Below are 134,711 nucleotides of genomic sequence, written 5' to 3'. Positions count from 1 at the left end.
ATAAGGCGTTTCTTAACAAGACCAAGTGTGAAGCAAATGTACAAATAATTATATTTTTACATTGGTGCCACATAAACACATGATGTGGCTTCCAAGAGAGTGCTCGCATGTCTAACTAAATCCACCTTGTTCATCTTGGCCAATAAGGTATTTCTTAAGAAGAACAAATGTACCAAGTTAGATAGAGGAATCAATGTGTTTTCCTTGAATAACATGTTTTAATTTTGAATTCATTGTCTTCTTACATCTAACATACATTGGGTGGAGTCAATGGTTTGGGAACTCTAGACCACAACTAGAATGAGTCATCCTACATTTGGTGGAGATGGTTTGGGAACTACAGACCACAATTAGAATGAGTCATCCTACATCCTTATCTCCTTTCTCCTCCTTAGAAAGATGTTGCAATGTCTCTTGAATTTCCAATAGAACCTAGCTAACACTTCACCTTTAGATTAGATGTTCCCTGCCACATCCTCTCTCCTAGTTAAAGTAATTCACACCAACCATTACTTGGTCAATCTTTGCAAACATGATTAGGTGTTAAGACTACATATCCCATCCCAAAGTTTATCCCAAACCCTTCATAGGAATCTATAGTATTTTTTATGTTTAACATAGATTAACCACTTTGAGAATGTCAAACATTATCTTGCTTGGCCTGAAGATTGGAAAGCCGTGAAGGTCCAAATATTAATGGAGGGCAACACAATTGCCTTCTTTATCTAGCAAAACAAATAAAATCAAATCATACTAGTTCCCTATCTAGGAAGCATTAATCTAAGATTGTGCTTTAAAAAACATAACCTAGGACAACTTTATAGCAAACAAAGGCCCAAAAACACAAAGCATGAACCAATTGCTTAGATTTTACAGTCAGTTGAACTAGTTGCTTCTAAGATTTGAGCCTTCCATGTATAAGAGATGAAGTTCTCATGGCCAAGTTTAGTGCACGATGTATCTAATGATCTAATGAGTACACAATTCAATCGCCACAACTTTCCACGAGGCAATTCAAATCACTTGGAGAAGAGAAGCCAATTGCTACTTACAAAATTCATTTGTCAACCAACAAGACATAGTTTTGAGGTGCCAATACCTACAAACATAGATGTACAAAATGTTTGGAGGACACGTAGAAGATTTCCTAATATCCATTATTCGAGATGAATGTTTCCTACCATTGGTTCACAACAAGGACAATCCAAATGTTTATTTTGCAATAACTATGGGTATATGAAGAAATATTCCACAAACTTAAAGAGATCCCAAATAAAAAAAATTGGATTCGTGGATTCTATACTAGAAAATGCATGAGTGAAGGATGATGGAAGCCACTAATTTGCATTGCCCAACATCCATGAAGACTTAAAAACGCAAGGTTTGCACAATCTTGGTGCATGTGGAGCAAGAGTAGATAGAAACCCTTATTGATTTAGGGTGTACAATCTTAACTATTCATAGTGAATTAGCCACACAACTTCATCTTCCACTTAGAAGAACAGAGTCCATAATTTTCCTTTTTAGAGATAATGAAAATTGATACCACATAAAGATTTTTTTTTTGGGGTAAATTTCAGCCCCTCACCATCAGAATAAGTTTCAAAAAAGGTACAATCTTAGTATGTTGGTATATCCATCAAAATAAGCAATAGAAAAATCATCGAAACATGCGACAACATATAGCCATAAATTTATGAACAATTATTTCAATGATTTCAAAAAAACATACCAACAATCGCAAAGATTTTAGAAATTAGTAAGGATTTTTCCCTTTATAGGTTTTGTTATCCGGTTAAACATAGAATATCGCATATACCTATATACAATCTAATGGACACATACAAACAAAAATGATCATAATTAATTAAATCCAATTAAGCTTTGCACACAAAAAAAATGCAGACTAAGCCCAAACCAAATATATTTCAAAGAGAAAATGCATACATAAAGAAAAATATATAAAAGGATAGAGGACAACATGATGAGATCTACATGCAAATATCTAATATTTCTACAATGGCTCATCATAGCAATCTTGCAACAAGAAAGAGATATGGAATTATGATATAGAATTACCTTCACTCCCTGTTGGAATATAGCTTATTCACAAGACGGTCTACACCATGTTGCCACCCATACTCCCTCTCAAACTTGCTCAGCAAAGAAATGACTCTCACATGAGAACTTTATAAAAACAACGCACAATAAATATTTCTCAAAAAACTAAACATGAGAAAAAATTAATAAAATAACAATATACTTATATTTTTTTTCAAAGGTAACCACCACTCCGAAGGTGTGATGTCAACGAGCCAAACTCAACTCACACATGTGCCACCTCCCTCTACTACTTACACTTGTCAAGATTTCGTTTATTTATTTCTTTATTTTTTTTTCACTAGTATTTCAAGCCAACTAGAACAATGTAGGCCATTATTATAGCCATATTGTACCTTTGAGTTGAGGTGGGAGAGGTGTTTCACAGTGTCCATCTACATGGCATCATTTGACAATCTAGGTGTCGTATAGATGGTTGTGGAAACTTAGAATGGAGAGTCCTTATGACTTAATTTCTTTTTCGAGGGATCATGTTCTCTCCATCGTATTGTAACTTTTTGTGCAAATATATCAACACAACAATCTCATGCATTTGATTAATAACTCTTTTTCCCTCTTTATTCACGACTAATCAACATGTCTAGTCATTGATGATCATGTAGGAGAAGCATGGATGAGTCACAAAAGCATCCTAAGTCTATGTGGTGTAAATGCCTTAAACGCAAATGGGCAATCGGCGCCGGTCACAATGGGATGGGCTCTCCTCTCTACTATATGCACTTGCATCATAAGCCATCATGTCGATGTCAATAGTTGGGAGAGCAAGAATGTGGTCGTGGGTAAGGCAATACAAGGTGAATCCAAGATGGTAGGACCCAAATTCTTGCGAATGTTAAGTGAAACTGCCAAAGCCCACAAAATCGTAGTCAAATGGGTCTATCCACCCCCTAGTGTGTGTCCTAAAGTGGCCTTTGATGGTCGAAGGACTTAGGGGAACGGACTAAGGAGCAAACTAGGGAATGGATTTAGGAGTAAGTTGGGGAATGGATTGAGTAACAAACTGGGGAGGGTCATTGAGCTAAGGTGAGGGTTGCTCTCTCTTTGGCATAATAAAGTCATTGCTAGCACAAGGGTTCTGGCTACAAGTACAACCACAACCTAAGGAGTAATGACAAGCATGCTAGCTCTACCTAAATTGAACTAAGCCCTTTGACTACTCACAATGTCAAGCACGACAACAACTACCCACCTTGAATGACCCGCTCTCTACTAGCTTTGTAAGAATGAGAATATCTCATTATCTAACATCTGGTGACCCTCGCTCATAGTTTCAACTCTCTCCTCAACCTGGAAAGCATAAAGTCATAAGTATATTTATTGTGCTTCCTATATATATATATATATATATATAGTGCTCTCTCTCCCTCTATTTCTTAAACTTAGCATCAACCATAGAAGAAAACTTATGGCACTCAATGTCAAACATACCTCAATATCACCCTACAAAGCATATAGTCATAAGTATATTTAGTGTGCTCCCCCCCTATCTCTCTATCTCTATACTGCTCTCTCTCCCTCTATTTCTTAGACTTTGCATCAACCATAGCTCAACCAAGTGATAATCCTCTCACAAGAGAAGAAACCTATGGCGCTCAATGTCAACCATACCTCTATATTACCTTGACCTGCTATATTCAGCATACACTTGTTGAGAAATGATTGAGAATATCTAGCACTTAGTATCTCAAGTTTTCTCAAACAAGAGAAACTTCTCTTGGTGTATACATATCATCTTCTTGGGTTTTCTTGCAATATATGTGTCGATCATCCTCTCTTTCTACTCTCTAACAAGGATTACTTCCATCATAATTAGCCTAGTCATGTACACAAGTTTGAGTTTACCCATCCCAAACTCCTTAAGCAAGAGTTTACCCACCCCAAACTCCCTAAGCAAGAGGTTCCCCCCAACAAATTGGTGGATACGTCACCTCGTTGCACACATAAAAAGCACTTCCTAAGTGGACAGCTGCTATGGCTCCTAAATATAAGCATTTTTGTATAATTTATGAATTAAATACCCATCGTCCCCATCTCACATAGGTAACGACATAAACATTGACTCCTCTCTCTTCCCAAATCCCAAGAAAGAATCTAATGTATCTATCCTATGGCTCATATCTCTAACATGCTCGATCAAAAAGCAATCAAGTGTTGTGCATCAGTGTATGAATACAAACCATACAATGCAAGAAGTAAACCCATCATGCACAACCAAGCTTTCATCAAGCAAAATGTAAGTGCACAACCATTCTTCTCTCTTTTCATACATGTATCTAAGTCCTACTGCAATGTTCAAACAGAAAGCTAAAGCATTGAGACAATTGAGCTCGTGCTATAGTAGCTTTTAGAAACTACACATACAAGCATCCTACTAATATAAGGAAACCAACAAATGAAATGATAACACTTGCTTTAAAGAGACACACTTATCCTTCTCCTCTGTCTCTTTTCTCTTTACTCTCTTCTCTTTCCCTATTCTCCTCTCTCTATAATCTCTACTCTCTAACACTCCTCTCTCCCTACTCCCTCCCTCTCTCTCTCCTCTCCCCCCCTCCCCTCTCTCTGCTCTTTCACTACTCCTCTCTCGACTTCCTTTTGCTCTACTTTCTCTCTCCACTCTTATTTTCTCTTCTCTCCTCTCTATTCTCTTTCTACTCTCCACTTTTCCTTTTCCTATGTAAATTTGTATTTATATAATTTATTATTAGTATTCTCTCTTTGCCCTCTCTCCTCTCTCTACTTTCTCTGCTCTCTATTTCTCTCTCTATTCTCTCATCTCATGTCTCTACTCTACTCCTCTCTTCTCTTTTTACTATACTCCTCTATGTACTTTGTACTCTCTCTACTCTCTACTCTCTCTCCCCTCTCTCTCCACCTTTCTCTCGTTTCTCTACTCTACTCCTCTCTTTATCCTCTCTCTCTTTCTCTGTCCTCTCTCTACTATATTTTCTCTACTTTCTCTCTTCTCTTCTCCCTCTCTCCCCTCTCTTCTTTCTTCTTCCTATCCTCTCCTCTCTCTACTCTACTTTCTCTCCCCTCTCTTTGTCCAACTCTCTAGTCTCTCCACCCTCTACTCTCTCGTCTCCTCTCTCTCTCTCTCTATTCTACTTTCTCTCTCCACTCCCTCTTTTCTCTTTTTGATTTCTCTCCTCTCTCCTCTCTCTACAATACTTTCTCCTCTCTGTTTTCTCTATCATCTCTACTCTCGTCTATTTTTCTTAGTAAATAAATATTTGTTTATTTATTATAATATTATTCTTCTCTTTGTTCTTTCTCCTCTTTTGTCTCTACTTTCTATGCTCTTCCCACTCTCCTCTTCTTTTCTTACTAAACAAATAATTTATTATTATGCTTCTCTCTTTGTTCTCTCTCGTCCTTTCTCTACTCTCTTTTCTCTCTTTTTCCTCTCTCCTCTCTCTACTCCCCCCTCTCTCTCTATCCTCTATCCTCTCTCTATTCTCTCTCCTCTCATCTCATTTCTACTATATTTTCTCTCTCCTCTCTCGTCTCTCTTCATTTTTCTCTCTCTTCTCTATCCTCTCTTCCTACTCTTTACTTTTCTTTTTTCTTATTAAATATGTAACCATCTATTTAATTTATTAAACTAATAAAAATTCATTTCATATTTAACTTATAATTTAAAAGTTATCAATGTATATATTCGAGTAGGTTGAAAGAAAAAGGCATCGATGTGATGACAAGCCACTCACTTGAAGCACTCTCCTAGCTAGCTCAAACACACTATATACCTATGCCACTATATATATATATATATATATATATATATATATATATATATATATCATCCTTTCTTTCTCTTCTCTCCCTCCCTCTCCCTCTTTCTTTCAATTCAAAGAGAAACTTTAAGAAACTGAAAAATCTCAAAAACTATGATGGAAGTCCAAAAAAGAAGAGAGGAATAGAGTTTTTGAGCACTTGCCTCATTGGTGGATGGCACAAAAGATGAGTAGAATAGGGAAGTGTTGTACAAAGTGATTTTAAAATAGCATTGATATGACCTTTCGAATGTATAGTGATATATTTTTAATTTGTGTTGGTATGTATGATGGAATAGTCAATGCAATATGTGTTGGAATACATGACAAAATGTGCATTGGTGTGTGAATGAATAGATACTTTCAAGTATACTATTGGGAATACTAGTACATGTTCAAAGATGTTCTTCAGCAATAAGAATTATTTTGGGTGAATGTCATTGATATTACCCTCATCCAATGCAGTGATTTCAAGAACAAGCATAGGTTGACTTCTATAAAAACTATACAATAGTCCCTTATACTCTTTAGCTATCTCTTCTCAACCAAAGAACCTTGTAATCTACATCATACATATAAATTTCACACTCACATTTAGAAAAGTATGATAACATTACAAGAACAAAGGAAATTAGAACTGTTGGATTTAGGGTTGCAAGGTTGTACACACAAAGCTTGGAGAAGAAGAAGCTTGAGAGCACACAACATAAAGTGTATTGAGGGATATCAAAGTAGAAGTTTTATGAGACAAGTATACCCTAAGGTGAATAGGTATATATATACAAGGCCAAGGGGAAAATACCTCCTAGAGAAAGAAGGCAATGCCTCCATGGTCTATGTTCACACAGTGCTATCAAAATATGGTAACAAATAAAGTGAACAAGAGTTGAGACTCATGGATAGTGCTAGGTTGGCACATAGGACAAGCTTATCTCTCTTACAAAGAGTCTCTCCCTAACTTAACAATAATACATCGCAATGTGCTTTGTACAAGCATGGAACAGGGTTCCATGCAACTAACAATGTGCTCTAACGGTCTCAATGAAGATGGTAGTGGGCAGATGACTATCCAATTTAGTACAAGCATGGAACACTAGGTTCCATGCAACTACCAATGTGTTATAACCATCTTCATTATGAAGATGGTAGTGGATAGATAATTGTACAACACTCAAATCAACCAAAAGGCATATGAGCCAAATACTATGAAAGTTACCCCCTTCTCAATTCCATGATTAGAAGTGTCTACAATGGGCTATTTCTTTCTCAACTATGGTATGCACGAGTTACCAAGCATGAAGTAAAAATCACTTGTGGATGCATGTGTCATAACAACCAACCAAGTCAAAATTTTAAAAAAGAAACATGTAAATCTGGTGATAATAATCCCGTCTTATTTAAGGTGCCCAAGTACCACTCAAATAGTTAAAGATATGCTTTACTACCTACCAATGCTTGGTGCTTAGGCTTTGCATGAACCTTCCTATTTGTGAGACTATAAACTAAGGTCATGCCTTATAATGCACAAATAATTCAAGCATCCAATAGCCTACTGATATAGAAAGACATCAAAACAATCTCTATCATAATAAATGCTCAACTTCAAATCTACCTCCATAAGAGAAGCAATAGGCTTGCAATCCTCAACATCAGATCTCTATAATCATGTTTCAAATTATTATTTTTTGGCAAAAAGCAATACTCCCATCACACCACTTGAACAGAAAGCCCAAACAATGTGTGAAAAGACCCAAATTTGACATGTCAAAAGCAAAATTTAACCCAACCTAAAAACTAGCAATCATTAGGACCAATGAGAAACAACCTTTCTTTACATGATTCTTGCATGTTTGTTGTGGATTTATATGTGTTGTATTTTGACAATGGTACCACCAAGCACATTACTTCTCAATGTAGATTGTTCCATTCTTGGCTCCTAAGGATAGCACTATCACATATGTTGATAGCTTCTCTTTCATTGTTAAAGGAGTTTATGAGTCTTTTTTGAATGGTCCTAATGGTAGTACTTTGATACTTATGTATGCTTTGTATGTACTAGAGATTTAAAAAAGAATTTGGTATCGATTTCTACACTTGCCAAGATTTGCTTGATTTGTCAAATTTATGGATGATAGATTTATTGTTGATGATTTCTCATGTGGTGATGCAATTATTCCATTTGGTTCAGTATGATGTGAGCTCTACAAGCTTAATAATTATTGTAAATGCATGGAAGATATCCCATTGTAGGTTTATAGGCTATTTCATTCTCAAAATTTTAGCATGTGCATTTTGATCAGCTAAATTTTGCTACTTTGTTGCATTTGTAGAAATCTAGTATGGCGTCTTCATTGCCTACTGTCAAAGTACCTGGAAAACAAATTTCTAAGGGCTATAGATTAGGTAAAGTGCATCATGCTTCCTTTTTCAATGATAGTTTGGTGAGCCTATTCACAAATTATAGCTTTTACACAATGATCTTTGTAGTCCAATGCAAGCATTGTCTTTTGGCAATTACCTTTACTTTGTGACTTTTATTTATAATTACTCTTGGCATGTGCAAGTGTATGCTTTGAAAGATAAGTCTAAAGTGATTTGTACTTCAAACAATTTGTATGTATGATTGAAAATCTAATAGGATTTAAAGTGGGCACTCTCCATTCTAATCACGGGGATGTGTATAAGTCTAAAGAGCTTGATGCATTTTTGGTTGAGCATGGAATAAAACATCAATGTATAGTGCCATATGCACCACAATAAAATAGGGTAGCTAAGAGAGAGAATAGATTTCTCATGGGGAGATGGGGTAATGTATGATCAAAAGTCAAGCTTTGCCACATGGTTTCTAGCTTGAGGGTATTACATGTGTGCAACTTATGTACTAAACAAGTATCCTTCTAAAGCATTGTAGTCTATCACTCCATATGAGGCTTGGCATGGAAAAAAGACATCTTTTTCTCACTTGTGTATTTTTGGGTTGTCTATATTATGCATTAGTACCAAGATAGCATAACACAAAAAATCAAATGACAAGGCTATATTTGTTGGTTGCAATACTGAAAAGAATGATTACAAGCTATATCATCCAAAAAGTAAGCATATTTTGATCATTCATGATGTTGTCTTTGTGGAAGATATTATGGAGCCTCTACTTTCATGTAGCAAGGAGATAGATCTATGCTCACCGTGTGTGTGTGTGTGTGTGTGTGTGTGTGTGTGTGTGTGTGTGTGTGTGTGTGTGTGTGTGTGTGTGTGTGTGTGTGTGTGTGTGTGTGTGTGTGTGTGTGTGTGTGTGTGTGTGTGTGTGTGTGTGTGTGTGTGCACATATGAGAAATACTTTCTTACCACTTTCCAATGGTAGCAATACCACCAAATGAGGTAGCTTTTTAACCTCTCCAAGTTTCTCATGAATCCACAAATCAACCTATTTCTAATGTAGATGTGAATCATGTACTTTTTAATGAAAGAGTGGAGATTGAACAGTTAGGTCTATGCCAAAATAGTTAGGTGTAAACTTTGTCTAAGAGTAAATTGGATGTATATATATCTAGTTGTACTCATTGTAGCTCTCATAGTGCCTCTTATGTATCAATTTTTTGTGCATTCATTGTTTCCAACATGTGTGATAAGGAATAACTTGTTTCTTTTGAAGATACACAAAATTTAGAAAATTGGATGGCTACTATGAAAGTTTGATGCTATTGTCTACTCATGTGATTTGCCTCTTGGAAAAAGGCCATTGATATCAAGTGGGTTTACAAGTTGAAATGAAAGTCGAATTATCAATATTAGTCTAAACTTCTGGCAAAGGGTTATGCTTAACACAAGGGTATGGACTTTGATGAAACCTTTACTTTTGTTTGCCATACAATAACAATTCAGAGCTTTAAGTAGTACCATCTCATAATGGTTAGAATATATAATAGTTTGACATTGAAACTACATTTCTAAATAGTGATTTGCATTAGGAAGTATCTGTTTATTCACATCACGGTCTTGTTTAGAAGGGAAGGAAAACAAAGCGTCTAGATTGAAGAAGACATTGTGTGGTCTGAAGTAAACACCTTAGGCTTGGTATGATAAAATATATGCATACTTAATTGCACATGCTTTTTAGAATAGTTCAATTGAGAGCACCTTATATATCAAACATGAGGGTGATGTGTTTCTAATCTACAAATATTTGAAATTTTTTATTAAAAGGAGAGATATGTATAATAGCCATACTAGCCTCTCTCATAATCAATTTAGGATAGACCTCAATGACATGACCGTACCTTTATCTTTACTTTTCTAACTAGCCAGAAAAACTTAATTTGCAACATGCATGATGGAGCAATTTTACTGAGATTATTCTTTTTGCAACAAAATAGAAACCAACTCATCAAATGGCAAAGCATCGAAATTACTTTTCATTATCAAACTAAGAATAGATACACAACCCATAAGAATTAAGTAGACCATTGAGAAAAATCTACAAACGTGAGATGTCTAGCAAATTTACAACAATCAACTACTCCTTAGGATCTATGATCTTTGTTAAAAGACTGCTCCATAGGGTCACCTTTATCCTTATGTCCAATCTCTAATTGCTTATGCAAATAAGCAACATCAACCCTATTTCTTCCTTCATACTATTGTGCAAGTATATTCTAAGTTTCTTTAGCTCTCTTGCATGAGCAAATGTGTGGGATCAATAATGCTCTTAATAGATACTGCAATCAAGGCATGAGCCTCTACATCTTTTTTGTTCTAATGAATCTACTTAGGAATATGTGGCAATGATGTAAGATTCATTAGCGTAGAATTGTAACCTACAACATCCTCAACAACACCTATTTCTACTGCATGTGCAGTTTTTGGAATCATACCAAGCCATACTTCAATTCCCTATACAATGTCCCAGAGTCCTTTTGTAACCAACACATGATGTGACCTATCCATACAACCTATCCTCAATAGCAAATATATGACATAGATCATTATTGCCAACCATGGCCATTGATTATCCTCAATACAGAAGTCACTTGTGTAGGGGAAAATATGCACAAAAGGATGAAATAATCTTTGTAGAACTAGCAATATTGTAAATAATCTTGAAGTCAAGCCTTACATGCCATCCCATAGTATATATTCGCTTACAAATGCTCATCAAATCTCGTCCCAATTGGAGAAGATGAAGTTGAGCTCATTGGGGTATTTTCATATGTTTCTTGCACGCAAGTGACATCCCTTATTACTACTAGTGAATCTCCCGTGCACACACATCACTATCTAGGTATGGTATCCCACAATAATTTAAAACAATTGATCAAACTAAACCTATCAATTTTTCATAAAATATAGAAAATTATACAGCCAATCATGAAACCAATGTGTCATCATAGATCTCTTAAAAAAGTTGACCACATTAATGAAGTTATTAAAAGAGATATTGGAAAAAGGAGTAATTGAAGATTAAACTAGTTATTGGTGCTTTGAACCTCACTTAGTCAAGAAGGATGCTAAGACATGTTGTTTTCACATTGATTCTAGGTCTTTTAATAAAGTTATGCTAGGTATTATGTGGTTTTACCTCATCTTTTATTTCCATTTGTAAATGCTCTTTTGTGTATCCCCTTTCCTCTCAAGGTGACGAAAATAAGCAAGGAATGTTTGAACCTTGGGAAGGCCAAGGATTACATGTGAGCTTAACACGAGAGTAATCACTTAGAGAGATTGAGTGAGGGTGTGAACACCAGACCCAACCCAACTATGGAGACTGCAGAGTAGGTATCATCAAATGCATCAATGGCTTGCACTTCGATAGAGCCGTTAAGATTGACTACAAGTACCTTGTAAGGGCCCATCTAGCACTATTGGAGCTTTCCACAGAACTTGTCAAAGCATGAATTATAAGAAAGGATGAGATCAACTTCTTTGAATTCTTTATATTTGATGAAACTATCATGGTGAACTTTGCATCAGACATGTGTGGCTTCCATGCATTATAAGGCTATCCTCCGAGTCTCATCCATTCATTCTAAGTGTAAGAGACGGCACTGTAGGAACTCTACATCTCCTAGCCGCTCTTTAATAGCCACTCACAAAGAGGGTAGTTCTAGTTCTACTAGAAAGATGGTTTCTATACCAGAGACCAATTGGAAAGGTGTTTGTCCTATTGTGGCCTTATGGGAGGTTCTATATGCCCAAAGGGCTTTTGTAAGTCAATCATCCCGATCACGGTGATGTGCAAAAATTGTCTTTGTCAAGATCAAACAAAGGATACAATTGGTGACTTTGACTTGATCATTGGCTCTAGGATAGTAGTTTGTGGACTTATGATGGCAGATCTTATAGATCTATGTTAGCTCTTACATTATCTTATTTAGAAAGTAAGTACATCTATTAATTACAAGCTCTAAAGGAAGCCACGATGTTACCATCATTGTACTTAAGAGCTTTGGCTCATCACATAATTAGTAGATACCAGAATGTATCTATTCTGATTCCTTCTGGTTGGAGGGTGGATGGGGCCCACAAATTCAATACCCCACTTCTCAAACGTATTTAGAAGAAGGATAGGATGTACTGGCATGGCACTGCTTTTGATAGGCTTTCCCATCCGTTAATAAGTATTACAAGGCTTATAGTAATCATAGGTATCTTTTGGATTGGCCACTAGTATCCTGTGAGCAAAGCCTTCCTAGCCATCGCTTCTCCTACAAAATGTCCTCCACATGGCTCATCATGGCATGGCTTTAGGCACAATCCCAATCTCATCTCCTGCAACACATCTTTGCAACACTTCATCTTTGCCTTTCTTGTACAAAGCGCCACCTAGCAAAGTGTAAGGGGCTAATTCCGACAAAAGCTTCTTCTCTCTACTAGAGATGCTAAGAGTATAATGTTGTGAGCCAAGAGGTTAGCAATGTTTGCATACCATAAAGTCACAATTTCAACTAAGAACAAGAAAGCATCAGGAAGGTCGAGATCATCTTTCTCCCCTACAACACTCTAAGGGATTCGTGACAGACGATCAACCATGACATGGGAACGACTAGGCTTAGTAACCACTTCAAAATCAAACTCGGGGAACAGAAGGAGCCACCTCGTTATTTAGCCTTTACCATCCGCCTTATCATCAAGAAAAGGAGAGAGCTTCATGATCCACATAAAACTTGAAGTGCATCGACAACAAATAGTGTTAAAACTTCTTTAGGGCAAACACCATTGCAAGGCACTCAAGCTCTATCACTATATAGTTCCTCTCCCTATCCATGACTTTTTGGCTTGCATAATAGATGGGTTGATCCAACTTTGAAAAGCCTTTCTAGCAAAGGACTGCGTGCCTAAGCCTTCTACAAATGCATCAATGTGGAGATGGAATTTCATTAGGCACCTATAAGATAGGTGCTCTGATGAGGCACTTCTTCAAGGCATTAAATGCTTCTTCCATCTATCCAAATTAATTCTACATCTTTCCTCAAGAGCTTATACAAGAAGGCTGTCGTTGTTGCAAAATGTGCAATGAACCTCCTATAGTAGTCTACATGGCCAAGAAATCCTCTCAATTGCTTTATGTTGGTTGGTGGAATCAAAGCCGCAATCTTCTCAATGTTGGCGAGGTCTATTCCTATTCCTTGTGCAGAGACAATATGACCCAATAGAACACCTAAAGAGACTCCGAAGATGCACTCGTTGGGGTTGAGGGAGATCCCATCCTCCCGCATTGATTAAAACATTGCTCCAGGTGCTCCCAATGCTTACAGAGTGAACTGAAGACACGGAAATCATCTTGATATACCTAAATGAAATCGTGTAGATGATTTTGGAATGCAGCCATCATGACTCACTGGAAGGTAGCAAGGGTGTTGTGTAGAGCCCAAACGGCATCACTCTGTAGGCATAAGTATCCCATTTTTTTGTGAAGATTGTCTTGGACTGGTCTTCTTCTCCAATCAACCTCCTGATTGTATCCAATAAATCCATCCAAAAAGGAATAAGGCTCATGTCTTGCCACTATGTCTAACAATTGGTCACAGTGAAGGGGATATGGAAATTATCTTTCTTTGTTTTGGAATTTAGCTTTCATTAGAAGTCCACACAAATCTACAACTTTCTATTCTTTTTAGGTATGACCACAATGGGTGAAACCCATTAACTATTGGCCATTAGATAGATGAACTCGACTTCTGGAAGCTTCAACAACTCTACTTTTACCAAGGTGGAGTAATTTGTATTTATGCTCCTCTGTCATTATCATATAGACTTAGCATCGAGCTCTAGGTCAATATGATGTTGACACACAATGGGATCAATCCCCTTTTAGTCTTTGTAAGACCAAGAAAAAACATCAAGGTTCTCCTTTAGCAATTATAAAGGGTCAACAACTCCTCTTCTAGAAAACTCCTACCCACTTTGAGATGTCTTTGCATGCCATTTGCATCAATAAAAGTCAACTTCTTTTCACCTTTCACTTCTCAAATGAAGGTCCCACAAATTGCTTTTGGATACCTATCATCTGACTCCTTCAAGGGAGTTGTGTCCTCATTTGATGCTCTGCTAGAACCAGCTTCGACCTTTTATGGAGACTCATCTAGCTCCTTGGAATGATAAAATGGTCTCAAGACTATTTCAAATTTTGTTTAAGAGTTAACTATTTCTTGAATCGAGAGCTCATCTTTTGAGGATGTATCCAAGAATGTCACATAATAGGGACTAACTAAAATCTATTTAGGCTGTAGGACTAATGCTTGCTGGCAAGGTGCATCATCATCATCCTTTCTCGAGAAGGGTAATTTAGAGTGACAATATTCACTAGTAATGGAAGGCTTATTTTGCTTACCACTTCTTGTAAATCTTTTGTATGTGATGAGGTTCATTTACCAGTCCAAAGGGTACCATAGTCATTCTGTCCAACTTTAACTTTTGTAGCCTCTCTGGATCATCCTACTCATTAGTATCCTCTTCTATTGGATAGCTTCTTCCACTTTGCTTTCGTAATCTACATTGTGGCTCCCATCATCATCCTCTTCAGACTCTATCTTTGCATGTACATAGGCTCTATAAGAGAAGAACGGGCTATTTGTTGCATCTTCTACCTTTGCTTCTGTATCTACTTATGCTTTTGACTCTATCTCCATTGTGGCCATGTAGCATAGGGAGCAGTACATCCATGCTTCGATTTCAATGTCAGAAATAATTTCAAAGGTTACTCCTAGTTCAGGTAGGAGGTATTCACCCATCAACAATGGACTTGCATCTTTCCGGAGTTGGCTTTTAGTGCTCATTGTTAGGGATTGTGCTTTTGATTTCTTTAGGAAAATTTTCTTGGCAACATCGTCTTCGGCTAATGTTCCATCCTCTGCTTCATTGGAAGAGTCAAAGGAGACTTCTATGGAGGTGAGAATCTATCCATGCCTAAGTCTTTACCAACTCCACCTTATCAGTGGAAGAGAGTTTGGACTCGTCTCGCAAAGGACGATGAATAGCCTCAATATGGTGTGAAGATCACCTAGCAACAATTCTTGGTGTAGACCCACATGCTATCACAGCCTATGAGTAGAGACTGCATGACTTTTTGGAAGACTCGGTGGCCCTTATCCCTACTAAACAAGCTCTCCTTTCAAAATGAAGATTGGGAAAGCCCTTGGTCTAGATGGTCTCTTGGTTGAAGTATTTTACAAGCTTTGGCCTTATTGTGGACATGATCTAGTGCTCGTGCTCAACATATACAACAAACTAGAGTTGCCATAGTGTTTCAATCAAGGTTTGATAAAGTTAATATCTAAGTCCCTAGCTAGGACCAAGGTGACAAACTGGCATTCACTAAACAATGGTTAATTTTTTGTACAATGTGCTTGCTAAAGTTCTTGCCATGCATGTTAAGCTCTTGTTTTCAAGGACCATACATTCCAAGTAGTACAGATTTGTGCATGGGAGGAGTATACTTGATGTAGTATTCAACCTCATTTTTTCCATGTATCATGCCCTGACCTTATAATCAGACTTTTTTCTAATAAATGGGGATTGGGACAAAGCTTACGATCAAGTGAGTTGGTCCTTCATCATGGCTATGATGGCTGCTATGCACTTCAAAACAATATTTAACAACATGGTGGCCACCCTATTTTGGAATGATATTGCCTCCATTAGCATCAAAGGGGTCTTTTCAACTCTCTTTTCTCTAAAGAGGCCCACTAGGCAAGGGAGCCCACTAACACCCTTGATCTTTGTGCTCAGCTTTTCTAAAGCAATATATCTCACACATTATAAAAAATATATGGCACCATAAGGTTATACAAACATCTGCTCAATATACATTGCAATTTACCAAAAGGGGAGAGGTACTAGGCTCCTAGGTAGGTTCTTTTATTGTGACTATGGGAGAAAACTCCATAAACCTCTAATTGTGCAAAAGCCAGACTTTATGATAGCAAGCAAGGTTGTTGCTACAAGAGCGTGCATGATGCAAGTTCTTCTAGAGCTTGAACTTTCATGAGAGAATTGATCAAAGTTCACAAAGAAGATGATAGAACTTGTCACTTATAAAAAGTCTCATATTATCATATACAAATAATCAAGTGTGCAGTGAGTGCACATGAGGATTAACCTTTACGTTGTTTGCTTCAAAAGGCATTTGAATTAGTAGTGTAAAACCTATGTCCATTGGGGCTATTTATCCTTGACTGCATAGAAACATGAAGTAATGTAACATTCAAAGATTGGTTTTTTGAACTCCTTTATTGGGAGGTTATCAAAATATATTTATTGCTTCATCCTACTTTTATTTTTGTAATCGCATTTTGTGAAGTCACTTTGTGATGTTAGGCCCTAAAATAAATTGGTTAGTATGTAATATAATTTCTATGATTGAGAAAGTAAGTGTGAATTTTGCCTTTAGACAATTATCACCATGAGTACAATACACAATTGAGGTTGTAGAGAATAGAATCTCTCTTAACCTCTTTTCTCATAAGAGATGATAACCCTTTCTTTATGGTAGTGATTGAAGGACATCTGATTTATTATGACTCAACAACGTAAATATTTAACACACAATCTAGGGTGTCATTAAATTGCTAGATCACTATGCTACCATGATCTATCATGGCTACAACATGAGGTTTTGCATGCCTACAAGGAGATTTGTTTTAGAATGTTATTGGGGGCCTCTCCCCTTTCTTCATCATTGACAATAGCTTCTTTGACCCTAGTCTTGGGGCCTAAAGCATCAACTTTAATTTCGAAAATAGGAAGAATGTTTAGAAAAGGAATGTTGATCATGAAAGGGTGAAAATAATAGAAAAAAAAAAAACTTGGAGGATGAGGAGTATCCTTGTGTTTCTATACTCTTTTCATTTCCATCTCTATCTTGCTCCTCCTACTTCCTCAAGATCCCTTGCACCCTTGGTGCATCTACAATAAAGGAAAATCAATTGTTTGTTTTCTTTAGACTCAAGTATTGTGTCTTACATAGAGAAAAATCTACAAAGCTTTTGAAGCTTTACATGATTTATTTTGCCATGTAAGGAACTATTTTTGAGCCCTTCAAATTGTTATATGATTTATTGTTTGAATAAGTCTCCCAAAATGTTGAATAGAGCTTCAAAACATGGAATGAAATACATTACTTTTTGGCACTCAATTTCTTATTTTCCAATGCAAACCATTGTGATTAGATCGCCTTGTTTATTCATTTATTTGGTTCTTGGCTTTTGCAAAACACACAAAGTTTGATATTTTGTTTTGTTTGAAAAATTGTATGACAATGCTGATTCAAACCATGGGAGAGCTCAAGGTAATGGGAGTGAAGGATCTTCTGTTGCATAAACAAAGGATTAAGAGAACCGGTGCTGAAATGTAATTACAATGAAAGGTAAGGTGCTATGATAATGGAAGGTTGCCAAAGACCTTATAAAATGTTGGCTCTAAAGATACAGTAGTTACAAAGATTTAGAGACACATACTAAAGTGGAATGGTGACGAAGAAAAAATTGTATGTTTAAATGTCTTTCTAGAGGTTTTTAAATTAGAGAAGCCTTTATATAGTTTTGTTATGTAACTTCTTGTATTATATACTTTATTCTACCTAACCTTGAAAGAGTTTACTAGGTGATGGCCTAACATGAGCTCATAATTACGAGATTATGGATTCAAGTGTTGTTTGATAGGCGAAAATTTCCTACAAGTTTGCATCACTTGGTTGGAGATATATACATATATTCACATGGTGTATTCATGAAGGTCGGGGCTCTTATGTACATGAATATTCAATTGGTCCTCCTCCATGGCAAGGTCATCAAGGAGGGTCCTATTGCAATCGACCTTTGTCATTCATTTATCTTGCCATCTATACTAAGGATGGCTCTTACGAATGCCCTTGTGGAAAGTGAATGGTCTTTTAGAAGATTTTGGAAAATAATGAAAATAACCCACCAAATATGAACTTTACAAAACTTGACAAGCGCTCCTATTATAGAACCTTGATTGATCTTGTACCATTTTCATCCACTAGAAAATAAGTAGATCTATTAATTATGATGAGAAGCATTCCTACTATAAAATTATGATGAGTATTCCCATCGAAGAAATTAAATCATTTCCAAAAAGGTACACAATATTTACAAACTATCATGTTATAGAAAATGGACAATCCTTTCTTTGTAATGTGTTGATATAACAAGTCGGATAAGGCCCCTCACCACCCCTCTTTCATCTATGAAAATCACATCATAACCCTTGACTTCGGACATTTTATCCTAACTTTTCTGGAAAATTGAATAATCAATTCAAAAATCCACCTTGCATGAGCTTTCAAGTAAGAACAATCAAAGCTCATTGGCTATAGGCCATATAACTCTTTCTTATCAAAATTCCCTTCCATATTCTTATGTATCACTTTTATGCCTTTTCATCTTCCTAAACAAACTAATATATTCATAATCTAAGCTTCTAGGTGAGGAATTTAAATAATATATTGTCCTCTAGTTTCTTAGCGTCTTACGATAACTTGCAGCAAAGACACCAATCCAATATTCCCTTACCCTTTTTTTAAGTAGAATTTCCATCTTCATTAGTTATCAAAAGGAATAAAAGCATTGACTTGTGGAGCATATCTTTCCTACTGGACCCCATCTTCCTTGTCAACTAACTATGTTAGTGTTTGGCTACCTCCTCTCATGCTCAACTACAACTCAACTACAAATCTATGATTGAACAAATCACCTCCCTTTCACAATGCAAACATACGACTTAAATTTTTGATCCATCAAAAATTGTATAAACAACTATCTCAAAAAAACAACAAATCACGAATCAAATTTAGATAAACAACTATGTAAAAATGATGACAATCATCAAACCAATTCTATATTTTATCCTTGTCATGAGCCTTCCTTACTTCCAACAAGATGGACAACCATGTGAAATAGAATGCTTTAAATCAATTCTATCCCTTGTCATGAACCTTACTTCCAAGAAGATAGGCAACCATGTGAAATAGAGTGCTTTGTTACATTGTCAAAGAGTGTATACATGCCCAATAAAGCACTAAGCTCTTCTCACCCCTTTGTATACCATTGTGGTTTGTAGGGACAAGCATAGTTCTCTCCCTTGCAAAGACTATACTCCCATTCACTAAAATCATGTACTATGTTAATTCAAGGCATCTAGTATATCTTGTTCTCTCTTAACCCATTACACACTAGTGGGTTGACCTTGCCTCCTAGAATTAAAAAAACCCTTTTTGTTATTGTAAAGCCAAAGAAGATAAGGTAATAAAGCCATTTTAGGGTTGCTTTTCCAATAAAGTTGCCCTTGTTGCTATTACTTTCACACTTAAACACAAATATAATCCTATAATGGCCTTACTTTGCCCAAGCAACTATTTTCAAATGCACTTATGCTTTAAGCGTGTTGTGAACCCCCCAGATCCAACTTATTCATAGATCTATCTAGAGGGATTCAATTTCATCTTGTTTAGATCGATCGATCGATCTCTCTCTCTCTCTCTCTCTCTCTCTCTCTCTCTCTCTCAAACAAAACAAAACAAAAAACATCCCCCTTATACCTACATTGTAATTGTTCTAAACATGGTCTCTTACGATATTATCCCTTTCAATGCAAGTATCATTGCGGGCACAACTATGCAAGAGACTAACTTTTTAAGTAATAAATGAGTGACCTCGTGTACTTGTCGCTTCAAAGCAGGCTTCCATTAGGGAAATTGTATTGTTGAATGATCTACTACCACCTTTTGTGAAATGAGGTCTATTTATTCCGATTTTTTGGACTCAAATGACTTGGACGCTTTTATGTATGAAAATGTTATGGAACGCACATATGTAAAAAGCCTATGGCATTTGTTACTTTGAAATACTAGGATTTGGGGACTTCAAAAGAGCCCTCCCTTTCCAATATGTATAACAACTTCTTTTTAATGAGCTAGGTTGCATTGTTTTACTTCCTTATCATCCAAAGCCCATGCATAGGCTATGTAAAGCATGTCCATAATTCTATTGACTTAACATTCTCATGTAGCCTCCCACAATACACGGACTTGCTATTTCTCTGTAAGGCTCATCAAATCTAAGAATCGCTCTGGTTGGACAAATACCTTCTTTTTCACATCATTGTCTATTACCACTACATAATTTCTGCTGTTATCACACTATACAAATAATCAAACCATTCGTGCATGACTATACATACCTGTGCACTACTCACAGGACAGGACCAGCAAGGGTGGTCCCTCCTTGAACAGCTTTTCTTGTTCTTATTATTGTCTTCTTTGTAACCATATCAATGATTTCATGGAACTTCAATTCACGTGCACCACAACCTTGTGTTACTTTGAAAGAAATGCAACTTGACATATTATTTACCTTTATTTGCCCTTTGTAACAATGATCAAGATTCTTCCTTTATGCTAACACTGACGCCCATCCGTGCACACACACAGGAACTATAATGAATACCATCTCAAGCTACACAGCTTGAGACAAGTCTTCCCCTTTTTACGGCAGAGGAGGAGCAACATATACACCCTATGCTTATTGGATTTTGCTTGGACTGTATACTGGAACATGGTGGCTCCTTCAAATTACATTTCTCCAATGCCCAATAGTAGCCCAAACGACATTATGAAGCAAAATGGCACAGATTTTAAAAGCTCTGTGTGGTGGTGCTTGCAAGTCCTGTCTGTATCTTTAAGCTTGATCTATGAGGACCACCATGTTACAGCTTTGCTTCTAGTTTCCATGGACAGCCACCTTCAAAGGCTTCATGTAAGACATCCTCCATCCTTTTGGCCAGTAATATCTGCCAAAACTTTTCACAGCTCAGTTAAGGCCATGAACTTAAAAGTGAAGTGTATGTTGACCTTTTACTTGCTTACCAGTAAAGCAAACGCATCAGATCAAAAAGTTCTCAGGGTTTAATATAGGTACCTCCATATTTGCAAGAATAGCTGCAGGAACTTCCATTAGGTCCTTGACATTTTTCTCAGGAAGAATTACTCTTCGAATGCCACATCGATGGGCTGCTAGTATCTGCAAAAAAGTGATAAATCTCTTAATCGTCAGCTTCCTGAGTAAACTCAAAGCATTCCAATATGAGATCAATGCTATCACCTTGTCTTTGACACCTCCAACAGGTAATACCAGTCCACGAAGTGTCATTTCACCAGTCATAGCTGTGTCTGCACGAACACTGCGCTGCAAAAATAGTGATACAAGTGCCGTAACAAGTGTCACACCAGCCGATGGTCCATCCTTGGGCACTGCTCCTGCTGGAAAATGAATGTGTATATCTCGGTTTTCCAGAAGATTCCCTTGTTCTTTCTCTGCTAACTTCAGTTCTGCTGCCCTTGCTCTGACCTGGATCAAATAATAATGTTCAGAGCCACACATTTCTTGTGTAAAACCTCTGTCTATCACTTTATTATAAACAATAGAGTTCTCAATGCCAGCCATTCCAAAAACTACAAGAGAAAACCATGTAAAACCATCTTCAGGTGTGTTTGATGCTCAAGTCAACAGCAACCTCTCTCGTACAATTTCTTAAGACAAAGTACATTAAGTCATATAAGCTGCTTCTCAAACTCACCCATGTGAGTGCAATTTGGGCTGATTCCTTGATAACATCCCCTAGTTGTCCTGTCAAATGTAAATCACCCTTGCCAATCATTGCTGTTGCCTCCACAAACTGGACCTCACCACCAAACACGGTCCAAACCAAGCCCACAGCAACACCAGGAGTGGCCACCCTTTCTGCAGCTTCCTTCCCATCAAATTTAGGAGGCTAGCCCAAAATAAACCAGCCGCCCAGGAAAAGACAAACATGCAATACATAAGTCTTCAAGCAGCTCGTTCATTTTATATGGAAACACTCAACCCTTGCCCAAGAAGAATGTTTGAATGTCCCAGGGGGAAAAAAAAGAAGAAAATTTACCCCAAGGATCATCTCCAGAGTACTCTCGTCTATAAGCAAAGGGGTTGATGTCTCGACAGTAGTAGTCACATCACGACCTGAAACACCTACAGCCTCGACTTCCATCACTATTTCTCCATCTGCTAAGCTGCCTCCAAGCATTGAATTGGACTCTTGATGCAAGTCCTTAGACAATTGAAAAGAGTGTTCTTTCTCAGCAACCTTAACAGCTGCTGCCCGGGCTAGTGCTGCCAAATGACGTTCAAGGTTGCGTACACCTGCCTCTCGTGTGTATCGTTGGATCATGAGTTCCACAATAGCCTGTATGAGTATGCCAGTGGCAGACAACATATGCTCAAGATCAGTCAAATAAAGATGAGCAAAATCCAACAAGCTGAACAACAAAAACAGGCTTGGCAAAAAGTGCAGAGACCCAAATACTTAATGAACAAAAGAATAATAAAGCCAACATTTGGACCACTAAGGTTCTGCTCAACTCTACATGTCATCTGGCAAACAGAAACAAAAACACACTGCCAAGCTGCATGTGACACACCCATACTGCACTCTGTATAGGCAGAATGATTATACCGATGGTGGTCAGCCCAGTGTTATTACATAGAGGAGAGGAAAACAGCAACCGTGTAATTAACTTACAAGACTAGATCAGTGTGAGTACCAGCAGCAAAAGAAGTGAATGCTTAACCAGTGCACATAGTTTGCAAGTTCCTAAGAGTCTTAAACAGGCCTACATCTCCAAATAAAAATAATTAAATCTCATCCTCTCTAACTATATTGAACCGGTAAGGTTGCATTAAGAAATCCTTAACCCATAAGTAGTTGGATAGCACAATCAGAAAGAAATACATCGAAAATTCAGTGCTGACTCATCTTCTGATTGAGAATTACCAAAAGTATCATAACATCAACAGCATTAGGAAATTGTCATGCTGACTCAATTCATCCCTTGAATCCATGACTTAATTTCATTTAAAGAAATTGTCAAAAAAGTAATCACATTGATAAATTTATCATTTAATTCAGTTCCATCCATTGAATCCATGACTCCATCATTAAAAGAATAGGTAGAGCAAGGATGCTGATCAATATTAGCATAAACTTATAACAGCAATTACACTAATAGACATTTCGATTTGATAAATCGAAATGTTTTAATGTTTCTTTTGCAGAGATTACAAGAGCCACTCAATCAAACATTACAAGTATTCTGGAAGAATAAGAGTGATTTTATATGAGAGACTAGAAATCAAATAAGAAAAGTCGTATTTTTATCCTTAACTCAGAAGATATTGACATCATGGCCCTACGCAGCAATAATGTGTGCATGACATCTTTGCTGGTCCAACCGGGCATTTATGAGGTGATATTTCAGACAATTGAGCAGTGGGGTATGTTCTCACATAAAATGGCTTGCTCTTTTATCAAAAGCTGGTCCATGTAGTGCCTTGGAGACTCATGATGGACTTTCAATAGTTGCTTAAGCAAGAATGCCCTATCTGGGTGGAGATTGAAGGATGCTCCGCTGTGTATTGGCTGTTGTTGCTTGATGCCATGGCTGCCATTGGAAAGGTTCTGGTCCTTCCTAGTATATGCGCAAATGATAGAAACAGAATGTTCATGCCTTGATGGAAGAGGCCTACTTGGTTATGCATTAACTCTCTCAGTATGCATCCTTTGAGGTATCTAAAATGGGGCATCCTTGTTGGTTAATCTTAGCTTGTGAGCACTTAGGTCATGTTATGGCTGAATACCCCAACACCAAAGATGAGAACAGTGATCCCGTTGCTTCGAATATTGAAAATGGAAACAAGAGGATGTTGCTTGTATGGATTTACGCTCTGATGCCCCCACTTGCTGACCAAGAAAAAGAAAGGGAGAAGAGAAAGGACAACAACCACTTCAGCGTTTTCTCAACTCAGAAATTTATGGCAGAAGCTACAAAACAAGAAGGGGAAAAAGCATGAAGCTCTACAGCATATTGGGGGATGGCCAGGACATAATGACATGCTTGGGACCACTGCCCTATGGAGGCACCAATCAAGGATAAGGGGTCACATGGTTGCATGCCTATCTATGCCAGCAGATTGTGTGATTCCCTGCTTATCTTGGCTTTGACAAATAGGAGAAAGCAATCACGCCTTGGGATAGGCATTTCCCTCGTCAAAACATTAAGGATATGGACCAGCCATCTACAGCAAGGATGGATAAACAAAGTGCAGAATGCATGTGTTACTGGCTGATTATTTAAATGAGGAGATACTTGCAACTTGGAGGCTAAAGCTAAGGGAAGGCAAAAATCACCTTGTAGTTGACTCTGTCATTTCTTTTTCTATGAGTACGTGAAGGATAATGCGTGCAAATGGTTGGGATGTTTTGTGTGCCATTGGGCATAAAAATGCAATGCTATGTATGCAAAATGTTTAATGCAACGTATCATACCAACTGTGAAATACTTCGGTGTTGACATGCCAATATAGACCTCCAATCTACACATTACATGACACAAGCCATACAAGCATGAAGAGAAAAATAGAGGATGGACATCGAGCTCCCCTCCCAGTAAGAGCCAAACCAGCTTACGCCATGGAAACACCAACATGTCAGGCCAAGCTCCCATCACAAAGGTTGACAACCCATACAATCAGCCCACACCATCCTAGAGTGTGGATGGAGTCGCCTCGGGTCTAGAGTCCAAGAGTCATCAGGCACCAAGTGTTGCAAACTTGAGCCCTACATCCTTTTAGTATAACCTAGTGCCCAAAACCTGAAGTACACTGAACACATTCATACTAGAATGTTGAGACACTAATTTTAGGGTTTGCACTCAATCTTAATTATCGTGCATTAACCCCTAACTTGGTCTCCTTAAAACAGCCCCAAAGAACAATTAATGGTATTTTATTTAAAATAGATCACATTTTTGTAGTAGGACAAATGCACCCCTAATTCTCTATAAATACAAGTCTATATTGAGTGCATCCTCATTCCAATCATTCCAGCCAGCCTTTGGCACTCTCACCTTCCACATGGTCCACATCCCTTCTTGGAGGACATCTCAGTTTGTGGAGATGTGCATTCCTTGAATTCCAATAGCTACTGCAATCACCGAGCTTCTAATTTACGGGCATGCTTCCCAAGATGGCTGACAAACCCTAAATTCACTAGAAATTAGGGCTTATGACAGCATATTCAATGTTGTCCTCTTCGATTTCGTTGAGAATTTGTCAAAGGAGAGAGAAGATCTATGGTGGAGGGAGAAATTTATCAGTTTGATGCCGAAGAATGGCCCAAACAGCAGTTGCCTGCTATTATACTTATCATGTTCCTCTGTAGCTCTAGTGTCCCTTATCCATGGGCCTTTTTTACCTTCTAGCCAGAGAAGGGGTATCTCCCTATATGAATGCACATTAGTGGGTGTAGTACTTTAGTACCTTAGGGATTGTGCATTCATGATCATTCTCACATAGTGGATGAGACCTTCTAGCAACTCTCTCTCTCTTGTTGTTCAATTGTTCATTGTGAAAGTGTGCTGCTGAATCCTAAGGGTGGTATCAGAGCCATGTCTCTTTTCAACTACCACAACCTCAGCCGCCATTGAGTCTCAAACTCAGCTTCTACTGCTCCTTATGAACTGTTTCTTTCCATGCACCTATTGCAGCCAGTCCCTACTTCTTTATCATCCAGGCTTGCCCATTAGCAGCCAGTTCATTGCCTGCCTTGTAGTCGTCTGCTCAGCAGTCACAGACAGCTTGCGTGTTCCTTGTCCACAAAATCTGCCCTGTTCTCGACTGCTGCCCCGCCACACAATCAGCCTTGCACCGATTGACTATCCTGCCACACAACCTGCCTTACCATGCAGCCTGTCTTTCTAAAAATAAGCATCACTTGTAGCCCAATAGTTTGCGTTTGACGAAGACAGCCTCAGGCACATCAATTCAGCCTCGATAGTCTACAATATTGAATTATTATTGTTTTCTCAGCCTTCATCAGCTTTAATCCCACAAAATAAACTCTTGTTTACATGCAACCCCTTCACAAGCACAAAATTTGGGAATTTTGGCGAACATTAATTTTCACTCAATTTCTTCCAAAAAAATTGGGGCTTTTGCCAAAAACTCTAAAATTCACTGAAATTATGGAGATTTGTCATTTGGAGCTGAAAATTGCCCAATTTTCATCAGAATCAAAGCAAATTTCATCATCTTCATTGACATTCGGATGCATCAGAGTCTTTTTGAATGCAAATTTTTCTTGACATTGTCAATTGTGCATAAAATTGTAAGCTTTTAGAGATTTTCCTTGCATTTTCTACTACTGCACCCTGAGGTACACATTTGGAAGCCATTGTTGTAAAAATTCAATTATACACAGTAAGCAATGGCAGGACAAAATGACTTGCTAAATATGTTTGGGAACTCTAGCAAATTGGATGTCACAAATGATCTGATGTGGGCATACATGACGAAGCATGTTTTGGTTGCCAAACAACTTTGGGGTTATGTATCTGGTTCTGAGGTTAGGCCTACAGGCTCTATTGCATAGAATGTTGTAGCCTCAACTAGTTTATCCACTATCACAAGTGAATCTTCTGCTCCAACTCTTGTTGCACCTCCCTCCATTGATCAACTAAGATGGGATGGGAGAGATGCTTGAGTACATGGTTTGATTGCACTCTCGTGCAAGAGACAGGTTATTCCGCACATTTGGTCATGCACAATGATCAAGGATGCTTAGGATAAACTTGCTTCTTTGTAGGCATGGGGCTTGCGTGACCTACTTGTGCAAATAGCTTGAGATGAGCACATGACAAAGGGTGATATGGTGGATGACTACATTACCCATATAAAGGATATAAAGGAGTAGTTTGTGAACATCAATGGGATTATTCTTGATACTTCTCTTGTTTCTATAGTCTTGGCTGGCCTACTTAGTGTCATATAAGAGTTTTGCCAATACACTTCACTTGCTTGCAAATGGAGATGCTAATGCACACACATTTGATGCACTAGTATCATTATTGTTGTAAGAAGAGAAATCACAGGTGAATTGCACCAACATAAATATGGAAAATCAAGCATTTGCAGCTAGCCATTTGAACAAAGAAAATTTGTGGCAGCCATAAAAGTCAAAGGACAAAGGCAAATCGGTCACTTCTATGGACTCTTCAAGCATCAAGAATGAGGATGCCAAGAAAAGAGACATAATCATCGTAGAAAAAAAGGGCATATCATTGAGGAATGCAAAACAGGATTACTAGTGAAAGAAAGAAGCAATCGAGCATGATTGTTGCTGAAAATTCAGTAAGTACGAAGGATGTGGCACCACATTTAGCAAGTTTGGATATTGACCAATCTTACACTTTTGTTATGCATTGTTCCTATGATCCTTCCTTCTCATGCAAGAATTAAAAAATGTCTAGTGTGCCAAAAGATAAAAGTTTGCTCACCAATATCATGCAAGGCTTTTGCAGCCATTACCAATTCCAAGCCAACTTTGGGAAAACATTGCAATTGATTTTATATTTGGCTTTTCAAAATCACCAAACAACAATGATGCCATATAGATTATTATTGACAGGTTTAGCGAGCACATTTATTTCATTCTAATCAAGAAGACTATTAGATCCCAACAAACGGCTAAAATATTTATTCAAAAATTCTTCAGGCATCATAGAAACCACAACCTATTGTGGGCAATAAAGATCCACAAACTACTTGTTTCTTTTAGCAACCTTTGTTTGAAACTTTGGGTATGAAGCTCACATTTTCTTCCTCTTATCATCCTCAAATAAATGGTCAGATTGAGATAGCCAACCTCGCGATACTAGATATGCTGAAGTGCTATTGCCATGAAGCCAACCAACCATAGTCATAAGCGAGGAGAATCAAGATAGGAAACAAGGAGGGGGTAGGAAAGAATTGTCGTCACTTGTGACTAGTCACATGAAATGGGATGAGGGATGCAAAGAATTTACTGTCCCCGTAGCCCTTAAGTCCATAAATGACTATTACTTGTGACTATGCAACCAACGAGGGGAAAAGCGTTTGCTCTTAGTCAAGTACGCCTACAGCAACACAATTCATGTTTCTACAAGTAAAGCACCCTGTGAGCTTATATATGCTAAACCACTCTTACTACCTATTCTCGGAATAAAAAATAAGGTATTTCATGCCGACTATTTCATGCATGATATGGATACAGTTTTTTCCCAAATCAAAAGAACAATACAAAGATCTTAAGAAAAACAAAAGAAAGTAGCAAAGAAGCATAGAAGACACTTTGTTTAAAGGAAGGAGATTGGATGTGGCTGATATTTGACAAAGTTCGTCTAAGAAACCTACCACTTCAAGTCAATGAAAAGATTAATGATGCAACTTCCAAAGCATTGGAGCATTCCTAATGCTTTCAATATTCATCTTTTGAAGCCATACAAAGGGTCTCCACTACTAGGACTTAATAGTAGAGGATCCACCCAAAGTAGATGAATATGAAGAGATATACAGAAAGGAATGCTTACAAAAGGTTACTTTTGATATTTTGAAAATTTACTCTAATTTGGAGTCTAAATAGATATTAGAAGAGTATTTCACAAACTATCTAGAAATACTTGTAGCTTATAAAGCAAATGTAGGACCAAAAGTACTTCAAGTAACGTCTTGAGGATAAGACAAATTTCGAGAGAGGGAATATACCCAACTACTGTCTAGATGTCTTGGCTCAATTATTCACATGAATTTAATGCTCATAGAGCTTGAAATATACTTCATATATGTGTTTAAAAATATAGCTAAATACTCATTTTTCATTCAAGGGTAACAAATGGCCAACACACCCTAAATTTACAATCCAGTCATCATAGACAAGATGCCAAAGAGAACTAAAAGATCAAGTGATCAAATTGACTAGAAAGCCTAGATGACTAAGACTTTTCACTTAGATGGTCACATCGACTAGAAGCTCACATAATGATTGATTTTAAAAGGTGAAACTAAATGCTCATGATCAAAGAAGCAAATCATAGACCAAGGAATCTCTACAATGAAGCTCTCCCGAATCCAAACTTGGTGACTCCTAAATTTTAGAATGTTACTATTTTTTAGAGTTACTCTGGTGGAAATTCTATTCATATCAAAAGCTCTAAAATTTTACAAGGAACAAATTTATCTCTAATTGCTATATTACATTCTCAATCAATTTAGATATTTTTAAAGTAGAAGGTTTGGATGCCACTTTCTCTAGAAAATTGGCATGTGACACTACTACACTTATGCTTGCAACAATATGTTGTAAAGATTAAAAAAGGTCGTCCATGTGCTAGAACTTTCTCGAGACTAGGCTCTTGAGATATACTCCTTGCAATTCTTCCTTCCATCTCTTCCAAGATTCTTTAGACCTTGTTGTGTTCATTCCCCTGAGATAGGGTTAAATATATGCAAGTATCATTTATCAAGGCTTTTGAAATAGTCCTAAAATAGCTAACAAGAACTAATGACATGAATTTTTGCAAAGGTCTTTGAAGATTTTTTTACAACTCCTAGTTGTGTTCTTTTGACATAGCTACATAGCTAATGCAAGGTAAAAAGCATACTATATAATATTTATGAAGCCTATCTCAAACTAGCAAAAAAACCACATCAACAAAAAAAAAAATGTAGACCTGGTATGATATTTTGAACACCCTACATCTATGTGTTAGAGGCCTCTCTCTTTACTTCCACAAACAGTTGAAATTTCAACCACATGCTATGTATATATCTATCTAATATTTTGGTAGATGCTCATCCAAGCAACATTCACTCTTGATCTTGATCAAATAAAAGCACAAAAGAAGAAATCGGCTCCCTGCCCAGATTATGCAAAAATTAGGATTTCATAAACTAAATTCTCAAATTTGCAAAAAATCAATTTCATTCAATTATTGTATTTGGTTCAATCACTTTGTGTCCTTCACTTGCAGTTTGCGTTTTTTCGTTTTTGCGTTTTGCATTTAGGGTTTGCAGCCCCAAAAAGGGGCGGCATCCTAGACTGATTGTGCCTATTTATAGGCCACTCTCTCATTCATTCCTCACGGCTGATTCATTCAGCCCGCCGTCATCTCTTCTCTCCAGCCTCTCCACTGCCCTCACACCCATTCAGGAGGACATTGCGGTTCGTGGTTTGTGGCTGTCTTCATCGCCTTCCTTGTGCTACACATTCACTCCATGATTCAGAACTTCATCATTCCATTCATCAGAGTTTTTTCTCTCTTCTCTTCTCTTCTCCATGTTTGCGGAGCACTCCATGTTCCTGCCTACAAACCCTGTTGTAACTGGAAGGACACAGCTGAGAGAGTTTGAGATCGAGCAAGAGTGAGCGTATGAGTGTGATGGCTGGAGTGAGTGTGAGCAGAGTGAAAGTCTGAGACGATAAGGGTATACCAACCATGTGTTGGTACACAAAGAATAAAATGTATTTATACTTAGGGCACGTAAAGGGTGCATTCACATGTACAGTATGCGTGTACTATATACACGAAGATCACCAAGCCTTTATATACACGGAGGTCACCGGGTCTTTATATCCCAACAATCTCCCACTGAAAGGTCCGATATGAACCTCTAGCTAACCAACTCCCACTAGTCGAATCCAATGCCTGTGTTGAGCTCTGCTTGGAATTTTAGTGAAAACATCTGCAAGGTTATCTTGTGTTTTAATCTTGGTCAATGTGATTTGACCATCTTCTAGAATCTATCTGATGAAGTGATATCGCACATCTATACGTGAATGATACATGGCATTCTTAGCCAAATACACACCATTCTGGCTATCACATCCCAAAACTGCAATACCCATAGATATGCCGAGATCATCTGCAAGTTTGCTCAACCATATAGCTTCCTTAGAAGCTTCAGTAGGCTGATATATATTCAGCTTCAGTGGTACTCAGTGCAACAATGGTTTGCAACCTGGAACACCAAGAAACAGCCTCACCAGCAACTGTAAAGACATACCCGCTCGTGGACCTACGAGTGTCCAAGTCACCTACCATGTCTGCATCACAATAACCCTGCAAACTAAGTGCACCCTACCCATAGCAAATACTTTTTCTTTGTGTACCCTTAAGGTATCGAAGAATACACTTGACAACCTCCCAATGTGCTTTGCCAGGATTTGACATAAACCTGCTAACAACTCCCACTGCATGAGCAATGTCTAGACGAGTAGCAACCATAGCATACATAAGAGAGCCACAAGCTGATGCATAAGGAACTCCCTTCATAGCATTTGCTTCCACGTCATCTTTTGGGTTGTTGGCTTTGCTAAGCTTGAGATAAGGAGGTAAGGGTACCCCAAAAGGCTTAGCTTCAGCCATGTTAAATCTGTCCAGTACCTTTCCAATGTACTTTTCTTGAGACAAAAACAGCAATTTCTGCATTCTATCTCTACGAATCCTCATGCCCAAAATATGCTCTGCATTCCCTAAATCTTTCATGGAGAAAGCTGATTTCAGCTGATTTTTGAGAGCATCCAAGCTAGTCTTTCTTTTCCCAGCTAGTAACATATCATCCACATACAAAACAAGTATTATGGGGCTGCCATCTGTATTCTTTTTCATGTACAAGCAATGATCTGCATGGCTGCGTGTAAACTCATGAGATAGCATAAAAGTATCAAACTTTTTGTACCACTGCCGTGGTGCTTGCTTCAGCCCATACAGGCTGCGTTTTAGCTTACACACTATCTGCTCTTTTCCAGGAACTACAAAGCCGGCTGTTTCATGTAGATTTTCTCATCAATGTCACCATGCAAGAAAGCTGTTTTTACATCCATTTGATACAGCTCTAAATCCAAAACAACAGTAAGAGCAAAAAGCACACGTAAAGTGGTTATCTTCACAACAGGTGAGAAGACCTCTTGGAAGTCAATCCCTTCCTTTTGTGCATAACCTTTGGCAACTAGCCTTGCCTTGTACTTGGGTTTCCCATCAACTGTCTTGACTTTGTACACCCATTTGTTTGGAAGTGGCTTCCTTCCCTTTGGTAATGACACAAGATCCCAAGTATCATTTGCATATAGAGATTTAATCTCTTCCTCCATAGCTAGCTCCCACTTACTACTGAACTCACATGACTTGGCCTCTTTGTATGTAAGAGGCTCACCCTCATCTGTAAGCATCACATAATGCAAGGAGGGGTCAAACCTATGTGGTTGCCTTCTTGCACGTGTAGACCTGCGTACCCAATGATCAACATTTTTAGGAATTGGGTCTACATCAGGAGGTATATTATTTTCAGCATTCATTTGTTGCTGTAAACCATTTTCAGCATGTTGTGCATGCTGTACAGCACCTTCATTTTCATTTCCAGCACCTGCATTTTCATAATCAGCAAGCCTATCTTGCTGTCCATGGCCTCCTTGTGCTTCTATTTGCTGCTGTCCATCATCATCTGGCTCAAAAGTAACCGGCTGATCATCAGTTTCAGCCTATGGTACAGCACCTTGAGGCTCATTTTCTGAAGTTATAGGTGGCTACAAACTCTAAAATTTCACCTTTTTCAAATCTTCATTAGAGGCTAAAGAGCCTTTCAGCAATTTTGCCTCATTAAACACAACATTACGGCTGCGAATAATTTTCTTGGACTGAGGTAACCACACTCTGTAGCCAAATTCACCCTCATCACCATAGCCCATGAAAATGCCTTTGGTGGATTTTGGGTCAAGTTTGTTCCTCAGCTCATCCCTAACATGTACAAAAGCATCACAACCAAATATACGTAAATGGTCATATAAGGCTGATTTGCCAGACCAAACCTCCTCAGGGATGCCATTATTTAAGGACCTATTTGGAGAGCGGTTGCAAATGTGAACCGCGGTTTTGAGTCTCTCCCCAAATGCATGAGGGAGATTGGCAATGGAGAGCATGCACCGCACTCTTTCACATAAAGTCCTGTTATATATTTCAGCCACCCCATTTGAAGGACTGCAAGGGACTGTAAGCTCCCTCTTAATACCATGTAAGTCACAGAATGACTCGAATTCAGTCGATGTGAACTCACCCCCATTATCAGTTCTCAAGCATTTCAGCTTTCTATCTATCTGAGTGGTCACAAATGCATGAAAAGTTTTAAAAACAGCAAACACTTCACTTTTCTTTTTCAGCAAGTACACCCAAATCTTCTTGGAACAATCATCAATAAAGGAGACAAAATATGCAGCACCACCCAATGATTTCACGGGCATACTACATACATCGGAATGCACTAAGTCCAAGACATTGAACTTACGAGAGACACCAGAGTAAAAGGAATTTTTTATTTGCTTTTCAAACTGACACTCATTACAAAAATCAAGTTTAGAGCCTTTTTCATCAACCCTCTTCAGAGAGGTAAGAACATCAAGTCCTTTTTGGCTCATATGGCCTAATCTCTTATGCCATAACTCCAAGTGGCTACAAATTTCAGCAACTGCAAGAAACTTGCCATTCAAGGCTTTACAATGCAAATTTCAGCAATTGCAAGAAACTTGTCATTCAAGGCTTTACAATGCAAACAATACAATGTGCCCTTCTTGGTTCCTTTTGCAATCAGCATGGAACCCTTTTTTATTTTCCACAAACCACCACCAAACAGTGTGGTGTAGCCATGCAAGTCAAGCTGACCAACAGATAGTAAACTCTTTTTAATACCAAGCACATATCTGACATCTTTCAACACAAGCTCTTGGCCATTGTCTAAAGACAAGTGTACGGTGCCAATCCCATCAATACTGCAAGCATGGTTATTTCCAAGGTACACCTTTCCATAACTGCCTGCATTGAACACAGCAAAACACTCCAAGCAAGGAGTTACATGGAAAGAGGCACCAGAGTCTACAATCCAAGTCACAGTGACACTATCATTAATTGACAAGAGTGCATCAATCACATCAGCCTTGGTAATCTGCATATCCTGCATGTGACATACAAGGGCATCATAATCAACTGCACATAATACATCAGCCTCTGTATCTGAAAGCTCCTCTATGACCACACTAGAGGCCACATTGGCCTTTTCTTTGCCTTTGGATGTCTCCAATGCATCTGTCTTTTCTTCCTTCTTCTTTTTATCTCCTGCATTCTTCTTTCTCTCTTGTTCCTTCTTGTAGAACCTGCAATCAAGTTTCTTGTGGCCCTTTCGACCACAATGATAGCAAGTAATGTCACTCTTATCCTTTCCTTTACTCTTGCTCCTATTTCTCTGCCCTGCATATGCATTTTTCTTTTTAGCCCTGCCTCTTACATTATAAGCTGAGTTGCTGCCTTCTCCACTAGACATACGTCTAATTTCTTCATTCAAGGTAGAACCTCTCACCCCATCATATGAGAGATTGGGGTTATTGCTGAGTGAAACCACCAAGGTTTCCCACAAGTCCGGCAGTGTCATGATCAAAAAGATCGCCCTCAACTTATCATCAAAGTCCAAGTTTGCATCTTTGAGCTAATTTAGAATCTGTGTAAATGCACTCAAGTGCTCAGCTGCAAGCTTTGACTCATCCAATCGCATATTCACCAACTTGCGCATTAAATGCACCTGATTAACAGGTGTGGTGATCTCATAAGTAGTCTTCAGCTTCTCCCATATTGCATAACCTGTGTCTAAACCCTTAATGTCTGTCAGAATGTCATCAGTGACACCCATCTTTATGTAAGCCATGGCCTTTTTATTCACTCTGGCCTAATCTGCATCAGACATTAGTGAGGGTTTATCTTCGTGCAAAGCATCCTCACAACCCTTCAGGAACAAAATCCCCTGCATACGGTCTTTCCAAAGGTTAAAGCTATGACCATCAAACTGTTTGATCTCCATCAAACTCTTGATGTCTAAACTAGAAGAAGTTGCAGCCATTTTATCACGAACACAAGAGTAAATGCACTAATCTGCGGAAGCACAAGCTGAACCAGCAAAATACCCTGCTGTTTTTCCTCAACCAGAAATAAATCTCTGCTGTTTATACATTAACCAACCACTGCACGGGCAAAAGATGCAGAGATTTACCAAAATTCTGCGCAAATCCCCAAAATTTCAAGTCCAAAATTGCATGAATGTCAGTCAATCTGACCCAACTGAGTAAAGCTTTGCCAGGGGTGGTTTTCCGTTAAACCTGCCCCGTCAGGTCCGACGTCGCACTTGCCCATCGGCGTCGCCTGCCTGTTGCCCGTCACGTGACCTTTGCAAGTCGTCGCGACTCCTGCTAGGTCTCCGCGCTACCAGTCACCCGCTACCCGCAGAGGTCGTTGCCTATCACCTGCTTGGAGAAAGTCGCATGCTAGTCCACGACATGAAAGCTTAGTCACCCACCTGCTGGTTCACGACACAAATGCTCAGTTGCTCTCCTGCTGGTCGTTTTCGACTGGTAAGACGTTGGGAAGCGTGCACAGAACCTTAGGCTCTAATACCAGTTGTTGTAATTGGAAGGACACAGATGAGAGAGTTTGAGATCGAGCAAGAGTGAGCGTATGAGTGTGACGGCTGGAGTGAGTGTGAGCAGAGTGAAAGTTCGAGACGATAAAAGTGTACCAACCATATGTTGGTACACAAAGAATAAAATGTATTTATACTTAGGGCACGTAAAGGGCGCGTTCACATGTACAGTGTGCGTGTACTATATACACGGAGGTCACCAGGCCTTTATATCCCAACAAACCCTACTGTCTCACTAGTACGTCATCTTTTGACATGGTATCAGAGCCGGATTTGCTCAAACAACCGCAAAGATCCTCCACTCCAATGATGGCAAAGACCGGTGGCAAGTTCGGCATCCACTTCTCTTCTTCTTTCGTTGCATCAAAATCTCGTTTTTGCAAGTTTCAGGTGTTTTCAGCTTGCTGCCCACACCCCTTTCGCGGAGGACATCGCAATCTCAGTTGTCTCTTGCTGTCATCTACAGTCTAGCACCTGTTTCCAGCCTTCCACCCGCAGTTTTCAGCTATTTACAGCAGAGCGACTGTTGTTGATCACTCTCCATTCAAAAAACAATCTCGTTTTTGCAGACTTTAGGTATTTCAGCTACCAGAGGACATCACGGTCCAAGCTGACCATTGCTGTCTACAAAAGTCTGGCCCCTATTTTCAGCTACCACACAATGTTCGGAGCAGATTTCAACATGCTGACTGTTGCTGCTGGTTTTTCCTGCGTTTTCAATCTCTCTCTCTCTTGCAACCTACGTTTTTAGTATTTCTCTCTCCTCCTCATCAGACAAGACCGACCGCTCGCAGGTTCGGCATCAACATTTGATTTCTCTATCATTTCCACTACGCATTGGAAGATATCCTTTTTCTCCCTTGCACCCTCCCTTATCCAGTTTACCACACCGGTACCATGGCGTCTTCCCCAACAGATTACCCTTCTACTGGGTATTCCTACTGCAACACGAACGGTCATCCCACTGAAGATTTTTGACATCGACCTTTGCTCCCCACCCCTCCGTAGTATATGCATCTTCCACCAGGCACTCCTTGTGCCATCTCTCCTTTCTAGGCCACAGAGATCGTTCTGCATCAGCTATCAGAGTATTATGCTCAAGGCAATAGGCCGCAACCGACATGCACTAAGTTCTTTCAAGCACACGGAGGCTCTAAGACCTTACGAGGTGATAAGCCCTCTTGGAGGCCACCCCACTGCGCAAAGGTTTCCCCCACCCACTTCTGAGTACAGTGGCTTCCACGGCCCACATCTCCACAGTCCACTCTCTTGAGAACCCATGACTGTTCCCCATCCTTGGTTCATCCTGAGCCTCCTTCTTCCCCACCCTTTTCCACTCAGGTTCGAGAGGCCACTTCTGGGTGCTTTACGGCTTCTTCTTCCAAGCCCTAGATACCTTCTTCGGCACAACCGGCGACACTTCCTTCGTCATCAAATGCTTCGCAGTCCATGAGCCATGAGTGGTTGGATTCCCTTTCTCTCTCAGACTGGGATTCAGAGGGGGATTTTCTCACTTCGCCCTCAAAGGGGGCTTCCAGTTCTTCTTCGGTTTCAAAGGGGGCTCCTACTTCTACTCCTTCCAATTCAAAGAGGGACCCTATGTGCCATGAAGTTCTTCACACACCACCACCTTTCACTTTGTGCTACGACACCCTTGTTCCCTTGTATCACATTCACTCCATGATTCAGAACTTCATCATTCCATTCATTAGAGTTTCTTCTCTCTTCTCTTCTCTTCTCCATGTTTGCCAAGTTCACTCCGTGTTCCTTCCTGCAAACCCTAGTGTCTTGTTGGTATATCATCTTTTTACAGGGGAGCTCTCATAATGGGCAATTATATTAGCAATCACATGAAAAGTACAAGAGTCATAGCTGTCAAACAGAGAGACTGCCATGTGCCAAGGAACTAAATCCTCCTTAAGGAGAATGAAAGCACTCCGAGTGACCCAATTGTGCCAACAGCCCCAAAAAACCTCTCTCTCTCTCTCTCTCTCTCTCTCTCTCTCTCTCTCTCTCTCTCTCCTGCCCCCCCCCCCGAACACCCACACACGCATCCCAACCCACTCCTTTTATTGCTTACTAATTGATCAAGCTGGATAGCTCAAATATTGTCATTCTCAAGTTCTTCCCAGAATTTACATGGCTGAAGTCTATACTCCTCTCTTCTTTGAGATCTTGAGCCTATGGAATTTCTAGACAATTCTATCGCAAAGAAGTGATTTTCTCATGATTCTATTGTGAGAAATCCCTCTGTTTGCAAGAGGAACATTGTAAGAATTCATGATGACTGTGCTGGACAGTTACTGAAGCAAATGCTTTACAAATTTGAGCTTAATTGTTGGCTATTATTTCTAGGGTTTGGTAGGTTGAAGTCTTCAAGTGGACATTTGAATAGGGTTTGGGTGGCATGGTGTGTTTGTATTCAAGGCAAGATGAAATAAGAGTAGCAGAAGTTCCTTCTCATTTATATTCAGCATCTTTTGGAACTTGTTATTCTTTTGTTGTGACTGTTTCCCAAGGTGATTTCTGCTGAAAATCCCCTATCCTTGCTTTTAGGTTCAAACATATTCTCCATCTTCTTTAGGCCTTCAGGACTTTTTGTCTACCAACTGCCTCATGTTCTGTAGCAAAGAATGCAAGACAGATATCATACAATTGCAAAGTTGCTTAAGATGAGGGCACATGCAAGAATAATGCTGGGATTAATTTTGGATCTGAACTTGTTCTTGTTTACTTCATCGATAACCTCTACAACCATGGGGACATTAGTTAAAGATTCTCATTCTCCTTCTGCTTTAACCATTGCCAGTCTTGATCGCACAATCTTTGTCCTTCCTAGAGATTGACTAACCCATGAAAAGTGCATTGAAATCCTTGCAGAAAGGAAGCTTAACTTTTTAACAAAGGTCCCTGTTCTGTGTAGATTCATTTCCTCTTAAAAATAAGCCAGATTGGTGTCCTCTCCTGTCTTCAATTCTTTCAAGGGAATGGACGTGATGAATTACTTGTAGGAGCTGCTGTAATGGCATTTAGTGCTGCTACTGGACTTGCAATAAATCTATACGAGCTGCACCAGCTGCTGCACTAGCTAGAGTCTCGAGCTGAATGAACAAGTATTTCCTTTGACTTCTATGTCTTGTAGCTGTGCTGCAGATCATCCAGTAACTCAATCCTGCTAGGAATCGTATTTGTAAGTATGACACCTTCCTGAGTTGGTTCTTTTTCTTATCCCTTGTATGGATGTAATGATTGGGCAGCCTTCTGCTTCGCAAAGCCATTCCAATTGGCAGCACCTTGCATCTAGCAATATAATAGGTCATAGCTGCCTCTGAATCTTTGCTAATTGACAGCCGGGTTCCTGGTTGAGGAGATGTGCATGCACCACAATGGCTACGCATCTATAAGGGACAACTTAGAATCAGCACTTCTAGGGGGAACCAGAAAGCCCCCACAGCATATTGCTTCAAAGTTCACCAAGAGAGCTAAATCAACATAAAAACGAAAACACCACCACTGAGGCAGCAGGTGATGAATCATCACAGTAGCATGTGTAGACCCAAGAATGGAGCATGTCTTGGAGAAACCCTAAAGATTTAGAATGTTCAAAATCTAAGCAAAAACCTGGCCACAAATCCCTCCATCTCTCCATCCAGTCCCCCAACCCACCCTCCCCCTTTTCTGCTCTCCCTGCCTCCTCTTGCTCTGAGTGCTCAACAAAAAAGTTGTGAGGAGAAAGAGAAGAGCCCACATCATTTCATCATGACATTATTTGGCACTGACAATGCTATGCGGTTTCGTACAAAAGTGCGTACATGAAAAATATTGACTATGTGAATGCTCAATAGAAGAAAGAAACTCAAGCACCTCTAGAAATCACATCAGCATTGAGAAGTTCCTACATTGCACTAGTAATTGCTATGAATCTTTGGCATTGAACCAAAATCTTAACAGCACTAGAAATGAGAGGAGTAAATTGCCTCATTACTCAACTGCTGAAAAAAAAACAATTTTATTTGCAGCCAATTTTCACTTGTTATCTATCATGCACTGGCTAACACAGAGCATAAATGAACCATTGTTACCTCAGGAATCTGTAGATGCTGTAACGTTAACCCATGCTGATCTAAGACTCGAGGAATAAGATGGCGCATTGCAATTTTCTGCTTTTCCTCTTGTGTGTAGCCAGGCAGCTCAATTACCTCCATTCGATCCAACAAAGGAGGAGGAATTGGTTGCACTCTGTTTGCCGTTGCCACAAAAACCACCTTCGATAAGTCAAAAGGCACATTGAGATAACTTAAAATCTGGTCAAGGAAAGTTGATATCATCGCATGGCAACAAGAGTCGCAGACACTTGGTACAGAAAGAAAAACCTACACAACGAGTTTTCACCAAGTTTCTGAGACTCTTCTTATACAATTTGTGCCAATTTACCCCTTGACACTAGTCTTCTACTATAAAATAATTCAGTCCACAAGGGTAACCAGGTGAAAACAGGATACTGATCATTGAATGTTTTGTTCTGCTCAGGGTCCAAAACTTCAAGAAGTGCAGAGGCAGGATCACCACGAACATCCGTTCCCGTCTTGTCTATTTCATCTAGCAGCATGACAGGATTATTTACTCCAATTCTCTGCATAAACCAGAACATATATGACCTAAATGCAATTAAAAATTGGGAATATTTTGCTACATCTGTGCTCCCTTAGGACCCATTGCACAAGTTCACATAAGCACAAATCACCACCTTGATGCCTTCAATCAACCTGCCCGGCATGCTGCCTATATATGTTCGACGATGCCCACGTATATCAGCCTCATCTTTTACACCTCCAAGAGATATACGGATAAAACGTCGTCCCAAAGCTCCTGCAATTGATGATGCCAAGGAAGTTTTGCCAACACCGGGAGGACCAACAAAGCATAAGACTGGGCCTCTTGCATCAGGCTTCAGCTGCATTTACCATTCTTGCATTAGTGACAAGAAATACTATTGAAGAGAAATCCAGCTTCCAACATCCAGACTGATGTGCCTTGATCATGTTAGAAACTAAAATTATGCGAGTACACATCAATTACCTTGCGAACAGCAAGGTACTCAATAATGCGTTTCTTCACTTTTCCAAGTCCATAATGTTCACTATCAAGTCGCTCTTTTGCAGCAGAAAGATTAAGTTCTCGCTCTTCACTGCTTATCTGCCAAGGTAAGTCTGCAAGTAATTCCAAGTATGCACGGGAGCTAGTGTAGCCAGGTTGTTGAGGCTGCATTTTTCTTAATCGCCTGCAAACATCAACTACAATTCAGCAACTATATATAAAACAAATACACTTACAGACCAAGCAGAAACTTCCACAGTATAACAGAGGACTGAAACTATTGATCTACAGCTACATGGATCTACTTTAAAATTTCCTGGAAAAAAGCCATATGAGAAAAACACCAAGCTTGTACAGATCTTTCACAAACAGTCACAAGAAAATGGCATATAAGGACCCACGATGAGCATGAGCAAACTTATGGATTGTATTGGCATCTGCTAGACACTTCACAGGCACACAACCACTCGAAGAAACTCTACAAAGTGTTCATAAATTTACAGCAGAGAATGCCCACAATATATGCATGTCCAAACAGTTCCAAAAGAGAGAAAATATTAAATAAAATCTGAAAGATTTTACCGCAACTCCCTTTGTGCATGTTTCCAGACGTTTCCAGGCATGCCAGCACTTTGCATTTTCCTTTCCAGAGCCACTACATCATCATCATCTTCATCTGTGTCACCAAGTTCCTCTTTGATAGCCCTCATCTACATAGAGTAACAATTTACCTTACAGGCACATGTGATGACAGATACCTGGCTATTCCAAACAAAGGAGACAATAGAACTATCCCTACAGGCATATTTAAAGATATACTCCAAATAAATGAGACAACCATCTTGCAAGCCCAAATATTGGTACATCTGTGTAGTTCAAGTTCTTAACACTCTTCCAGGTTAGCATTCAAATAGGTGTCAAAAACAGAAGACATCTTGGGTGCACAAAGCACCATACACTAGGAAGCCAGCAACTATTGTTTTCCTACTGTTTAAGAATGAATTCCAGCACTATTGTGTGCCGTTCTTCCACAGCATAGTGAACAAAATATCTGAAGCCTAACCACATAGCAAAAGTTTGAAAGATTAAAAGTTATGCTCAAGTGGAAGACAATCACTTACAACGCCACCAAAATAGGAGAGTTCGTATCCATAGTAACATGGGACAGGCTTTGGTCATGGGGATGGGGACGGGATGTGTACAAGAATTGCCATCCCATGTCACCATGAGAGGTGTTGAGAAACCCTTCACCTGCAGTTTGTGTTTTTGCGTTTCTATGTTTTGTGTTTAGGGTTTGCAGCCCCAAAAAGGGGCGCCATCCTAGACTGATTGTACCTATTTATAGGTCACTCTCTCATTCATTCCTTACGGCTGATTCATTCGGTTTGTCACCTCTTCTCTCCAACCTCTCCACTACCCTCACACCCCTTTAGGATGACATTGCGGTTCGTGGTTCGTAGCTATCTTCATCATCTTCCTTGTGCTACGGCACCCTTGTTCCCTTGTATCACATTCACTCCATGATTCAGAACTTCATCATTCCGTTCATCAGAGTTTCTTCTCTCTTCTCTTCTCTTCTCCATGTTTGCTGAGTTCACTCCGTGCTCCTCCTTGCAAACCCTACTGACGGCAAAGACCGGTGGCGGGTTCGGCATCCACTTCTCTTCTTCTTCCGCTGCATCAACATCTCGTTTTTGCAGGTTTCAGGTGTTTTCAACTTGCTGCCCACACCCCTTTCGTGAAGGACATCGCAGTCTCAGCTGTCCCTTGCTGTCATCTACAATTTGGCACCTGTTTCCAGCCTTCCATCCACAGTTTACAGCTGTTCACAGCAGAGCGACTGTTGCTGATCACTCCCCATTCAGAAAACAATCTCGTTTTTGCAAAATTCAAGTATTTCAGCTTGCTGCCCACACCTCGGACATGGAGAACATCGGTCCAAGCTGGCCATTGCTGTCTACAACAGTCTGGCCCCTGTTTCCAGCCTACCACACACTGTTCGGAACTGATTTTAGCATGTTGACTGCTGCTGCTAGTTTTTCCTACGTTTTCAGTCTTTCTCTCTCCCGCAACCTGCGTTTTTAGTCTCTCTCTCTCCTCATCTGAGAAGACAAAGACCGGTGGCGGGTTTGGCATCAATATTTGATTTCTCTATCATTTCCATTGTGCATTGGGAGATATCTTTTTTCTCGCTCCCACCCTCCCTTCTCTAGTTTGCCACACCAGTACCATGGCGTCTCCACTGACAAATTGCACTTCTACTGGGTGCTACTACTACAATACGAACGGTCATCCCACCAAAGACTGTCGACATCGACCTTTGCTCTCCACCCCTCCGGAGTATATGCGTCTTCCACTAGGCACTCCTTATGCCACCTCTCCTTTCTGGGCCATAGAGATCGTTCTGCATTGGCTATCAAAGTATTATGCTCAGGGCAATAAGCCACAACCGACGCACACTAAGTCCTTTCGAGCACATGGAGGCTCTAAGACCTTCCGAGGCAATAAGCCCTCCAAGAGACCACCCCACTGCGCGGAGGTTTCCCCCATCCACTTCCGGGTACAATGGCTTCCACGGCCCACATCTCCTCCACAGTCCACTCTCCTAAGAGCCCGTGACTGTTCCCCACCCTTGGCTCATCCTGAGCCTCCTTCTTCCCCACCCTCTTTTCGAGAGGCCACTTCTGGGTGCTTTCCGGCTTCTTCATCCGAGCCCCAGATACCTTCTTTGGCACAACCGGCGGCACTTCCTTCATCCTCAAATGCTTGGCAATCCGTAAGCCATGAGTGGTTGGATTCCCTTTCTCTCTCAGACTGGGATTCAGAGGGGGATTTTCTTACTTCGCCCTTAGAGGGGAGCTTCTAATTCTTCTTCGGCTTCATAGGGCGCTCCTAATTCTACTCCTTCCGATTCAGAGAGGGACCCTATGTGCCATGAAGTTCTTCAAATACCACCACCTTTCACTTTTGAGGAGTGGCCCTTCACTCATTTCCTCTACTCATACCCGGGATCTAGAGGATCCACCTAGATTGGGGCCCTTGGGTCTTCAGTAGCGGCTTGCTGCCTAGGACTTCGTATTCCTTCCAGCATGGAGTCACGAAGCTAGTGGCTTCTCTCCTAAGGTTGAGTTTCGGGTTCTACAGCTCATCCAGTCTCCTGACTATCTTCAAAGGTCTCCTTTCAGGTGGTATTCTCAGATTACACGGTGGATCTGCTTTGTCCCTTGGTCAACATGGAGCCAACTCCCGAGATTGAGTACGGGCATATCCTTATGGTTCTCGGCACCACACAAAGTCCGACTTTCCTCCTATGCATTGCATGATTGTCCCATCTTTGACCATCAAATTGGCGTTAGATACCATTAAGTGCCACTTCTCTAGTGTCACCGAGCAACTGACACTTATGGCCAAATGAATGACCTAGGCCAACAACTAGTACCAGATACTACCAAGTACCTATGCGGCATAACTTATAGCAACCTTTCCCTTTGACATCCTGTGATTTCTTCGGATCATGGGCTCGTAAATTTACTTTAACCCCAGTTGCACCTCACATGTGCAATATTTACTTAATCATGTGATTAAAAATTAATCCACATGTTAAGTGAGGTTTCAAAAATACATGTCCTCATAACACTAAAACTATCCTTGCTAAAGCTGCCAGTCTCAGACTATAAAGGGATTGATACTTCAGCAATGAGTCCTAGGTGAGTCTACGCTTCCCCTTACAACACAGCAACCATCCCTCTCATGATTTCATGCTCAAGATCTGCACATCTCATGGTGATTTCAAACACCACATTTTGCTTGCAATACATGCCACCATTCCTCTCACACGATTGATCTTCAAAATCCCCAACATCCATTCCTCTCAAGATTTGATGTTTGAAACTGCTACACCTCACGGTGAGTCCATACTTCCACCTACAATAGAGGACAAAATCCCTCTTTTATGGTTTGATCCTCAAAAGCCTCTACACCTAGGATCTGCTATACCATGGTCATAGTGCGAAATGATTCAATGTAAGTGATGTCCTCACATGAGCATGAAATAGAGAAGAGGAAGGTATCCATAAGATACAAGGTATATGCTTGCGTCCAGTTAATTTTCCCCACATGAGAATGAAACAGAGAAAGGGAAGGTATACATAAGCTACAGAATATATATGTCGCTCCCTGTTTAATTATGCCCAAATGTGCACCTACCAAGTAGACCAACATTAATGCACACAAGGTGCATTTGCATGCTAACATATACGTATATTTATACAGTATTACTCTGAGAAAATGTACCATCTTCAAGACCAAACCCATGTCACAAACACATGAGAACCTATTGGGAAGGCTTTATCTTAGTGAGACAAAATGTCCAATTAGTTGTATACTACATGTCAATTCATTTGGGAAGGTCTCCCCCTTCTAGAAGCAATATCTATCCCAAAAACATTTCATTCTGTAACAATTATTCATGTTCCCAAGTGAGGAACTTTCATCACTTGAATATGTAAAGAGCCAGCTACTCCATATGAGGTTCATAATTCCAATATCCCCTCTATTTGGTCACGATAAGGGCACCTCATGTACATAGCAGGGATCCACTAGCAGTCACAAGGCTCTTGAAAAGAAAACAGAAACAAGGCTTTACTTACCTGTTGGCGAAGTAAGAATTCTTTTTGTGATTTGGATAGCTGTCCTTCAACTTTCTGTGATATCTTCTCAGCTACTCGAATTGTCTGTTGTTTTGGTAACAACAAAACTGAGGGCCCATCCTTTAGATTATGAGAGTTACATGCACTACAGAACATAAATGACCAGCATTACACTTGAAGCACCAAAAAACACCTGCAAATGGCGTGTAACAAGCTCAATAGCCTTGGATAGGCGTTGCTTGAGATCCACAGAATCAAGCATAGCCAAGCGTTCATCAAAACTCCCTTCAAAACTGGCAACAAAGATATCTGCCAGCCTATGAGCCGGCGCCGTCTCTAATAACACCTTAGTTCGCCCCACTGTCCTTTGCTTCTGCAAATCACAATGCATTATGAACTTAGCAGAAGAGAACAAATGGTATAGAAGAATTAAACCTTACTAAACAGGAACTGAAAGCACCTCAAAAGATACTACGTCACTTCTGTCATTTTCAGTACAGAGTTGATTATAGTCCAACAACATCATACATGCATCTAAACAACAGTATGGAGCTGCTCATAGCTCGCATGCTTGCACAGTATCCAGCAAACAACATTATCAATAGTCACAGTCCAACATAAGCATTCTTAGTACAGCATTTCTTATGTAGAATTAATTGTGCACAATAGACCATCTCTAATGATGAAATGATCAAGCACATCCCATGCATTATGTTCAAAACATCTGACGTAGAAATTCAACTTCACAGCTTAGACAGCTACAAGCTAACAAAAGTTGAAAGTTTAAACACCACTTTGGCAAACTCTACCCTGAAAACATAATGACATTTGATCTTAATGACATGATCACAATTACTACGCACACAATTTCGTCACAAAGAAGCACAACAGGTTCAAATGTGGTTGTGACCAGAAGAACTCTGCCCATAACAAAACAAATGACCAAACCAACATGCTATCATGATGGACCATGTGTTAGCTTCCTAACTCTGTCAAGTGCAGATCTACATTTCAAACCTGCTGTGCAGCAACAGACAGCTCATCCTGCTCTGAGTTAAACATCACATACATACTTGCAGACTTTTTGAACGCTCATCTCATAAAGTGAAACATCATATCAATAGATATGAAATAGGTCTCATTAGGGGAAAACGTTTCAAAGAAATTCACACTACAATTTTTTACATGTGTACTTGCTGCGAATCAGGAGTTAAACACATTTATCCGCCCATAAGTTGAACAAAGCATTACATTGAATACAGCAGTATCAGAATTTGCACCTGCTCAAGTACAGTGATTAGCTCTCCAGCAATGATTTTAAACTGTCGTGCAATACCCTGCACCTCAGGATCTCTATCAGCTTGATCCATCTCTACATACAACATTAACAGTGGTACATCAAGCAGAAAGTTCAAAATTACTCTAAATGAGAGCAATATCTCAACTTTTCATTGTGACTGCCAACTAACCACATGTTAAACTAACATACAATTACTAAAAGGATACCTTATGTATGGCATTTAAATCGCAGAAAGGCATGAAACATTCACTTTTCAGCTTCAAGTCACAAATAGAGAGTATACAAAATCGTATGAGGCTGTAGCTTGATGGCCTTAGCACAGAAACAAAACAGACAAGAATATGGGCATGGAAAGAAAAAAACGTAAAGTCAAATATTTTCGAACTCTGCCACTACTGATGCTGAGAGAGCCAAATGTATTATATCGGATTCCCTAGTTCAGATAATTGCTTCAAGTTCCAGAAGTAATCCCAGTAATAATTACTAAATCTTGTATTTTCAGCAGTAAGCAAGGTATGGTTATCCACCTGCTCTGGTCGTGTCAAGCTGCACCACTGAGGCAGTATTATAAGGACCCCTTGCATTCATCTCTTGCACACTGAACCTGCACCAACCCTCGAGCACAACGGTGTACGTGACACGTCCACTTGGTTTCTCCATACCCCTTGAAAGACGAAGAGCCCTCGCTGCAACTCCTCTGTTCGAAAGAGATTGCCAAATTAATATGAGAAACATGACATTGGAAAACAAAGTGCATTATTTCATCAAGCATATACGTGGCACCTTTCACAAGCAAATTTATGAATAAAGTGAATGACTAAAACCTTATGAGACAAAGATGTGAAGAATCCATTTTGAAATATTAAAGCAATACCATTATTGTCTCCTCAGAGTCAAACTTTAGAACCCTGATCAGGTGTTGAACAAGCTAATAATAGTCTCTGTATATTGCTACATTTATGTATCATACAGATACAGGTGATATGTATGCTATGCAGAAGCTCAACTATAACATACCAGCCTGATATTCAAACAACTCCCTCCTTACACTTTACAAAACGATGTGCCATGCATTCATGTGATATAAGAATGCAAGGCAATACATTCTTACCACAACTGGATCTATTCCTTCTACTGTCAGTTACGACTGCCACAAATAAGTTAAGCACATGGGTATACCATTTGGAATTTGTGCAGATGGGGACATCATCTCTACACATTCTGTGCATTGTCCTATAAGAGATGAAACCTTATTGTTAACAATGTTTTCTGGAATTGGATACTGCACTTTGAACAGATCAATACAGTTGTTGGATGGTCTCAAATGAAGAAAAACAAAGCTGCAGAGAAGCATTGAAAGGATGCAGTGTCAAGGAAGGGATTCTGTTTTGCTCAAGTTGGGCAAAGCCCAAATGAAGAAGCAAATACCTTTTTGCCTTCTATAAACAATCAATGTGATCACTTGTAGATTGGTTTTGCAAGACCATTGGAAGATTCATAACCTTAATGTGAGCCTATTAAAAAAATGTGGTTGACCCAATTCTTGAAGAACCATCAAAAGTTGATGTGCTGGAAGAAGTTTCATGTTTGAACCAGAACAAATGTGCATCTCAAATGGAGGAACCTAATGGGACAAAGGAGTTTTGCAAGGTATTTCACTGGTGACGCTATGTGGATGAATTAAAGACACCTGCTGAGGCTAGATTGTGAACAAACTTGTGTCAGACACATTTACTCGAAGATATTTATTAAAAAAAGAGGAAGAAAGATCATTACTAAATACTTCAACAAGAATGTAGGAATTGTATGATCATCCACATTGCTCGCTTGACTTTTCTAAACTTACTATAATCAGTTTCATCTCCTGCTTGAAATGCAGATATAACAAAGGAATCTCCTCAATGTTTGCACTCCCAAGTAATAAAAAAAGTAAATGCTTCTTTTGCTTGCAAAAAGTTGGGTGAGTAGCTAAGACTCATTCAAGTATTCTCTCGACATCTTTGCAGTTTCTTTTTGCTACTTTTGCCTCAAAAGTGCTTTAAATCAAGTCTTGAGTACTAGAAACAAGGTCAGCCTCTCTCAGAACCCTTTCCTCTCATTGAAACTACAGTGCTGTTAGCATGGGATATTCTAAGATAAAACAGTTAGTATTACACTCCATAAAATGCACTGCAGGCCTTACTCAATAAATGGTCCCCCTACATAAGACCAGACACATCTATCAAGAAAACTTTCGAAAATTGGCATGTCAAAAGTGCAATAAATTGCTAGACATCAATGGTTTTAAGTTTTGGCCTGGTTGAAGGAGAAAAGGAACTCTGCACAACTTCACAGGCATCCAAAAGCCTACTTACCATTAACCCATTACTGTTGGTTTGGTGTATATAGGTTTATGTGATCCTATGAAAACACCTTCCTTGGATGGTGACTTTTTTCCTCCTTGCTACAACAATTCTTGGAAGCTCTGAATATTTTCTAGAGCATATTAATAAGTTTTGAGGTACTTTGTGAAGCATTTGTCTAAGTGCATGAATCAAACAGTTTGATAGATTTGTTGATGAGCTTACATTGGTAAAGAGTTTGTGGATGTGAGATTTGAGAACTTCTGCCACAGAGGACATGCTTTACTTCCTCAGACCCCTCAACAAAAGGAATAGTAGTGGAAGAACAGTTGTTGAGATGACTTAGAGCTATGCTGTAGGGAAACAGGTAGTGCAAAAGATTTGAGCACACGAGGCCGACGTTGCTGTTATGATGTACATCATTAAGCACTTCAGTTTTGTGTGTCACCCTCCCAGCATGCTCACAGAAGGCCCCAACGTTCAGCATGCAGAACTGCTCAATCCTTCTCACTCAAATAACAAGAGCCGATAAAAAGGAAAAAGAGTCCGGACTTAGGAGCCTGGAGAATAGGAGCCTGGGACCACAAGCTTGATTCTCCCATAAGGTGAAGAACTCTTGAAAATCCTCCAATAAGCTTCTCCATGATAGATCTGCCATAAGTTTCCTCATGTTTCAAAGGAGCTTCTTCAACAACATGACACGTGGCTAGACACTCGTTGTATGCTAGTTCGTTTTCCTTCTTTGCACTACGTCTCCCTTTCTCCTATAAAAAGAGTTGTTAAAAACTCATATACAGCAGCTGAGGATAGCCCAGGTCCCAGCAATCTCCATCATCATCCTCCATTCCATCATCAAATTTTGTCAATTTTTTTCCTTCTCTCACTATTGTTGTACAAAACAATAGGTCTGTAAATTCATTACAGCACCTCCTTTTTTGAGCTCTTCTTCCTTTACAAAATATAGAAGGAAGCCATATCAATGGCCTGCTGATCAACAATGGAGAAAGGCTGATTTTCTCTATTTTTACTCTCATCTTGTAAAGAAATCAGTTGGTTTATTGCATTGTTAGTTTATGAATGTGATGTGCATGTTCATCCTTTGCATGATCTTGTGAGAGTGAAACAAACCTTTCCTTTCTCAAGTTGATTGTATTGAGCTCATTCCCTAAGGGAATTGGGTTAAGCAAAAAATTGAAATACATTCCTCTAGGGACTCGGGAGGGCTTGCCCATCCTCAACCCTCAACTTGTCTCTGTTTCTTTTATATGTCCATGGCTGTAATTTTTCTGAGAGATTGTCATATTCAGCTTCAACTACTCACGCTTTCTATTTTCTCAAATTGTTATGTGTTGAAAACAAGTGAATATTATAATTGCAAGTATTAGAGATCACAGCCAGGCAGGTCAGGCCAGTGCAGTCGGACAGGCAGCCGCAGTATGCAGTCGGACTGCCACGTGGCAGTCCGACCTGTGCAGGCAGTCGGCTGCATTTTCTGGCGCCCTGTTTTAATGCAGCTGACAGGCTATTTTCTGGCGCCCTGTTTTTGTCCAGATTCTGGCTATAAATAGCCGACATCTCCAACAGTCTCCTACACTTCTCTGCTCGCAGATTACAGACCGGTGACACGCGCAGATTCTGTCTCTATTCGCAGATTTCAGACAGGAGACAGTGCAGACTGCAGCGGACTCTGAGGTGAACAGCAGGTTGCATCGTCGAGGTGGAGACACGCAGTCCAGCGCACTGCGCCTGTGTATATATCTGCATATCTTTGTATTCAGCACACTTTATACAGCAGATCTTCATCTTCCACTGTCTCTTTCTCTCTCTTCTCTCTCTGCGTTCTCTCTCTCTCAGTCCTACGCTTCCGCACCGCTGCACTCTGACATGGTATCAGAGCAGTGTTAAAGGGCTAACTGAGCGCAAAATCAACCTGAAGAGGAGTTTCTATCGCGACACAAATTTGTGTTTTTTTGCGTTTGAGGGCAGACAAGAGGGCTGCGCCTTGGAACAAGGCTGAAGCGAGTGTGGGCGCACAGGAAAGGAGTCCAGGTGGTGGATTTGCTGCTGTTTACTGCTGTTTGACACGGAGGAAGTTTGAGTTTTCAGCCTACAAGTGCAAGTTTTGCTTTTTCATCGCCTCCGGCGGGTGAAGAAGTTTCAGGACGCGGAAGAGCCTTAGCAGGCTGAGTTTTCACAGTCAGAGGGGGCTGCTTTTGCGTTTGTGAAAGCATTACAGGTGAAGATGTCTACAGAGATTGACTTGGAGTTCCAGTGGATTATGGACCCTTATCGGCTCTTCCTGCAGATCAGAAGCTCGACGGCGACAACTACCGCATTTGGCGCGTCATGATGTTGGCCATCCTTGAGTCCTATGATTTGGCGGAGCTTGTACAGGAGGAGATTGACCGGCCTTCAGTAAGAGATGAGTCCAAACTCTCTTCCGATGCTCGTGCGGAGTTGGCCAAGGCTCGGTCTCATTGGGACAAACTGAATGCCAGGATTCGTTCCTTTCTTTTCCTATCATGTACTACAGCCGTGATCGCTCACATCGAGCACTTGACGGTGGCTCGAGAGATATGGCTGGAGCTTGATCAGATGTACAATCGGATGACCCTTATGAAGCGGGTTTCTTTGGAGGTACAAATGCGGACCTTGTCCGTAAACAAGTCTTCTTCGCTACGGGAGCACATTAATAAGCTAAGGCAACTTCAGATGCAGGTTCAGAATGCGGGGAAGCCGATTTCCTCCGAAGACATGGCGATCACACTTTTGTCCCAGTTGCCGCCACGATTCAGTACATTTTACTCTGCCCTTATTGCTTCGGGGCGAGAGTCTACTCTTCGGTGGGAAGAGTTGGTTCCTATGGTCTTGGACCAAGAGGAACAGTTAAAGGGACAGAATGCTTTCAAGTCGGAGGCACTGACAGGTCAAGCCTCTCAGAAGAAGAGGAAGGACCAAAAGAAGAAGAAGGGGGATAACAAGTCCAAGAAGGACAAGGACAAGGACAAGGACAAAGACTCCACATGCCATATTTGTGGAAAGACTGGCCATTGGAAGAAGGATTGCCCTGATAAAGACAAGAAGGACACCAACAAGAAGGACACCAAGGATTCTAGAGCGGTGGCTACACCCTCATCAGCTGCATTTCTTCATCTAGCTGTCATTGAGGACGCTTCACCGAATGCTTCTGATGCTGCGATGACGGCTCCCCAGGCTCGAGAGTGAATCGTTGATAGTGGTGCCTCCTGGCACATGACTCCTTCATCAGATGGTGTTGCCCAGTTGCGACCCTCGCATGGGCAGATTCTCATTGGAGATAGCTCTTCAGTATCTATAGCAGGTCGGGGTAAGATGCAGCTTATTCCAGATGGACGAGATGGTACCCATACCTCAGAGGTTATGCATGTACCAGGCTTAGGGTACCATCTCCTGTCAGTTCATAAGATTTGCTCCCTTGGCCTTTTGGTGGAGTTTGACAGTACTACGGTGCGAGTCCTTGATCGTGGATCGAGGAAGGTTCTATCATCCGGATATGAGCAGAACGGCATTTATAAATTGAAGTCTTCCACCGCCCTCTCTACTCTTCTTCTTACCTCTCAGTCACAGTCAGAGTTATGGCATGCTCGGTTTGGTCACCTCAACTATGATTATCTTCGGAGAGCGTCACGTGGACAGCTTGTTCGATATAGTGATGAGCCAACAGCCATGTGTCTCCTACATTCGGGGAAAGCAGCATAGGGATGCCATTCCCCACACAGCTTCGCGGCGGTCTACTTCACCAATGGAGCTTGTATCTACGAATCTATGTGGCCCTATAAGGAATGAGTCCTTGCGTGGGAGCTCTACTTCATGCTGATCGTAGATGACTACAGCAGGATGACATGGGCCTATTTTTTGGCATTAAAGTCAGAAGCTTTCTCACACTTCAAGGATTGGCTTCTCTTTGAGGAGAACCGATCGAGCCGGAAGTTGAAGACCTTGCGATCCGACAAGGGCGGTGAATTTGTTTCTAATGAGTTTGCTCGGTTTTGTGCAGATAAAGGTATTCACCAGGAGTTTGCCAATACCAACACTCCTCGAGAAAATGGCATTCTTGAACGGAAGAACCGCAGTGTGATCGAGATGGCGCGCACCATGATGGAGCACCGACAGACCCCTCAGGTTCTGTGGGCTGAGGCTGTGGCTACTGCAGTCCACATCCTTAATCGATCCCCTACTTCGGCCGTGGAAGGGATGACCCCGTTTGAGGCTCACATTGGGAATAAGCCAAATGTTTCTTACTTTAGGGTCTTTGGGTGTGATGCCTATGTTCACATTCCCAAGGCTCACCGTGATAAATTTGAAGCAGCTTCCCAAAGACAGGTATTTGTTGGCTACAACTCCCAATCCCAAGGCTATCAATTGTATGATCTCGTCAAGCGGGATGTGTACACTAGCCGCGATGTGCGGTTTGTGGAGGTTCCGACCATATCAACGGGTGAGGAGCATCCCGTTCTTGGAGATCCAGGGGAGAGTTGGGCTCCTTCGACAGTTCCATTGGAGCCCGTGCCTTTTGATTATGATTCTGTTTCTGACACAGAGTCTACTGTTCCACCAGACATCCCTGTGGAGTTACCACTAGTGGATATTCCAGAGTCTTTTGCTGATGGAGAGAGACGAGGGGAGGTTCGGCCTCCTCCTCGATGGGCCCGTGACACACTCCGTGATTCAGGGATCGAGGGGGTTCCTGAGGAGTGGGGACCGCAGGATGGTCCGCGGCGGTCATGGCGGCACCAGGCACATTCTACGGAGCTTGTTTGCTCTAACTATTGTTTGATGACCCGTGTTATGCAGGATCGAGAGCCCACCTCCGTGAAGGAGGCTTTACAGTCCGCACCATGGAAGAAAGCTATGGAAGCCGAGTTGGAGGCTATTGAGAGCAATGGCACTTGGTCACTCGTGCCCCGCCCCCCGAATAAGAAGGTGATTGGCGTCAAGTGGGTCTTCAAGTCCAAATACCTTAGCGATGGTTCTTTGGATAAGCACAAGGCTCGCCTTGTTGCTAAAGGTTTTGCACAGTGCCCAGGGATTGATTGTCATGATACTTTTGCTCCCACGACTCGCATGGCGACCATTAGAGCTGTTCTTGCCTTGGCTGGCCATAGGAGATGGCCTGTTTACCAATTGGATGTGAAGTCGGCCTTCCTCAATGGTGATTTGAAGGAGGAGATCTATGTTGAGCAGCCTCCTGGCTTCGGATCTTCCGATGGAAAAGTCTACAAGTTGAAGAAGGCCTTGTATGGCCTCAAGCAGGCTCTGCGTGCATGGAACAAGAAGATTGATTCGTTCCTCCAGTCTCAATTGGGATATCGGCGTTCCAAGGCCAATCCGCAGCTTTATGTTCACACTTCCGAGGATGGTTGTGTGCTTTTTGTCTTATATGTTGATGATTTGATTGTCACAGGTGATGATGCACAGCAGGTTCAAGAGACGAAGTCAGCTTTACATCGGACGTTAGAGATGACGGACTTGGGTCTACTCCATTTCTTTTTGGGCCATGAGATTTATCAGTCTCAGAGGGGGATCTTCATCTCTCAACAGAGATATGTACAGGAGCTCTTGGTGTCTTTTGAGATGGCGGATTGTCGGGCCCTTTCTACTCCTATGGATCCGAACTGGAAGGCCACTTCCCATTCAGCTTCTCCTATGGCGGATGCTTCCCGCTATCGTCAGTTGATTGGATCCTTGATTTGGCTTCTCAACACTAGGGTTGATCTGTCTCTTTCTCTCTCTTCTCTCTCTGCGTTCTCTCTCTCTCAGTCCTACGCTTCCGCACCGCTGCACTCTGACAGCAAGCATACTACATTGTATGGGGCGTTTACACTCACTGTGCAACACCTTCCCATAGTGTGGACACTTGGGATATCCTTTGTACTTTCCCTCTATGTTGGTATCAGAGTCCCAAGAGAACTCTAATTTTCCTTTCTTCTGCTTGGACCGTCCTTTAATTGATGAGGATTCCGCAAAAGCACAACTCTAAGCACTATGAGAATCTGGTCTCCTTGTGATACACATCCTACTCTAGCACCATGGGAACTTGTCACAGGGACGTGAAATTTTGAGATACTTTAATCTTGTTGATAACATTCGTTTAAATTATTAATCAAATGTGCAAGGTTGTTTAGCACATGAGATGCACATGGCAGTTATTTCATGGTAACGAGCCAAGGACCTCGAGGATGCAGTGGGTATCAAAGGCAAAAGTTGTGATAAGTTATGCCAACTGGGCTTTGGGGATCAGTTGCCTTGGGATAGTTATTTGGCCAATAAGTGCCCATGTCAGGTTGTAGACATTTCAACCTATACCTCTACTAGTTCTCAACCATGGCAAGAAAGTGCTGAAACACATGCAAAACATCCAATTTTTACTTAATGGGATAGACTCAAACCTTACGCAAATAATCATCTATGAATGTAACAAAATACTTCGCATCACATACGGACTAACATAGCACTTGTTTTTGAGCGATTGACCTACATTGAGTGCGAGTTTCCCTAAGCTATAGAACTAGTATTATCATTTCTTGGGGGACTAATAAGGTAAGGATTGAATTATCTCCTGGAACATTTTATTAAAAAAGAGGACTATGTTACGTATATGCTTTATGTTGAAATGGTGCATCGTGGGGCTAATCCCCAGGGTGTAGGAGAGCTGTAGTGGAACCACAACAATAAGCTAGGGGATGCTCCCTTCGTTTGTGCTAAAAGGTGCTAGACACTGATATGTTTCAGAACTCCAATTGCTTAGAGTTGGGAAAAGTAACATGTTAGACTAAATATTTAAATGCACAAGAGCCAAAAGCTCACCCAGACGTGTAGAACTAGATTTCTTATGTGAATTATAGTCTACATGTCATAAAAACAATGATCACATGAATCAAAACAAGAACAATCCAAGGGTGGGAGATATTGCAAGTGGATTAATACTTTCGTTCCTTTCAAAGACATGTGCCCAAGTTGACAAAGCCATCAAGACACATGCAAAGATTGGTCACAATCAATACATGGTCAACAGACCAGAAACAAGCAAAGGGTAGAGACTGCCAACCTTAGCACCTCTAGCAAAAACAAGCTTGCTACAAGTGATCTTCCATGAAGAATCACCTGAAGATAGATGATACCTATCATCATCCAACTGTCTAATTGAAATAAGGCTTCTCATCAAAGCCAGAACATGGTATACATCATGAAGCACAAACAAAGCATTAATATCAAACTGTAGTCTAACATCACATATGTCAATGATATCCAATGTAGTGTCATCTCCCAGTCTAATTGAGCTCGTAACGGTATGGTAGCTAAGAAACCAGTGGTGATGTGGGGTAATATGAAAGAAAGCCCTTGAATTAAGAAGCCAACATTGAGAGTAAGCGGATGTTGCATCGCTCAACTAAGTAGCATCAAGAGATGAAGTTACAATAATATAGTCATCAAAACTGTACTCCAATGCATTTATCTCCTCTATCTTCACAATAGACTTAAGTACAATCTTAGTGGACTTTGCATTTTCATGTACTTTTCACTTACCTTTTTCTCATTGCATCTATCGTTACATATTTTATGGCACTTGGCCTAATGTGACCTTGTTATCCACAATAATAACATGTTAAAGTGGACTTATGACTGTGAGAGTTCCTATGGGATTGCCGAGACTAAGAATTGTGTATGTTGGGCTATGAGCCTCTACCATGGTTATTATTATCATTTCCACAATTTTTTTCTCTAATAGATAGTGCACGAGAAGTGTGGGCTGCATTAATATTCTTCGTGTTTACTTCTTTTGTCAGTAGAGCATCTACATCACTACATGTAAAATCATCCTCAGGGATATTAACACTCATAGTAGTGCAAAATGTATGCCATGACTCGTGTGCGCCCAGCCCCGGCACTGCCAGCCAGCCCTGTCACGTCAGACGTACTGCCGCGGGTCACTATCCCGTCGACATCATTGCCCCATCGATCACTGCGCATGCCGCCTATTACTGCCATCACTCCCCTGTCACGGTCGTCACTACCACCCATCACTACCCCATCAATCCACCACGTCACTCCAAGAAGGGCAGATCAGATCACATCACTCCAAGAAGGGCTGAACGTCCAATCACGTCGGGAAAGTTCACTTCAGGAAGGGCGCTGCCCTTCGTCGCCTGCTTTATCTACACCACCTAACGCCAGCCTCACCCGCCATCCATCAGCTCCCCACCTACCACCTCTGCAGCCCTACTTCCCTGCTGCCATCTCCTAGTTCCACAATCCCTCCTGTTGCAGACAATAAACCTATCATGAAATGGTTGTTCCTCACATACACTGAAATGGTTATCCTCTATTCTGAACTCTGAATTGAGCTCCCCCACAGGCCCAACACAACAAGACGGAGTTCGTCCCCAAAATGGAGAAGGTCCAGATAGAGCAGATGATTACCAATGCCATCAACAAAGTCAAGAAGGAGTATGACAACGGACTGAGCATAGTGAACAGGCAGCTAAACGATAAGATTAAAAAGCTGGAATTGAAGATAGAAGTCCAAGACGGGGAGATTCAATCACTTAGGCAACTACTAACTGACATTCAGCTCAGCCCCAAGCTAGAGGAAGGAGAAATTCAACCTAGCATGACCGAGGAGCTCACCCGCATCAAAGAGGAAGTACAACAGCTCCAAAAAAAGGAGGAGGAGATGACGAAGGAGGTTGTTTCTTGGGCAAAGATGCTCAAGAAAACCCAACAGCAAGTAGAGGAGATGGAGCAATGGATTCAAATTGCAAAGAAGGGGAAACACCTTGCACGCGCACCTACAACAACCATAATCAATGACGCATTGGAGGAGGAACAAAAAAGGAAAATGAGAGCACTCCGTGTTCGGGTGACAGGGCTGAAGATGCATGAAAAAGTGGATGAGGACACCAAGGCGCTATACACATTAATGAATATAACCCACTAAGAAAAGAAGAGGTGGCACAATGAATGTGTTGTAACCAAGGATGGACAACGTGGGTATAGTCCAACTATAGAATCACTGGTATATCCTCATGTTGGTCATCTAACACACGAGCGAATAATATCTTGCCACATTACCAAGGCATAGAGTGGATTCTAGCTCATGTAGAGCTCGATATCACCTAACATGCCAATGAATAATATCTTACCACATCACTAAGGCACGTAGTGGATGCTAGCTCATGTAAAGCTGCATGTCTCCGCTTGGAGAGTGGGCAAGAAAAGCACAGAAGGGGAGAGCTCAAAAGAGCATGCACTCATTCTCCGCTTCCCCACCATGGAGGCTAGGAGAGACTTCCTAGCTCAATGTCGTACATTGAAGGGGACCGGTGTGTTTTTGGGTGATGATCTCACACCAACCCAACTAGCCCACATGAGGAAGTGCATGCCAAAAATTAAGACAGCCAGGGAGGAGGGAAAACTCGCCTTCTACAGAGGAGGGAGAGTGGTAATCATGGAGAGGCGCCACAAATGACGGTGTGAGACCTATGGGACCAACCTTGCAGTGGCAATTTGGAACTATGATGGAGCCCTCCGATTGGATGTGGGAGCTTTTGAGGAGACATTTAGAGGGAGAGATATAGTGTTCTACTCAAAGACACATCAGGGACCACATACTACACTTCCACAGGTGACAGGCTATAGATGGGAGTTAGCTTGCAGGAAGGAGACATGCACAGACTACACTAATCACGGGTCGAGAGGAGTGGCAGTGTTATTCAGAGAGGAGCTACAGCAAACAATCTAGGCAGTCCGCAAAGATGAGCAGGCCAAATACATGTGGGTGAGAGTGTGTGGTGAGGAACACACTTTGTATGTTGCCATATGCTATTTCCCCCCTATGACGTCCCGATATGCCCCACCCAAGGGGCAATCACCATATGTGGCTTTGGATGAGGATATTTGGGAGTTCTCGAAGGAGGGAGAGGTTATCTTACTAGGAGACTTTAATGCCAGGACAGCCTCCCATCAGGTGTCTTTCTTTGATGCATCTAAGGAGATGCTACAGGAGCAAGATGTGTCAAACCTACAACTGGAGAGGATATCTCAGGATATGGGGGAAGTCACTGAAAATGGGAGATACCTTGTGGAGATGGGCACAGCACACATGTTGGCCATTCTCCATGGCATGGCTAGATAACCCCTATTCGACGCCTTCACATGTTATCCTCACCGACACGGTGCCAACATAGTAGACTATGTTCTTGCCCCACCGATGCTAATATCTCACATCCAGGACCTCTCAGTATCCCCACGCCTTCTCGGAGTTGCAATGGATCGTGCCTACCTATCATTCACCATCAACCTCCAATTCACGAACACGCAGACCCATCATGCAACTCACTGACACCCGAGATACCTCTTTTCCAAAGAGACAAAGGATGTCTATGAGGCAGAGATCCTCAAACTGTTACATGATGCAGACCCCCATGTTCCATTACAAGAGCTGACTCAGCAGTTCAGTGAGGCCCTACACATCGCTGCAGCTGTAGCCTTCCCACACTCAGGACCCACACAGAGAGCCTCCATCGAGGTGACACCTCAAAACAGCTGGTATGATGATGAGTGCCATGAGACCAGAGCACGGCTACAGAGAGAGATAGCACTAGGATCAGACAGGCACAGATACTCTTTAGATGCCTCACACGGTGGAAGAAGAGAACATTCTTGGCCTAGCTGGAGCGAGACCTGTATCAGTTATTCTTGAGCTAGGACTCTAGAGAGGCTTGGGGGCTTTTCAGAGAGCATTGCCCGACCACACCTATTACGTCCACCGCTATATGGGAAGAGTATGCAGCTAGTCTTTATACTGTGGAGGGTCAACCACCTCTTCCTAACCCATTTGAGCCTTGTCCAAAGACCACCACTTTCTTTACAGAAAGTAGGGTCCGAAAGGCCATTGACAAACTTAGCAGAGGAAAGGCACAAGATCATGATGGATTAGTAGCCGAGCACTTGATCCATGCTAGAGATTTGGTGGCAGGATTCCTAGCTTACATATTTAACATAGCCATGTGTGAAGGCCTACCAGAAAGCTGGAGCACGAACACTATTGTGCCTATCCTCAAGAAAGGGGACCCTACTCTACCCAGTAACTATCAGACTATCATGGTTGGTCATACATTGGCTAAGTTATATGCTTCCATCCTTGAGCATGAGTTAAGCAGGTAGGCAGAGATGTGGGGTCTTAGAGCACAAGGACAGGCTGGCTTTAGGAGAGGCTTCTTCACGTTGGATCACATCCTCACACTCCGAGCGATCATTGAGGAGGAAAGGGCCCATGGTCGACGGACCTACTACTGCTTTGTGGACTTCTGCAAAGCCTTTGACACAGTACTGAGAGACAAGCTGATACATAGATTGCATGACATGGGAGTACCGAAAGAGCTCAATTGGGGTATTTTGGCACCGTATGAGAGAGTTGTGGGTAGAGTTCGGACACCTAACGGCCTTTCGGCACCTATTTACACCACCATTGGGGTGAAGCAAGGATGCCCCCTCTCTCCGACATTATTTGGCCTGTACATTGATGGGATTGCTGATTATATTTCATAGGAAGGAGATAGAGGAGCTCCACTAGCTAGCACTTGGATACCTCTCCTATTGTATGAAGATGACATTGTATTGATAGCTCACTCTCCACAGGGTCTATAGAGACACTTGGATGCATTACACTCCTATACTTTGGACAGTGGACTTTTAGTGAACCTTGGTAAAACCAAGGTGATGGTATTTAATACTACACCACAGTGGGTTAGGAGATCAGTACCTAAATTCACATATGGATCTGAGGAGCTGGAGTATGTGGATTTTTATACATACCTGGGAGTCTTATTCACAAGGCCCACCTTTTCTATGCGAGAGGCAGCAGACACAAGACTGACTCGCGGATACACAGCACTAGGTGGTTTGGAGAGGATGTGCTCATAGGTGCAATTCCAAGAACCCCGCACCAAGCTATGGCTCTTCGATACACTGGTCACATCCACACAACTTTATGGAGTACAGATATGGGAGCCCAGTCTTGACCATCGTAGCAGAACAGGGCGCACTTATGACGGATGGAGGTCGATGGAGAAACCCCTAGTGTCCATGATATCCAGGATGATCAGATGTAAGGCCTCAGTGCCACATGAGATCATCATAGCCGAGCTAGCAGCTACACCAATTGTGGTAGAGGCCCTCACCCGATCGGTCGCATACATACATAGCCTATGGGACTTACAAGTTACCCAGACACAAATATGCACGATTGGCCCTTGAGTCCTCTAGGCAACTTGCTAGAGAGGGTGATACTTCATGTTGGTATGCATAGATGTTAGCCTGGTTTGAGCTGCATAGCTTTAGCATGGACAAGTTACCCCCCTTCCAGTACTCCTTTGATGCACCATCTCTTGATCTGAGCAGGTTAGAGATTCGCAAGATCATCAGGATGGATTTTACCCAGTTGGATATCAGGCGAACATGGTTGATGCCAGGGCAGGAGCTAGGGACAAAGATGGCTTTCTACCGCGAGCATTTCCTTCATACTACAGATGATGGATTTATTGTTCGCCCAAGATACATGGACACCCACCTTTCCCATGGGATCAAATGTACTATTGGCCAATTGCGCACCTCCTCACATCAGCTAGAAATTGAGACATGCAAATATAGGTCCATCCCACCAGAGGAGCGCATATGCCAGATATGCCAATTAGAGCCAGAGATAGAGGAGCATTAGATCTGCCGTTGCCCAGCGTATTATGAGGTCCGTGGTTGTTTCCACTGTCTCTTTAGAGACGAATTTGAACCACTATCCAAAGTCCTGGATTTTACCGATCAGCGATGCCTTGGCCTCTTTCTTCTTGAGATACGATGGCTTCATGACATGCGCCTTAATAGTACAGCTGCTCCAGGACATCGAGGCCCTTCACGGAGGCAGCTCACAGACTTCTTTGCAAAGGAGACTCAAAAGACTTCAATACAGTTACAGCCACAATCCACACGAGAGTCTCTCTCACCGCCACAGTCCACACACAGACAAGGAGTACTGATTAATCGAGCCGTTCAGCTTAGCCAATCCAGAAGTCCTAGGCCTCGACACAGACACCGATGACACCATAGGCGGATACAGGGGATTATTGCTCGGGCTAAAGCTAGGCCCTCCATACCCACATGAGATTGTACCATTTTGGAGCTCATTGTTACTAGATAGAGCCCTATGTTTTACACATAGCCATAGTTAGTTTCCTTTCTTTCTTTTTTTGCATGTGCTACATATTTTGCCCAGACAGTTGTACCATCATACACATGATTGTAACTCATGGTCTCATAGGTCATTTTGGCATTTTGTAGACGTTAATATATCATTTCATTTCTCTCTCTCTCTCTCTCTCTCTCTCTCTCTCTCTCTCTCTCTCTCTCTCTCTCTCTCTCTATATATATATATATATATATATATATATATATATATATATATATATATATATATATATAATATATATATATATATTTTTATTTTTATTTTTTTGTTTCTCTTCCATTGCGCACTCTCACATGGTATCATCACCTAAGTGAGGACACAATCTAGAGATTTCTTGCAGAAGAGTAGGTTTTCATCGTGGACAAGCAGCCTAGATCTTCAAAACACACATTTTTGGCCTGCGTTTACAGCCTATACCAATGGTCCATTGCTTGTTTTGGCCTTCCTAATAGCCATGTGACAGCATCCAAGACCTCTCAACAACATCCAGGTGGCCCCTATTTTCTATGTTTTTGCAACAAATGCAAATTTGTATTTTGAAGGTGGCAACTTTCTAGTGCATGCAACAGCTTTCTGGCATAGGCGATAGCCTCCTGATGGAGACAACCCCTTCTGGTGGCAAGCAATAACCTTTCTTTGACGAACACAACTTTCTACGTGATTGCAGGATCAAAGATGTCTTACCAGTTCACGCACTTTGATAACTCAGAGGAGAAGCTTCTTTCCAGACACTATTCTGAATGGAGACGAGATTATCACAATTATAGTCAGCGAGAGGAGTCTCCCATTAGCACCTATCCCCCTTCTATTCATCTATCACAAAAGGCTCCATCCTCCGTGAAGATGTTGTCCTTAATACCCTTGGTGCAAGTGCCTATCTTACCTTCATTACCCAAAGAAGACAAACTCGATGATTCCAACTATTCGTTGTGGTCGGGTAAGGTGGAATGCACAATCTTTGGGCTCTTGTTTCAGATTCCATCCCCCATCCCAAGGAGGATCTAGCAAATGGGACTTCTATAGACTTGTGGAAGTGTGGAAGAAGCTTGTGTCTCTGTATTAGCACAAGACGTTTGCCCACAAGATTTCCCTTGAGAGGAAAATGAAAACGCTTAGTCTTGATGATTTCTCCTCTATGAAGGAGTGTATCACCAAGATGGAGGACATGAGAGGTGAGCTTGCCTCTCTTGGTCAGATGATATCCTCTAAAGACATGGCTATGAGCCTTTTGACTCAACTGTCATCTCCTCGGTTCACTGTCTTCTACAATAGCCTTATCACATCGAGAACCTACAAGACACCCTTATGGGAGGACCTTTCACCATTTGTCTTGGAGCATAAGGAGCGACTCTAAGAGGTTGGGGCTAGTGGTTCTGGCTCGCCAAGGCCTTTATTACAGGTACAAGTGGAGGAAAGAAGAAGAAGGCACAGGTCAAGGACAAGAAACAAGAGGGCAAGAAGGATGAAAAGAAAGAAAAGCGACCCAAGTGCCCACACTTTGGGAAGGGCACTCATCCCAAGGAGAAGTATTGGCAAAAGTATCCCCATTTGAAGCCAAAGGAGAAAGATTCAAAGGATATGAAGGCTGGCCCCGACGACGACAAAGTCTATCTTTGTGCATGTATGAAGGATATGAAGACTGGCCCGACCACGACAGAGTCTATCTTTGTGCATGTATTTGCCGAGGAGGATACAGCTCTTACTTCTTCCGCTCAAGAGAAGCCTTGGCTTGTAGATAGCAGGGCTTCTTCTCTCATGACTTACAGATAGGATTGGCTTCAAGATCTGAGTGCCACAGGGGGCTCGGTCACCATCGGTGACAACTCTACTATTCCCATTCAAGAAGTGGGGACTATTCCCTTATTTCTAGACAAGCAGTCTTCTTTTGCCAAAGTTCTCAAGTACCAGATTTAGGTTTTAATCTATTGTCTATTCATGGTGTTACACGGTACCTGCGTGGTATTTACACAAGATGCAGTGATAGTGGAGGATGCTTTTATAGGTACCGTTCTTTAGATAGAATCTTAGGTGGGTGGACTTTACACGCTCACAACCTTAGCCATGAGGCCCATGAGCTTGGGCTGCTTTGGCATGCTCATTATGGTCATCTAAATTTTGACACTATACGACAGGCTTCTCGCAAGAAGCTGGTGGAGGGACTTCCTAATCTCCCTCCTATTCACACTTTGTGCCTAGCTGTTTGAGGAGCAAGCAACATAGGCAACCACATCCCCAAGTTGCCACTTGGAGGGCTTCTACTCCACTTGAGTTGGTTCATACCGACCTTTGCGGACCTATGGACATAGCCTCCCTTGGAAAGGCCGAGTATTTGATGCTGATTATTGATGACTTCAGTTGTTATGTGTGGCCTTATTTTCTAGAGTACAACAGCAACACATACTTCCATTTCTGCGAGTGGAAGGTGTTGTAGAGACACGGACTATCTTCAAAGTTCATGGCATACGAACAAATCATGGTGGAGAGTTTACTTCTAACCTCTTTTCTCAATTTTGCAAGGATCACTGCATTCAGGTGGAGTATACCCATCCAACCGAACACACCTTCAGAGAATGGTGTAGCAGAGCGTGCAAATCGAACCATAATAGAGATGGATTGATTGATATTGGAGCATTGGGATCTTCCTCATACCCTTTGGGGTAAGGAGGTAGCTACTACGGTTCACATCCGCAGCCCCTCCCTGACTTCTGCATTACAGGGGACACAACTCCCTATGAGGCTTTCTTTGGTTGAAAGCCCTCCGTGTCTCACTTTCGCATCTTTGGATGTGATGCATTTGTCCATGTGCACAAGAAGAAAAGGAAGACGAAGCTTGACTAGAAGTCCAAAAGGCTCATCTTCGTGAGCTATAGCACTACCACGAAGGGCTATCACCTCTACGACTTGACGACACAGAAGCTTGAGGTGAGCAAGGATGTGATCTTCGAGAAGGCTTCAACCTCCAAGGATCGTATTAATGGTTCTATTGCAGGTGATTCTTCGTCATCGACTAATCCTCCAGAGTCCCCACCCTCATTTCCTCTACTTCCTTCCAAGTTGCCTCTTAGCACCCTTTCTTTGTCTTCGGCTCCTCCCCCTCCTCCTCCTCCACCCTCTACTTCAGCTTTCCTACCACATTTGATCCATGCAACTACTACTTCTTTGTTGTATACTTCCACCCTTCAACCTCCCCTCCGAAGTCTTCTAGGGCTGATCAGCCATCAGATAATAAGCCTTCTTCAAATGAGAAGGATTTACCTTGCCTTGGTGAGGGGGAGTCCCTACCACAAACAAGTACATTACAAGTACCAAAGGCTACTTAGTCTTCCTTGCAATAAGATGAGCCTATTTGGATTCCTCACTAGTACTGACAACTCATGTAGGATTCCGAAGTTTCTCACTTTCTTACTTCTCCTACAAGTGCACACAAATGAACTCGCTTACAGGCCTGGGGAATAGTTCACTTTGTGTGAACTATGCTCTTATATCACAGATACTTCATGCCAATGAGCCGATTACCATTGAGGAGACTCTTGCACAAGATATTTGGGGTCAGGTCATGCAAGAGAAGCTCGATTCTATCCATTGTAATCAAACTTAGGAATTGGTTCCGCGTCCCTCAAAGAGGAAGGTGATAGGTGTAAAGTGGGTCTATAAGACCAAGTACCTTGCAGATGGTTCCTTGGACAAACACAAAACTAGACTTGTAGCCAAGGGTTTTGCTCAAATGGCAAGTTTGGACTATTTTGAGACGTTTGCACCTACGGCTTGGATCTCTACTATTCGAGCTATCTTGGCTCTTGCAACCCACCACTGCTAGCTTGTTTATCGAATGGATGTAAAGTCTACCTTCGTGAATAATGTCCTTGAGGAGGAGATTTATGTTTCATAGCCTCCAGGTCTTCTTGTGCAAGGAAAGGAGGACCATGTCTACAAATTGCAAAAGGCCCTCTATGGCCTAAAGCAAGCTTGGTACTAGAGGATTAATCAATTATTTCTACATAGTGGCTTCCATTGATCAACTCATGACCCCAACCTATACTTCAAGGTTGAGGGTGACGTGTGTTTTGATCATCTTGATTGTGGATGATCTTATCATTATAGGGAGCTCTACTCAAAAGGTTAATCGTACTCAGGAGATTTTGCAACAAGAGCTTGACATGACAGATCTTGGGATCCTACATTTCTTCCTTGGCTTGGAGATCTATCAAATGGCACATGGCTTTTTTATTTCGTAGCCTAGGTACATTACCGAACTTCTCTCCGAGTTTGGCACGGCCAATCGTCAGCCTATCTCTTGCCCCATGGACCCAAAGTCCAAGCTTTTGGCAACCAGAGCTCCCCTTCCAGATGCCTTCCATTATAGGTATCTTGTTGGCTCCCTCATTTAGCTTATTCACACTCAGTTGGATGTTTCTTTTGTTGTCGCATGGTTGTCTTCTTTCATGAAAACTCACACTCAAGAGCATTAGATAGCGGCCTTGCGCGTTCTTCATTATTTACAGGGGACTCGATCCTACGAGATCATGTATGGAGAGGGAGTTTCTCTCTCTGGTTGAAGTAATTCTGACTAGGCATGTAATGTGGATTCACAACGGTCCACTACAGGTTATGCCTTTTCCCTTGGATCAAGAGTTATCTCATGGAGCAACAAGAAGCAGCCCACTATGGCCCTTTCTTCTACTACAGAGACAACGTATCGTGCATTATGTTCTACTACTATGAAGGCAATTTGACTTCCTCACACATTGATGGAGATTGGCTTTCCTCAGCCTAGACCTATGGAGCTGCATGTCGACAACCAAAGTGCTCTAGCTCTAGTGAAGAACCTTGTGCTTTATGCTCGCACAAAGTACATCAAGGTTCAATATCACTATGTTCGAGAGCAAATCGTGGATTTCGAGTTAGCGGTGGCCTACTCTCCCACAGAGGACAACGCAATTGATCTCTTCACAAAGCCTTTGCCCCGAATTTCTATGCTTCATCACATGAGGTTGTTGGGTTTTCAGACACTCCCAGGATCTGAGAGGGGGTATTAGCTTGCCTATGTTGGTCTTGTCAGCTTGTCATTTCTTGGTTGTGAGTCTAACAACGGAGGCATAGGAGATCTGGTAGTTTAGGTATATTTTCTTTATTTGTCGACTTCTTGTGTGTATTCCTAGACTAGTTTCCACTTTCCACAATCTGTCTACACCTATCAAACATTATCATTGTTATCTGGGGATTTTCCAAGGTCTCCCCTATTTTTCTTACATTTCTCTCTGGAGTGACCAGTATTTAATGCTAGTCAGCCAGCATTTATGGTCCCTACAAGAGCAAGTCAACTAGTTTTTTGGTGTTTTGGCTATTTATAGCCACACCCCTACTTGGCAAACACACATACTCTTTAGTCTTCAATCTTCCTTTGTAGATGTACACTCCGAACCTCTATGCCCCGTACTACCATCATCATCAGCCTAATCTGGTGCCCTCACTAACATTTTGAGCTACGTGCAAGGACTAATCAATCCATCTCCATTGTATCAATATTCTTCTTTAGTCAATGCGGTATTCTTCCTTCACTTCTCTCTCTCTCTCTCTCTCTCTCTCTCTCTCTCTCTCTCTCTCTCTCTCTCTCTCTCTCTCTCTCTCTCTCTCTCTCTCCGTTGCGCACATTCACACAATCAACTATTCACAATAGGGCAGCATTAAATTTCAGCCAATTTTGGTGATGAAACTCTGAAATTTCTCTCTCCGGCTTCATAGCTTCCCTCAAGGAATCTCAATCATATTCAATCCCAAGTGGATGCAATTGAAGAATTTCTACTGCTAAACCCTAATTTAGAGTGAAAACTAGGGTTTACCAGCCACCTTGGGAAGAGTGATTAGAATTCAAGGCCTAGTGCTTGAACTCAGTAACTGAAATATAGGGATTTCAGAGAATTTCAAGAGGCCGCCCAACTAGTATTAGGTTTGGAGCATAATTTGTAAACTAAGGAGCAGATTGAAGGCCAATCCCCAAGCAAGCCAAGAGATCAATTGGTTTGAAGGCTTGTTGGTTGCTATGGACAGCAAGATGTATTGAAGATTGAAGGAGGGCATGCTGGATCTCAGTGTACTTCAACCTTTAGCGATACAAGTTAAAGAAATGCCACAAGGGGTGCTTGGGGCCAATCAAGTGTCCAATGTCCAAGATTAAGTGGTAACATTTGCATTTTCAGTTTATGTGAATTTTATGCTTGCTGCAATTAGTGCCTAATCAGATTATTTACTATTCTATTCGAGAAGGAAGGTTGGTTTCAACTTCTGTCATCTCGTCGTACACTAGACTATAGGATCAAGACATTGATGCTAGCCATCCCGTCTCTCAGCAAACCTTACAGGTATGGCCCAAGAGAGGAGGATGAGATAGCTAGGCTCCTTCACAATTACCTAGTAAGGTTTTATTGAACCAAGTAAATCTCCATGGGACACATCTATCCTTCTTGCTAAAAAGAAGGATGGCACAATGTGCTTCTGTGTTGATTACAATAGTCTCAATCAAGTGACCGTCAAAAACAAATATCCATTATCTCAAATGGATGATCTTATAGATCGGCTTTGTGGTGCACGATATTCCATGAAGATCAATCTTAGGTTCAATTGCCATCAAATACGGATAGCTTCAAAGGATGCCCCGAAAACTGTGTTTCAAACATGGTATAGACACAATGAATTTTTAATCTTGCCTTTTGGATTAACTAATACTCCCCAACTTTCCAACAAATAATGAATGATTTATTTCATTTGTATCTCAAAAAGTGGATAGTCGTTTTCCTTGAAGACATACTTATTTATAGTAAGTCATTGGGGAAGCATGCTTAAGACGAGCAATTGTTTGCAAAACTATCTAAGAGTGAATTTTTTTACATGGAGTTGTTATATCTTGGACATGTCATCTTGATTGATAGCATTCAAATTGACCCTAGAAAGATTTGGGTAGTACTTAATTAGCTCATTTCGAGAACATAAAGCAAGTAAAAAAATTTCTAGGTCTTACTGGATTTTTTCGAAAGTTTATAAAGAACTATACTCATATTTTTGAACCCTTACCACATTTGCTGAAGGGCATTCAAAGCAAGAAAAAGCATGTTAGTCCGCCAATTGTTTGGACTAGTAAGCTCAATCAATGGTTTTATACATTGAAACAATTAGTTAAAATTGTACCAATATTGCAGATTGTCAATCCAAAGAAACCTTTTGAGGTTGGTATGGATGTGATTGATTTTGCTATGGATATTGTTCTTTATCAAATCAGCCGACCCATCAAATTTAAGAGCCATAAGCTCACCCATGCTCAAACACATTACACCACCCAAGAGAATGAACCATTAGTGGTCATCCATACACTTAAAATATTGTATCACTATTTGTACAACACCCGGTTCATCATTTGGACTGACCACCATTCGCTAAAATACCTTTGTGATCAGCCCGATCTCTATGGCCATAAGACGAGATGGGTGAAGCTTATGCAAGAATTTGACTTTGACATTCATTATCAAAAGGACGCAACTAATATGGTTGCCGATGCCCTTCATCGGATTCCCAACATTTATGTCTTGTCCTTCTCTGAATTTTGACTAATTTTTAACTTTCTCTCAAAGGGCATTGCCAAAATGATCTTCACTTTGGTAAGATTTGGCAACTAGTTCAAGAGAAACCTAGTAGCCTACAAAGCTTTGGTGTTCCAAACGCCCGAAAACTAGCTACTAAGAGAAAGACAGCGAAAAAGCATTCCATTTGTAATAGATTATTTTTTAAACAAGACAAAGTGTGTGTACCTTGTCAGAAGTGGTGCAGTAATGGAAGCGTAAAGAATATGCTGAAATAAATGCTGAAACACAAGACAGAAGAAAGAATGAACACAGTAGACAGATGAGAACTCAAATGTATGCTCGGGAAATGGAATCCATATCGAACACGAGACAGCAGCATACAACGGTGAGTCACTGGCTGCGTGGGCTCCTCAGCACCGGCTCCTCTCTCCCAGAAGGATCTCCACTGATGGATGAAGCACTAAAGACTGTGGAGGAGGAGCCCTATAAATAGCCACAAAAGTGGGGAGCATAAAATGCAGGTCGGCCAGCGTTTAATGCTGGTCAGCCAGCAACAAATGCTAAATAATACATCATAAATGGCCACTAAAATGTGCCATAAAATACTGCATAAAATGCCCAGCCTCTAACACAGACTCACACCATGAGCTGACTAATATCTGCTAACATACCTAATGAACAAGATATCCACAAGAAAATTATACGAGTGTCATGATGTACCGAGCACCTTGGCATATACAAGACTTTAGCCTTAGTTACTCACTATTTTTATTGGCGACACATGAAGACTATGGTTGAGCCTTATGTGCACAAGTGCCCGCAATGTTACCTTACTAAAGATTGTATCATTTCTATGGATTTTATAGTAGGATCACCCCGTATGAATCGAGGTCATAACACAATCTAGGTTGTGGTCAACACATTGATGAAAATGGCTAAATTCATTCCTACAAGGGAATTGTGAAAAGCCACAAGTTGGTTGGTCTCTTTTTTTAATATCTTTACAAACTTTATGATTTGCCCAACGAAATAGTCAATGACCAAGATCATAAGTTCATTGGCCATTTTTGGCAAATAGTTTTCCAAAAATTCACAACAAGATTATCCATATCATTCTTGAAGTATCGTAAGATCAATGGATAGACCGAGAGAACAAACCAAGCTATGGAGGATATACTACATGCATATGTCTCCGTAGACAATCTAATTGGGAGCATTATCTTCCTCAGATTTAGTTTGCTTAAAACAATGCTAAGCATTCGACTATTGGTTATAGCCCCTTTATGCTTATGTACGGTCACAAGCCAAAACCAACAATTGTCGTTGAGCTCAAGGGGGTGAAAATATAATCAGTGGTCGACTCTCTGCACAACATGCCACAAATATTGATGATTGCAAAGGAAAGCATTAAAACCACCTACAATCGTGCCACATCTATGCTAACCAATACCATACTCCTTGAGAGCTCTAGGAGGGCATGTGGATTTACCTTAAAGTCAAAAAGGTAAACTCTTATTCAATGACTACCAATCAGTGCTATAAATTATCTTCAAGGTATTGTGGCCCTTTCAAGATTACCAAGAAGATAAGTAGCATATCCTACAAGCTAGATTTACCTTCGGAAATCAAGTTCACCCTATGTTCCACATTAGTTGTTAGAAAGAACGATTGGGACAAGGTAAACCGATTGTTCTAATTGAGGAAGTTCGACAACTCTAAGGATATCGCTCAATATATTCCACTCTAACCCAAATGGATTCTCTTGACCTTAGGACTAAATGATCCTGTTGGACCATTTATCCTATATATTTGATCAAGTGGAAAAAGCGACTACTTGGGAGTTGGTAGGTTCATTGAAGAGTCATTTTCTCTACTTCATCCCTAAGAATATTTCTAAGGACAACAACCCTTTATAAGGGGAAAGTATTATATCATTGGATATCTGGATGAGCGCTAGTAGCATTGATCACAGTGATTATGAAGTAACTTAGTGTGAATGCACTGAGGATACTTTGGGATTAGAGCATTCGGGTCCTATATATAGGACTCAAGGCCTTGTGCACATTCATTGTGTGATCACTGCTATTGGATTCTTGGCCTATTGGCCAACACATCTGTACACCAGAATGGCTTGGATTGGTGGTATGGGATGCCAACCCTTGGGATGTGATCATGGCCCAAAGTGCTACAAGCTAGCTCCCAGGCTTGGGGGTGAACCCATTTGGCTCTATGGATAGGAGGTGAGGATCTCATGTCTAGTCCCTTATATTTGTAAATATGGCTTGTGTTGTATCTCGTGTGTAGGTTGAATCCTAGGGGACATTTCGTGTACTCTACCTATATTTAAGACCTATTCCCATGGCCTTTGAATTGAGCCCAAGAGCATACTTGAGTTTTGAACCCCTACTCATCTACATTCTGCCTCTAAGCCATATTGACCTTTGATCGACCTCTCAGCCATACACACGTACCTTTGAATCAACCCAGCCTCAAGTCCCTAAGCTTATCAAAAGATCATGCCATGTTCCAGCTCTAGTTACAATTTCTTTTCACTTTGTATATCTCCTATCACGAATCTTTTGTATTAGCCTAGATACTATCTCTTCTAAGATTAAATCATCCCTCCCCCTTTTTTTTGGGTGTTTCATGTCACTCCTTTAGTCACCCACAACCCCTAGGGGGATTTGTTGATTATTATCCTTCGTTGTGAATACACCTTATATTTGATAGCATTTAATAAGGGTCAAAGGTTTAGGTGTGCACATAGACCTATATAATCTCATCTCATATAATAATCTCTTTTTTTCATAAAAGGATAATAATCTCTCTCTCTCTCCCTCTCCCTCTCCCTCTCCCTCTCCCTCTCTCTCTCTCTCTCTCTCTCTCTCTCTCTCTCTCTCTCTCTAGTGCCATCCTCCCATCCTCACTTGCATGTTCCAATATCCAACAATGCAAGGACAAACCTTGGAATCTATTGTTTGTAATTGAACTCATGACTTCTTCTCTCCCTTCCCTCCAATTTGAATAGTTTAATGCCTATGCTTAAGACATCATATGAAAACTATGACCACTTCAAAAAACATTCTGATTCCATTTTGCTGGCAAGTTTTAGTTACATTTTAGCTAAGCTACTTTTGCCTTTGTTTGAAATTGTGAAGTAAAGAAAATTTCCAGACAACTAAGGTAATTTTGGTAGAAAACCTACACATAAGTGTGTAAAAGAGATTAGAGAAGTTATTGCGACAAGGTGTTTTAGAAGCACAGTAGTCAAGCAATCAATCTTGTTCGTATGGAGTCTATGCCCTTGTTAAAGTGTGAACTTACTAGTTTACATTTGTATGGTCCATTCATGTCCGGCATGAAGCTCATAGGATTAGTCCACAAAAGTATCCTAAACTGAACATACGCTACGCTATGTGCATGGCCAAAAATAATACATTGGTATTTCAAAATCCATGGTGTGCCAGATGGGGCGCCAGCATTTGTATAGACTGTCACCTTCAGTTTGCAACCATTGCTAGAACAGATTTTTGTAGACATCTCTAGAGAAAGGCACACTTACAAACACCCAAATCACATAACGTTAGAGAGCATCCATGAATTTTGTGAAGAGCTTATGCAACCTTGGGTGCCACTGTACAGGCTCATTCGCTTGTTTACCAACAGGTGCTTGGTAATCCAAAGGAGGTGTGCCGCTTCCTTTTCCATCTCGGTCATCTGAAAACACGGGAGCCATGAGAATTGGACCAGAAGAAATCGCCCAGAGAAAACCATCTGCGTGTTAGCTCAGTTCATGCTAGCTCTATTTGAACCAGGCGTGCACGACTGTGGACCTGAATTTTCTAAAGGTGAAGAAGGAGGTAGAGTTTGCAGGTCTCTGACAGGCAATACACCAATCAGACCCTTGTCTTCTTTCTGCCACAACTCCTGCTCCACAAGTCGTACACTGCACAAAAATCCAGTTGAGATATGACTCCCCGTAAGCATGTTGTGGTTCTGGCGCCCACACACACAGGCACATGCTCACCTGGTGGGCGAAGTGCATCGAATCTGTACAATAGCTCCAGGAAGCAAGACACGATTCCTGAAAGGCAGAATTGCGAGGCGGTCCGGTAATTCGACAAACTCTCTCATGCTTTCCACAAGCTAAGTCACCAACTGTGTATGCAGGGGAGAAGATGATGGCGGTGGTAGTGGTAGTCTGTGGTCGGCAAATTCTGCGTCTGGAGTCGAGCAGTTCAGATCGCCCTTATCCCCCGACTGGCCCGGCATCTCGAGCGCTTGATTGACAGCAATAAACCCCATGACACAGCACCGAAACTTCCAGCCATTGCAGGAAGATCAACGAAGCCATGTCACACTGCGTCTCACTGCTGCTCCTCGGGCTTGATTAGAGAAGAAGGGGCAGGAAAACCACCACTTCGATCAATATGCTTGCCTTCCACAGCTACCTTTCGTGAGATTTCCTTTTTCTATCCCTGTATAATAACTATAACTGAAGAATACAATCAATCTTCAATATTCCTTCTCTTGCAACCTTTCGTGAGATCAGTTTTTTTAAAGACTCTAACCAGGTATATATATTATATATATATATTAACTATTAATATCGAGCTGATCTGCCCGCCTCGGGTGCCATGTGGAGCTCTTTTCGCCCTCGGATGATATTTATCCCACTCAAATAAGTCAACTCTGAATACTTACATGGCCATAGTCCACACGCGGGTCAGTTTGACCCGGGCGCTTTTGAGATCCATTAGTTATAGGTTGCAGGGTGACATGCAGGTTTGCTAATGTGGGGCCAAATTTGGATTCAGGACAGTGGAGAAGGCGTAGCTCTCTGAAACCCCGTGCACATGACCTTTCGCACAGCTAAAAAGTTCACCTCAATAGCACCTTTTCCTACATGGCATATCAAGGGCCATTAGATTGGAGAGACCCAAAAACAATACGAAGAGACTCTATTCTTCAAGAAAGAATAGTTAAGCTAAGCACATGGCTGATTTGTCACATAGTCGTGTAGCATGAATAAAGGTACCATGATGGAGGTAACTTTGTGCTTGCAACAAAGTGCAAGTTGAAGGCAATGCGGGAGGTCAAGCAACATGGGAACGAAAAACAACATGATGAGAGAAGAGAGAGATGAGAGATTCAAGGTCTTCACGACCATAAATATATTGCATGCATCCTCAACCTCCTTCCCAGGGGTTGTTGCAACGTTTAGGGAAAAAATTGGAGTGTTGTTGAGCTACCTTGCCATCTGCATCATCTGTAGAGAGTGAGTGTTGCAATCGTCTTCCCACTATGGAAACCTAATCATGTCGAGCTTCCTAATTCCTCTACTTTCTCCCTTTTTTTGGGCATCGTGCAAATTCTTCTTCTTGAAACGTCTACAAATTTTGTCTTCTTGTTCTTTGTGTCGATGGAGCCAGTCACTGCAATTGAATTAATTTAGAATGGCAAAATCGAACTCTGATTCCAATAATCGTGCATTCATAATTCCATGCATGTTATGTTGACCATGCACTTAGCATGCAAATTATTGACAATATCATTGAGCATTTAAGTTGTTTTAATTGCAAACTCAACTATAGCACATGATGTTCTAGATTAACTGTTTCGTTCCTAGGATGTAAATATGTAATACGTGTCTTAAGGCAAATATCAACTTTCCTATATTTTGATGTATTGAAAAAACAAATGTTACAATTTTAATTAATTGTTGGCAATTCAATTGAGCTTATCACAGCAAGCATATTGTGGAGCCAAACTATTCAAGAGACATGTTCAAACTATACATTATGGTTAAGCAAATGTTTTTAGGGTAGCATACATGAATGGCATTCTCTCATACAACTTCCAATTCCTTCTTGGCACTCACATTATCTTCGAGATAATTAATTTTTTGGATTTTACATAGGAGTCTAATGTCTTGGAAAATCTAGGTCAAATTTTCATGGTAAACCTTGGAAAGTAAACTTTTTAGCCAAGAGATGGTATTGTCAAATTACTCACAATGATTATTCACAAAGCACCAATGCATGACACTAAACTAGTGCACAAGTTTGAAAAGCACAAAGACAATGGAGGGTTAGCCATTATTGTTTTTGATACTTTATTCAATCAAGCCTAGTGAAAATATCGCATGTGTGTCTTAAACCGGTGCCATGCCTCATGCATGGTGGAGTGATGATATTGTTTTCGCCCTAGGAACTCTTAAATAGGGGGCATGTTGCTCCCTTGGTGGTCAAGTGGATGATTATCTTAGTTCAACTTATTGTATTTAGTGTTATTAGGTTCATGTCGATTTTATCAATTAGGCATGCTTTGTTGTGCCCGTTGTATGGTGAAGAGTATGTGTGTGTTTCTCTAGGAGTAATGTATCTAATTGTGTCCTTGTCAACAAGGGTGGATGCTTTTCATTAGTTTACTGTCATATGCATAATGATACAAGGCTTTAGTTATTTTATAGTTATGACAATTATATCTCTACATTGAGTTCTTTACAAATGATAACCAATACATGCTTCTTTTACCATTTCATTTTAGAATATTTTTTATATGAAGCAAATGCACATGTAGCTCATGTATTGTCTTTATCTACTCATAATGTGGATGACATGGATGTTGTCTAGTAATGTTCTTATCTAGTAACTACTGATAAGTGGGTGCTATTGTTATTGTTTTGTTCCTATGGTTGGCTTTGGTCTATTCGAGCCTTACATTGATTAGAGGCTAGCTTTTTTTATTTCAAGTCCTTGTTTAGGGCAATATAGCGATGTGGAGCTTGACAACCTTATGCTACTTATATTGAATGTAGAATTTGGTGATTGCTCACCTTCTTGAGCTTCTTACATCCACTTCTTGACTTTATCAATTATTTCCAAATGTTTGTTTTAGAATTGGGATATTCCTTTGCCTACATCATCGACAATATCATCATGAAAAGTTTTAGGTGATGCCAGGAGGCATATTTCACGGTGGATTCCGTAAACTTTGTTGACCGAGGCTCATACATAAAGTGGATTCTTTGTGCGAGAAGTTGATGGGGACGCCTGTCCTTTTCGGGCATTTCATTAATTTAGTGTGTACATGGGTGATTCCATAGCGGGTGATTCCGCAAAATGCATATTAAATTAATAAACGTTTATGAGTTTAGAGTGTGCACTCGTAATAAATTAAGGTTAGGATTTATTTCTAACCAGTTGATTTATTTATGTAGTTGAAGACTACTAGGTATTCACTTTTGTCGGTTTAATTGTATTATTTTACTAACGATTGTGAATGCTTCAGTTGATGTGTAGAGATAGCAGCAGTGGCGGAGGAAAGCATTGGAGGATAGCGAGTATTTGATTTATGGATTATATTTTGATGGCCGCATACCTTACGCATGGTGCCTATATTTTGTCACGCCTATTTATTGAGGCGTCGAATATTTATTATTATTTTGTATGCGCATGGGCGCACGATTATGTTATTTCTATTTGGACATTGTATTGGGCGTGCCAGACTCTTTGAGCACCGTCCATTAGCTTTATTCCTATTTTGTGTTAAAGCAAACTCAAAAGCTAAAAGCTTGCTATTTTGTAATTTGGGCTATTATTTGAGCTTGAAGATGAATAATACATAAAATACATGCTTTGTGGAGCGCTCACACAAGGCATGGGGGGAGATTGCACCCAATCGGTCTCTTGCTCTTGTCGTTCATGCTTTTTACCTTGTAATTTGTGCAAAAAGTAGAGTTCTATTGTTCTTGGGGACCTTCCGGCATTCACTACGCGAGCGTACAACATCCGATCTACGCACCAGTGGTATCAGAGCGAAGCTGAGATCAAGAGCTTCCAATCGCTACCCATCTCGTATGAAGGCGGAGCTCCTGGAACGATCGGGCTCTATGGTCAATCTCGTCGCGAACCGTTGATACAGGCAGATTTCTGGCAATCAAGAACCCCTGTTTCCATCATCGGATCGCGAAGGACCGGTCTGTAGAGGCAAAGGACCACTCCTACATCTTCTCCATCAAGTCGTGAAGAATAGAGAGATAAGTCACCATTTTCATACATTTCAAGCTTTAAACTTTAAAGCTTAGAAAGCTTAAGAGAAGCTTTAAGCTTCAATTTGTCATCACGAGGTATCTAGATATCTCCGATTTTTGCGCCGCTAGCTAAAAAACGGCCCCTCCCCCACGAATTTCGTCATTGATAGTAACAGTAAGCTACCAAGCTTAATCACACAAGCTCCTTAATCAATCAAGTCATCACAAACTTCAAGTCACACACAACCAGTCAAGTTCAGCAAGTTCTAACAAGTCAAAGTTCTGCAAGTCCGACAAAGCAAGCAAGTACTGCAAGTCAACAAACTCTGCAAGTCACATTAGTCTGGTACTCTGCAAGTCAGACAAGTCAACAGGAGTCAAAACTGACTTTTGTCCAAAACTCATAGAAGGGCTATTCCTGCGCAGAAACTCCGAACTGCAAAGTTGTTGATTGGAAGGTACTCTACCCATACGCAGGTTTGCTGAAGCATTTTCAGCATACGAAGAAGGATAAAATACAGATTTTTCGAAGATTGTGAAAGCCACATCCAAAAACACATAAGCCTTGTATTCCCAAACTTGAGCTACGCTCATCCCGCTAACTTGATTTTGAGTGAGAAAGGTCTTTTGAGTTTTGCAGGATGACGGAACCACATATGGATGATCTTATGGCTGAAGGTGACCTACCTGAACCTACGATGGAGCAAAAGCTAGACTTAATCATGATGCAATTGGATGAAGAACGAAGGGCTAGGCAAGCATTGCAAGTTCAATTGGCAAATTTACAAAGATCATCTACCGACAAAGAAGAACCTCAATCTGAAGATCTTATCTGACGTACCATCGACGCAACTCTCGAAGCTCAAACCATCCGCAAGGAATCAAAGATAAGTAAAAGAAGTTTCAAATTTCGTACTTTCAATGGCATACGAGAAGGAAAAATTGTTCTTGCATTCATTAATCAGTTTGACGACTACTTTCATGAAGAAACCTATACAGAAAAAGATGAAATCAAGTGTGTCACTAATCATTTAGTGGACAGAGCATCTCTTTGGTGGACTGTAGTACGCAAGAGTATAGATTGTCCCGCTACCTGGGAGAATTTCAAGAAGAAGTTCACGCAGAATTTCCTTCCTTCACAATTTCATGAGAAAGCTATAAAGCAATGGGATCTTCTTCAGCAACGGGATCGTGAGCCTATTCCTCAGTACACAGAGCGTTTTTTGAATGCACTACTCCAGTTACGCATGCTTGAAGACATACCTGAAGCGATACACAAGCGCAAGTATATGTCTGGACTCCTTGGGCATTACTACGCTAAAGTTAACATGTTCAAGCCTGCTACTCTTGAAGACGCCATTTCACTAGCTCACGACACTAAAGACAAGCTGCGAGGTAGAGACAGACATCCACAGCAATTCCAAGCCAATGGTAACTATGGATCTAAGCAATTCAATTCCAATTTTAGAAGATTTAATCCAGGTTGTTTCTCTTCATCATCTTTCCGTAAAAATTGGGCAAAACCACCTGCTTTACCATCCAATGTCAATCAAATTTCCAAGCCTATTCCATAGCCAAATCCTAATGTACCTAGACTTCCTACCATTGCAAACAATGTAACCAAAGCCAAGCCAATAGTATGCTATAAATGCCACCAGCCTGGACATTTAGCAGCAAATTGCCATTCGAAGAAGCCACCTGCCCATATCAACTACCTTGGAGCAATGGACGATGACGAACATGAAGATATGCCTGATTTCACGGAAGATGAGAACGACACTATTACTCCTTCGGATACTTTACCAGGTATGCCAACTCCACATTCTTTATTGACTATGAAATGTTTGGTGCATGGAAAGGAAAAGATTATTTTGCATGATGATGGTAGCACTCATGATTTTATTTCAGCAAAGCTAGTAAAAGAATTGAAGTTACAGACTGTACCTATGCATTATCATATTAAAGCAGCATTCTTAGGCACTAGGTATAATGGTACACAGGAAGTGCATGACTTAGAGATTCAAATTGGTCAATATACTGAAAGAAGAAATTTTCTAGTTGTTCCATTACAATCGAGTGACATTATTTTAGGTATGCCTTGGCGTCATCAGCATAACCCAGATATAGACTATTCCACGCATTCAATGAATATTAATTTTCAAGGAAAATCTATTACATTATATGGCATGTATGCATCTAATGTTTTTCCACTGCTTTCGCATACTCAAGCTAAACGAGCATTACGCAAGAGTGGTGAATCCTATCTCATTTGGGTGAATGAATTGCAAGTAAAAGAAAATCATATGCATTCTAGGCATAAAGAATTTCTTGCACATTTTAAAGACTATTTTGCCGAAGACCTAACACCTGGTCTACCTCCTTCACGTCTAGAAGACCATAAAATAGATTTGATCCCTGGCACACAACCACCTTGCAAAGCACCATATAGGCATAACCAGATAGAGCACAAAGAAATTCAGAGTCAAGTTGAGGAATTACTAAATAGAGGATTGATTAGACCTAGTAGTTCTCCATTCAGTGCACCTGTTCTGTTAGTCAAGAAAAAGAATAATACCTATCGTATGTGCATTGACTATCGAGCTTTAAATAAGATCACTGTAAAGAATAGGTATCCCATTCCTAGAGTTGATGACCTCATGGACAAACTACAAGGATCTGCTATATTTAGTAAAATAGACCTTAAGTCTGGTTATCATCAGGTGAGACTAGATAAGTCAGACATATTCAAGATTACATTTAGGACACAGTTTGGTCATTATGAATTTTTAGTGATGCCATTTGGATTGACTAATGCACCTGCTACGTTTAGTAGAATGATGAATCGTATATTTTTGAAATATCAATATTGTGTAATTGTCTTCTTTGATGATATTTTGGTGTTTAGTCAAAATGAGAAAGAACATTATGAGCATTTGTCATTGGTTTTCCAGTTACTAAAACATAATCAACTGTATGCAAATCCTGAAAATAGTGAATTTTTTAAAACAGAAATTGAGTATTTAGGTCATATTGTATCATCTGATGGAATTAAAGTTGATCCTAAGAAAATAGAAGCAATATTGAATTGGCCTGTACCTAAAAACGTGCATGAGTTACGCTCATTCCTTGGTCTTGCTAGTTTCTATAGGAAATTTGTACGTAATTTTTCATTACTTACTTTACCATTGACTAAACTTCTGAAGAAAGGTATTGTCTATCACTGGTCCGAAAATCAATAGAAATCCTTTGACTTATTGAAACATGCATTAACCCATGCCCTTGTTTTACAGTTGCCTGACTTTAATAGACCATTCTTTCTAGTAGTGACCGATGCTAGTGGATCAGGAATAGGAGCTGTACTTATGCAGGATAATCATCCTATATCCTATTCTAGTTGTAAGCTGAAATCCTCTGAATTGAAATATTCCACATATGACAAAGAACTATTAGCAGTCGTACAAGCATTAAGACACTGGAAACACTACTTAATGGGTTCAGAATTTATGATTAAGATCGATCAGCAAAGTATTAGACATTTACTTAGCCAACCCCAAATCTCTGACCGACATATCAAATGAGCATCCTTTATTCAAATTTTTCATCCTATCATTCAATACCAACCCAGAAAAGAAAATGTAGTGGCTGATGCATTAAGTAGAAGACCTGCCATTCATAATATTTCTGTTATATCTTTTGATTCTTTGATTGCTATGAAAGATACTTATCATCAGGATATTACTTTTCATACTAATTGGAATAAATTAGTTCAAAATAACTTGATTCCTATTGATTCATTGTCATATAATGATGGATTTATGTTTTATGAAAAGAGATTATGTGTTACAATTCCATTCCGATCTTTTGTTTTGAATGAGATTCATTGTCCCCTATATCAAGGTCATAGAGGTATCATATCTACTTTACGTACATTAACTGAAGATTTTTATTGCCCGCATATGGACACTGATGTATCTAACTTTGTTTCTGAATGTTTGATTTGTCAAAGAGTTAAGAGACATCATGGTAAACATTATGGATTACTTATGCCTTTGTCTATTCCATCTAAACCTTGGGAACAAATTTCTATGGATTTTATTACTGGTTTATCTAATACTAAATCTAACCATGATATGATTTGGACAGTAGTAAATAGATTTAGTAAATAAGCATATTTCATTCCATGTAAGAAAACTTTAACAGCATCACAAGCAGCACAATTGTTTTTGAAAACTGTTTTTTCTAACCATGGATTGCCAAAAGTTATTATTTCAGATCGTGATTCTAGATTTTGTAACAACTTTTGGATTACTCTCTTTGCTAACCTAGGCACAAAGATTGATTTCTCATCTGCATTTCATCCTGAAACTAATGGACAAACAAAAGCCACTAATAGCACTATTCTAGACCTTTTACGTGCATATACTATTTCTAAACCTCAGACATGGGACACACATTTGCATTTATTACAATTTGCATATAACAATACACCACACACATCTACAAAGAAAGCACCGTTTGAAGTGATTTATGGATATAGATTATCTACACCTGTTCCATCTTTGTCAAATAGAATTCAGAGTGCTGATGATATTGCTAGCATGTATAATACTATTTTTGATGAGGTTAAAGACATGATTGCCAAAGCCCATTAATCATATACCAAACAAGCCAATAAGAAAAGACAAGCAATGAATTTCAAAGTTGATGACTATGTTTGGTTGAGAATAGAAAAACGTAGACTACAAAGTGTAAATAGACACCCAGTTGTTAAATTAGCCCCTAGATTCTATGGACCATTTAGGATCATTCATAAAATAAATGACAATGCATTCAAGTTAGAATTACCACCTCACTGAAAAATTCACAACACATTTCACATTAGTTTATTAAGACCATTTAGAGGCCAATTACCTATACACCCTGTTTATGAAAACCCACCTTTGTTAGAGGAAGAGACTGAAATACTTGAACCAGAAGCTATCATAGATACTGATTTTATGACCACTAGAACTGGCCGTAGATATTCTAGATATCTAGTTAAGTTTAAGAACCATCCTATAGAGGAAGCACAATGGATGCACGCTAGAGACTTAAATGCTTTCCCCACTCTGTTAGCTCCACATTGAGCTAATAGCAATTGAGGTCAATTGCTATCCCACCCCGGGGGTATGATGCCAGAGGCATATTTCACGGTGGATTCCATGCCACGGTGGATTCCGTGAGGTTTTACGGTGGATTCCGTAAACTTTGATGATCGGGGCTCATACACAAAGTGGATTCTTTGTGCGAGAAGTTGATGGGGATGCCTGTCCTTTTCGGGCGTTTCATTAATTTAGTGTGTACATGGGTGATTCCATAGCGGGTGATTTCGCAAAATGCATATTAAATTAATAAACGTTTATGAGTTTAGAGTGCGCACTCGTAATAAATTAAGGTTAGGATTTATTTCTAACCAGTTGATTTATTTATGTAGCTGAAGACTGCTAGGTATTCACTTTTGTCGGTTTAATTGTATTATTTTACTAATGATTGTGAATGCTTCAGTTGATGTGTAGAGATAGCAGCAGTGGCGGAGGAAAGCATTGGAGAATAGCGAGTATTCGATTTATGGATTATATTTTGATGGGCACATACCTTAGGTATGGCGCCTATATTTTGTCACGCCTATTTATTGAGGCGTCAGATATTTATTATTATTTTATATGCGCATGGACGCACGATTATGTTATTTCTATTTGGACATTGTATTGGGCATGCCAGACTCTTTGGGCACCGTCCATTAGCTTTATTCCTATTTTGTGTTAAAGCAAACTCAAAAGCTAAAAGCTTGCTATTTTGTAATTTGGGCTATTATTTGAGCTTAAAGATGAATAATACATAAAATACTTGCTTTGTGGAGCGCTCACACAAGGCATGGGGGGAGATTGTACCCAATTGGTCTCTTGCTCTTGTCGTTCATGCTTTTTACCTTGTAATTTGTGCAAAAAGTAGAGTTCTATTGTTCTTGGGGACCTTCCGGCATTCACTACGCGAGCGTATAGCATCCGATCTGCGCACCATTAGGTCACTAAGGAGAGGGATTTGACAAAAGAGAAAGGAGATTTGTATATTATTTAAGTATTTCAAAAATACATTAGATACTCATGTTTTCATTCAGTGGTGGCCAATGGCTAGAACACCTTGTATTTATATTTGGGTCATCATTGACAAGATGCTCAAGAGCAACTGAAAGTTTAGTCAAGCTGTCAGATTGACCAAAAATCCCAGATGGCTATGACTTTTTCACTCAACTAGTCACATTGACTAAAAGCCCGCATAATGAGTGGTTTAGAATGCAAAACCATATGCTCATGATCAAATAAACAAACCATGAACCGATGACCTATACAATTAAGCTCTTTAGAATCCAAATTTGACAACTCGTCAAATTTAAAATGTTACTATTTTTGAAGTTACTCAAATGGAAATCTTTTTTGTGTTAAAGACTCCAAAATTCAACAAATAATGATTAGTCCTGGGAAATTATCTCGAATTTTTTACCACTTTAGGGATTTTTAAGAGCAAAGGTTTAGAAACTTCTTTCTCTATAAAATTAACACATGGCAGCTTGAATAGGACATGTGTCATTTCGAAAGTGACAAGTGTTATTGTACTTGTCATTTTTAGCAAACACTTGTCGTTTGTAGTCTTCACTTTTCACTTTTAAGCACCCAAGCCCCACACCTATATTTTGGAGGTCTCTCTCTTCACTTTCAACAATCTGTAATGCTAAAATTTCAACCACATGCTTTGTACATGCTTTTCTAGCACTCATTCAATAAGCTCTTTCTACTCAACTTGAATACATCAAAGCATAAAGAGAAGAAAATCAACTTAGTACCCAATTTATAAAGAAATTAGGATCTAAAAACCCTACTTCTTAGAACCAAAGCAAATCATCCCATTGTATACAATTTAGACACTTGATACATGTGGTTTCAAAAAAACCTTATAAAGGGGAGGACTCGATTCCCCTATCAATGTTGTGTCATAGAGAGAGAGAGAGAGAGAGAGAGAGAGAGAGAGAGAGAGAGAGAGAGGGGACATGTTGAGAGGGGAACCATCCCTCCCCTTTTACAAGATTTTATTGAAACACACCATGGGAACCAAATACAATGGGTTGATTTGCTACAATTCTAAGAATTGGGGTTTTAAAACTCTACTTTTTGCATAATTTGAGCAGTAAGTTGATTTCTTCTTTAGGGCTTGGATTTGATTGAGCTAAGTAGAAAGTGCTTCTTGGATGAGTAATAGATAGTTATGTATGATGCATGTGTCTTAAATTTTAGCATTGCAACTTATGAGAAGTGAAGAGAGAGACCTCCAATATTTAGGTGTAAGGCTTGGGTACTCAAGTGGAAGTGGAGTCTACAAATGATAAGTGTTTATGCTAAAAATGAGAAGTGTAGGAACACTTACGATTTTTAAAATGACATATCCTATTCAAGATGCCACATGTCAATTTTCTAGAGAAAGAAGCTTCTAAACCTTCTATTCTAAAATTTTCTTAAATGGTTAAGAATTTGAGATACCTATTGGATACGAAAATTGTTCTTTGTGAATTTTTAGGGCCTTTGATGCTAACAAAATTTTTGTAACCTCCAAAATGTTAGGAGTCACCAAATTTGGATTTTGGAGAGCTTAATTGTATGGATTCACCGGTTTGCTTCTTTGATCATGAGCATGCGATTTTACCTTTTAAACCCACTTGTTAAGTGGGCATCTAGTCAATATGATCACTTGAGTGAAAAAGCCTCAATCATTTGGGCTTTTTGGTCAATGAGATCGTTGACTAGACTTTTAATTCCTATTGGACATCTTGTTGATGATTATCCAAACATAATTATAGGGTGTTGTAATCATTGGTTGCCCTTGAATGAAAAGATGAACATTTAGTCATATTATTAAAATACTCAAATATTATACAAATCACCATTCTGGTATACAAAAGGTTGGTTACATCCCTCCCTCATGAAATCTTTATTATCCTCAAGATGTTGCTTGAAGTACTTTGGGTCCTACAACTTTTTCATAAGCTACAAGTATTTTTGGATAGTCTTTAAAATGCCATAATGGCAACCATTTAGAATCTAAATGAGAGTAAATTTTAAATTTCAAAATAAATTTTTTGAAAACATTTCTTCCTTGTTTCTTGATCATATGAAAAACTATTTGCTTTGGTTGAAGTAGCTATTTTTGTTTATCTACTTTAGTGGATCCTTTATTATAGGATCCAATGGTGGGGATCCTTAATAAGGCTTTAAAAGATGAATATGAAAAGTATCGTGAAATCTCCAATTTTTTGGAAGCCATTCCTAATCTCCATCTTATGAAACAAAGTATATTATATGCTTCTCTATTGCTTTCTTTTATTTTACTTGATATCTTTGAATAGCTCATATAACTTGAGCAAAGGTGTGTCCATATCATGCATAAGCTCATTAGCATTATCTCCTCTGGTTTGAGAATAGGTAGTAAGAGTTGTTTATCATATATGATCTCAAAGTGCTTTACTTATAGAAATATGAACCATGTTATTATAGGCATACTTTACCAAAGGCAAATACTTTTTCCATTGTTGGTTGGCTTCATGGCAATAGCACTTCAACATATCCAATATTGTGAGATCAACAATTTTACTTTGATAATTTGTTTGAGGATGATAAGAAGAAGAAAAAGTAAACTTCATACCCAAATTTTTAAAGAGAGTTTACCAAAAGAGACTAGTGGTTCGTGGATCTCTATCACCCATAATGGATTGTGGTAATCCATGATATTTGAAGATTTGTTAAATAAATATTCTAGCCATATATTGAAACTTAACACTTTTTTTGACTGGAATGAAATGAGCCCATTTATTAAACTTGTCAATAATAGTCCATATGCCATCATTGCCATTTGTTGATTTTGACGAGCCAAAAATGAAATTTGTCACAAGGAATTGTAGTGCCTATATGCTTCTAGCAATCAAACTTTATATTTTGGCAAACAAAACACTCTTTAACGAGTTTCTTGATATCTCTTTGAAGGTTGGCCCAAAAGAAATGTATTTCATGCATCTTTGTTGTGGTCAAAATACCACAATGGGCCATGTAGGGGACAACATGGCATTCTTCCATTAGTCATAAAAGATTTTGTGGCACATGGCCTATTCTCCATCAAACATAAGATTTTATCAAGATGTAACTCTCGCAAATGACTTTAAATCTTCATGAGAAGCATACAAGTCTCTCATACTAGTGAATCATGGATATTGCATGAATCTCTCTTCTTGACAAGGCATCAACTACCTTGTTTTTCTTCCCATGAATATACAATATATAAAAGTTAAATTGAGCCAAATAATCAGCTTATTGAATATGCTTTTTAGAAATCTTCGATTGGTCGAGAAAATGCCTCAAACTATCATCATTAGTTTTGGTTGGAAATTCTCATCGTAAAAGATAGTGTCTCTAATCTTTTAAAGCACGAACAATGGCCATCAACTCCTTTTCATAAGTAGCAATATTCTTTTCTGCATTGTGTAACCTTTTGCTTGTATAAAGGCATCACATTCGACAAAGAAAGATTTTGAAAATTTTGGTATAATCAAAACAAGTCCTTTGCTAAGATAGAATTGTCGAGCTTACAAACCATTTGATGGATCTCCTATAATAAGAGCATAATTGCAAGAGACTTCCAACTTCATGGACACGAGTCAATTCTGTCCATTAAACAATAGCCTTGACATTTTCTAGATCCATTCAAATCCCATTTCTGGATACAATATGACCCAAATAGTGAATCTATTCTAAGAAAAAATTCACTATTTTATCCATTCACATAAACTTGTGTCTTTGGAGTTCTTGAAACACTAGTTTCAAGCGTTGCTTATGCTCTTCTTCATCTTTTGAATAAAGGTTATATAGACAAGACATCCAATTTATAAATTGTGTTGGAAATCATCTACCATTAGAGTTTCCTAGACCTAGTTGAGTGTGCAAGAACTATGGCTTCTTTGGCCATGAGGCAACTTATTGTAAAGCCCCAAGAAGGCTTCCCCATCTTGCTCCATACACCAATGGTGGGTATCACTAGCAACATAGAGAACCCTTTTATCAAAGACCTCAACAATTGGCCTTATTTGCCTTACCTGACCAAAGACCCAACCAAAGACTAGTTGTATCAAGACTCAAGAGCCAAAATCAATCCTTCTGGATACCAAGACCTCTAGTTCCAGTCATAACTCAACTTCTGAGTACCACGACTATACAATTCACAAAGAACCAATGGAGGAAGTGGAATCCAAGAATCCCTACAGCACATACAACAAATAGGGATAATATTATTGATGGAATACCACTTGATTCTAGTGATGATGTTAAATGTGGCCAAATGAGAGGCATGATCCAAGCTTTTGAAACTATTGAGTGTTGGAATTGAAGTATGTTTTTAGGCATGTGTTTAGAAAGTGTCCATAGAAAGAGGAACCTGCTAGGGATAATAGAGTTGATCAAAGATGTTCCTAATGTGGCATAACCCATATGTATTAAGATTTCCCTAAGTAGAAAGCTTAATTGTCCCTTTAGTACAATTAAACCTCTTCAAAGTTGAGATGAACAACAATAATACTACCACAAGAGCTCATAGTAAGAAGGAATATTTGCTAATGAAGGTGAGTACCCTAACCTAAAGCATCAATTGGAAGTGAACAAAAAGGTGGACTAGGTTATAGAACAACCTAGCCCGGAGGAACTACAAGCAATGCCCTCACAATGGCATAGCTACCACATACAAAGGATCAAGAATTTATGGCCCAAGGAGATAGACCCAATATCATTACAACCATGGCCTCAACCAATGTAGTAGTTGCATTAAGAGCTTTGCAAAAAAGGAATTTGGTTCTCTAGAGAACCTTTAAGGCTCAGGTCAAAGGAATTTGAATAGAAACAATCAAAGTAGCCCTATAGGAGCCTCAACAAAGAGTAACCCCTAGCCTAACTCTGATACAAAACTTCATAGCACTGCGAGGAAATACATTTTGGGAGGGAGATGAGTGTCATGATAATGAGAGGAATAATTGGCACAGGAGTGAGAGTTAACGTTGTTAATCAAGCCACTATTGAAGCTTGGGTAAAATCCACCTATCAAGAGTATGCACTTCAATTTGACCATGATCCATGGGTTCAAAGTTTTCCCATTGGGTGTGCTAAAAGATTGGCATGTCAATGTTGTTAGTATCACATTCTCCAGAAATTTTGTGGTGATAAAAGGATTTGATTGTGATCTATTGCTCAAACATCCTTGGATACAAAATGCAAGATTAATAGAGGACTAGGGCAATGGATTGGTCTTCCTAGGCAATAGGAAGGATACAATGAGAGTTAAAATGAAAAGCTAGAAGACAACTCCAATAGACCTAGATGCTATCTCTAGCATGCTTAGAGGAGATACAAATAGTCCTCTTGCACCTAAGCGTGTGTATAAGCACATCCCTTCTTTGAAAGATGAATAAGATTAAATATACATCCTTGCAACCCTAGACATACCATTCATGGAAGAGGGAGAGCACCATAAGGCCTACAAAAGAACAAGTCGGAAAGGAACATAAGATCCATTTGTGCACTTACATGAACCACATATAGATTAAATCTTAGAGCCAATGCTTATGATGAACCCCAAATTGTTTGTACAACTAAGTGTAAAAGGATTTTGGATACCCTCCAATAAAATAAAGATTTAGAAGATACTTTCTTAATGGCAATGGTACTACTTAAAGGGCAACCTTAAGGCAAACCTATTGATATGCAAATAATTGTTGGAATACCTTGGCTAGAAATGGAAAAAGTTGCATCAAATTTTGCTTGATTACTACAATAGTTTAGCAACAAATCTTATGGGAGAAGAAGACCATGATAATGAATACAACAATGATTAAAAGAAGAAGTATCAAAACACAAAAGCACTAAGGACTCTAATAATGAGTTGGTTGACTATGATTCAAATGGATGCATGAGAAAACAAATCCATGTAGACCTTAAATCCTCAAATGTACCTCCCAAGAAAGTCAAAAGGTTTGAGCTCAAAGTTGGATGTTGGTAATTGACCTTGAGTTTTCTTGACCTTCAATGTGAGGACAAAGAGAGATCTACTTGCAAAGGAAGAAATTTAAGGATGCTCAAAGAAATACAAACTTTGATGGGGAAAGCTAGGAGGAACCTTAATACCTCTTAAAGCATTTCACAAAATTCAAGAAAGAAGATCACATCATTGAAATTTTTTATGCCAAACATTTGAGTAATTCTAGCAAACCAATGGAACCACACCTATAAAAGTGAAAGAGGTGACCCTTGCAAGAAATAGAGAAACACCCAAACCTATATATATGGGAGAGGACCTCATTGCAAAAGATGAGCACAAGGTTATTGGCTTATTAAAAGAGTTCCAAGATTTGTTTGCTTGGACTTACACTAACCTAATGGGAGTTCCTAACTCATGTAGTGACTCATGCTTTCCCAACAAACCCTAATGCCAAGCCAATAAAACAAAGACCATACCCTATGAATCCAAGATATGCACACATGTTAGAGAAGAGTTAGAGAAACTTTTCAAGTCTAGATTCATCTACAAAATCAAGCATAGAGGCTACATATCACCCATCATAGTCATAGTAAGACAAAGTATGATAAACTATAAAAAAGTAAACACAAGTACGAAGAGAGATCACTACCCATTGTCACATGAGTACATGATTGAGTGTGTGGCAAGAAAGGAAACAGATGTATTTCTTGATGGATTTTTAGGCTACAATCAAGTGTAAGTCCACTAGATGATAAGCACAAAACATAACCTTCACCATATAATGGGGGGATTCACATATATAGTCATGCCTTTCAAGCTAACTAATACACCATCCACCTTTCAACACTTGATGTCTATCATATTCAAAAAGATGCTAAGGAAATGGCTCAAAGTGTTCATGGATGACTTAGGAGTCAATTCAAGTTAGTAGAAATACTTGGAGAAGCTAAGATTGTCCTTTAAACATTATAAGTAGCACAAACTCTCTCTCAATCTCTTGAAAAGCCACCTTTGGATGAAACATGGACTCATATTGGTTAATGTGATACCCAAGAATGGCATTGAAATCAATATAAGTAAGGTTCATGTAATCACAAATTTACCTCTAACAACGAGCTCAAAGGAGATTTAGTGCTTCTTAGGCCATACTGGGTATTTTAGGTGCTTTTTACTAAATTATGCCTCTATGGCAAGTCCCTTAAACAAGGTCCCAATTATCTACAACTATTAAATCAAAGGTACCATGCTACATATGGATCTCTCAAAAAGACTTTTACAATAGTACATATTCTATGAGCCCCAAACGAGATGGTCAAGTTCCACATACATATCGATGCATGCGAGTTGCCATGGGAATGGTGTTGTGCCAACCTAGTGAATATAACATGGACTTTCCAATGAGCTTTGCCAACAAATAGATAAAAATGGTAAGATGAACTATTCTAACATAGAACAATAGGGATTTGGAATGGTGTATGCAATTAAAAAGTATTGCTATTACTTACTTGCCACCCAATCTCACTTCTTTGTGGGACACTACTTTAACAAACTTTGTGTTAGATGGCTTTTATTGCTATTGGAGTTCATGGTGATTGTACTCAAGGAAAAGCAATGTTCTATGGTCGATCACACGTTTAGAATAACATGTGATGTAACAAAAACTAGAATTAATGACAATTTTCTTGACACACACTTTTCAGAATCCAACAGGAGGCACAACTTTAAAGCTAGCATAACACCTTATTGAGCCAATGGCATTGTATACATCTTGGAGAAAGGGTTACTTGGACACCCAATTGAAAAAGCAAAACTTAGCCATATTCTTGTTAAGTGTTAATGCTACCAAATGATTGTAGCATAATTGTATATATAGGGCAAGAAGGTCTCTTGAGAAGCTGTGTGTGGGAACATGAAATGTAGGATTTGCTTCAAGGTCTCTTGAGAATATGTGTGTGAACATGAAATGTAGGATGTGCTTCAAGAAGCATTCAAAGGGATAACAAGATGTCATTACTATACCATTTCTATCAATCCAATCACAATTGTAGTGGCCTACCTTACATAAGGACATGACGCTCTTCGTAAAGCATTGTGATGAGTGCCAATGCACCAAGGCATCACTCAAGAAAGACAATATGGAACTCACACCAATTTTTTCTCATTAACCATTTGAAAAATGGGATTTAGACTTCATGGGACAAATTATGTCCACACTAACTAGCATGATACATTACCAATGGTTTGAGGCTAGGGCCACTTGCAAGAATGATGCTAGAACCACAACCAAGTTTTAATGGAAGTAGATAATCTCTAAATTTGGCCAACCCATTGAGATTGTTGGTGATTAACAAAGGGGGATATTTTATCAATCAAGCCATTGAGAGCACGCTTTCCACATTTTGATTATCACAAAAAGTCTACTCCTTACTATCATTAAGCTGATGGCCATGCAAAAACCATGAATAAAACGTTGGTAAACATTCTAGCCAAAATAATATATAGGTCTAGGAAATATTGGGACAATAAATCTCATGGAAACTCTACTAACTTATTGAACTACCTACAAGACAACCATAAGCTCCATTCAGACTTATATATGGCACAAACTTGGTAAATATGCCATAGTGCCTATGAAATTCTTTATCCCCAATCTACAAATAGCAATCCAAGGCCAATGGAAAGTAACAAAATCTTGGTCCAACCACCATAGTAAGGTAAAGTACTTAGTGGAGACATGCCTCTTAGCAACCCATGCCTTGATTGTCATGAAAAGGCTAGATGTATGGCTTGGTTCAATAAGCACATACAATAAAGAAAATTTGAAAGTTGATCTGTTGTTGCTTTACTTGATCAAGGTCCATAAACAAAAGATAAAATTTAGAGGCCTCAAACTCTACCATGTTTATGTATCCATTGATTAGGCAACATGGAGTTAGAGACCTTGGAAGGGGGAGGTATTAGACACTTCACGGAAAAAATATCAATAAATATTACCCTCCCAAGGTGCTTCATACGCAAACCCCCTATGGATGAGCCTAACATTCTAGTTAAATCACCAAGGCACTTCATACATGAAATCCTTATGGATGAGCCTGACATTCTAGTTAAAGCCATCACAGCGGTGGAATAAACTTGGTATGAGGAAAGTTGGAACAATAAAGTAAACTTAGCCAACATACCTGTTTCAGCCCCAAATTAGTGCAAAATGCATAATAGGATTCAACTGCCTCCTCATATAGAATAGACTATATTGCTTTTGGGCAGTGTAGAAAATACATAATGATATATCAAGTAATCAACCAAAACTATGATACAATGACATACAAAGATAGAACCACACTCTGCAATACTTATAATGACAAATCAGAGTGTATGCTGGAAATAGATCAGAAATATAGAGAAACCATGGTGCCAACTATCGAATCTCATGTACTATTAGGGAAGTCCCCATCATACAACAGGTTGTAATCATCAACAATGATAAAAACATGTGAGACACCCATAATATCTCTTCATGTCATGCCTAAAAATTGCCTGTATAACTACACTTCATGAGGCATACAACTTCATGAGACATTTTAAGTCTACTTCATATAGGCAATAGTAAAGATTAAGCCTCTAAACCATGTTGAGGGCAAAGATAATGTGTCAAGCCAATCGCTAACAACACCCAACCAAGTCACTCAAACCATGAGCCTTGAAATCCAACAACAAACTTCCCTATCAAGGTTGTGACAATCATCAATCTTGACTTTGAAGATGAGTTAATAATCAGTTTGCATACCTTTGAGTCAAATTGACTACAAAGTGAGAGGTCAATGTTGATGCTCTCATCCATAAGTGGTTTGATTTAATATGTTACTTTATTACTTTTGGGACTAGGTTGATGAAACAACTTAGTACCCATAGACATGAGGCTCAACATATGATGGCACTCCATTGACCTTGCTAGCAAAGTGTAAGCTAATGATCATTGTGGAGACCAAAAGCATCCCTATACTCTTCTAAGTTCTTCTTAATGGAGGACACTAAGAAAGAGATTCTCTTGGGGTGAACCTTAAAACATTGGGTAAAGCCCAATGTTGACTACATTGACAAATGCATTCACTTAAGTTTTTAAGAGCAAGAGTTATCTCCATGTTTACTTTTGAGAACTTAACGAACAAAGGGAGGGGTGGGGGGATTTAATCTTGAACCCAACACCAACAACCTCAACTAGCAAGGGGAGTAACTCATTTCAGATGGAAGAGGAAACATAGAGGGTTTCATACCTCATTGCAATGGGTGCCCAAAGCCTCCTCAAAGCACACAAATACTACTAAGGCAGTCATTTGTTATGGATTTCCCCAAAGCATCCAAGCTACCAAACCACCATCGCAGCTTGCATTAGGAGACCAACACCAAATCTATTCTTGAATTAATTCCTAAAAAGCCATTAGCAAAGACGAAGAGAATGAAATATGTTATCATCCTAACCAAAAGGGCAAAACCTAATGCAACCCCTTGGTGGAAGCTCATATCCATAAATCTTGTGATGATATACAAGTCTAAAGAGTTGTTGATCATGCAACCAAAGCAACAACAACAACAACCCTAGTTATTGCTCAAACATGCAACCCAAGCTAAAAGCATAAACCAAAAAGTTGTTGACTCCATGACATGGATCCATAAAAGTAGCAACCCTCATCTACTACTCATGGTGCCCCACTAAAACAAACTAGATCACCTAAGCCCAATGATAGTAGTACACAAATATCAATCGAACCCATTTGAAATAGCAACCAATCGCTCCATATCCTAAGGCCAAGGATACTCAACAATCAAAAGAAGATAAAGTAGACAAGTTGAGGTATATCCTAGATAAATATTTGGAGGTAAAGGACCAAACTCACCATTAGGTGTTATGTCTAAAAACCATAGGCCCCAACTAGCATAATGACGAGTTATATTTGAGACTCAATCTATTAAAGATAAGTTGGAAGTCAAATCAAAGTATAAGAAGAATAATCAAGGGTGTTAGAAATTATTTTTCTAAGTTATGTAAAAATTAAGGAGTTAAATGTGGTATTTTAGGGACCATTCATCCATAAGGTGCACATATAATATCTTCTAACCCATCACTCCCATGCAAATTGTAAATAATTCCCAAGGTTACATTAGAAGACCATTGATATATTTGAGGGTTGGGGGAAATATCTATTTGTTTTACCCAAACCATGTTCGTAATGACCAAAGTGCATGCAAAAAGAGAAGGGCCAATCAAACAAGACCGATGCAAAAGAATAGAGTGGCCAAGCTAAAGTGGAAACCTAACCATAATATAAGGTGTAAAATTGAATAGAGAACTCATTCTTGTCTATGCTATGTTTGAGTTTCCATTCATCTATCTTCTTGTCTACCAAGTTTATGGCAAGCATTGCTTGAGAGTGAGGGAGGAAGTGTGAGAGACCAAGTGAAGGTGAAGCTCATCTTAAATCCTGACTTCCATCTCTTATTCCCCACTTGCTTCTAGAGCTTGAAGACTAAGAGGTTGACTAAGTGGTTGTGTGTGAGGGAAAGAGTACAATAGTGCAAACACAAAGGAGAGGCAATAGCTTCAAAAACAATGCATGAATTGTGAGATTATCAAAAAGATTTTCATTTTTTTGGATAGTTACCTGTAAAATACAAATGTGGCAAAATGGCAAAAAAAATTGGCAAGGTAAAAAAAGACATCAAAAGAAAAAAGAAGTGCAAATCAAGCAAAAGGTACAAATGCAAAAATTTTAGGTGAATGTCCACAGTCATAAAATTATTTTTAATATTATTTTGAGAGCCATGTGTAGCACATGTGTAAGGTGTAATATTTTCTACCAAGAAGAAAGACCCACAACTCAGGAAGGGTACAAGCACTAGCTTTGATTCACTGTCATGACGGTTGGTGTAATCTAAATATGTATACATAAACTGGGAAAGACAGGCAGAGAGTCAAATAGGAGAGATATAGCTTATGTCAAAGTCCAAACTCTAAACCTCGTGTATAAAAACCCAAAAGTGAATGGATAAGCTCATTCTTGTGGTATGCAAACTTGAGAGTATGCTTCTTCTTCTTGCTTCTAATCTATATATTGGGGCTCTATCTACTTGTGCTCTATCTTGAGAGTGAGGAAGAGTGAGAGTATGAGAGTGAGGGAGAGATTAAGGGAGTTGAGAGGTGAAGCTTCTTCATTACACGTACTGTTCTCTTCTTCCCCTTCTTGGGTGAGAGGTGGATTGGAGGAGAGATCATGTTGTCATTATTCTTCTTTGCATTTCCTCTCATGGATTGAGTACTTGCAGATTGAATCAAGAGCAGTGGAGTAGAATCAATGAGTGCGGAGGATGTATAGGCTATGTGAGAGGTAGACATTTGCCAAATTAGATGAAGCGCGCAAAATAATAAGTGTCCCATCAACTTTAACAATTGTGCTTGAGAAAGCTCTGTTATGGAATACATCTTGGTAAAGGTAAGTGGATTAGTCTACTACACCTTTCGATGTCTAGCTTTTTGTGTTCATGAGGAGTGAGATAAAAAGGCTAGATAGTATAGAGCAAGAGTACAAGCCAACTAGGTGAGAGATAGTTGAGGCTTAGAAGTATTAAGTTCTTGAAACGTAAGAGTATCCATTGAATATCCCATCATTGAGCTCTCAAAGAGCCTAACAATTAACTCCACGAATTAGAATTTTATGCTCCACCTTTTATGGTGGTGGAAGCTCAACAAGCTATTTCAAAAACATGTAGTAACATTGTTGGAGAAAAATGTGTGAAATCATGAGTCTTTATTATCTACTTTGAGTTTGTAACTACACATGCAAACTAGTGCCCCCCAAAACCAAGAACAACCAAGGTAGAAACATGTATTGTGACAAGCATACTAGTAGAGAACTTCAAGTAGATAATGTGAAAGCCATGCTGAATTTAGGAGTAGGTAATGATCAAGAGGATTGTATGCCCAAATCTTCAACGAGAAGCAAATACTAATTTGGGGAGTCTTTCACATGTAATGATTAGCTGATCAAAATGTTTCAAAAGGGTATGTAACCAATAATCCAAGCAAAGGCTAGATGTAGAACTAGTTTGTTAATCACCCCCTGATATTTCACATAGAAAAGGAGATTTGCAACTAGCTTTCTTACCTTGGCAAGGCTATTCAAGATTGTTAAGTAGTCAAAACCTCTACACTTTCCTCATAAGAGATATCTACTAAGACGATGTCCATTTAGTATGTGTAAAAGGTGGTGTTTTCCTATCTATCACCCAATCTACACATATTAAATGCATGTAGTTTTTCATCACCATGCCATTGCAAGACAACTTTGCTAGAATGAAGCTACTTGTATTTGACCAATTGGTGGGTCATGATGGGTGGACAATTGTATTCAACTATCTTTTCTATGAAGGTACCTTAGGCAACCCTCTCCCACTACAGGGAGATGTCTAGTGACATAGCCATAAAGCTAAGGGGAGTGCCAGTCCCATTCACAAGCTTGGTGCTTTTAGGAATGGGTGCATGTATGTGGATGAAGAACTAAGTGAAGATATAGGGCTAATGGTAGGTCTAACTTTGATCAATATAACCTTGTTTGAAGAATGTAGATAAAGATATTGAGGCCCAAGTGGCTTGACAAATGCGATTAAGTTGAAGAATACATTGGAGGATGTTGTTAACTCAAGGATGAAGTTGACATCTATACCCATCTCCAAGGAGTTTGTAGTGGATTGGCTTGAGGTAGGCCCCAAGGAGATGGCTAAAAATCCCTTGAAACAAATCTCAACCCAACCAAACTCTTGATCAAACAATTGCTAGAGAATTTAGCCAACCAACAAAGTAGTGCGGTGCTAGCAACTTCTGTTCTAGCTAGATTAGGAATAGCACCTAACACCAGAAATCAAGCATAGTCACAAGAAAATCAAGAAGTATAAGGCAAGAGATGATCCTTATATCATGAAGCAGTTTCAATAAGTATGTGAGGCCAATAACCTCCAAGATTTTGATAAATGAGCATAAACTTTTGAGTTGTGTCTAGGAGAGAAGGTTAGAACTTGGTTCACCAACATGGATGACTCTAAACATAATGATTTTAGTGTGCTCAAGGACCCCTTTTATCAAGAGATTTTTAAAAGCTAGAAATGCAAACAATCTAATAGTCAAATTCATGAATGTGAGCGAAAAGGAGAAGGAAGAAATTCGTGACTATATTACCCATGTCTTGAGTCTTTGCAAGAGGATGTTGACAATGGCTAAGTGATCTACACAAAAGGTTGTCTCTATAGAGTTTATTAACTAGATTAGAAATGACAAGCTTCACAAAGCACTAGCCAAAAATTCAAGTTTGCAAAGAGACATGTTGGCCAAGGTTTTCAAAGAATCAATACACGATGACATGTGAAAGGAAAGGAATACTAAGGCTATTCAACCACCAAGCATTATCGCCATACCATAGTGAGGGATCCATCGTTCATAGTGAGAAACCAATGCCAGACAAAGGAAAACACATGGACCTCACACAAAAAATTATTGGCTTTAAGCTAGAGCTTGCAAAGCTTTAGGATGCATTGAAATGACTTATGAGACCACATGTGCATGGATTCATTGCACCAGCAATCATATTCTAGTGAAATGCCCCAATCTCCAACCATGCACCTAAGAAAATTGCTGAAGATTCAGACAAGAGGCCATGCATTGTCAGTTTCCTAAAAGATTGCCATGCCCTTAGCCCTACCCACTCCCATTCTATCATATGAATAGGCCACTTAACCATGGAAGGGAAGCTCCATTGGAACTACTAGTGCCTAAATGAGTAAAGGATTACAACACCTAGGATGCATATCAATATAATATGAATACCCAGACACACACATACTTGTACACTTCATGTAAGTGCCACTAGAAGAAGAACCTTACATGAAACTTTATGTCACTTACAGTAAGGAAGGGTATCCTATGCTCATGGATTTTAGACAAGTTTTAATGATGGCTTTGAGTAGAGGAAGAGGTTGAGGAATGGAGAGAACACAAAAACCTCTCACTTAATGGACTTGTGGTCACTTGGTGCATCTTTCATTGAGGTGTCCCAAGAAAGAGTAAACGAACAAAGACAAATTTGAGTTAAGGTGCCCAAACTGTGATATCACATACCTATACATTGATTGTCTTAAATGGAATCCCTCCTCTAGCTCGAAAATCATGCCTTCATTGCCACTTAGATATTTTAGGGTGGAGGCACCAAACAATGATTCCCCTCCCATACCCCTAAAGGGAGCAGCATACTAGCATCTCAATGTTAGGGCCCAACATGCTAAATGCATCATCAATAGCAAAAAAGAACTGAAAGGAGAGAAAGAAGATATTTGAAGCAAAATTCACCCTAAAGGCAAACAATGCCACAATGTTAACTAAAGGAAATCAAATCCTTGATATACAAAAGCAGAAACATCTACTTTGAAGATGAAGGAAAAGGAAAGTGTGAAAGTTGGAGAGCACCATAATCCAAAACAATAGTTGGAAATAGTAGAAAAGGTTGGAAGTTGGGTAAGAGAAGCATAGACAAATCTTCAAGATGCAGAACTAATACCAGAAAATGAATTGCATGACCTCTCAAGCATGAGCCCATCTTTTTTCCTCGCTTACATTGGATCAGAGCAAGATTGAATGCCTAAGGTGCATGATCATGATCCAAGGAATGATGCACGAGTGTGGAGCAAGGGAGATATAATGTTAGAGGGAATAAGCACGAAGGATTCAATACTAATTTTCTTACCACACTAATTGCAACATCGGTTTCCCTGTAACTTGGACAATTGCTGCCCCACCCTTTGGAAAGTGCTAAAGGAATGAATAAAAGGACCAGTGCAACTAGAAATAGGAATCTTGCAAGGATATGATATTGAAATACATATACTGAGGAGGTGGAGGCATGCCCAAAGAATAAATTTGAATCTGTGTGTATCCATGTATATATATACATATATACATACATATATATATGTATGTATGTATATATATATATATATATATATATATATATATATATATATATATATATATATATATATATATATATATATATATATACATGCATGCATGCATGCATGCATGCATGCATGCATACATACATACATACATGTGTGTGTGTGTGTGTGTGTGTGTGTGTGTGTGTGTATGTATATATATATGCATGTATATATATATATATATATATATGCATATATATACACACAGAGAGAGAGAGAGAGAGAGAGAGAGAGAGAGAGAGAGAGAGAGAGAGAGAGAGAGAGAGAGAGAGAGAGAGAGAGAGAGAGAGAGAGAGAGAGAGAGAGAGCATAGCTGCCAAGAAACTTGTTTTATAAGTTACAAAACTCATTTTATAGCTAAGCATTTTAGAAACCTATGAAATAACTATTTTAAATTTCCAAAAGAGCATTACCCTTAAAATGTGTTCGAATTGTTGTAATCAATATTTATCATGGATTCACTTGATACACTAACATGGACATTGACATTGATTTTGTTAAAAAAAATATTGAGTTGTTGTCTATTTTGAATGTATATACTGACAACTTCTTCTATAATTAAAGTTAAGATTGCCATGGATAATGGACCATTATGCATGCATATATTAATGCTATCTTGAATCTCAATTCAAATAAGGATGTACGTGGTCTTTTGCTCTTCTTGATCATTGCATTATTTCTATTTAACTTTTTAATTAGAGCATATGTGATGGTTAAGAAGAAAAAGAGACCAAACTGTCAACCCTTTCTAAGGAGTCATGGAGCCACTTTTGACAAGTGATATATTTAAAGTTGACATTTTCTCAACAAAAGATATGATTGATGCTTAGAAAAAAGAAAAGAGTTTCTATCTAGAAAAGTTATGTAGCCTAATGTTTGTTTTTGAAATGTGAAAGGAGGCGACATAGGCCAAACTCTAAGGAAGCCACACATCCCATCCAAGATAGATGGGCAAAAAGGGATTTCTTGCCACTTTTGTGAGTAGATAAGTACATATTCAATTGCTTTATTTCATATGTAGCAAGTTTTGTTAAATTATTCTTTTGCCTATAAATAGGAGAAAGACTATGGTTGTCCACCCACTTTTGCAAAGTTAGGGATGGCCATATACCAAAGGCTATCGAGCTTTACATGTGATGCTTCCTCCACCACAAGCTTTTCCAAGTACTTAAATATATTTATGATCCAATGAAATTTCTAACTAACACTTCATTATACTAATAGAGATTTGACAATGTGTATGTGATTCATGGAAAAAGTGATATGGAGGTCATTGCTTGAGAGGAGGCCGAGGGAAGTGTTAAGCCAACAAGCAAATGGAAACTATTGAGATGAGGGTGAAGACATGCATGTGAGAGGATATACCAACACAAAGTAGGGCCATTCTAGATATAGAGAGTGACATGAAGGACTCACACAACAATGATGACAACATAGTTTAAGTTGCATCTTAATACATTGGTTGGCTGCTTGGCCATTGCTTGAGTTGCGCTTTGATTTATTAGGTAGAACCTTGGGCATTTATGTATCAGTTTTCAAGTTTAGTGCTCTGACATATGGTATATGCATTATTGTTATTGATATGATATTGTTGGTCTCATATTGTTCTTTACTTGATCATATCTCACAAATTGTAGTTGGAAAAATGTAACTATATCACTAACTTATCTGATTTATGTTCTCAAACTAGCTCCATGTATGGTGCATCTATCAATTGTAGTTGTTGAGTATTATATGCAGATGATATATATATTTCCTCTAGCTTCAAAACCTATTCCATCCTATGCTGAACTAATTTTTCATGATCCAGCTTATGTTTGACCTTAACCTTGAGACTCAAGACCACAAACTCCATAAGCACCACAACCCCTAATCCATATACTATCTTGAAAGGTGTAAGTCCAGATGTCACCTTACACACAGTCCTAAAAGCCCACAATGTAGAATCCAACTTTGCATCCCAATCTTTCTTTTTATCCTCAATTATTTTCTTCATAATACGGAGCAAAAACTTGTTGGAACTCTCTACCTGTCCATTAGCTTGGGGATGATAAGGAGTAGGCTTCTTATGCAGAATCATGTGTGTAATTGTCAACTCCTAAATAACTTGATTCAAGAAGTGCTTATCCTATCATTGACCAACTCTATAGGGCATCCAAACAGGGTCATGATGTTAGAATATAAAAACTTGGCTACATAGGCTACCTTGTTATCTTTAAAAGCTTGAGCTTCTTTCTACCCACTTCATATAGTAGTTAGTGCAAACCAAAATATATTGATTACCCATCTTCTTAGCAGCTAGCTTGATGGGTCCAACAAAATCTATCTCCCATTTCTGGAATGGTGCAAGTGGTAACACAAGACTATCGTGTATCCCATCCTTATCAAGAGGCTGACCCTCCTTCAAATATTGCAAGCACTATTTAGCATACTGACGAGCATCCCTCAAAATAGTAGGCCACCATAATCATGCCTGCAAAATGTTCTTGCTTGCAATCTCCCTATTAAAATGACCTCTTGACAATTCGAAATGGGCTTCATGAAGGACTGTTGGTTGCTCATACTCAGGCACACACCTTCTTAATACATTATCAACTTCTCTCCTATATGAAGTATTCATAATAACCTGAAAGGATCTACTTTTTAATGCCAGTTGTAAGGTGTAACAGCATAACCCCTTCTTGTAGGAAATGTAATAACTAGTCATAATATGAATCAAGGTCTACAACCTAAACTTCAAAGAGTTCAGCATCAAGAAGCTGATCAAAAACTCCTACTTCTACATCATCATTCTCCAATTTGCTGAGATAATCAGTCACAACATCCTCTTTCCTTGGAATATGAATAACCTTGAAGTCAAACTCTTGTACCAACAACATTCATCTAGCCAATCTACCTATCAAATTGAGGTTTATTGATCAAGAATAATAGGGCTTGATGGTCGACGTGGAAAACCACTTGATTACCCATCAAATAATGTCAAATTTTTTGCATAGAATAAACCGTGCCAAGTGCTTCTCTCTCTGTGACTAAATAATTCCTTTCAATACCACTTAACCTCCTACTTGCATAATAGATCGATCTATACCAACTAGATATCTTATCCTGCATAAGTACAACTCCCATAGCTAGATTAGAAGTATCCACAAATATGTGGAAGGGTTGCTCCCATGCAAGTAGGGGGCTGTAAGATTGGAGCCACCACTAGCATCTTCTTAAGAATACTAAAAGCCTTTTCTTGAGCTTCCCTCTAGACAAGATGCATGCCCTTTTTGTAACATGGTAAGAGATGAACAAATATTATATAAATACCTCAAATATCTACTGTGCCACTTCATCTGTCCCACAAATTTCATAATCTCTTACACATTAGATGGAGTTTTAGCCTTCTAGACTACTGCTATCTTCATGGGATCTATTGCCATACCTTCCTCAAACAATATGTGGCCCAACAATACTCCCCTTTTTGCTACAAATACTAACTTGAAAGGATTTAATGACATACCAAACTCCCTGCACCACTCAAAGCAGTGTAAGGTGCTTCAAGTGCTCTTGCCTCTTGCCAAAGACACAAAAATCATCAATGAAGACTTGCATAAAAGATGTCAAGTATGGACCAAATGTCTTATATGCAGCTCCATAAAATTCTAGGGCTCCATTCTTGAGGCCAAAATTCCTTACGATACTTACAAAGTCTCCCCATTCTGTAATAAAAGCAATCTTATCCATGTCATCCAAATACATCCTAATCTAATTGTATCTTGAAAACCCATCCAAAAAATTATACATCTCATCTCCTGCTACATCATCCATCAAGGAATTTTTGAAAGATATGACAAATTATGTATGCTTCAGGAAGAGATGCCCTGAATCCCATAGGCACAATGAGGCAAAATGTCACTACCCAGCTACTATAAAGCATTGTACTTGACTACCACTTTAATGATGAGTAATGCAATATTATGATGCTTTGTACTTTCAGTATAGTGTCATTGTCATTGTTAGTCTCTTACACAAGATTGTGTTTATGAGTCCAAGCTTCCATCTTGGAGCCTAATTCACTTGTGTAACAATTGGTCTATTCATTGTCCATGTTACTATGAATCTAGTCTTCATCTTCCAACCTCCATAGCTACCATGCTCTAGATCTTTGTTTTGACATGAATCAGTAAACAGTATTAGGAAAGGATCTAAGATTGCAGCTACATTTAATTTTATGTAATCCATGCATACTTTGATTTTCCCTTTTTTCTTAGGTACTATCACAATAGGAGATAACCATGTCACATCATGTACTGGCTTGATGAACCAAACCCTCATCAACTTGTCAATTTCCTCCTTTACCTGCTTGGCATAATTTGGATTCATCCTATATCTCTTTTGAATTATTGGCTTAGCATCCTTCTTCAGATCGATATTGTGTTGACACATTGCCAGATCAAACCCCTTCATATCTATATAATCCCAAGCAAAGATATTGTAAAACTCCTAATATAATTTGGTAAGATCATTCTTAAAATCTTCCTTCACATAGATGCTCATCTTGATGGGTTTACTCTCTCCTTCTTCATTTAGATTGACCTCTTGAACTTCATCTTCAACTAATCTTGTAGATCTTCTCATAGTGTGCTCATACCTCTGCTTAGTTTGAACAATGGCTTTTTGCTCTTCCTCTTCATGTCCATCAAGACTATCCATACCCTTAGAATCCTCAAACTACTAATTTTCAAATTCCCCTTTCAGTCCATTTCTTGGATGACCAGTTCTTGAGTTTTGAATTAATATAAGCTCCTCATTCCCCATCATTTCCTAAAAGTTAGGGTACACCTGATCTTTAGGAGGGCTACCTAAATGCTCTCTTGACTGGTTTTGGCCTACATAATGAATAGTTTGCTGTTCCAGAACTACATTTCCATCACTTATGGGAGAATCCTAATACTCCTAGATAATACTATCAACATTTATCTCAAACACTGGAACTATAGAAGAATTTGCTTACAAGAATAATTATTCATCATCATCTTCCACTTCATCTACAAGGTTGATAGTTTGAGCTACCGCAGGTCTTGAAGAACTCTTCAAGATTACCTTATTAATTGTTGATAATCTAATCTCCTTGAGCCCTCTGAGAATACATACATAATCATTCTCTCAGTCCTGCTTCAACTTGCCCAAGAGTATTTTATAAGAATCCCCAATTTTTGACATCCTTAGCACAACAAAACTTACCCTGAACTTCAAGCCAACCAATTTGATTTGCTAATTCTGTCCTTCGTCTTCCAACCCATCAAGGCTATCCATACCCTTAGAATCCTTAGACTGCTGATTTTCAAATTCCCCTTTCAGTCCATCTTTTGGATGACCAATTCTTGAGTCTTGAATTAATTTAAGCTCCTCATTCCCCATCATTTCCTAAAAGTTAGGCTACTCATCTTCAGGAAGGCTACCTAAATTCTCTCTTAACTAGTTTCAGCCTACAGAATGAACAATTTGTTGTTCCAGAATTGCATTTCCATCACTTGTGGAGAAGCTTGATACTCCTAGATAATATTATCAACATTTATCTCAAACATTGGAACTACATAAGGATTTTCTTCCTCATCATCTTCCACTTCATCTACAAGGTTGATAGTTTGAGCTACCACATGTATTATTAATTATTGATAATTTGATCTCGATTCCTCAGGGAATACATACATGATCATTCTCCCAGTCCTAATTCAACTTGCCCAAGAGCATTTTATAAGAATCCCCAATTTCCGATATCCTTAGCACAACAAAACTTACCTTGAACTTTAGGCCAGAACTTCAGGCTAGCCACTTTGATTTGCTAATTCTCAAGAATACCCAATGGCTATAATCTCCTTTTGTCTATCATCCTAACCTGAAATGGGCTGGTAGAAGTTCCTCATGCTTGGTGGCCAAATATGCATGTTCAAGAAGTATATTGACTCCTGATTCCCCATCCAATAAGACATCATCATGCTCTTCCCTATATACTCAACTTGAATAGTGGGCACATTATAATCCACAACCTCCTGTTGGGTTGGTATGACTACCTAACATTTAGAAATTGCCTGATCCTAAATTGATTTATCTTCAAGAACTTCCTATTGCTTTTGCCTAATCTTAAAGAGCAACTTTTCCTCAAATCTTGGTATTAAGTCCAAGATCTACTCCAATGTTAACTACAAGGAACACTTTGGTAGAGCCTAAAATAGCTCTTCTGAACCTCCTTCCTAAAATTTTCCTAATATCTTTTCTTCATGATATTAATCTTGCTGATCAAGATGCAAGGCACCTTGACTCCTAATCATCAAACTCCTCAAATATTGCTTTCCTTGCAACTTTTTGCAGCTTTCTAACTTGCTTTGTTGCCTTTTTCCTCGATTTCTCTTATTCTTGCCAATCAAGTTTTCAACCTACTTAGCTTCCAGTAACAACTAGTACCACAGCTTCATCGTGACAACTTCTACTTTAATGCATTCAGAATAATCACATTCAACATGCATACTAATAGCATTTAAGTTAGCTGACACCTCCTCTGCCCTTGAACTTTCTCTTGATGAATTTTCCTATAACTAGCAGCACCTGCACCTTTAGGAAGTTGCTTTTACTCATCTTGGTTAGGTAGATGAGGACTGCTATAACTGGGGTAGGTGGATGCTGTGGATGAGGTGCTCCTATAGGTCCTTTATCATCGTATGTCCTTGCTACTAACATTCCTCTCTCATTCCTATGCCTTGCCTAAAGTTCACAGTTTGGTCCAACAAAGTGTCCTTGACCACAACAATAGTGGCATGCTCCCGTTTGAGTAGTTTGTTGTTATGCTTGAAAATTTCCCCAAGGCTATCTCGCCTGTATTCTTCTAGGTCCCCTAAAGGGCCTCTCATGCATTGTGTCAGTAATAACCTAATTGACTGTAGCTGGCTACATAGGTCTTGGCCTAGCCTTGTATCATTGGCATCTAATATGCCATCCTAACACTAGAATTGTACCAACAAGTCTTGGTTTCATGGCCATTTCTTTGGCATATTTCACAGTACTTGTCCTTCCTCTTGATATTGAAAAGATCTAAATCTTTCAACTTTTGTTTAATCTTCTTATCCGGTTTACTCTCCTGTGTCTTTTTCTTGGTTTTATCCTTTGTCTTCTTCTTCTCAGTCTTAGTTGAATTTGATTTCTTCTTTTTATTCTTGTGCTTCTTCCTACTACTTCTCATCATCTAAGTCACTGAAATCATCCTCTGATCCTAAACCGTACTCATTATCCTCATCCTCACTATCGCTTTCTAATCTTGAATTTGAATCTGCATCAAAATCTGAATCCGAGGAATCATCATCCTTATGGGTTTTTTATCAGAGGTACCAAGCCTCCTTTCCACCCTCATATTAGCCATGATGATGGTATCTAATGTACCATTCTGACCCTACTCCACATTAGCAAATGGGTTCCTGATTTTACCCCTCAAACCCTTAATGAAACAAGTGATTTGCATCTCTATAGATGGTGCATTAGTAGCATTCAACCTATTAAGCAAGTTCTTGAACTTCTAGGCATAATTTTCAACTAGCATGTTCTATTGCTTTATCTTCTTGATCTTCCTGAGTATATCTCCAAGAGTTTTATCCTTCTTGAACCTACCTAAGAATACAACCATTAACTCATCATATGTATTAAATGTTGCCATGGCATAACTACTAAACTAGTCCATGGCTTTCCCCTACAAGGTGGTTGCAAAGTGATGCTTCTTGACTTGATCTCCATATATTTGATTAAATCCACTTGCTATCCATCTTGTTTCAAACTGAGCCACATGGCAGTCAGGGTCTTCCTTCTTCTTACTTGAAAAGTTAGATGCTCTCACCTTCAAATTGATAAATTGTTTTGGATTCATTGAATTTTGTTGCTTTTTGGGCTTCTTCAAGAGTGATAAATGGTTAAACTTTAAAGATTTCTCTATTGGAACTCTGGTACTCTGCAGCAAGATTGTCCTTCCCAATACCAAATGCTGCAATCTTTCAAGTGCCTGTTTGGGAGGAGTATCTTAATCCTTTGGGAAAAATAGTGTTTCCTCATCATCTAAGAGGCTTGGTATGCTTGGAGGAGATTCTATGGAAGTGGCAAGGGAATGGTATATTGTTGTAGTACTCTCGCAAAAGTACCCACATTCTGAAAGTCTTGACCATCATTTATGAATTGTTCTTCATCGAGCCTACCTAATCCTCCTACTTCTCCTATATTATTCAAAAATGCTTTGTGATGTTGTTTTCTTGCCAAAACTTCCCTTAATTCCCATGATCTGCATCTTATTAAAATAGGATTTGATAAATATGACTAATTTTCTGACATATATGCTACCCATGAAAGGCACCTTGCACATCTTCATTACCATTAGCATCTTGCACTCTTGTAGCTTGATCTTATGGAAATTGGTTCTAGGTCTAATACCTAACTCATAAGAATTATGACCAAGAAACTAGCAAGATTGCCAAAGTGTTATGGCCTCTCAAGGCCACAACAGAAACACAGAAAACACCAAACTACTTAAAATTACCCTATTATTGCAAATAACTTCTTGAATCAACTTACAACCATTTTAAGCAATTAAAATTCAAGAATGATATGCAAACATGAAATACATATTATATTCATTAATACATAACTACTATCCTAAAAAATATCACACAGTTCACTATCATCATGATCATTCCTGAATGAATAACAAGAAATAGACAACATTAGTTTTTTGGAAACCAACACAAATAGATAGAACCAAACATCAGAGACCATATTTTGGTGCTATCATGAATATTTTCTCATTCATGATGACCCAAAAATATGAAAGGTTACAACTCATGATACCTAAGATAAACACCTTCACTTCAGGTGAAGTCATATGGCATCTAAAGCCATTTTACACATGCTAATCCTATGAGCATACATGCATATAAGTACTAAAGTATAAAAGTACCAAATAGACAATTCAATCTGAGCCCTAACAATGCAAAAAAATAAAGTTTCCTATTGCAAATGGATCCTTTTTGCATTATCATTTTCTAAAGGCACTTGATAGTTGTTGATCCTCAAACCACCCTCTAAACGTTTAACTCTTAAGTTAGACTTGAATGGACTCAAATCCTTTTACCATCTTTCAATGTGTTAACTCTAGTTCAATTCAAGCAAACTTAAATCCTTGTACTACCCTACTTGAGCATTAATGTTTATTAAATTCATGAACTACTAAAAATAATAGTTGCTAAAAATAATAATGGCAAAAAATAGTAGTAAAATACCAAGAAAAGTCCAAGGTGGAACCCATTCAAATAATGAACTACTCTATGGAGATATTTAAGGTGCCACTTTAAGTTTTATCTCTATTTTATTTCCAATCTCGACTAGTCCACAATGTTTTAGAGTCAATTTGTATGATATGTACAATATCTAATGAATATTTACTATAAAATCCTATAGCCCAATTCACTCTCCCATAAATTCAATTTGTATGATATGTACAATATCTAATGAATATTTACTATAAAATCCTATAGCCCAATTCACTCTCCCATAAATTCTATAAACCTGCAAGTAAAACTAAGATGTGTAGTAAGTCAATATACATTAAAATACCAAGATAAATAAAAAAATCCTATACATGCATTTCAAAATCCTGTGGTAGGCCTTGGCTAAAGATTTTGCTTTTTGTAAGTGGATAAGAGAGGGATAAAAGAATTGAGGGTGCCCAACCAAATAGATACCCTATGTATATAATTTATACAATTAACTAAAGAGCTAATTATTGTGTATGCAAACTTTCAATCTCTTGCTTTCTTCTTCTTTCCTTCTTGCTTCTACGATAGGCATGCGTGCGCGTGTGTGCGCGCACACACACACACACACACACACAAAGGGTTGGGGTCCCATGGGAGAAGGTCTCTTTACTCTTATCTTACTTCTATCCTTCTTCCTCTTCCCCTCATGCCCATCACCAAATGGAGTGGAATCCATAACATAGAGAGAGAGAGAGAGAGAGAGAGAGAGAGAGAGAGAGAGAGAGAGAGAGAGAGAGAGAGAGAGAGAGAGAGAGAGAGAGAGAGAGAGAGAGAGAGAGAGAGAGAGAGAGAGAGAGAGAGAGAGAGAGAGAGAGAGAGAGAGATCCATTTTTTTTCTTACTTGCATTCTTTTTCTTTTTCCTTTTGATTGAAACATGGCATTGGAACCATGAAGGGTGGATAAGGTTAAAGAGGTGGCTTGAATAATATCCATAGAGCATCTCTTGAATTATGTGGCAATTGAAGCTCCTATCAATGGATTGAACTCCAAGGAGAGGTAGAATACAATGAACATATTGCACACATTTGCAAATCCTCATTTACTTTCTTGCATTCATAGGCTTGTGCCAAAGAGATAAGAAACACTTGAAAGAATAAGAGTTTTGTCTAATGCCACATTATCTTGAGCTCTTGTAAGGCACAATATTTTGGTTTCATTTTTTAGACGAGACGGAATCATCTTTCTCAAAAGCCTTATCTTGTCTTAATATATAGGACCTTGCTAACCATCGATTTGCTCTTCAAACACTTAAAAAGATCTCAAAGTGGACACATTTAAGGTATTTTTTATTGGAATACCTTTTATGCATGCATTTTACTATCTTTCATGCAATTGGAAGCACACTTGAAGTTAGAGATGGTCCCCCAATATTTGCCTATGATGGACTTGTTCGAGGGCATTTTCTAATTGGATTACCTCCATGAAAAGGCCTTTAAATTGCCAAAAAGATTCCAAACCTAACACATTTTTACTTTGAATAGCTTAATTGTGCTTATCCAATCCTTCTATTGTATTTGGAAACACTTGAGGTAGACCATGGGCCCCCAACAATCATTATAGACCCCCTATCTATGCATAAGCACCTTGTTACCCATCATTTTTTATATTCAAAGGCCTTTAATGCTCAAAGTAGGCATGATCAAGGTATTAAGCCATGAAATACTTTGACTTTATAGTTTGGGAACCTTCTCATCCATTTGGAGTATCGATGGTATAAGACTTGGTCCCTCTTAATCACTATACATTAGTCTAAAGTCATTGTGCTTGCATTTCTTTGATCTAAAAAAGGCTAACAAAGTAATCCATCAACTAAAATCAAGATATTGTAGAAAATGATACCAATGTACAATTGGATACCTCTTTATGCATTTGGAAGCACCCTAGAAGCAAGCTCACATTCAAACTCCAAAGCAATCTAATCTATGAGACCAAATTTGACAGTCTCAATATACATGATGCTCTTTTGGTATTTTCTAGTCATCTCTTTAATTTGATCCACCCTCCATCCCTTTCATGAGGATTCCCATGTTGATATGGAAGGGATAAGAAGAAGAAGAAAGCATGAAAGATTCTCCCATGGTTCCTCACTCCCTCACTCCCTCATGCACGCGTGCGGTGTGCGCGCGCACGCACACACACACACACACACACACACACACACTCTCTCTCTCTCTCTCTCTCTCTCTCTCTCTCTCTCTCTCTCTCTCTCTCTCTCTCTCTCTCTCTCTCTCTCTCTCTCTCTCTCTCTCTCTCTCTCTCTCTCCCAAGCTTTTGCTAGTGGAAGCAAGAAGAAAAGATAATGAAAGCAAGATCTCTCAAGTTTGCATGCACAAGAATAAACTCTCTACTCAATTTTACAATTATACACATAAGATATCTTTTGGGTGGAGATCCTCAAATCCCCCCTCCCCCCTTTACAAAATATATAATAGATGTTCTCCATATGTTGCGATTATTTTACAAACTAGCTCCAAAATATTCTAAACCAGTCATGAGTCTTAAAATAATTTAAAGAGTCATGAGGCCTTAATACTTCAACAATCAATGTATTAGTTTTTGTAAGTAATTATGTACTTGTAAGAACTTACAAACCCGAGTATGCCATTTCTCACCATTAGATTACAAATGGGTGGATGCATTTGGAGGATGTTTATATTGATACTTGAGGTCCTAGGAGTGGTTGATATAGACTATCATGTTGTATGAGTATTGTGCTAGGTTTAGTCATGTCTATATAATGGAAATCATAGTTGACCAATATTATAGGCCCTAGCATCACGAGTTTCTACCATTTGCACCTATTGGGGTAAAAGGCCTCTAGGCCTTCCCATGTACACTGTGACTGCCCATTCTTTATTCATATATAATATGATAGTGCAATAAGGCTGTCACTTCTGTTGGACAACACCTACATTGCGTGTGCTCTTCTCTCCCGCATCTTCCTCTTCTCCTTCTCCACTGCCATTGCATCCCCTTCAACTGGTATCAGAGCTTTGGATCAGAGCTTGATCGTGGAGCTTGGCCTACTTCAGCCCGGATTGAAGACCTAGAGCTTGGAGCTTTAATGCCAGCCGTGGCTTCTTCCCCCCGAGGTAAGATTTCATCTCCTGCCTCTCCTTGGCCCTATAGGCTCTTTGCAAGTGTTCCTTGGCTTCATTGGCACCTTGTATGCCCCCATTTTCCCCCTTATCCTCAGCATTACCAGAATAACCCACAGTAGCAGCTCATGTTTTTTTACTCATGTTTCAAAATTTGGCTCAAAAATCCTATTGTTCTCATATCTCGGGCATCCAGAACCTGATTTAGGCAAGATAAGAGTCTAACTTGGGGTTTTGGCATGCTCTGGACGCAATGGTGATGTTAGATCTGCCAAATTTTGATCAGAGAATTTTCTGTAACAGATCTAAGTTTATTTACAGTAAGAAAATGTCATGCTCTTAGCTTATTTGATGTTCCCAAGGCTTGGTATTTGATGCCCAAATGCTTTGGGGATGTTTGCCTAATGTTTTGAGATGCTTTGGAACTTGGTTTGAGCTTTCACAGCTTGATTTATGCAAGGATTTATTGATGTACATTGTTTAGGCAACAAGGTTTTATCAGGGATGGCTTATGCATAATGCTCTTTGTTGACATTCGGGTGTCCTATTGGATGTATTGATGCTTGGTCATCATGGTTTATGCTCAGATATGCTATTTGAGAGCTATTGAGCCTTGATTTGGATGCAGACACTTCGTTGTTGGTTGGGATTTATGCTACCTTGGTAGTTGATAGGTTATTTTACCTCCAGTTTGGTTATGCCTATGGTCTACGGGTGCTCTTGACTACTCGAGATGATATGGTAATGTATTTGGATGATGCCACTTTGATGTTTATGCTCCGAATGCTTCTTGAGCAAAGAGTAGAGCTCAATTCTTGGTTTCCTGTCATTTTCTTTACAGCTGGCATTTCACTTGACAAGGTTTATGCCCCATGCTACCCATTATGGGACTCATGTCTGATGTGGATGCTTTTGGGTTCGGTTGCAGTATGGCAGATGTTTGGGCTTGAATCGACTTGCATTTGAGAATTTTGTGGAGCAGTTTGCATTTGGTTGGCTTATCACTTATGCATCTTGGATGCTATTTGGCCCTTAATGCTCAGATTATGGATCTTGGATTTACTTGGATGCAGATACATGTTTTGAGCAGTGCTTGCTCCATTTTCTTGGCAGTTGGTTATTGAGATTTCATTGCTCATTGATGCTTGGTTCTTTGCGGGTTACTCCTTGATCACTAGACTTCTTGACAGTGCTTGGATATAGCAGTTATGGCTTTGTTGCTTCTGTGTTGCCTAGCTTCTATGCTCGTTGGGTTGCTTTTGCCCATACAGGTCAGAGAGCAGTTGCTCTTGATGCTTACCCAGCTATGCACTTTGTCTACTGTCATGTACTTTACAGAGCCACTTATTTGGATGTTGTTGTATAGATACTTGGGCTTCTCTTGGAGCTTGACCATTGTAGGATCTTATGCCATTTACTGGTCTTGCATTGACTTGGATGCTACTATGTGGTCTGATGTACTGCAGAGTCAATGTCATTTCTTTTATTGTCTTTTTTTTTTTAATACAACCATTGCAATACATTGAGGCCATTAGCCTTTCATTTGGACTAGGAAATGTCAAGATTCAAAGGCTATGAAAATGGATATTACAATGATGATTGTGTTACTAGCCTCATTGCTAGGGGAACAATTATTGAGAATGGAAGATACAATTGAGATTTTGCAAAACCTCTTTGTAACATGCGATGTCGGTACAATTGAGGTAACAAATGCCGTAAGCCAAATGTAGAGTTTGACCTAGAAAGAGAGAGTAGTCAATGACTATGCTTCAGGCCATGCAATGCGAGCGAGTTGTAAGGGTGATTTCCACTTTCGATAGTGAGGCTTCCATCATGGCTCTTTGTGGTGTTGGTGGTCTTGTGGTACCTTGGACATTGAATGCTTTCGTATAGAGACCTGTGTCATCCTGTATCCACTTGACAACTTGTGAGGGTACATGCAAGTCATACGCTTCAATCATAATGAACAAGTGCAATGCAAAGAGACATCACTTATCTGAATCCCATGGTGTTGACTTAGATGCATATCACATGTGTTTGATTTTTGTTAAAGGCATGAAATATATTAAAAGTAGATACTGATAGTTTGCACAATTGGAGAATCTGCCCCTTTTAACCATCTAATGACAAAAAGTCATGGCCAAATAGCACTAGGTAAGCATTTTGTACAAAATAGGGGATATTCTATTTGTATGAGGCATGGTGAGTTCGGGTGACCAGGGCATTGCCAGTGGGGGGCTCCTATCAGGCCCCGAGCAGGGGAGATATTGGCTGGGACCCAAATGGTGTAGCCCTTGGCCATTGCCGTATCAAGAATTCTTTGAAATAGTTTAGCAAATTCCTTCTTGTTTTTAGCTTCCTTTTCTTCGTTTGAGCACCTAGTGCTCGAGCGTCTGGGGAGGGCCTACACTGTAGGGGTCACTACCCCCCGGGCATTCCCTTGTGCCTTCCTCTTCTTGGCCTGGGGAGTTTTTGGCCTGCGTCCTAGGCACTGTCGCTTTGGGCCTCATCTTGGCACATACCTCTTTAGGGTAGGCATGTATCGTTCTAGTGGAGGAGCTTGTGACGTATGCTCCCTTTTACAAAGGAGAGCTTCTTTGTAGGCCAGCTGCATTGTGTGCTCCATGCGGGGCTACTGTGGAGGAACCTGCAAAATGTGAACCAAGGGTTAGGCCCTAAGGCAGGATAGAGATATTCACATGAGAAGGATTAAACAGTGGATTATCAAGCGCATATGACAAGGAGGGGTGAAGTGAGGTATGGAGTGTTTGCTGTAGAGGGATGGCCCCCATGATGATGTTCGGTCCTACCTTGAATGCAAGGTGTATTCCAGACGGTAGTAGATCATTGCTCACACTAAGTTGCACGGCCTGGTTGTGATGGAATGGGACAAGGCTCATCCCCGGAAGGATAGATCAAAATGGGAAAAAGCTTGTTGAAGGGGACGACGCCCCGTCTACACCCTCAGAGGTATTGTCCAAGGCTTCCCATGGTGGCAATGAGGACTACATGTCCTCCACCTGGAGGTGGAAATGGTCATGACTTCTAGACACGTGGTGAGGGGAGGACCTGAGGAGCTCAGCCTGTCAAACCCAAACTTTTCTTCCTGCGCTTGATTATCATTGCTTGTGTGCGTTGGTATTATTTATACACAGTCACAAAACTCATTGTTTATTTATGTATAATTTATGCATCCATGTCACTTTGTGAGGATAAAAACCATTTGTAGAACTCAAGATTGTACTGGAGTGTGGGACATGCATCCAATACTCATGGCAACTTACTCGATAACATTAGATATTTTGCAATATTGAGTAGCATGGTAACTTGTCTGAGTCTACTCAGTGAGAATCTTATCAACCAGAGAGTTTTCTTGGCTAGTTCTGACCAAGTCCCTACCCCGAATGGCAGTCAGTACTCAAAAGGAAGTTGACGCTACATAGGTTGGGTCTCTTTGAGACCGCCATTTGGCCAATCGCTCCTCTAAGAATGTCATAATCTGGGCTCCAAGTTTGGCCATTGTAGCATGATTTTCAAACCAACACTTTTCAAATTGACTTTGACCTTCTGATTGTCGCTTTAGTTGCTCTATCTCTAAGAGATTTGGTTGGCAAAGCACATCATTGAATGTCATAGTTAAGCATAAGTCATCAGCTCCCTCATTAGAGATGAGTTGCATGCGCTTATGTAGGAGCTTGTCATAGCGCTCATCAGGATATTCTTGCTCTTCCCAAGATAGAGGACATGGCAAGTATCCCTCAAGCTACTCCTTAAGGAATGTGCCCATGTCTACAAGGTCGTAGACACGTACGAATATTTTGAGTTTAGCATCCAACTCAGCCAAGCACTCTGTGACACTTCTATGTTCTATGAAGGCCTGCTCAGTTGCTATCTCATGCAAGGTTATAGGATTTTCCCTAGGCTTTAGCATAGCTAGGGGCTCAGGCCTAGATGAGCAGGATAGGATTGCTTTTGTCCTCAAGATTTTCGTGTTTCTCTTGAGGCTTTGCTCCTATTGTGTCATGGTTCTCCTCGGATGTGACTGGTATAGGTTTGTCACCCTATTGTGACATTGTTGTATCCACTCTTGATTGGTCAATGCAAAAGTTCTGTTGTTGTCGGTGGATTGAGTGTTGCAAGCAACCGTTGCTAGTAATGGTTGCTTTGACTTATTAGAACACACGGATGTATATGAGCGCACTAACATCAAGAACCATGCTCCCTGCTCCTAGCCTGCTAGCCACATGTAGATCTTCTTCTAGAAGTAGTTGATCGTACAAGGGATGTTTTTGGACAGTGGCACAAAGTTGGGACCTCATGGGCCACTGCCAACACTTGTAATGAGTTTGGGGCAACGTACATGGGATCATGTATTGATGTCTAAAGGGCTTTCCTTTGCTCAGCAAGTCTCATTAGTCAGTGGCCAATTTTGGCTTCCAAACTTTGATTAGAGTACCATTTATGCACAAACTCACCTTGTCCTTTCCCTTTTTGTTTGATTGCTTTGATCTATTCCTTGTTTGTCTCACATTGAGTAGTATAGAGTGAGAGTATTAGGTGCAATTCTCTAGGTGTGGCATGTGGGATATCCTTTATGACTTCCTCGGCAACAGCTACATAACGCGAGCAAACATATCATTGCTCATCCCAAGTCAGGGGTTTGGGTATGATCCTTGTGTGCTCTGGTGCTAGCTTTCCAATATCCACATGGATGTACGCACATGTGATGGTTGTCAGCTTGTGATCAAGCTTCATCTTGCACTTCATCTTTGGTTCATTGGTAATATGCGCCATCTCCTTGGCCAAATCTTCAAGAGATTTCTCCTCAAGCCTAGGTTTTAGGCGCTTCAAAAGTGCTGGAGGTGTCAAGGATGTTGGTTGTGACACCTCTTCCACATGTGAATTGCTAAGGACACGTTCCACAAGAGGCATCGTCGGCCAAAGGCTATGACTGTTGTGATTCCTGATTGGAAGGAGTAGCGGCTAGTTCAGTGGATTGGCCACCATTGGTAGACTGCAATGTCAAGTCCTTAGGCTGATCAGAAGTGGTCATGTCTTTTGTTGTCCTTTGAGCATTCACTTGTGTGGATCGGGCCTTAGTTGAGCTAGTCACAGTGGATTGCACAGGCATATCCTTAAGCTGAGCTAAGGGCAGTGTCATTACCCACCTCTTGGACATTTGGAAGCTTGGAGGGAGATAGAGATTGGGACTAAGTAGTTGCACTTAGCAGCTCCTGTTGTGCTTCTTGTGTCCGTTTAGGGGAAGAGGATGTAGGAGGTTTGGGACTCCTAGATGGACTTGGCACTGGCAAGAAGATTTGCTCATGGCTAATTGGACAACTCTACCATTTTCTTTATTGAGCAATTAGCCTTATCATGAGCAACACTGCACTTGTGGTGCTCCTTATCCTCTTGGGAAGTCAAAGGCTCCTTGGGTACTAGTGGTCTTTGTGCACACTTGATGATTATACTTGACATCCGCTTGTTAGGCACGCTAGGCTAAGGATCTACCTTACGAGCAGTCATGTTTGGTTTCTTGATTTCAATCGTGAGGGGCTCAGTCACTCCAACCTTGTTGAGCAAAGACTTGGATTTTCATTTAGATTTCCCACTGCACTTCTTCGCTCTTGATACATTCTAGCCTTCAGCTGATAGAGGTGGTCTAGTAGGGGTTTTGGCACCCAAATCCATCTATTACCTGCGTAATACCCTTGAGCACGTAGAAATGCTTTGGATATCCACTAGCATTGTGCTAGCTCTCCATCGATACCTTCGTTTGTAAGGCTTGGGCTTCTTTTGTGGTCTTCTACAATATTTGTAAGTCCAAAGCCTATCCTTGGCATTGTCTCCTAACCTTCTTGTTTCAAGCATGACCTCGCTCACCGGTTCTCTCTGTTCAACATGCACTTGTATCAACTCTTTCAACAAGTCCTTGCTCTCATTACTAGGCTTACTTGGTATGTCATCATGTTTCTTATCTTTCCCTCTAGGTTTGATGAGGTCCCCCTTACAAAATATTGTGATTATCCTCACACCCGGTAGTGTCAAGTGTATCCTTTGTGCCACATAATCGGCCTCACACTTCGTCACCCTTTTGAAGGATCGTCCTAGGAGGGTTTCCTTTCCGCAATTAGCACTATTTGGAGGAACATGGAATAGGATAGGTAAGCTTTCAATCTCAATATTTACAAGGATTTTGCACTTTCCTATAAGTACTTGTTGGTGTCCCCCGTAAGGATTAAGAGTTGCATCAATTGGTGTGAGCTTTGGTTGGCCAAGAGTAGGGTCTATATTTCATAGGTCAAGATGTTGAAATTAGCTCCTTCATCAATAAGAGCATCGACACAGTGCTCCCCTTTTGCAGTGAGTTTGACCCTAAGATAAGCAGACAATACTATGTATTCATCTTTCGAGTCTTGGCTCATAAATTTAAGCCTTTTGATAAATGTCCATGAGTCCCCAACTGCACGACCAGATGTGGATTCTCCACTGATGTCTTGGGTCGTCTATGTGGTGCCATTCAAGGTGCATCTATCGTTAGGACTGTTATGTCCAGTCATCCTTGCAGTTGCAGCTCGATGTTGCTCAGTTCCGCTTTGGCGAGACATAGTCTGAATGCAATATATACATGCTTTTGTGGTGTGGCCTTTTTGCCCTTGTTGGCTAGATTGGCCCATTGAGGTTCTAGGGTCTCTGCTTGTCTTTGTTAGGGTATGGGCTTTTGGTTGCTATTTTGCAAGTGAGAATTTATGCTTGTGTAGAGCCATTACTACACTAGGGTCTAATTTGGAGGACCTGTCATGGCACGCATTTTCTCTTTAGCCAAGTTGGGGGAGGTTCTCCCCCCGACCTGCAGGGCCGTTACGCTAAACACCATGTATGATTTAAAGGACTGTTTGTAGCCAAGTTTTGAACCATTTGTTGTAGATTTTAGCCCAGTGATAGATCTATAATGTGCTTTCGGCTCCATATGGTCTTTGGGTCTGCATCTTCTTGTTCTAGTTTGTTGGTCCGAGTCCCAAAATCGGACCCATTTTGGGTGGTTCGACTTTCAGAGTTGGACGGTCCAACGACTAGACTGGGTCCAAGTCCTATTATTGGTTCGACTCTAGAGTGATCCGATTGTGTGCACGTCCAACTAGACAAATGGGGTGTTTGACTAGACGATTGGATTTCTAATCGAACGATTGGTCCTATTTTCGTGTGTTTAATGTTTGTGCGTTTGATTCTAGAAATCATATGTCCGATTTGCCGACTTTGGAGTGTTCGATTTTGGATGCTCCGATTTTGAGCATTTGGTTTTCGGATGGTTTGATTTTGAAAATCGGAGTCGGTATGTTCGATCGGACAAGGCTGCTGGTTCGATTCTGTGATCCAAGCGTTGCAATTGGATGGGTCCAATCGAACAAGTTGTGTGTCTGATTATGGGTTGTCCAGTTTTCAAAATCGGACGAGATGTTTGATTAGACTAGGTATGTTTGTCTGAGTGGTCTTGACTCTAGGAGTCAGACAGGTCACTCGGTCCCAACTCTAGGAATCAGACATTGTGGGGGGCGTCCGATTCTGCCTGCTGAAATGCGTGTCAATCACTTATTTGCCCAAAAAATCTAGTACAGATGTCGCTAGTAGCTACCAGAACTTCCAAGAATCAAAGAGGGGTGTGGGCCAAGGGCATTCCATACCTAAGTCTCACTGGAAGTCCCGATGTGCTCCGATCGATTGGTGTAGACCTGGACCTGCAAGCTCTCTCTCTCTCTCTCTCTCTCTCTCTCTCTCTCTCTCTCTCTCTCTCTCTCTCTCTCTCTCTCTCTCTCTCTCTCTCTCTCTCTCTCAAAGCTCTCCTTAACCTTTCAAATGCAAAATAAGGTCTTTCTTGTCACTCCTGGCCTCTTATTGCCCTGCCGAGGTCTGCACTCACCTTAATCTTGCTCCTCTTACCAGCATTTAACCCAGAATTTCATTTTTTGCCCTTCTTTTCCCTGTTTCAGCCTATTATACAACAACAAAAACCCTACTTACTCACACTGTTTTGCTCCTATCCTACCTAAATGTAAATAGAAATCATAAAGAGAATACCTACACCACTCCAACCTGCTTTTTCAAATCCAAAAACCAAAAACTTACTTGCTAAGGAGATTGAATATCTCTTCAAACTCCCTTGCTTCCTACCTATCTACCTCAAGCACTGGTTTGGGGAAAACCCTACTTCAATGCTCGATTCGAAGCGCGCAAGCGCTCAAGGCTTGAATGCATTGGTCCGGCAACAGAACCAAAATATAGAGGCAATCAATCGCCAAGACTCACGGACCGATTATTGCTTCAAGCATTCCAGACCGAGCACTAATGGCTACCTCTCACATAGTCGATGAGCTATCCATCCTTATGAGTATAGTCAGCTTACCTCCACGGCTGATCGAGTTGCCTCCTCTTTTGAGCACTCCGGTAGCTCCACGATCCAAGTGCAAGCTCCATCCTCAAGATCCATGCTCCAAGCTCCATTGCCACGAGTAAGACAAGAGAAGAGAAGAGAAGAGAATAGAAGGGAAGAAGAGAGGAGAAGATGGAGAGTGTTGAGTGTTGAAATGACTTGTTTTTTGGCTAATTTTTGTTGTTTTTGAGAGCTGAATGGTTGATTTTATGAGATGATTGATTGATTTGGAAGTGGTTTGAGAATGTTTTGGATGGTAATGATTGAGTTTTGAAAGATCATGATGTTTGTTGGTGGTTCTGTGATGTTCTGATAGGTTCTGATTGGTTCTGTATACCTTCTGTTTTGTTCTGTTTTGTTCTGTTTTGCTCTGTTTTGGTCTGTTTTGTTCTGATTGTCTTCTGTAAGGAGGAATAGAGTATTGATTGATGAAGATTGAGATCTTGAGAAAGCTTATTGAATGGTTTGAGAGTGAGTTATGTGGTTTTGATGACCTTCTGTAACCTTCTGTAGGTCTTCTGTAGAGCTTCTGCTTCTGTTCTGTCTCTGTTCTGTTCTGTACTGTAGCTGTTCTGGTACTGTTCTGTAGACTGTTCTGAATGCTTCTGTATGTGTTCTGATGGATGAGAGTGTAGCTTGGGAAAGTTTTCTAGCCTTGGAAAGAGGTGAATACAAGTGCAAAAGAGCTGAAAGAAGTGGAAGAAGTAGTTGCTGAAGACTCAAGTAAAGACTAGAGTGAAGTGACAGTAGTGAGCTATGAAAGGACACTGTAGTGGCTCTGGTGACTCTTCATATTAGACATACCTTTTGGGAGGGGTATCCACGACCTAAGAAGGATTATTGAGGGTGATTTTTGAGAGATTGTAGTGAGGATATGATGTATTATTGATGGAGAGAGAGAGAGAGAGAGAGTCAGAGGTAGCCAATTCTATTCAAACAGAGTGATTGTATATGAGAGATTGAGAGAGAAGACTATGAAGATATTGAAGATGAATACTATGTGATGTATTTCCATTCAAAGATGGTATATTCCTTTGCTTTCTTTGTTCTATTGATGGATTTTGTGAAGATATTGAAGAATATGGTTGATTCTATTAAAAACCGTGGGAGATCTACATGATGCTGTATGAAGATTTGTTGTGCCTGGTGTTCTTTTCTTCATTCTGATCATATGAAACATGATAAACAAGCTTGTTGATGTTACAAGATAGATTTTCTTGCAAGAGAATTTCCTTTTTCTTGGTGTTCCTCTTGGGGCTCCATGTTTTTGGTGCGCAGCCGGGGAAACTTGCCATCAACAAGCACTAGAAGAGGTTGAAAATGAAGGAAATGGCATTGCCAAGAAGAGAAGAATTCAATGGATGTTTGTAAAGTTCCTTCTTCCACTGAGGAGTTGGAATTTCTCATAATTAAAGCCACTTTCCACAAGAAGTTCATCCCACAATGGCGGAAACACATCACCATCATGATGCATGCTTTATGTGGTGGAGAGTTTCCTCTTCCTGTTGAAGCAGCAGAAACTTGCATCTTGGTGGCAAACTGTTTGGGAACAAACTGAAGAGTAGAAACAGAGAGAATGACCATCCATGGAAGATTTGGCATTCATTGAGAAGTTTCCAGACAACATCAAGTGGGAGATTGTGAAGAAGCTTCAGGAGTCTTGGTCTGTAGAGGTTCACAAGGACAAGAAGGAAAAGAGTTGGAATTTGTTCGTGGACGCTCAACAGCAAGATACATGGGATGCTTGGTGTATTGATAATCTTCTGTTTGTTCAATTAGCAACCCACTGGAAGTTGGTAGACAGAGTGTTCTTTACAACATACACTGTTGAAACCATCAGAAGCTGGCATTACTATGATGATGGCACCACCACAATGCTCACACGTATGCATTTTGACACCTTCCAAACCGAATACCTTCCCCTGTGCAGTGGCATGAAAGCAGAATTCAGGGACGTTGAAAAGAAAGAAGTAGAAGAAATGTTGGCAAGAGAGTCCTCCAGAGACTGAAGCCTTCTGTTAACCCTCTGTGGAGCACTAACAACATAGTGGAGCCAACCCCCTGATGAATGACGCAATAAAGAGGCAAGCGTTAGAACGAGTCTAGAGGTACGTGAGAAGAGAGAAAGCAAGAATCAGAGCTGAGAGCGAGCTCGCAGCAGAAGCCGCCTTTGACGCCCTTGCGGAACTCTTTACAGAAGTCCCAATGGCACATCAAGCCCTTCCTCCTCCTGCTGGAGGTCCACTTCCAAGCCAGATCCGTCCTGGAAATATTGATGACAGGCCAGCGAATGTAGTCCCATTGCCAGTTTTTAAGGGAGAGTACAATGAAGACCCCGATCTTCATGTAGCAGAGTTTATGGTAGCGTGTGTGGCTAACAATGCCAGAACCCCTGAGCATTGGTTAGCAATATTCCCCGCCACTTTCAAGGGCGCGGCGTTTCAGTGGTATGAGAGACAAGCAGCAGGAACTTTTGGCACATGGGACGACCTGAAGTTGGCCTTCCTCACTAAATTCAGGCGTGAAGGTTTTGAAGAGAGGATGAGAGAGGAATTTATGAACCTAAGTCAGTCCTCTGGAGAAAGAGTGGAAGCTTATGTCTCACGAATGGAATCCATCCTGAAGAGATGGACTAACCATAATCTAGATGATGGCATTCAGAAGGGGGTGTTTCTCAGAGGATTACAACCAGAAGTCCGTAAGTTTGTGGAGTTGCAAAGACCAGCCACACTGCAAGCTGCAACAGAAGGTGCAAGACTGTACGATGAAGTGGAAGCTAGATTAGCGATGAATACAGGAAAAGGATTCCTACCTCCTCTGATGCCAGGAATGATGTACCCACCAAATGCAGTTCCAGGGACTGTTCCCTACCCTTACCAACAAATGTCCTCGGTATCACAGTACAATGCACCAAATCCACAGTGGCCACAATCCATGCCTCAAATGGTGGTTCACCCACAACAACAATGGTCCCAACCAATTTCCTCAATGACAAATCAGCAGCAACAGTGGAATCCTACCAACTGGAGCCAACAGCCAACAGTTCAAATAGGAGCACTGAATCAGAACCAGAACAGAGACCCCTCTGTACCAGCCCAACCAGTTTATGCAGTGATTACAGAAACTCCTCAAAACCCTCCTGCCAGTACGTCAGGAGGAGAAAGCTTGAAGGATTATTTATCCAATTCAGTTGCAAACATCAGTTGCAAACATCAAAAAGGAGTTGATGGATGTGATTACAGAGCAGCTACAGACGTTGAAAGTGAACACAGCGAGCATATCCAACGTTGCAGGAGTAGGAAGAGATGTGATGCGGTCAAATACTTGGTGTGGTAAGTATCATCAAGCAGGCCATTTATCCACTGAATGTACACGAAAATCAACCATCCCTGGAGCCTTCTGTTCCTACTGTTTGCGGAAGAACCATACAGAGGACATTTGCTCTATGAAGGAGATGCATGATAGGAGAAGGAAGGAAGAAGACGCAAGATTTAACTTGCTGGAATCCAAAATGACAATACAAGATATTGGACCCAAGCCTAGAGAGTTTGGTCCTAATTTCGGACCCAGAAGATTTCCCTCCCAAAGTTACAGAGGAAGACAGTCTGGCGGTGGTCAGAGATCAGAAGGGGAGTGTTACAGATGCGGAGAAAAGGGACACATTTCACCAAATTGTCCAAATCCTCGATGGTCAATGGATTACAAGCCCTTATGCAATCGATGCAAGGGAGAAGGCCACACTGCAAAAGACTATCCAAGTCCAGTCCCAGTGAAAAATTAGTGCTACTGATAGTTCGGCCAAGGCCCAAGAGCCTACCTCCAATTTAGTGGAATTGGAAGTTGCTGCCATCACGCGTGCAAAGCAGAAGGAACCACCTATCCAGAAAGAAAATAACCCTCCTGTCAGAACAGTGAAGTTCAATCTTCCACCAGAAGAACAGAACAGAACAGAGCCTAACAATGCCATACAGAGCCCTACAGTGCCACAGAGAGTTACAGAGACAGGACCAGAGGTCTAGGAGACAGAAGGGGGGGAAGTGCCACAATTGGCAAAAGAAGTTCCTGTAATGCCTCTGTTGGAATAAAAAGGGAAAATGAAAATGGGTGTTGCCCCATTCCCTAACTGGTTAGAGAAGCCAGTGGATCCTATTAAGGAATACGATCTGGTTAGAGATCTAGATACCTTTAAACCAAACCTCACATTCCGACAATTATTGATGTTGTCTCCCAGTTGCCGGAAAAGGTTCAAAAGTATACTGACAAGAAGACGTGGCTTAAGGATTGCTCCCTCAACAACAACAAAGTCCAACAAGGCTTCAGAGCATGTAAAAGAAGTGGATGTGGCTAACGCTTTCCTAGATCCAGGTACTCCAGAGACTGGCGTATGGATAGAAGGTTGCTTCATCGCAAATGCACTGATTGATGGTGGTTCATCAGTGAACATTATGACGGATGTGACAATGAAGGATCTAGGCCTACAAGGTGTGCAACCCACCCAATGGCTCATCAGACTGGCGGATCAGAGTAGAATCAAGCCTTTGGGCATTCTCCCATATGTGAAGACTACAGTGGCTGGAAAAGATTATTGGCTAACCTATCTGGTGGTGAAGCCAAACTCTTATGGTACATCCTATCCTCTGTTACTGGGCAGACCATGGCTTTTTGAAGCCCGAGCAAGGACGGATTAGTTCAAAGGAACCTTGACCTTGGGTAGAGGACCCAACAAAGTGGTGCTGAAACTATATGGTTCTCAAAAAGGACATGGATCCACCTCCTTGGAATTATCTACTGACTCCCCTAATGAGGCTACAGATGGAACGTCAGCAGACAAAGATGCTGTCAAACAGATCCTTCCCAAGAAAACAGTGGCACATTCTTTAACAGTGGATACTATAGGCCGACTTCCAAAAGATGCCAAGCCATTATCAATGGGTGAATACTTCCTGCCTGAACCAGGAATGACTTCTGAAATCACTTCTGACAGTAAGATAGAAGCTTGGATGTACTGCTCTCCCTATTATATGGCCATAGCAGAGACAGAGACAGAGACAGGAGAGGAAACAGAGAATCTGTTCTTCTGTTACAAAGCTCCTACAGAAGCAGAAACAGAAACAGAAGCAGAAGCAGAAGCAGAAGCAGAAACAGAGACAGAGACAGAAGAGGATGGATATGATATGGACGAAGAAGGTGATGAAAGTGAGCTAGAAGAATCTATCCCACCTGAAGAGGATACATTCGAGGAAGAAGTTTCAGAAGCATCAAAAGTCGATGAGCTCATGCTATGGGACAGAATGGTGATGGTACCATTTGGTCTGGTAAATGAATCTTCTTATATACAAAACCTTTATAAGAAATGGATTAAGAAGAACAAGCCGTCTTTTAGCAATGGCTCATGTCGTCCTAACCCATCCTTGCCAAAGAAAGATGATGATGATGCACCGTGCCAACAAGCACCAGTCCGACAAACCCAACAGAAATTAGAGGGTCCCTGCTATGTGACGTTCCTGGATGTGTCATCATCGGAAGAGGAGTCTTCAAGGCAAGAGGTAATTAATCTTGAAACCAAACCCGAAACAACTCTTATCCCATTCCAACGTCTTAAGGAGCAACCTAAGTCTCCACCAAAAGAAGAAGTTGGTTCTAGTGGGACATCAGAAGAGGACACCACTCCCTTGAAGGAGTCGGATCTGTATCCAGAAGCGGTCCGCGGGACCTTCATTCGTGAAGTAGAAGGTGAAAGGCAGTTAACCTTTGTGGATGCAGAAGGCACTGAATGCCACTTGAAGGTGGGTAGAAGTCTCCCAGAAGAGGAGTTGTCAACCTTGTACAACTTGTTGAAAGAAAATTTGGACGTGTTTGCATGGTCTTACAAAGACCTAAAGGGGATTGATCCCACAATATGTCAACATCATATTGACTTGGAGCCTGATGCCAAGCCAGTACGGCAACGACAAAGGCGAATGAACCCGAATTATTCCACATTGGTGAAAGCGGAGCTGCTGAAGCTTCTGGAAGCCGAGTTCATCTATCCAGTGGCAAATAGTGAATGGGTTTCACCCATCGTGGTTGTACCCAAGAAGAATGGCAAATTGCGAATATGTGTGGATTTCCGAAAGCTTAATTCTAAAATAAAGAAGGATCACTTTCCTATCCCTTTCACAGACCAACTGTTGGACACAGTGGCAGGACATGAGCTTTATCCTCTTCTGGATGGATTCAGCGAATACAACCAAGTCCAAATCGCAGAGGAAGACCAGTCCAAAATAACCTTCACCACAGAATGGGGGACCTACGCTTACCAAGTGATGCCATTTGGACTCTGCAATGCCCCTGCTACTTTCCAACGAGTCATGATGGCCGCATTTCAAAATCATATGCACGACTTCATTGAGGTATATTTGGATGACTTCTGTGTATATAGTTTGATCCGTGAACACTGGGAACACCTGGAACAATGTTTTGACCGATGCCGGGAGTATGGGATTTCCCTCAACCCCGACAAATGCATCTTTGGGATCTCTTCTGGAGTTCTGTTGGGCCACATTGTCTCTGCACAAGGGATATCAACAGACCCTGCAAAGATCGAAAAGATTGCAGCTCTGACAGCACCCACCAACCTCAAACAGTTGAGGGGATTCCTAGGCCATGTGGGTTACTACAGAAGGTTTATAGCCCATTTTGCGACAAAGGCAACTTCCTTGCACAAGCTTCTGAGGAAAGATGCAGAGTTTACTTGGACGGAAGAATGTGACAAAGCCTTCCACACTCTGAAGCAGTGTCTGATTGAGGCACCCATTCTGCAACCTCCTGATTGGACGAAAGAGTTCCATGTACACACTGATGCATCAATTGAAGGTTTAGGTGCTGTACTCTGCCAAAAGGCTCCTCGAAGTTGTCAACCAATCTATTATGCAAGCCGAAAAGTCACTAATCGGGAACGGAACTATACAGTGACAGAGCTGGAGTGCTTGGCAATGGTGTTTGCCCTAGAGAAGTTTCGCCATTACCTCCTATCTACCCACTTTAAATTTTATGTGGATCATGAGGCCCTATCCTTCTTGATGAACAAAGTAGATGTGAAAGGACGAATGATGAGATGGCTCCTTTTATTCCAGGAGTTCGATTTTGAGGTGATTACTAAGCCTAGTCGTTCCCATGTTCTGGCTGATCATCTGTCGCGTATCCCACAAACTGCAGACGAGGAGCAGGATGACCTAGACCTCCCTGATGCTTCCCTATTCTTGGCAGAGACTGTAACTCCCTGGTATGCAGACATTGCCAATCTGCTGGCAACCCAACAGTATCCTCCTGGTATTTCTAGTCGGGAGAGGAAGAAGCTTATGCTAGAATCAGCCCCCTACACCCTGCTAGGCGGTGCACTGTATAAGAAAGGCAAAGATGAAGTGCTCAAAAGATGTGTTGCAGGAGATGAGATTAGGATTGTTCTGAAGGCTTGCTATGACGAGCCATGTGGAGGTCACTTTGCAGGAGAAGCTACAGCGAGGAAGGCTCTGCTAGCAGGTTATTGGTGGCCTACCATTCACAAGGATGCCTATGATTACTGTAAAAGATGTGATGCTTGTCAAAGAATGGGGAAACCCACGAAGACAAGTGCCATGCCACTGCAACCTATCCTTCCTTTGAAGCCGTTTGAGAAGTGGGGCATCGACTTCGTCGGTCCAATCAACCCTCCCACTAGAAGGAAATAGAACCGATACATCCTTGTATGTACGGATTATGTCACAAAGTGGTGTGAAGCTAAAGCTCTAAAGCGGGATGATGGTAACAGCGTGGCCCTGTTCATGTACGAGAATATCATCACCCGTTTTGGCAGTCCCTTAGAGCTGGTAAGTGATAGAGGCACTCATTTCCTCAACAAAGTCATGGAAGAGTTGACAGAGTTGTATAAGATTTGCCATCGCAAGTCCGCTCCTTATTAACTCAGAGCCAACGGCCAAGTCGAAGTCACCAATCGCATCCTCTGCTCGATTCTGACAAGAACAATTGCCGCACATCGTCGTGATTGGGACGATCAACTTACAGAGGCCCTTTGGGCATACAGAACCTCCCATAAAGCAGCAACGGGACAGACACCTTTCCAGTTGGTGTATGGTACAGAAGCAATTTTTCCTGTTGAACTGGAACTACCCTCTTTGAGAGTGGCTATCAAAGAGCGTTTGGGGGATGATGATTCACTGCAACGCCGTCTCCTGCACTTGGAATGTTTGGACGAAATTCATAGGATGGCTCTACAGTGCATGGAAGCCACGTAAGTTCGACGCAAAGCTTACCATGATAGCTTCATCAAGCACAAGGAGTTCAAAGAAGGTGATTTGGTCCTAGCCTATGATTCACAATTTGGCAAGTTTCCTGGCAAGCTCCAGCAACGGTGGATGGGCCCCTATAAGGTAGTTGCCGTCAACCCTAATGGTTCTGTCTAAGTGCAGACCGTTGATGCCTCTGATGATCCCTTTCTGATCAATGGATATCGCCTGAAGAAGTACTTCCCTCCTTGGGGATCTTGACAATTACGGTCACTTGATCTTTTCCCTCGTTGGCACGGCACTGTACTTGTTATGATGCTACTTCTGATAGCCGTTCTTCAGCCACTTCTGATGAGGTGGACGCAACCCTCTGTCCCCTCAAAACCCCCTTTCAGCCTTGATCTCTTATCCTCTATTTTCCACCAGCGACAGTGGCGAGGTGGGTTCTGACAAATGGTCTTTCTACCATTCCCTTGCTCAATATTGAAAAAAAAGAAGAAGAAGAAGAAAAAAACAAAACATATCGGTCATGGGAGAAAAGGACTTAGGTCCCTGTCATGCCGACCTATTCTTCGAGAAAAGGTGGAAACACCCTCGGGAATAGGGGAAAATAAGAAAAAGAAAAAAAACAAAGAATAAGAAAAAAAAAAACAAGAACAACAAATCTGTTATGAGAGAAAAGGAAGCAATTCCCTGTCATAGCAGGCCTCGTTCCAGGAAAAGGTGGTAAACACCCTTGGGCGGGAAGCTGGCTGTGGAAAAGGTGGTAACACCCAGCAGTCCAGAAAGTGGATTCATTAATTGATATCTCCAGGATCCAATTCCGAAGCTGCCTCCCTTGGTACGCTGTGTCCTGGGTCTCTCTACAAAGTGACTACCTGTCCTCTAGCAGACGACATGTTCCTGTCCAATACAACGTTTGATTTGATGGCTACCTCCCTGGGTACGCCTCTTCAACAATTGACGAAGCGATCTTCATCGACAACCCCTTGAGTGATGTGAGCTTTCATCCTAACCGGATGGGGAAGTGAGTATGGTTACCCTCTGTAACTATCAACAGAGAGTGAGACAGAGGGTGGGTCGAGAGACCAGTCTTTTCCCTTCAAATCAAATGAGAGGTGAGAAGTGTGAATGGAGTGTTGCACGCACGGGATGGGCCTCTCAATGCACAAAGCACAATTTGTTTCTGTGCACAGCACCATAAGGCTCCCTTGCCTTCCTTCTCGCACCGTATGCCGGCACAGGGCGGGATGCACAGTTGCACCATCAAATGTGCACAAGGCATACAATCTTTGCACAAGTGATTGTGAGGATGACATCAATGGGTTTCAGGAAAAGGCTGCCCTCCTGTATTTATCAACAGAGAGTGAGACAGCGGGTGGGTTGAGTGTGACTGGAGTTTCTTCAATCAATTACCGAGAGGTGAGATTGAGGGACGTTACGACACTTGGAGTCAGGTATGTTCCCGTTTCCCTATGCACCCACGGGATGGGTTTTTGCCGTCATCACAAGACACATCACCCTGTTCTGTACATTGCACTGTAAGGCTCCCTTGCCTTCCTCCTTGCACTTATGCCAGATGGGTTGGACGCACTAATGCACCATCAACTGTGCACCCTGGCATACTCTTTCTGCACCATTTCCCCCTTGTCGATTCCTCAATCGGGTATGAGATATGGGTTTCCATCATTATTCTTCGAGTAATATCAGTCATGGGGCGAGTGACTGTTCTTTCGTTCCATTTGAGTGACTGCGAGTTGAGTGTAGTATCCCTCATCAACAACAAATTTCCTGCGATTCCTTCCATCAGCTACCTCCCTGGGTGCTGCCGCGTGGTCCCTGCCATGACGAACGTGTGCCGAGAAGATGCCTTGGTACCTCCAGAAGCCGGCAACGACACTGGACGTGCCATCGACACTCAACCTTGCTTTTTGACGAAACGGGCCAAGTTTTTCTAACCCTACAACTTCTGTTTCTTAGTGATGTTCATGTTTTAAGTGTGGGGAAGTTGGTGGATGGTCTATGGCATGGTCCTAGGTCCCTGTTGCTCGGTTAACCCTATCCGTTCAGGTCTTAAGTGTGGGGATGCGTCCCTGCGCGTCTACATTGCATACCCTTCTGCATATGCCTCAACCTGCTCATGCAGGTTGCCATGCCTTGCTTTTACCCTGATGGGGTCCCTTCCCACCCACCCATTCATTTTCCACCCACCCTTGGGACTGTTCCTTTGCAGTTTTCCTTTATTCCTTGATTTTGAGGTCCTACTCTGTGAATGCATCCTACGTTCACTGAAGTCCAAATCCAACCTTATCACCTTGTTCCTCCCTTTGAACTGACCATTTTTCCTTTTTACCTACCCCTATTCCGGTGCACGGTTTTTGAGTTATTAATTTTTGAAGCATTTTGCGTACCTTAGCCGGTTTTCCATGTGAACGTGCTTTTCTTGCTTCGGAACCATGCTCTGACATCATAGCCCTACCATCCACTTTTTCCCTGACATTTTTTCTTTTTCCTCCACGTCATTCCGATACACGGTTTGTCCATTATTCATTTTTCGGGTTTTTTACACCTTTTTCGTGTGTATTTTTGACATTTTTCCATGTGAACCTGCCCTGTTTGCATCGGAATTCCAATTTGATCTGACAGCCATGTCCCCTGTTCCTTCCTCCCCCTTTTTCCTTTTTCCTCCTCCCTCTTTCGACTTCCGGATTTTTACTTATTAATTTTTAAATGAGTTTTCGGGAGTATTTTTGGTGTTTTTCACATGTGAACCCCTCCTCCTTCCACCGGAACTGCAGTTTAACGTGATAACCCTGTGCCACTCCTTCCTGCGGACATTTTTCCTCCTTACTGCATGTCATTCCGGAGCACGGTTCGTCCGATATTAATTTCCGATCCCATTTTCCAGTTTATTTTTTGGGTTTTTCCCATGTGAATGCATCTTATCTCCGTCGGAATTATGTTTTGATGTGATAGGATTGTCGGGCACATCTTTCTACAGGGTTTTCCTTTTTTCTGCACCTCATTCCGATGCACGGATTTTTCGATATTAATTTTTCATTGCGTTCTTGGTTCGTTTTTTGTGTTTTTTGCACGTGACCGCCCTTTCCCCCTCCCGAAACCTCCGTCATATATTTTTCTTGTTTTCCCCTTGTCGTCCTGCCCACTTTTTGTTTTTACGCTATTTCGTTTTGACGTCCGGATTGGGAGTTATTAATATTTCTTATTTTTACGTGTATTCGCACGCCCATTTTGCGCGTGAACGCGCCCTTTTTCGATTTTACGCGTCCCCACGCGCCCCGGTCGTGTCCGCATAACCCCTACCGTCATCCCGGTGCCATTTCAATCCCGTCACGGTAAATTTTTTTACCCCGTCCCGCACACGTGCACATGACGGGGATACGCCCCCCCTTGACCCTGCCCACCCCTTGACCCTACCCACCCCTTCCCCCCAACCACCTCCCCCCTCTTCTTCTTGCGTCCCCTCCTCATCTCCATCTCCTCTCCCCTCCTCCTCCTGCATTCCTCCCTCCTCTCCCTTTCTCCTCCCTCCTCCTCCCCCCCTCCTTCTACTCCTCCTTCCCCTTCTTCCTCCCTCTCCCGGCTCCTCCCACCCTCCCCTTCTCTCCTCCTTCCTTCTTCCTCTCCCCTTCCTCTTTCCTCCCCCCTTCTCCTCCCTTGCCCAACGCTGCCACAGCCGCCGACGCTGTCCGCCCCAGAGGTCGCCGCCTGGATCGCCGCCGACGCCTACCGCCCCAGGAATCGACGCCGTCCGCCCAGGAGCCTGCCCGCCGACCTGCCTTGGCCGCCGTCACCGCCGCCTCCGCGTCAACGCCGTCCGCCGCTGAATGCCCGCCATTGACGCCCGCAACGCCACCACCTCTCCCTACTCCTCCTCCACCCTCTCCTCCTTCCCCACCACCCACCTCCAACCACCTCCTCCACCACTAACCTAACCAGGTTTGACACTAACCTCACTAAGGTTAAACTAACCCTAGTTACTTAACCTTAATCCCACCCCCTAATTTACTAACCCTAGCTAGTTTAACCTAACCCTAACTAGGATTAACTAGGACCCCACTAACCCTAAACTAACCCTAGTTAGCTACCCCTACCCTAACCCTAGCTAGGTTAGTTCTAACTAACCATAGTTAGGTTAGTTTACTAACCCTAGTTAGCTAACCCTAACCTAACCCTAGTTAGCTAACCCTAACCTAACCCTAACCCCACCCCTAGTTTACTAACCCTAGTTAGGTTACTCTAACCCTAAGTTAGTTACACTAACCCTACCCTAGTTCCACTAACTTTAGCCTAGTTACACTAACCCTCCTTAGGTTAGTCCCCACAGACCTAACTTAGTTTACTAACCTAACTTAACCTACCCTGACTTATCCAACCTGACTAACCTAACTTGACTTGACTCCCTGTGACTAGCCTCCCCTGGTCATACAGCGCAAACGCTTGAAGAGGGTAGCGGATAAAGCTCCTTCCGTACTTCCTTCAGTACCCATCCCTACTACTTCTGGCAGTGAACTCCCTGGGTATCTCACTTGCACTAACCTGTTCAGAGCACATCGAGAAGGCTCCTTGGAGATATCCGTTCCCTCCCTGAACAGTCTCGTCTCAGGAGATGCCATTCCTTTCCTCTGCAAGGATATTCAAAGTTCCATTGAGTTGTCAGTGATAGCCTGTGTTCAACAGCTGTACGCGTCTTTTTATGAGGAGCTCATGCAGTCTAAGGACCAGTTGCATAAGGCAACATCTGAGTTAGCTTCTGCTAAGGATACCCTAGCAGATTTATTTAAGCAAATGGAATAGCAAACCCAACTGGTTGCCACCCAAAGTGATGAGATTTCTTCTTTGAAGACCCAGTTACTAGAGGCTCAAACCCAGGTTACTAGCCTTTCAGAGGAGAAGGAGAGGATGTCCAGCGAAGCGAAGGAATTTCAAGCTCTCTTAGATGACAAGCTTTCAGCTTTACAGACTGCTAATGACACAGTGGCCAACCAAGCCTCCCAAATCAAGCAGTTGCGAGATCAACTTGCAAAGTCCCGCTCTGTTCCTCCAAGCCCTCATATTCCATTGATTCCTTCTCTTTCACAGCAGGACTTGGCTGCTCTTCAGAGGCAGGCTACTTTGTGCCCTCTATTTCAAGATAAAGTGGAACGATTGCAGTCTAGAATGGACTTGTTATGGTCTACCTTTGAATAGTTTCAGGAATATGTCTTACCAGACCATTCTTTCTTTGTCCACTACCACTTACAGAAGTTGGTCTTCTATATGAAGCTTTCCACGATGGATTTACTTTTACAGAGGATGGCTGGAGTGGGGCTTGGTCTGCTGAGTTGTTGACAAAGGTAGTCAGAATGGTCTTTGAAGATTCTGTCACGCCAGACACCATGTTGATG

The 134,711-nt window shown here is 40.5% G+C and overlaps 1 protein-coding gene and 1 pseudogene across 1 annotated transcript; one reads left to right on the top strand and one right to left on the bottom strand.

Annotated features, from left to right (window-relative positions):
- Positions 1-20,316: 20,316 nt before the first annotated feature.
- On the bottom strand, positions 20,317-74,529 carry LON2 (lon protease 2). The gene is made up of 17 exons (XM_087699756.1): positions 74,039-74,529; positions 73,845-73,957; positions 73,635-73,728; positions 47,344-47,513; positions 46,797-46,888; positions 45,710-45,889; positions 45,517-45,600; positions 41,450-41,577; positions 40,850-41,051; positions 40,518-40,724; positions 40,273-40,403; positions 39,853-40,066; positions 22,332-22,631; positions 21,987-22,181; positions 21,512-21,757; positions 21,329-21,430; positions 20,317-21,200 (listed from the first exon to the last, which is right to left on the bottom strand). Exons 1-17 carry the CDS (start codon positions 74,143-74,145, stop codon positions 21,117-21,119), a joined length of 2,649 nt encoding a protein of 882 aa, XP_087555882.1. The 5' UTR covers positions 74,146-74,529; the 3' UTR covers positions 20,317-21,116.
- On the top strand, positions 57,809-59,899 carry LOC148040490 (uncharacterized; annotated as a pseudogene).
- Positions 74,530-134,711: the final 60,182 nt, after the last annotated feature.

This window comes from Lygodium microphyllum, chromosome 2, assembly GCF_053477565.2.
Source record: "Lygodium microphyllum isolate KBCC chromosome 2, Lygodium_microphyllum_v1.1.10, whole genome shotgun sequence".
NCBI lineage: Eukaryota > Viridiplantae > Streptophyta > Polypodiopsida > Schizaeales > Lygodiaceae > Lygodium > Lygodium microphyllum.
The sequence above is the reverse complement of the archived record's forward strand: the minus strand, read 5'-3'. Positions and strand labels throughout refer to the sequence as shown.

What these genes read in the sequence shown, in the direction of transcription:
- LON2 (XM_087699756.1), bottom strand. Translation starts at nt 74,145, where the DNA reads ATGAGAGAGTTTGTCGAATTACCGGACCGCCTCGCAATTCTGCCTTTC. An exon ending in CGATGCACTTCGCCCACCAG is followed by an intron (nt 73,958 to 74,038) that starts GTGAGCATGTGC and finishes ATTTTTGTGCAG; the next exon opens with TGTACGACTTGTGGAGCAGG. An exon ending in AATTCTTACTTCGCCAACAG is followed by an intron (nt 41,578 to 45,516) that starts GTAAGTAAAGCC and finishes TACTCTATGTAG; the next exon opens with ATGAGGGCTATCAAAGAGGA.